Source organism: Marmota flaviventris, chromosome X (genome assembly GCF_047511675.1).
Source record: "Marmota flaviventris isolate mMarFla1 chromosome X, mMarFla1.hap1, whole genome shotgun sequence".
NCBI lineage: Eukaryota > Metazoa > Chordata > Mammalia > Rodentia > Sciuridae > Marmota > Marmota flaviventris.
The window spans coordinates 61,155,968-61,300,146 of NC_092518.1; the positions used below are offsets into that span (position 1 = coordinate 61,155,968).

General features: G+C 38.1%; 1 protein-coding gene and 1 non-coding gene across 2 annotated transcripts; one reads left to right on the forward strand and one right to left on the reverse strand.

Annotated features, from left to right (window-relative positions):
* Positions 1–45,793: 45,793 nt before the first annotated feature.
* Positions 45,794–117,259, reverse strand: Heph (hephaestin). Its single transcript, XM_027935795.3, has 20 exons — positions 117,069–117,259; positions 113,614–113,858; positions 110,749–110,961; positions 109,059–109,241; positions 107,654–107,908; positions 104,514–104,682; positions 102,580–102,716; positions 100,990–101,121; positions 96,832–97,043; positions 95,667–95,814; positions 92,572–92,784; positions 83,618–83,831; positions 81,576–81,715; positions 80,666–80,797; positions 59,276–59,382; positions 58,097–58,322; positions 55,235–55,374; positions 54,057–54,219; positions 49,906–49,950; positions 45,794–46,981 (listed from the first exon to the last, which is right to left on the reverse strand). Exons 1-20 carry the CDS (start codon positions 117,242–117,244, stop codon positions 46,749–46,751), a joined length of 3,483 nt encoding a protein of 1,160 aa, XP_027791596.2. The 5' UTR covers positions 117,245–117,259; the 3' UTR covers positions 45,794–46,748.
* A 5,394-nt stretch (positions 117,260–122,653) lies between these two features.
* On the forward strand, positions 122,654–122,726 carry Trnal-caa (transfer RNA leucine (anticodon CAA)). Its single transcript has one exon. It is a non-coding gene; the product is annotated as a tRNA-Leu (tRNA).
* The last annotated feature ends 21,453 nt before the right edge of the window (positions 122,727–144,179 follow it).

A 144,179-nucleotide genomic window follows, 5' to 3' on the forward strand; every position in this document is an offset into this window, starting at 1 on the left:
TACCAATCCAATGATCATTTGTTCTCCCAAACACCTTTTACTTCTCAATAGCATATGACATACATAACTACAACTTTCTTTTCAAAATATTCATTTCCTTCCTAGTTTTTAGTCACCTTCCCTCCTGACTTCTAAATGCTGCAGTTCCCCACAACTCATTCCTGGTCCAGCAAAACTTAAGTCTCTTCCCAGGTTATTTAATTCAATCTTATGTCTTTAATTATCATCTACATTAACGTTTCTCAAAGGTATATATTTCCAGCCCAAATCCCCCTCCACACCTGTGCTTGTAATGTGTGTGCACATCTATCTGTGTCACACCTTTCCACAAATGTCTCATGAACGTCTAAAAATTAACATGTTCAAAAGAGAATTCTTGCTTTTATCCTTAAACCTGTTCTTCACCCAGCCTTCTTCATCTCATTTAACAGCACCAATACTGACCCACTCACTAAAGCTGATCACGCTAAATAAAAATAGTATGTCCTAAAGATCCATTACATTTTCAGTAGAATCCAAAATCCTAATGGTATCAAAACTCTTAATTATGACCTTAAAAGCTCTCTACATGTGGGGCATGATGACATATGCCTGTAATCCCAGCAGCTTGGGAGGCTGAGGCAGGAGGATCGCAAGTTCAAAGCCAGCCTCATCAAAAGTGAGGTGCTAAGCAACTTAGTGAGACCCTGTCTCCCAATAAAATATAATATAGAGCTTGGGAAGCGGCTCAGTGGTTGAGTGCCCCTGAGTTCAACCCCGGTCCAAAAAAAAAAAAAAGGCCTATTTCTACACCTTCAGTACCTAGAGCAGTACCTCAATGTAGTATGCTCTCAAATAGGGCATTAAATGAATGCTGTTATAGCAGGATGAAGATGTGAAAACAAATTTAATATGGATGTCATAGTGGCAACCTTGCTTGTTTTTGCCAAATCACAATGGGATATTCAGGTCTATAATATACTGTCTCATATAATCTTCACAGTTGTATAACCTACGTTTCCCTTATTATTACTATTTAAGGGAAATATGAAGTATGATGAAAACCATGGACAATGATCCAAACCTGTTTTGTAGTAGAACCAGAATTTAAATCAAGGAAGGCTTTTTCCAAAAACCATACATTTAAAAAGTGCATTACCCTGGCTTTCAATCCCTCTACATAGCTGATAGTACCCAATCCTTGAAAATCAATGAAGGGAGCCTGTCACAGTGGTGCATGAATGTAATCTCAGTGGCTTGGGAGGCTGAGACAAGAGGATCACAAATTCAAGGCCAGTCTCAGAAACTTAGCAAGGCCCTAAGACACTCAGTTAGACCCTGTCTCAAAATAAAAACCAAAAGGGATTGGGGATTAAGTCAGTGATAAAAGTTCCACTGTGTTAAATCTCCAGCACCAAAAAGAAAAAAAAAATCAATGAAGGCTAATTCTTTGTCAGGTTTTGGTCTGGGAAATGGAAAACCACTAGCTATGTCTCTTTTTATTCAACATCTAACACCCTGAACATCTAAGGGTTTCAGGATTTCAAGAACCTTTACTAGTTCAACTTTCCTCCTCACTCTGACATTCAATGTACGAATGGGAAAACAGTTTGAGGAAGGAGACAGGACTTGATCAATGTCTCAAGTGAATTACTGAGAGCCAACCTCCAGTGATATTCACAACTACAGGTCCTTTCCCTCCACTCCAAGAATAAAGAACCCTAGCTTTTTGATCTCAGTGTTTCTTTCCAGTTCCTGCCCTCAATCTCCCACAAGTCATGGCATCATCCTGGTGCCTTTTCATAAAGATTATTTGGCTGGTGTCAGAGGTGTCCACTCTTAGTATTTTTGGATTTACTTATTTCTTTTGTGAGTTCAAATCTATATTGCTTATGTTAAAAAGTATTTTCTAGAATGAATCAGAGGTCAGAGAAGCTAAAGCCAATACTCAATATAAATTTTCTATTTTGTCTATAAAAACAATTATCAATTATAACCTGGTGTTCTTGTATTCTCTAATGATTCCCTGAATGATAAATGCCACTTTTCTTTCTAAGCTTTTATCTCAAGAGCTGGCTGTACTCCACTAGCAGCTTCCAATGCACTGAGTCTTTTAATGTATGAGGTTGGCTCTTAACAAATCTGCATAATTTTACAAGATTTTCCTGCAAGCTCCCTCCACACCTTCAAACCCATTACTCCTTCACACTGTTACCCAGATGTAAAAACTCACTGTCCACATCTATAGACATTCCCATCAGACTTTGCTTGAGACTTGCCCCCACCTTCATAAAAACAAACCTGTTTTCTGCCTGCCAGTTTCTCCCTCTTTCCAGCCAGGTATCACTATTCACATCTAATATACACTCCCAATATTCAAAAGAAATAAAGTAATAATCATTATTACTAAAGCTTATTGGTCCCTGTGCTACTTGCTTTATACGCATTAATTGATTTGCTTTTTAAAGTAACATTTCTATAGGAGTAAAAACAATTAGCATTTCTACAAATAAGAAAACTTATTTTCTTATTTGTACATTTGTACATTTGTACAAATGTACAAACATTTTAGGAAATTATTCCAACGCAATAGTAACTTGCTCACCTAGTAGTAAGTGGTAGAGCACACCAAGGAAATCTGACTTGAGAGCCTGAACCCTTATACTATTATACTGTATTGCCTGCTAAAGAGACAGACATTTCACCAAAGAATTATACAGCTCGCAAGAAAGCAAGTGGAAAGATGTTCAACATCATTAGCCATTACAAAAATGCAAATTAAAATCACAATGAGATATCGGTACACATCTATCAGAAGAGCTAAAATAAAAAGAAATAGTGACAACATTGAATGCCTGGAAAATAGTTTGGCAGTCTCTTAAAAATTAAACATCCATCTTCTACTGTATGATGTAGCAATCCCAATTCTGATGTCTATCACAGAAATAACAACTACATTCAAACAATAACCATAAACAAGTGTTCATAGAGCTTTTCTTGTTATAATCAAAAACTGAAAAAACTCAGGTATCTTTATACAAGTGAATGGTTACACAAATGGCTGTCAATTATGCCACAGGATACTACTCAGCAATGAAAAAGAAGGAACTGCTGATTCATGTAATAATTTGTATTTAGCTTAGTGAAAAAAACCTATCCTAAAGATAACATATTGCAATATTTCATTTTTTATTGTTTTTGAATGACAAAATTATAGACAGAGAACATATTAGCAGTTTCTAGGCGTTAGGAGTAGGAGGGGCAGGGACATTTATGTGTCAGTGGCTATAAAAGGATATTAGAAGGGGTCCTTATATGGAAACTATGATATATCTATAGTGGTCACACAAATATATACATGTGATTAAAACTGCATATACCTATATAACATGCACACACACACATATGAGTTGAAGTTAAATTGTGTAAACTTGAATAAGAATGATGGCTTGTATCAACATCTATATTTTGCCTATGATACTGTGTACTAGAAACTGGGTAAAAGATGGATAAAATCTCCTTATATCATTTCTTATGAATGCAAGTGAATCTATGATTACTTCAAATTTAATTTTAAATAAAACAAAAATACAATCTCAGGTTAAAGTGGGACTTTGGTGCTGTGAGCCCTGTAATCTAGGCCTCCTCCTCAGATGATGCAAATATATCCTAACTAGATTCCTAGGGACTCTCAGAACTTTTTTTGACAATCTAGTCTAACCTTTTCCACACCTCTCTCAGTGAAATATCATTAATAAAATTTCCAATCAAAAATATGACTTCTCCAAGATTTATGCTATGGACTGAATCTCTGTGTCCCCTCCTGAAATTTATATGTTGAAACCCTAATTCCAAGTATGATGGTATTTGAAAGTAGAGACTTTGGGAAGTATTTGAGATTATATTAAGTCATGAGGATGGAGTCCTCATAATGAAAGTAATGTCCTCATGAAAAGAGAAGACATGAGAGCATGCTCTTACTTTCTCTATATTATGTGAACACACAGCAAGAAGGTGGCCTTCTGAAAACCAGGGAGATCCCTCACCAGACACCAAATCTACCATTACATTTATCTTGTACTTCCCAGCCTCATGAACTATGAAAAATAAAGTCACCCAGTCTATGGCACTTTGTTATAGCAGGCTGATGATAAAGATAGTTGCCGCAGTCTGGCTGGGCACACAATCACGAGCCACCACACAGCTTGTAGATTCAAACAGCAACTCTTTATTCCCGAACTCACACCAGCCGTCTACAATCACGTTCTGGGGAAATCCACGTTCTCTGCCCAAAATCCACCCCCACTGGGCTTCTGTCTCCCAAAAAAATACTGTCTGAATCCCGTGAGAACTCAAGGGGAACTCAGGCAGCAGGATACGCCCTATTCCCAGCAGGAATAACCTTAAACCTGGAACCACCCTAAACCCGGATTATCCTAAACCGGGAACACCCTAAACCCGGATCCGCCCTGGTCCTTGAGCAAGGTCACCTTAGATGCAATGTCACTGCAAAATGTCCTATTTCCACGAGTCCTTCCACTAAGCAACATGGGGTACACTGGCAAGGAAATTGTCATACCTACTTGGCTAATGGCTCCCAGCAGATAGTTTAGAACCCAGATGTCTGAACGCCTAACCCAGTAATCTCTATAACTTGTCAACTTTTGGTGTCATATTGAATACTATAATGGGTGAGTTGTCAAAAGACATTAAAGGTGAATCCAAAACTTGTCAACCTAGATCCCTGCTTAGTCAGAAAGAAAAAAAAAGGTCTGATTTGGAAGAAGATAATGGGTGATTTTAAATTGGTGAAGATGGCAAGAAAATATTTAGGGAGAATCACTATATATCTCAGTTATTGCAATGACTTCTTCATTGGAATCTCTACCTTTTGAAACCAACTTCCATACTTATGCCAAAGAGATCTCTGTTTCACCCATAAATTTGGTCACTTTTCATCTCTACTTTAAGACCATTGGTCATAAACACACACACACACACACACACACACACACACATACACACACACACACAGTTGGCACCGGGATCCATAGATGAAAACAACAGACACTGTGTGTTTTACATCCTAAAAAGTCCACAGAACACCCAGATGTAGTAGCGCATAACTGTAATCTGAGGAACTAGGGGAACTGAGACAGGGGGATCACAAGTTCAAGGCCAGCCTGGGCAACTTAGTGAGACCCTTAGCAACTTAGTAACATCATTTCTCAAAATTTAAAAAAAAATAAATAAATAAAATGGGTTAGGGATGCAGTTCAGTGGTAAAGCACCCCTGGGTTAAATCTCCTGTACCAAAACAAACAAACACTATGATACTATAATATCCACCTAAGATATCAGGGGACATAAAAGGAAAATTTAAAAGAACATGGTTTAAAGTAGACACAAAAAAATATTCAAACTAGTTTTATGCTAATACTTCCATTGTTCAGACTACTCTATAAGCCAGTTTCATCCACAAAATTATAAAGATCAAACACCTATAGTCCCCCCAACTTATGTTTCCAGACCCATCTCTTAACCACGCTAAGACAACTCTCTATATATGTCATACCATTCTGGTTCATTTTCTCCAAGCACATAAAATTTACTTGCTGTTCTTACTGACTGGGATCATCTTTCTGAACCTGTGCCCACTGGTAGTATTCAACCCTCTCTTCTTTCAATATTCCACTCAGATGACAACATTTCTGTGATGCCTACCTGATTAACATCTGTCCTTTCCCATCCCCTTTCCCCTGAAGTTCCCTAATACTTCAAGCATCATCTCCTACAGTGCTAATCACACCTTAGCCAAAAACTTACCTGTCTCTTCCACCAGACTGTGTGCTCCTAAATTAGACACTTTGTTGTTGTTGTTGTTGTTGTTGCTCTCTAAAAATATAAGAACAATTGAAGTTTCATATTAAAATAAGTGCCTAATATTTTCAAATAGGTACAGGACTGAGCTGGAAACTGCCTGTCATGTTAGAACAGATACTTAAGTCCTTTTTCTCCCCTTTCTAAGCTAGTCCTTCCCAGAGCAGAAACTTTCTTTATTCATTCAACAAATATCTTTTTGTTTCTCTCATATGTTAGAACTTTTCTTAGCAAATAATTTCTCATATTCTACATTTTTAAACATTTTTATACCTATTTTATCCTAAAAATTCAGTACTTACTTGAAAAATTGAATGATGAGAATAGTGGTATTAGTAGTAGTAGCAACAGCAACAGCTGCTCCTAAAATTAACAAGAACCATCTCTGCCCTGGGCACTTTATAAATATCTCATTTAATCTTCATAACAACGTTTAAGAAGAATGCACTGTTAGCCTTATTTCAGAGATGAGCAAACTAAAGTCCTAAAAGGTTAGGTAACTGTGTTTCCATAACCAATAAATACTAGAGCTAGGATTGAATTCCAGACCATTCTGGTTGTGGTAACCATATTCTGAACCATCAAATTGTATGGATGACATAGTGAGTACTTTCATAAGGGGATCAGGTATCATTTCTGAACAACAGAGTAAGAAATAGAAACTGCTTTCTGTTTTGCCCTTTTCAAACCAAGATTCTGATATCAGCTGCTTTTGAATAAAAGATATTACTTTCATATCTTAAAAAAGATAAGAGGTAAGTAATTTACAACACAATCAGTGTAATGGGGGGGGGCATTAGGTTCAATGGCACATACTTGTAATCCCAACAGCTCAGGAGGCTGAGGCAGGAGGATCACAAGCTGGAGGCCAGCCTCAGTAACTTAATGAGAACCTAAACAACTTAATGAGATCATGCCTTAAAATAAAAAATAAAAAGGGCTGGATTATGTAGCTCAGGGGTTAAGCACCCCTGGGTTCAATTCCCAGTACCTAAATAAATAAATAGGTCTGGGGATATAGCTGAGGGGTAAAGTGTTCTGGTTTCTATCCCCAGTATGGAGGATGAGGGGAATCAGTGGGGAAGCTTCTAGAAATCCTCTGACTAAAGCCTCATTTTTACAAATGAAGAAACTCAGTTCCAAAGAGAATGAAAATCAAGAAACTCAGGGGCAAACTGGAATTCTGTATGACCTTTAGACAAATAGATTCACTTGTTGAGCCTCAATTCTACCATTAATAAAATAAATACACTGTCATTAAATGGTTTAAGATTTTTGGAAAAAAGTAAAAAAAAAAAAGTTCAGGTAAATGTCTTTTATCATGATTGCCTAAAAGTAACTGTTCAATAAAGGTTTAAGGAAATGGTAGTGATCAATTTCTACTCCCTTAGCTAGTTTAGAAGCCCCTGTAGATCAGAATGACATTTTCAATTTCTTTTCTCCTCCAGCCCCCAAACCTCCTAACAAACGTATATGGTATCTATTGTAAGGCTTATCACCAGTCTAGATGACATGTGACTTGACAGCAGCCTCAGTGAAAAATTAGTTAAGAGATTTGAGTTGCCTGCAAGCTCCAGGTGAGTCATCAGTGAGAAGGGACTACCAAAAAAGCTAATTTGATTTTATATTGTGTTAATAGAAGTTTAATGTTTGCAGGAGAGAAGAGATATCAGAGAAAGGCTTGTAAGCTGCTTCAGGCAGAGATACACAGGGCAGCAAGGGTTAGGCTTGGCTTCACATGGCCCAAAACTCAATTTTAACAGTTCACTCAAAGTTGAACAAGCTCAGAGGCACTGAGTCATGTTCACCAAACTCAGTGGAACTCAGTTCAGAGAACATAGCCAATTTATTAATGGACCCTGGGAGACATGGGTGGCTGGGCTGCTGACATGAGCCATTTATCCAGGTTGCTTTCTCCTGAGGATGTGTCTGCTCAGGAGAGCAAACTCCACATAGAACAGTAAAGCATTGAGGAAGAGGGGGTTTGGAAACCCTAATGGAGAACTGTTTCAAAGCCAGAATAAATTGTGTTTCCCTATTTTAGGAAGTTTTCTGTCTCTGTGGTCCACATCAAGAGGTAGATTCAGAGGACCCTCAACTTGGATAAAGCCAGATTTTATGACACATTCTTTTGTTTTGGCTTTTCCTTCTCCATCTCCTACAAAGGAACCCCCAGGCTATCTTTCTGTTAAAACAGCACAACTGCAACCACAGCAATTTTGCAACACAACTGAGTAAGCTGTTTTGTTTTTGTTTGTTTTGGGGGTTTGTTTTTTGTTTGTTTGTTTGTTTGTTTGTTTTTGGTGCCACGTATTGAACCCAGGGGCACTTAAGCACTGAGCCCCATCCCCAGCCCTATACTGTATTTTATTTAGAGACAGGGTCTCACTGAGTTGCTTAGCACCTCACTAAATTGCTGAGGCTGGCTTTGAACTCAGGATCCTCCTGCTTCAGATTCCAGAGATGCTAGGATTACAGGCATGCGCTCCAGTGAGCCCAGCAGTAAGCCAGTGTTTTTTAACAACATTTTGGCTGAGGAATTAATTTGGACAACAAGGGTAAAAGTTGTCCTCTTACTCCAAGTTGTACCACTTGATGCGACCTTGAGCAAGTAACTAATCTCACACCTTTGAACCACAGTTTTCTCATCCATCAACTGGGATTAACAATCATTGGTCTGACTTTCTCTTACTGTTAAAGGATTAAATCAGCTAAAAAGATCTCATAAATTCTGACAACCTGTGCGCATGAAAGGCACTGTTACTTTTGCCATTTACATTATAGATCTGGCAGTTACATTCCTTGAGTATACTCCCTTGACCCTTTTATCTATTCATTCAAAAAATAATCACAACAGTTGCTTGGAATACAGCGTTGCATAAATAAAACAAAAATGTCTACCTTTGTGAAGTTTTGCTAAAGAGTAGACAATAAATGAGGAAACAAATCCATATGAACAAGACATTTTCATGTTTTAATGAGTGTTATGAAGGAAATTAATAATGAATTATTATGGTTAAGGTATGAGATGAGAAAAATAACTTTATACTGAGTGGTGAGAGAAGAACTTCTAGGCAAAAAATTACATTTAATATAAGACCTGACTGAGAAAGAATGAGTCATTTGTTGATCAAGAGGAGAAGAGTGTTCCAAAAAGAGTAAATAGTATGTGCAAAGGCCCTGAGGAAGGTATGAGCTTAGCATGTCTGATGAGCAAAAAGAAGATTAATGGATTTGGTACTAAAAACAATAACCACTGATATATGTGACCATGAGGATGAATTTCAGAAACATCTTTCTGAGTCAAAGCTTACACAAAAGAATAGATACTGCATGTTTCCATTCACATGAAATTTAAAAGCATGCAAATAGGTAAAAGAACAGGTTAATACAATGGTTTCCAATAGAGTTGCAGTGTGGGTATTGACTGAAAAGGGGCATGAATGAACTTCCTGAGGCAATGGTAATATTCTATACCTTGTTTTGAGTACTTTGTACACAAAAGTACGTATTTTAAAATTCATCAAACTAGCATTTATGCTTATTTTAACCTGGGTGTTATGGTGCACACCTGTAATCCCAGATTGCAAGCTCAAGGACAGCCAAGACAACTTAGATGCCATTTCAAAATAACATAAAAGGGCTAGGCATGTAACTCAGTGGTGAAGCACTGCTAGGTTCAAACCCACTACCATAAAAAAGGATGTTCATTTTTTCTGTGTGTAATTTATATCTCAATTGGAAAGGAAAGATAGAATAATGGAAGGAGGGAATGAAGATGAAGGCAGAGAAGAAGAGCGGGAAGGAAAGGGAACAGTAAAGTGAAACATAAATAGCAAGGAAGAAGGGGTATGAGATGAAGTCATGAGAGACAGGAAGGAGCTAAATCTAGTAGACCACGATAAAAGCTTTTAATTCTACTCAAAACATGAAGAGAACCCAGTGAATGGTTTTGAGCAATAAAGAAACATTATTTGAGTTAAGTTTACAAATGATATTTCTAGATACCTTGTTGTGAACAGATTGTAGAGCAGAGGATGGAAGGTTGCTGGTGAGTTGAAGCAAGGCAACCAGATAGGAGTCTATTGCAGTAATCCAGGAGAGAGATGGTAGCTCAAGCCATCTCTCTCATAGGGTAGTCGCAACAGAGGTAGAGAAGTAAATGGATTAGTCATACATTTTGCAAGTAGAGACCTTTGAACTGGTGAGAAAAAAGGAAGAAATCAAGGCAGTTTTGGGGGCATTAGAACTGAGCACATCATTGTAACATATTCATAGTTCAGAAAGATGGAACTAGAGTGTATGCATTTGGAGTTGTTAGATTTAGGAATTTTTCAGGTATCCATCAGTTTGTAAGTAATATGTGACCAAATGTGAGTCAAAGATCATTTATACAGCTGTATTGGTTTGATGTCAGAGGAGTATCTTTCTGTGACTTTGTCTCCAACTTCTGGAAGTGCTCCTAATTTAGAACCTGCATCTCCCCATGTACTTAATTAAAGTGTACAGAAATGGGAAATAACTTTCAACTTGCCTCTGAATTGATAATGACTCATTATAATGTTTTTGGCTCTGGAATCCTCATGTTCAAAGACAGCCACACATAGATTCATGCTGTAATGAAGAGAACAAGATTATGATAGTTACAATGCAGGTCCTAGGAGAGACGTTGAAGGAGTTGTTTCTATTTTCCTTTGAAAAGCTTAAGGAACACATGACTAATGTCTTCATACACCTAAGGAGTTGTTACAATGCAAAAGATATAGAGGACAGAAATGTCAAAACTAGGACACATAGGTAGATGCCACAACAATGACAAACGTCAATTTAAAAAAAAAAAATTTAACAGCCAGATGTGCACGATCAGAAAGCTGGTTTGAGAGGTAATGAGTTACCTGACATGGAATATGTATAAGGAAGGATTGATTCAGGTATTCAAGGTAGCAACATCCTCTGGATGACACTTCAGCTTCATAGGGAAGGCTGATGGCATTTTATGGCAAGGGTACATTTGACACATATGGCAGCCAATGGATCTGTTTGTTGCTCTCTTCGTGATTAGCATACCAGTCACCATTGCCCATCTGCTTTTTAGTTAGATCATGAATTTTGCTTTTTCCCTCTTCCTCTTTGAGCCAAGACTTTTTTCATTGCCACAATGTCATTCAGCCAGAGTCCTCAGCTAGCTAAAATTCTAAAAGAACATATGGATTTCTTTCAAGTTCTTACTGCCCCATACACCTATGAAATTTCCTTCCAACCCAGCAAGAAGCAGAACTACAGCCTGGTGTTCTTTATGTTTTATTGCCCTCAAACCCCTCTCAGTCAGTCACCCCCTCCTCTCTTACTTATTCTCTCACTTTCTTCTTCCATCATTCTATCTCTTTTCCTCTTTCCCTTTCACCCAAGAACTTTTGTCCAAATTTTCTACTGTTCTAAAAACTCGAATAGGTGTACATCTAAATGTGGTTTGCAAGATCCTCAAAGCTAGGCACAAAGAGACTATAATCCTCCAGTGACCCCTTTCTTTAATCTGGTGGCTCCTGTCCTTCTCATCACATAATCAGTTAAAGGCTGGTTGGGGGACAGGGCTCTTTTGTTTAATCTGGCCCCAAGTTCAATAGGCTTATGTAACAGTGACATCTAGTAGAACTACTTTCTCCCACCAGGTACATCATCTATTCATTTACTGAATCATTCTACAAGATCTGCTGAATGTCAGATACTACTTTGGCCACTAGGAGTAGAGTGGGTGAAAAGGGAAAACAAAGTCCCATCTTCTTACAGCTTACATTCCTGTAAGGGGAAGCAGACAATAAAAAGAAAATATAGAAGCTGGGTGCAGTGGCACATGCCTGCAATCCCAACTATTCAGGAGGCAGAGGCAGAAGGATTATAAGATTGAGGTCAGCATGGGCAACTTAGCAAGACCCCAACTAAAAATAAAATAAAAAGGACAGCAGATGTAGCTCAGTGGTAGAGAACTTGCCTAACATGCATAAGGTCTAGGTTCAATCCCTAGGATAGGGAAAAAAGTAGAAATACAGGAGCTGGGGAAATAACTCAGAAATAAAGCAAGCTCTTCTTAGCATGAGCAAGGTCCTAGGTTCAATTCCCAATGCCTAAATAAATAAATATAAAAATACAGTAGGATACAAAATTTTAGTTAGACTGGAAGAATGAATTTCAGCAATCAATTGCTCTACATGGTGTCCACATTTAATAATTATGTATTTGTATGCTTCAAAATTGCTAACAGATTTTTAAAATTCTCACACAAAAAATAATAACTTGGTGAAGTGCTTGACATGTTATTTAGCCTTATTCAACCTTTATACTATGTATACAGAGATCAAAACATCACACTGTATCCCATAAACATACAGAAATATATCCATCAAAAAATTAAAACTCACCTGGCACAGTGGTGCCTGCACAAAATCCCAGTAGCTCAGGAGGCTGAGGCAGGAGGATCATGAGTTCAAAGCCAACCTCAGCAAAAGCAAGGCACTAAGCAACTCAGTGAGACCCTGTCTCTAAATAAAATACAAAATAGGACTGGGGATGTGGCTCAGGGGTCAAGTACCCCTGAGTTCAGTCCCTGGATCCAAAAAAAAAAAAATTCCATAAAATCAGTAAAAATCAAAATGAATAAGAGGGTAAGGAGACAGAGAATCATCCAAGAATGGCTATTCTTTCTTTAATTGGTACATTATAGTTATACATAAGAATGAGATTCATTATGGCATGTCCATACATGCACTACATAACATAATTTGATCAATATCATTCCCCAATATTTTTCCTTTCCCTCTCCCCCTCCTTATCTGCTTACCCTATTCTATTGATCTCCCTTTCATTATTATTATTATTTTAATTAGTAAATTATGTATATAAGCAGGATACATTGTGGTATATTCATATATGGATAAAGCATAATTTGGTAGATATTGTTTCCTAGGGCTTCGCCCATGCCCTCCGTTCTTCCCTCCTCCTTGGTTCCCTTTCTCTATTGGTCTCTCTTCTATGAGATCCTTTTTTATTATTCCTTGTTATTTGTTTTTTCTTTTATTTATTTAATCATTTTTTCTTTCTTTTTCTCTCTCTAGCTTCCCCATATGAGAGTAAACATTTGAACTTGGACTTTCTGAGTCTGGTTTATTTCACTTACTACAATGTTCTCCTACAATGTTCTCCAGTTTCTTGTTCTTTATGGATGGATGACTCTCTAGTGTGTGTGTGTGTGTGTGTGTATCACATATTCTCTCCATTGTTTATATATATCACATTTTCATTATCCATTCACCTGTTGATGGACAACTGGGCTGGTTCCATAACTTGTCTATCGTGAATCGTATTGCTATAAACATAGGTATTCATGAATCACTATAATAGATGCTGATTTTAGTTCTTTTGGATAAACACTGAGGAGTGGGATAACTGTGTCATACATTAGTTCTATTTCTACTTTTTTTGTATAAGGGACTGAACACAGGGGTGCTTAACCACTGTGCCACATCCTCATCCCTTTTTTATTATTTTGACACAGGGTCTCATTAAGTTGCTTTAGATATTGCTAAATTGCTGAGGCAGCTTTGAACTTGCTCCAGTCTCCAGATTGCTGGGATTACAGGAATGCGCCACCATGCCCAGTCCCATTCCTACACTTTTTTGAGAATGTCCATACTGTTTTCCAAAGTTATTGTGCAAAATTGTGTAATTGTATACCCTCCCTGGATATCCTCACTAGCAATTACTGTTATTGGTATTCTTGATGATTGCCACAAGAATAGCTTTTATTTATTTATTCATTTTGTGGTACTGAAATCAAACCCAGGGGCACTGTACCACTCAACTATATCTTCAGCCCCCTTTAAAATTTATTTTGAGATAGAGTCTCCCAAAATTGCCCAAACTGGTTACAAAATTATTATTCTCCTGTGTCAGCCTGCTAAGTAGCTGGGGGTAAAGATGTTCACTATCACAACCTGCTGAGAATAGCTGTTTTTAATAGAGTAGCCATGGTAGACCTCTCTGAGGCAATAACATCTGAAAGAAAAATGAATAAAGTGAAAGAGTGAAACAGGGAAGTATTGGGGAAAGAGTATTCTGAGCATAGAAAGCAGGAAATATAAAGACCCTACAGGGAGAGCTTCCTACAAATACCAGGAAATAAGTATAGTTGGAATAAAGAGTAATAGAAGATAAGGAGATGGAGTACCAGATCATATATGGCCTTTGAACCCAGTATAGGGACTTAGATTTTATTCTGAGACAGGGTTTTGAACTGGAAAGTGATATAATATGATGGATTTATTTGGTTTTTTTAAATAAATGGACAACTATTTTATTTAATTCAAGGAGATTTCAATGATGGATTTATTCAAAAATACTAACCTGGCTGTTATGTGGAGAATACTTGTCAAAAGTAGAACCAAGAAAGCTAGTTGAAGTACTACTGATATAATCCAAGGAAGTGAAAATCATGGTATAGAGTAGGGTACTAGAGGTGAATGGATTCTAGATGTGTTTTGAACTGAGAATGTTCTAGGAGGGCTAAAAACAGTGAGTAAGCTAAGAATAAGAATAAGCTATTCCCAGGAATCAAGAGTCAGTACACTTAACAGATCCATTCTGGATATAGGGTTTTCATTTTACTACCACAAAAGTTACTTTACTAATTAGAATCTAAGGGTCTGGAGTGAGCTTGTGGCAGGAATACTTGGAGTTAGGTGAGATTTCTCCATTTAAAAGTCCAATCTACCCAGATGAAAGATGACACAACAATAGTGCTTTATCCATTGCTGCACATCTCTGTTCCCACTTCCACCATCCCTGCCTACCTTTCTGCACCAATCCAATATTGAGCATATTATCTGCCTATGGGGTAGGTGCTAGTAAATGTCTAACAAATAGCATTCCCTGCTTGTGGAAGGAAAAGTGTGTAACAGATTCCCAACAGGGAAGGTAGGAAGGTACCCATGACTAAGGCCGTGATCTACTTGGGAAGATGAACCCTGTCTGTAACCATAAGAAGCCAAGGCTCAGGATCTTCTTGCCTCTTATGCCTGTTTCTACTTTATGCAATCTAGCATTTGCTTAGGCACCCAGTAGGTATACTAGAGAACTGTGTCTCAGAAGTTTCTAAGGAGTGCCTACTGTGTATAGAGTACTTAGACTACTCATACTGTGAACTTTGTACTGAGGCAGAGAAACAAAACAACATTTTTAAAAACTGAAAATTAATGTGGAGGTGGACAAATGTGGACTGAGCCCTGATGACAAGAGACCAGGACAGGGCCTAGGGAGCGGAGCTTAATAATGAATGTTCAGACTGAGGGTTGCTATGTCTAACAAAGCCGGGTGACCACATCTCGGAAAATGAGATACAATGGCATACACAAAACACTTGAACAATATGGAAGCTAATTGAATTTTGCTTTGGTGAGTCAGAAGGCATTTTGAGGTCGTGTAAAGTCTCCTGGTTTATTGTGATGAACATTAGCTATGGGGACACAAGATTGCAAGAAAAGTTTCATTCACTTTTAATTCAGCAAATACTTTTTGGGAAGTAGGCACTGAGCTAGCTAACACCACAGTACAAAGAAACGGAAGTAGACAATAACCTCTCATTTCAAAGAGCTCACAGTTTAACCAAGCAGATAGGCATTTATGCAGATAATGCCTTGCTCAAAAGAGACTGTGCTGAATGCTGTAAGAAAAGCATAGAATAGATCCCTGAGAGAACAGAAGTAAGACTAGTGGAGTTTTATTTATGCTTAGAGGAATGTCAGGGGAATTTTTTATGGTTTAAGCTGGCTCTTACAGTCAAGATCAGTTTTCTTTAGGTGGAGAAGAGAGGGAGGGTATTCCAGATGAGGAGTACAGCACATGCAAAGGCACAAAAGTATGAGACGACAGTATATTTGGGGGGATATGAACTCATCAGCTAGAGTTTTGTTTTCAAGGTAGGATATGGTAGACAAAACAAAATGAGAGACTAACATAGTTTGTGGTCAAGTACGAGATTGGCAGAATATACACTTAATGAGCATCTGCTGAGTGTCCCACTACACACTGTACTCAGTACTTCATAAAGCCAGGCTATGGATTTGTACAGGACAGAAGTGAGCTATAAAAATTCTGAGCAGGTAAGTGACTTGATGAGAATTGTGCTTTAGAAAAATATCTCTGAAAGCTGCTTGTGCATAAAAAAGAGATTAAAAACAGAAAAAATCTTATAACCATTGCAGTCATCTAAGGAAGAAATGGCTAGAAAATCAGTGTTGTAGCTAATTATTTATAACCACTTTATGCTTGTTTTCTTCTGTATATTCCTTTAGATCAATTTCCAACCCTTTTCTTCCTGCACTGTGTCCCTGAAGGCTGACATCTATGGACTGCATCACTCAAGCTTTCTTGCTTTCTATTTCCTGGTTGTTTTCAGTCTATGAGAGACACTGGCTAAGGGCTGGAAAATAATAGAAGAGAGAAGTTAATGTATAAATCCACCCTTTTCACTGTCTCCCTGTCACTGCATTTTTCTACTAACAACTACGGCTGCTCTTAGGCAACCCCTCTCCCACAATTAAAAACTTCCTCTGCATTCTAGTATCCACATTTCCTCCCTTTATTCTTTCAGGCTTATGGGTGATAACCTGGATTCTTCACCATCACTTTTCAGTTCCTTGATTCCTTTAATTCTTCTCTGACCTTTATGGATATCCCTTCATTAAACTGGTTGCAAATTTTTGATTGTGCTTTTGGGCTTCCTAACAGTACTCTGACTGATATATATATTGATCATCTTTTGGACTTATAACCTTGTTATTAATAATCTCTCAGATATGTACAGAATGTTAGTTTTTATAAAACACTTTCATATTTTTATCTCATTTGATTTGTACACAGAAACCAGGATGATTCATCAAAATATGAATAAGAATTATATCACTTTAATCTTTACAACCCTTCAATACCCCCATCACATTTAGAATAAATCTGAAATCATTATTAAAGCCTACAAGAGCCCACATGATCTGGATTCCAATACTTCTCTGACTATAATCTACTAATACTCATTGCAGTCTAGCCAATTAAAGTTCTCCAGTCAAGGTAGGACTGCAAATTGAAAAGCAGTATGGAGATTCCTCAGAAAACTTGGAATGGAACCACCATTTGACCCAGTTATACTACTCCTCAGTTTACACCCAAAGGACATAAAATCAGCATACAATGACACAGCAATTATCAAGAGTACAAGCAACAATAAATGTTGGCGAGGATGTGGAGAAAAATGTACACTCATACATTGCTGAAGGGACTGCAAATTGGTGCAGTCAATATGGAAAGCAGTATGGAGATTCCTTGGAAAACTGGGAATGGAACCACCATTTGACCCACTATCCCTCTCCTAGGTCTATACCCAAAGGACTTAAAAACAGCACACTACAGAGACACAGACACATCAATGTTTACAGCAGCACAATTCACAATAGCTAAACTGTGGAACCAATCTAGATGTCCTTCAGTGGATGAATGGATTTAAAAATGTGGCATATATACACAATGGAATTTTACTCAGCAATAGAAGAGAATAAAATCATGGCATTTGTAGGTAAATGGATGGAGTTAGAGAAGATAATGCTAAGTGAAGTTAGTCAATCCCAAAAATCCAAATGCCAAATGTTTTGTTTGATATAAGGAAGCTGATTCATAGTGGAATAGGGAGAGAGAGAATGGGAGGAATAGGCAAACTATAGATAGGGCAGAGGGGTGGGAGGGAAAGGGAGGGGGCAAGGGGTTAGCAAGGATGGTGGAATGTGATGGACATCATTATCCAAAGTACATGTATGAAGACACGAATTGGTGTCAACATACTTTATATACAACCAGAGATATGAAAAATTGTGCTCTATATGTATAATATGAATTGTGGTGCATTCTGCTGTCATATATAAATAAAAAATAATAATATAAATAAATAAAGAGTTTGAGCTTGAGGAGCAAGTAATCATGGTTTGATTTGGTATAGTTTATCTATTTTGTGATTCACAGTGTGGTTTTGCAAGATGTGGTTTCTGTATCAATTCTCAGGCTTTACTAGAGCCTCCTTTGCTGGTTTTTCCATACTCTAAGTATATGACTGTCTCAGGACCTTCGAATCTTCTTTTCCATTTGCCTGGAGTGTTCTTGACCTACATTTGCCCATGTTTGTCTCCTTCTGACCCATCAGTTCTCTGCTCAAATGATAGTTCTTTGAAAATGCCTTCCCTAACCATACTATCCAAAAGAGCAACTACAATATGACATCCATTGTTCCTGTATTCTTTTTTTATTTTATTCACAGCACTTATCACTATGTGATATTATATATGTACATATATAAAATATCATATATAATAACATATACATTATCTGCTATACACATACAATATACATCCCATTGTACAGAAGAGAAAATCAAGGCTAATTTTGGGAAAATCATTTACTGTTTGTCCCATACTTATAAACAATAAAACCAACAATGAAATTCACAAGCCCAATCTCCAGACACAGTGTGCTTACCATAAAACTATGTTGTACATTTGACCAAACCTGAAAGCTTATTGGATGAAGGCAATAATGACAGAAAGGAATGCATTAAGATTCTGGTAGCTTGTGAGTAGAAGACTCGTAAGGCCATTTAATGATTAATGTAACATTTTGTTATAGGAGGCTTACTCTGACCAGACATTGCTCTATGTCTTTTACAAATATGAGTTCATTTAATTTATCTAATTCTCACCAAAGTCCTAGAAAAAAGATCCTTTTTGTCCTCATTTTACATATGAGAAAAATTGAAGCACAAAGAGGTTAATTAACTTTCCTAAGGTCACACAGCTAGCTGTTAAATCGCTGAGATACCATCTCAGGAAATCTTACTCAAAAGTCTATATTCTCGACTCCTTCACTATTGATGGAAAGAGATGAGCTTCAGAGAAAATGTGCACATAGACTCTCCAAAGCCTGTAGCATAAAGTTAAGAACAACAGATCAATATCAAGAACCTTGATTCTCTGCCACTAACTTGTGGATATGAGACCTCAGATAACTTCCTTCCCCTCTCTAAGCCTTGCTTTATTCATTGAGAAAAATAAACCAAAAACTTAAAATCTACGTCATACCTCCCTTCATTATCTAGAATGTAGGATAATGAAATGAAGTAGCAGACCAGAAGGCTCTTTGTGAGGCCTTGAATACTATACAAACATGAAGGTTGATAAACCTTTTCCCAGAGACTATACTGCCCAACTCGGATGAGTAAATAAAGGAATTTCTCCTGTTCGTCCAGGACCAGAAATCTTGCCTTGCAAGCTTAAATATTGGGAGTTGAGGGACTGCATGGGAGGAGAGGATGAATAGAGCCTTGGTGCTGCCCACTTTCAAGGCCAAGAATACTTTTACCTAAGCTAATGTTCTGTGAACATTTAGCTGCTCTCTTTCCACCCTGCTATCACAGCTATTTTTAGACACCTTACCTGGAGGAGAGAAAGAAAATGGATGCATTTATACCAATGGGCATTTTTCTGAGTGTTCTGGTGGAGAAGAGAGAGGAGCAATTGGAGCAGCAGAACATAATGAGAGGGAAATACTGACACCAGAGACAAAAAGAAAGGCAATGTTATTCAAATAAATATTTAATTTAAAAGAAAAGAGAGAGGGGCAAGTAGAAGTAAGGGGGAAAATAGAGGTGAAGGGAGGGAATGGGATAGTAGAAAGAAAAATAGAAGATAGACTATACAATTAAGGTCCTAAGGTTTTGAAAGTGCAGAAAGATCCTGATCTTATTTGTTTGTTTGTTTGTTTTTTAATTACCAGAAGACCTAGAAGAGGGAGGAGGTTTTTAAATTTTTTTTTAGTTTTAGGTAGACACAATCTCTTTATTTTACATTTATGTGGTGCTGAGGATCCAACCCAGTGCCTTATGCATGCTAGGCAAGCACTCTACCACTAAGTCACAATCCCAGCCCCATGATCTTGGCTTTATACCTCCTCAACAGTCTATTCCTCATTTCAGGCTACCTTGACTGGTGAGTTGTTTGACACCCTTGTAATAGTTTCACTGTGGGCCTTATTCAAGTCTATCTATCCCAGAGCAAATGATTGTAAAGAGGACCTTTCTTTCCCTCCTATCATATTCTTGTTAAACTTTACTATTTGGGTTGAAATAATTAAGCACAGAGACTGAAGTATTTATTGAGTGAATGAACAGACATAAAATCTGAAGAACCCCTAAAGAATGAGAACACTGAAACCAAGAGAGGGCAAATAACTTTGTAACTTCATACAGCAGGTTCCTAACAGAGCAAGGATTAATATCCAGGGCTCTTGACTTTTGTCCAGTGTTTTTCTCACTATACTATATTATGGGGAAAAAGTGAGGGATCAATACTTGTCACAAGTTTCTGCCTGCACCACAACATTACCTCCAATGTTCTGGGACCTTAAATTTAGGAGACTTTGCTCAAAGTGGTAGTGGTGAACTACTGTTTCAGACAAAGTTGTTCCCTAGAAAAGTGGTGATATTAGGAACATACATCTTCCATGTTCTCCACCTCACCTTGCTGTGTAACTGGGCCTCTAACTTACTTATTCTATACCCTCTCTGGAACTCAGGTTTCCCTCCTTTCAATAAGAAGCTTGAACTACATAATCTCTAAGGCTCCTTCAAACTCAAACAGTCTAGAATTTTATGAATCACATCACCAACCGCTTTCAATGAGCTTGAACAAGTAATCATGGCACAACAATTGATCATCTTTGAGAAACTGTAGAGAAAGGGAGAGATGCCAAAAGATTGGAACTGAGCAAATGTTGCTTCTTTTTTCCAAAGTGGAAAAATGATAATTCCAGAAGCTAAAGCCCAGTGAGCTTGATGTCAATTGCCTGCAAAACTCCAGAACAGATTATTAAACAGATGGTTTGTGAGTACTTGGAAAAGCAATGATCGCCAGAGATTCAAATGGTTTCACTAGGAACAAGCCATGCCAAAACAATCAAATTTTCTTTGTTGATGGGGTTCCTACACTGGTAAATGAGAGGAATGATTAAAACTTTAGGGCTTCAGGGTTTCAGAAAAGTATTTGACAAAGTTTGTTGTGGCAGACTAGTGGATAAACTTGAATTTCAAGTGGATTAGATAATGGCCCAGCTTAGTGAATCTATAAGCCTGCTGAGAACACCAATAGGTATAGCTTATGACTTGCCAAGACATAGTTTAGATTCTGGCTTAATCCAACCTCAATTTGTATCATCAGTTTGGATAAAGATGCTGAAGACTTGTTGAAAAAATTTGCATCTGACAGAGAGATGGGAAAAGAACTAATCAAAGGTAAGACAAATTGGTGTCCAAAGAGATCTTGACTGAAATGATGGACCAATTTTTGCAAGATAAAATTTAATAGGTTGCATTTTATTTCTTGTCATGCTGGAGGTCAAACTCACTGCCTCGTGCATGCTAGGTAAGTGCTTTACCACTGAACTACATTCCATGCCCCATAATTTAATAGGAATAAATATAAAATCATGTACTTTAATTTTAAAAATCAACTACACAAGTACAGGGAGGGTTAGATGTGGTTTATGGCTTAAAATGCTCATATGGGGCTGGGGATGTAGCTCAAGTGGTAACGCGCTCACCTGGCATGCGTGGGGCACTGGGTTCTATCCTCAACACCACATAAAAATAAAATAAAGATGTTGTGTTCACCAAAAACTGAAAAAATGAATATTAAAAAATTCTCTCTCTCTCTCTCTCTCTCTCTCTCTCTCTCTCTCTCTCTCTCTCTCTCTCTCTCTTCTCTCTCTCTCTCTCTCTCTTTAAAAAAATATTCATGTGAACATGGGAGTTTAGTTGGCTACAAAGCTGGCTATAAGCCAGGAGTTCTAAAAAGGCTAATATCATCTTAGGCTATGTTCTAACAGGCTGGGGTTGTGGCTCAGAGGTAGAGTGCTTGCCTAGCATGTGTGAGCCACTGGGTTTGATCCTTATAACCACATAAAAATAAATATATTGTATCCACCTATAACTAAAAAATAAATAATTAACAAAAAATAAAGAGTTCTACCATCATTGATGGCAATTGCTCCTCTCTACTCTTGTACCCGTTAAACTACACCTGGAGTTTGGGTTCTGTTCTGGAACACACAAATAAACAGGAGTTTGTTAAGAGGAGTGTGAATTAGAGAAGTCAGGACATGCCGAACTTTATTCTGCAGCACTTTAGCTTGGACTTGGTAGAGTGGGGAGACAAGAGACATAGATACTGTCTTAAAATGTCAGATGCCATTTATGAAAAAAGCACTTCAAATAATTCCTACATCCATGCAGAACTAGGATTACAAGTAAAAGATCTGTTAAGTGCCACATACTAGGACAGAGCACTGTGTGAGGCATAAAAAAAGGCTTGCAAGAGGTTAGTTGATTGAATGAGCAGACGAAATATTAATGCTCAATGCAAGGGAAACCTTTCCAACCACTGAGAAGGAACCATCAGTCATGTGGTAGAATATGAAATTATAAAATCACCATTACTATAGGTTATGTGTGCCTAGGCGGCATGTGTAATTGTCACAATATTGTAGCAGTGATACAAACATTACATGGGCATTGGCCTAGATGGCCTTTAAGGACCTTTTCAATTGTGAGATTCTACAAATGTGTGAATGTCTCAGTGATGGTGAATTGTTAGAGTTTTGAGATTATTTGGTTCAGAAGGGCCTTACTCATACCCCCTAAAATTCCTAGATGAGTGTCCAAACATTCAGCCAGTAGGAATGATTTACTCTATAATGATGCCAAACCATCAGGGTAATAGATTTTTGCCTTTCCACCAAATGGATACTTTTGCTCTTCGAAAGTGCTCTACATTTTCTCCTGTAAAATTCTGTTTACCTATTGCTCTCTTTGTCTTGGATGGCTGCTGCAGCACTTCCTCCTCCTACACTTCTACAATATCTCAGCAACTAAAGATCCTTAGAGGAAATTTAATCTAACATTTTTATTGCTCAGATATACACTCATGTTCAGAAAGGTCTCCTGATTCCCAAACCATTACTGTTTCAGTTCTACCATTTCATAATCTGAGTTAAAAATTGTATCCAATGGACCACAGAAAAGAAACAGAAATGACTCCAGAACACAGAGACATGTTCAATCTGACTAATTATAACTTGCATTCAAACTTATATTTTTCTGCATCTTATTGTAAACCACAAAATGAATGAAAATTTTCTGCATGTACTGAATTAGAGCAATCTCCAAAGCTATAGTAAATAGGGGGAAAAGCAACGATATAGCATAGTTTGTATGGTAGGTGTTCTTTCATTATAGAGAAAAAGGAAGTTAACATAGATATATAAACATGTATGCATGTTTATTTGTATATTTATATCATCGGAAAGTTACTTAGAAAACTAGACACACTGACTGCCACTATGGAAGGGAACTACATGTTTGAGGGATAGAGGTAAAAGGGAGAATTTTCATTGCTTACCCTATTGTAGTTTTAGAATTGTGAACCACGTAATTATATCACCTGTAATTGGAAACTGACTGTAAAAATATTAATGAAATTCAATACCTATGAAATGTCACCTCCTTCCTGAAATTTGTCATAATTCCCATGTGGTTGTCATCTTTCCCTGTACGCTTGTGGAACTCCCAAGCCTTTTCTGGCTCTCTTCAAAGAATAAGCATTCTTGAACATCTCAGTCTTCATCCCATTCTTGTCCTCCTTCCATCACCTGAAGCTACTGAAGCTGCATTTGCTTATAATAGAAGCACTGAAAATTATGTCTGAATTGGCTTGGATTCCTCAGGTCTATGGGCATTGCAAGCTGATGAACCTGGCCTCTACTCCACAAAAAAAAAAAAAAAAAAAAAGAGTGAAGTAGTGGCTGACTGACAGGACTGAGAAAAATGTAAACGCAGTTCTTGTAGCAGCATACTATTTAATCATGGGAATTGTTTTAGGCATTGGACAGAACACTATTGCACAATTACTATGCAATAGGAAAATTAATGAGAATGCAACTATGTGGACACACATAAGTGTAAACACATGTGTGCAAGTATGTCCACGCATACATTGAATTTAGCATCTAAACACTGCGGAGCTTTTGACAAAAATAATTAGCTTAATGTTCCATTCAATAAATTAGTGTCACCAGGAAAGTGGATATATTTAAAAGCATGTCACATAAATAATCTTAAGGTAGCCTTGAAAAGTAGTATAAACCTCAGGGCCCAAGGCCTCAGGGAAGGCCAGTAAGAGCATCAAGGAGAAAGATGCCTCCCTTCTTTTTCCTTCAGGGTAGTGGTGGAGGGATACTGGGTGTTTGCTAAGGAAACACCTCAGGTTATAAAAATGAGAAAAAAAGATTGATGCAGAGAGAAAGGGGAGGTAGGTACATTCGTGACAAATTGGAGGGGGCCTAAGAGGGTGGGAGCAACTGAAGATGACATTTGTGAGTCATCGTGTTCCAGCCACCTACTAATCTTGAACTGAGCTGCAGAGCTGAGATAACCATACATTCCAAAATGTTCCTTCATATGTGAAGCTTCAAAGACACAAATCTTGTCCTAAAGCTGAGGGAAAAATAGTGACCCCATACATCAACATGAAACAAACATTCCTTTTCCCTGATCAGTGATTAGCTCCCCACCATAGGAGACACTCAGTGGAATAGCCATGAGCCAGCTCTGTGGTTGCAGAAGCCAACTGAACTTTGAATCACAGGGCTGGCTGCTAACATGTCCCCAGCAAATGCAAATGTACTGCAAAACACCAGGCCTTTTTGTAATGCCATTTCCCCTTCTCCAGCAATGGAGATTTCTCCCTACTCCTCCTAGCCTACCTACATTTTCATCAATTTTTAAGGTTGAAATGAAATCTCCCTCATTCCAGGAAACTTTCTGTCCACACCATGATCCCTCCCACCTCTAAACACCTCCAGTCTTATTGTCTACATTAAGCACTTAATTCTTTTTCCAGGAGGATTATTAGCACGTTGGATTTTCAGACACACTGTGTTCCCACGGGGGGAGAAAAGATGAAGCCATTTGTTGGTAGCAATTGTAGGCTGATTTTTTGAGAGAAGTAAGAGAAGTAGGGACAGCATCTGCCTAACCTTGGCATGGAGGAAGCAGAATAAAGTTAATTCCCAAATAACTATATAAAAGCTCCCTGGAGCTTCTGAGGAAACTGTTGTATCAGGAAGTCCAAACACAACAAAGTACCAACTTTAACATTACTCACTTTCCTTTACTGGAGTCATGATGATCACAGTGATTATCAGGTAACAGATGGAGGTGATGCTCGGAACTAATTAATTGATTAATTCAACAACTATTTATTAAACACTTACCAATTTGTCAGGCACCATTCTAAGCACTGAGGATATTTCCAGGGACCAAGGAAAAGAGACGTGGTCCCTATCTTAACAGAACTTATATTCCAGCAGAGGGAAACAGACAATAAATAAGTAAACAGATATAGGATCAAGATCATGTCAGAAGTGATACAAAATTAAAAAAAAATACGAAATTTGGTAATGTGACTAAGAACGGGTTGATTACTGGTCCAGGAACTACTTCAGGCAGTGTTATGGATGCAATATTTGTGTCCCCTCAAAAATTCATATGTTGAAGCCCTAAACCCCAATGTGATGGTATTTGGAAATGAGGTTTGGGGGAAGTTATTTGGGTAAGATTAAGTCATGAGGGAGAAACCCTTATTCAATGAAATTGGTGTCATAAGTTCTTATGACATCAGAGAGCTTGCTCTTGTTCTCTCCAGTCATGCACAGAGGAAAGGTCATATGAGAACACAGCAGTAAGGTGATCATCTACAAGTCAAGCAGAGAGCCTTCACCAGAATCCTACCACACAAACACATTGACCTTTGACTTCACAACCTCCAGGACTATAAGAAATAGACTTCTGTTGTTTAAGTCACCCAATTTGTGATATGCTCTTATTGAAGATCAAACAGTCTATCAAGATAGACAAAGAAAGCTTGTGCAGGTGATATTTGAGCTGAGACCTGAAGGGTACAAAGGAATAGCCATATGGATATTAGAATACAGAACATCCCAAGCAGAAGAAATAGATAATGTAAAATTCAAATGCAATAATTATCTTGGAATGCTAGAGGAAAAGAAAGGCTAGTGAGAACGGAGAGTGAATGAGGAAAAGACAGGTAGAAGATAAAGTTAGAGAGATTGGCATAGATCAGATCACCCAGGGTCTTTAATCCATGAAAATAAATATAGCAGAAACTCATTGGAGTATTTTAAGCAAGAAGTTAATATGATCTGATCTAAAATTTAAGAAGATGACTTTTGCTTCTATTAAATGATGGCAAAAAAGCAGAAAGAAAAGACAGGTAGGAAACTGTTGTACTAATTCAGTGATAAATAATTGCAGCAGTGATGGAAATTTTAGAAAGTGACTGAATATATATTTGGTTTAGAAATGGTTGATGAAGGCCAGTAGATTAAATGCCCAGATGACTTCTTGGTTTCTGGCCTAAGAAACCGAGTGCTTGATGGAGACTTCATGGAAATGGGTAAAACTCAGGTCCTATTGAGTTTGATGTGTCTCATAGATCTTTAACTAGAAGTAATAAGTAGACAGTTACATATGCAAAAATTGGTTCAGTGGAAATATTCACTTCTCCATATATAATCTCTTTTCTGCTGCTCACTTTATGTCTCATACCTCCTTAGTTTCTCCATAGGAAAGCAAAAATTAAAAATGTACTGTTTAATCATCAGTTGTTCTCAAAGTTGGATATTGATATCAGTCTCAAGACTGAAACCAAAAGGCAACAGTCTTCCTGGAAAATAAATAGTGAGGAATGACCTAAATGGAAAAGAGGGTGGCTGCCTCATTTGCTAGAAATAAAGTTAAGTTCTTGAAGGTATTTAGAACAACTATAGACATAAGGCACTTAGCAACAGAAAAGCTTTTGTCCTGACATTCACTGGGGGGCAGATAGTAAAAACTGGGTACACTCTGGGAACTCCAGTTTATTAAAGGTAATAATAAATAAGCAGTTCTTTTTTTATTGGTTGTTCAAAACATTACAAAGCTCTTGACATATCATATTTCATACATTAGATTCAAGTGGGTTATGAAAATAAGCAGTTCTTTAGCTCAGTTATCAGGATGAAGCTGAGAGATGGATATTGGGTGACGTATTTACTCCAGGGTCAGTTTCTGCTTATAAAAGATAATGTCAATTCATACCTTGGTATCTCTGAAAGATGGAGAACTGGAGAAACATAGGCAGAGAGTTTGGTGGGAAAAAGTCAACAATGGAACATAAAGAATACACACTAATTCTCCACAACTTTTTCCTTCCACAAGAACTAGAAAGCTGAGTATTTGCTTTCTACACTTCCTGCAGCTAAAGCTACTGTTTAAAACAGTTCTTGACAATGAGACCAAAGGGAAAGGGTGCTGGAGAGTCTAGGAAATCTAATAATCTATTTGCTTATTAAAGCAGACAGATGAGTGAACACTACCTCTTCCTCCCTCTTTCTACTTTAAATACAGTTATGATGGCTACAGCAGAAGTAATCATTTTGAGTTTGTGAGGAAAATGCCAGTGACTTCAATCCTGAAATCATTGAGTCACTGAATCACTAGTAACACTTCATATTTCTTGATATATGAGAAAACTATTTGTTTAAACTACTATAGTTGAGTTTATTTTACTTACAGTCAAATGCAACCCTAATTGAAACTGCTAATGTTGGGTTTGAATTAATTACAGGTCTGCCTGAATAAAAATTTCATCTTTACCATTCTCCTAATGCCAAACTGGACAGAATTCATAAGCAGCACACAACACTGTAGACAAAGTGATCAGTGATATGGCACAGATTTTTTTTTAGGTATATAAGTGTGGGAAGCTCAGATAATAGGGAAAAAATGCTTTGGGGCTGGGATTGTGGCTCAGCGGTAGAGCGCTCGCCTAGCAAGGGCAGGATCCGGGTTCAATTCTCAGCACCACGTAAAAATAAAGGCATTGTGTTATGTCCATCTACAAAAAAGATTCTCTCTCTCTCTCTCTCTCTCTCTCTCTCTCTCTCTCTCTCTTTAAAAAAAACAATGCTAAAGACTGGTGTGATCAGGAAGGGCTGCTTCGAAGGCTGGGGTTATTCTGGATAGACAGAAGGATGCCAACGGCAAGAGGACATTCCACATGGAAGAAGGTGCAGGAAAAAAATGAGCATTACTCTTCCTCCAGCAATGTATGATTCCTATCCTCAAGTCAAGGCTCCCTTTCTAGGTCCCACTTACTTTCCAAAAGAGTCCTGTCCCCTGACTCCATGAAATCAGGCAGCTGTCTTATACCTCACAACTAAATAAACAATCTAGTCAACACTTACACTATATAATTAATAGACCTGGTATCTTCTCTATAGCAGAGGGTTCTGAGGATGTGGTATCTGTTGAGAACCTTCTGGTAGTGAACAACAAAATGTTGCACATAGGCAGCCCCCAAAAGAGATCTTGGAACTATGTTGATTGCTGCTGCAGATTCTCTCTAAAAATCTTCAGAGCGTTACTGGGGCCAGAATTCCTCAAAGTCCCTTCTCTGAACCTCAATCAAATCATTGGACCTGGCATTACTTCTTTATAATTCTCAGGCTCAGCTCCACACAATCATTCTCAAAATTTCATTCCACTTTGGCTCAATTTCAACTCTTAGACCTACACTCCAGATACTTGGATCCTACTCTAGGCCTTGGCAGGAAAGAGAATCAAAGGGGAGTGAGACAATAGGAAATAATCAAATTTTTATGTCACTTGTCTTTCATTTTTAGGGTTCCATTCCCTTTGGTTATAGTGTGATCACAACAAGCTTTATTTTTCAAAATGGAAAATATTTCTGAGTCAGATCATGCCTTCAGCTGCTAACAGTCATTAATTCTAAACTGTGAATTAGTAATCAGAAAGCAGAGATCAGTGCCCTGTTGGAATAAGAATGCTGATGAGGAGAGGGAAGGATTCATTTGAAACATGGGTCATCACTCTAGGAGAGTACCATCTAGGGGCACCATTAAAAAAGAAGCATGCGAATCTTGAGAGAGAGTAGGGAAAGCATCAGGAAGTGTGTAATGGGTATTTGTCTTTATTTTACCTTTGTAGAGGGGATGCTCAGTCTTGAAACTTCCTTCTTATGTTTAGGGAGTCCATCATTGTGTGAGTCTCAGAAGGTAGAAAGCCTTGGCTAATTAGATGTTCTTATCCAGAATGTTAAAAATGGAATGATAGCCAAAGACGCAGAGAACAATTTAGAATTCATTCAACCAGTGATGGCAAAAATCACATTCAGTTATTTGGCATATCCTACAGTGACCCTTTTCATCAGTCTTTTTAACCATCCAAATCATGTCAACAAGTTATCTTTCTTATAATTTAAATAGAGAAAGTTTCCATTATTTGCAATTAAGAACACTGATCAGAACAAAGGAATATAAAAACTGATGAATAGTGCTTTTTGCAACATCACTGGGCAGAAAAGCATTAATGCTAAAACAGGAAATAAATTATCCCGCTTGGATGGAACAGGCACATGGTAGGGAAACTTGGTTAATGAATGGGAGGCAACCCACACTTTTTCAGAATCAAGAAAATATTCTCAGTATGACAGTAGTTTTGTGGTATATTTTAGAACTATCCAGAAAAAGAATGTCTGTTGCACAGTACTTGGGACACTTTCCGTTACATGGTTCAGAATATACAATTAAAATTGGCCTTAAACCGTTGTAATTTATTTTTTCTCTCATAGCAAAAAGCCCATGAGTATGTGATTGCAGGAGTTGGTTCAGAGGCTTAACAATGTCAGGCCTCTGAGTCAGCATCTTTAAAACTGGTCTTCCTCTTAATAGCAGTGGCAGCTCCAAGCAACAATTTCCTTGGAACAATATCCAAAGCAAAGAGGAAGAAGGCTAGAATGGGATGTCTCCTTGCTCACTTCTCTTATAACCAATAGTGAACATCTTCCTCTGAAGTCTCTCGGAAACATCCTTTCTTTCAGTGGAATTTATTTTTAAAGCAGTTTTAGGTTCAGAGCAAAATTCAGCACAAAGTACAGAGAGTTCCCATATACCTCCCATCTTCTCACATGCACAGCCTCTTACCCTATCAATATCCCACACTGACATGGTGCATTTTTCACAGTTGATGAGCTTATATTGATACATCGTTATCATCCAAATTCCATATTTTTCACTAGGGTTCATTCTCTATGTTTTATAGTCTGTGGGTTTTGGCAAATGTATAATGCATACATACAGAGTTACAGTATCTTACAGAATAGTTTAGTGAATTAAAAATCCTCTGTGCTCTAAAAATCAACTCAAAGGAGATCATAGACCTAAGTATTAGACCAGAAACACTGCAACTTTTGGAAGAACAGGATAAACACTCCAACATATTGGCATTGGCACCAACTTCCTTAATAAGACTTCTAAAGCTCAAGAAATAAAACCAAGAATGAATAAGTGGGATGGCATCAAATTAAAAGGGTTCTGCACAGCAAAGGAAAGAAGAACATGAAGAAAGATCCTATAGAATAGGAAAAAATTATTTGCCAGATACTCTTCCAACAAGTGGTTAATATCCAGAATATATAAAGAATTCAAAAAACTTAATAGCATAAAAATTTCAATCAATAAATGGGTAAATGAATGAAACAGACATTTCTCAAAAAAAGAAACACAGATGACCAACAAATACATAAACAAGTGTTCAAAATCTTCAGCAATCAGGGATATGCAAAACAAAATTACACTGAGATTTCATCCCACTCAGAATGGCAATCATCAAGAATTCAAATAACAATTGCTGGTAAGGATGTGATGGAAAAGGGTACGCCCACACATTATTGGTGAGACTGCAAATTAGTGCAACCACTTTGCCAAGCAGTATAAAGATTCCTCAAAAAACTAGTAATGGAACCATCATTTGACCCAGCTATCCCACTCCTTGGTATTTATCCAAAAAAAAAAAAGAGTATACTTAGAGAGATACATGCGTATCAATCTTTTCAGTAGCACAATTCACAATACCAAGTTATGGAACCAACCTAGGAACCCATCAACAAACAAATGGATAAAGAAATATGGAATATAGCTGCAATGGAGTCTTAACTCAGCCATAAAGAATTAAATTATATATTTGCTGGTAAATGGATGGAACTAGAGAATGTCATGCTAAGTAGAATAAGCCAGTTTCAAAAATCCAAGGGTTGAATGTTTTCTCTAATATGGGGAAGCTGGAAAAAGAGAGGAAAAAAGGAATAGTTTTTTTTTTTTTTTTAAAGAATCTCATGGCCAGATGTGGTGGATCATGCCTGTAATCCCAGTGGTTTGGGAGGCTGAGGCAGGAGGATTGTGAGTTCAAAGCAAGACTCAGCAACTTAGTAAGGCCCTAAGAAACTCAGTGAGACCCTGTCTCCAAATAAAATTTTTAAAAGGCCTGGGGGTGTGGCTCAGTGATTAAGCACCCCTGGGTTCAATCCCCAGTACCAAAAAAGAAAAAAAAAAGAATCTCAGAAAATAAAATGGAGACAAATAGAGTAGAGAAAGGAGATCAAGAGGGAGGGAAGAAGAGAGAACATACTGGGGAATGAAATCTACAAATTATGCCATTTTCATGTACACTGCATATATGTATGCATGTGTATACATATATGCATATATATTATACTAATTATAGTATTAAAATAATAATAGAAGGGAAATCAGCAAAGTAGTGCAAGAGGATCATGGGTAGAGAGAAGGGGAGGAAAAGGGAAGATACTGGAGAATGAGACTGATCAAATAATGCTATGCACATGTATAAGTATAGCATAATACTTTTTGAGTGGCCAAAATCCAAAACACCAACACCACCAAGTGCTAGTGAGGATGGTCAGCAATGAGAACTTGCTAGTGGAAAATAAAAATGGCACAATCACATGGGAAAACTGTTTGACAGATTCTTACGAAATGAAGCATACTCTGACTAATATGTATAATTATAATGCACCAACAAATTTTTTTAAAAAATAAAGTCCTCTGTGCTCTGCCTAATTTTCTCTCCTTCCCCACTAACTCTTGGCAAACACTGATATTTTCAAAGACTCTGTAGTTTTGCCTCTTTCAGAATATCTGAAATCATACAGTATGTAGCATTTTCACATTGGTTACTTTTAGTTAATAATATGAACTTATGGTTCCTCCATGTCTTTTTATGATTTGATAGCTATTTCTTTTTAGTGCTGAATAATAATTCATTTTCTGAATTTACCACGGGTCATTTACCCATTAAACCACTAATAACATTTTAGTTGCTTCCAAACTTTGGCAATTATGAATAAAGCTGGCATAAACATCCATGTGCAGGCTTTTGTGTGGACATAAATCATCAACTCATTTTAGTAAATACCAAGGAGCATGATCACTGGATCATATGGTCAGAGTATGCTTCATTTTGTAAGAATCTGTCAAACAGTCTTCCCATGTGGCTGTGCCATTTTGATTTTCCACTAGCAAGTTCTCATTGCTGACCATCCTCACTAGCACTTGGTGGTGCTGGTGTTTTGGATTTTGGCCACTCAAAAAGTATGTACTGGTATCTCATTGTTATTTTAATTTTCAATTCCCTAATGACATGGGAAGTTGAATATGTTTTCTTTTGCTTATTTGCAATCTGCACATCTTCTCTGATAATATGTCTGTTCAATTCTTGTTCTCATTTTAAATTTTTTCTTTTATTGAGTTTTAAGAGTTCTTTGCATAATTTGTATAATTTCTCCCAGTCTGCAGTTGACTTCTCATTTCTTGATAATGTATAGTTTGTAAACCATTTAAGGAGGGGCAATATATATTTGTTTAAATAGAAAGGCTACACTTGAAAATTATGTTAAGGTCCTGTTTCTCTATAGCCTAAGGATAGCAGATTTGTTCTTTTTTTATGTGAATTTAAATGAAATACAGACTCCCTCAATGTGTATTCATTTTTTAAAAATCTAATAGGATTTTTAGATATTTTTAAACCATTAAATAATTTCATAAGAATATTTCAGTATCCTTAACCTAGGCAAGTTTCTGAGACAGTCCTTCATAATTCCAAGAATTAACTCATTTTGTCCCATCATCCCAAGTATGGAACAACTAATAAAAACTTAAATTGATGAGCCCCAATATTATATATAATGATAATTCACTAACAAAAACATTTTAAAAACTTAAACTAAACAACAAATATACCACTTATGGTCACTTGAAAATAATTATTATATTCAGAGTTCTATTCTTGTAGGCAAGTAAAAATTAGAGCAATATATATACACATATATACATATATACATGTATGAATATATATTTCATGTACATATATAAATTTATAAAGGCTATAGAAGCTCTAGATCATGATTCCCAATCTATTTTAATACACTGTGTCAATTTCATTGAAACATTCACAGAAATGAAAACTTGGGACTGAAGGGATTGAGGTTGGTGGAGTTTTCATAGAACATAACAGCAACCTCTGTCGTTTGAATGTCTTGAATTCTAACATTTCAAGAACCATTTTCTGTCCCAGGATGCCTTTTTACAATTTTAGAGGAAGAGAAACTGTTTCTACTTATCTTGCTGAAGTTTTGTCTTGACCACCAATTAGGAACCTGTATATTTCAAGGTCAACCTATGGAATTCCATCAGCACCTAGTAGGGAAAAACTGTGAACATCAAACATAACAATGGGGAAAGGAAAGACTAAGGAAAATTACTGGCCAGTAAATTAAGGTGAGGCAGAAATTTACTTCCCCAATATTCCTCTTAAGGGGCTAACCCTTTACCTTATATTTGAATCTTCCTGAAAGCTTTCTTTTTGATCTCACCATTTCTTTCCCTTATGCTTTCTGTCCAGAGGAAGAGTTTGTCCCGACCATTTATGACTAAAATTGGGCCTCATTCCTTTTGCTTTCCTGCTACTTTTGAAATAGGATTTAGAGCACCCCTGAAATTCCTTGCACAAATATTTTAAACTAGAAATGACCTAGAATGTGCCCAGCTTCTTTCAGGCACATCATGACAATTCCTTCCTGGCTAAAGCCTAATGAATCCAGGGTCAGATTTAGTTTGTCAGGATAAAGTTACTATAATTTGCCAGCACAGGGCCTCTCATGTTCTTCCTTACTGGCCAAGGTGAAGTTCAGGGTCATGTGTTTCTAAAGTCCAAAGTCTAGGGCAATCACTAGCTTATAGACACAACTGGATTGGTACTGGCTTGTTCTAAAGGGTAATTAGGACATTAGGTGTTAGAGGATGCAGGCCCCACACCGCAAGCAGCTGTGATCTCTATCCAGGTTTGTGCTTTGGTTATGACTTGGGGTGGTTTGAACCTTTCCTGTGGGGAGTATTGAAAGATGTGACAAGGGAGTTGCAGTGGGATGCCACCAAGACTGTCAGTACATGGATATGAATACAACCTTATCAATTAAATACTGAAGTGTATCCAATCTTGGTGGTAAACAATCACTGCCTTCAGCTCATCCAAGGATCCTCCCAAGGTTCAACAGGATTGGCAGCTAACAGCTTAATACCTAGCCTGGCCAGTATCCTCCATCATCCGGAACAGCTTCTAGCTTGCACCTAGAAGTATTTTTGTTAGAATTTTTTTTTTTTGCTTTGCTTTTTAAAAAAAATATTTTCAGTTATAGATGGACAAATAACTGTATTGTTTATTTAACTTTTTTATGTGGTGCCAGGGATCAAACCCAGTGTCCTGCACGTGCTAGGCAAGCACTTTACCACTGAGCCACAACCCCAGCCTTTGCTTTTCTTTTTTATTGGTTCTTTTTAGTTATACATGACAATAGAGTTCATTTCGACATGATTATAAAAGCATGGAGTATTTTTTTCCATTTCAGTCTGCAATACTTCCCCTTCCCCTCCTTTTTTCCTTATGCTTATTCCCTTCCCACTAATCTACTGACCTTTCTGCTATATATTTAGTTTTTCTTTACATAGTGTCTTGTGGATGGACATGACGGTGAGATTCATTATGGTATATTCATATATGTACATAGTAGATCCACTGCCTAATCCTATCCCATTCCTCCCCTCTTCCCTTCATTCCACTTAGTCCACTTCACTAATTTTTCTTTTATTCTTTTTTTTTCAGATGTTTAAAATATTTAATGCCCACCATTTTAGTGTGGTATCACTAACCATGACATACATACTTATTGTTAAAATATACACCTTACATTTTTCTATTTTTTTGCCACTTTTTTGATGTAACATTTGATCACATAGATATATGTATTTTGCACATCTTTTTTGTGGAATTTTCTTAAATACTTACATATGGTAAAATACACACTTTGTATTAGTAAAAATCAGGAAAAACATGAAAGTATTTTATAAGATATTTAATATTTTCAATTCTACAATATTAAGAATATAAAAATTCATTAAATGATCAAACTCTCCTATAAACTAAAGTAAGCTAATACAGAAGATTTTCAAATTCCACTTTCAAGAGACTAATAATATACTATAATATTATGATTAAACCAACAGTAATATCAATAATAATGATAGGTAATTAAGATCAAAACCAAACAAACTCAGCATGCTTAATTTCATTAGCTCAAGTTAAAACAAAGGTTAATCTTCCTCTTTCTTTTTTTTTTTTAACTGTTTTAGAAGTCCCTTGTAAACTGATATCTGGGACCCACTTTATTTTTATTTTTTATTTTTATTTTTTTTCAAGTGGGTTATGAACTCCCATTTTTACCCTGTATACAAATTGCAGAATCACATCAGTTACACATCCATTGATTTACATATTGCCATACTAGTATCTGTTGTATTCTGCTGCCTTTCCTATCCTCTACTATCCCCCCTCCCCTCCCCTCCCCTCTTCCCTCTCTACCCCATCTACTGTAATTCATTTCTCCCCCTTGTATTATTTTTCCCTTTCCCCTCACTTCCTCTTGTATGAAATTTTGTATAACCCTGAGGGTCTCCTTCCATTTCCATGCAATTTCCCTTCTCTCTCCCTTTCCCTCCCACCTCTCCTCCCAGTTTAATGTCTTTTATTCTTTTTTTAACCCACTCCCATTTTGGATTAGCTTCCCCATCTTAGAGAAAATATTCAAACTTTGACTTTTCGTGATTAGCTTATTTCACTTAGCATGATAGTCTCCAGTTCCATCCATTTACCAGCAAATGTCATAAACTCATTTCTCATAACTGCTGAGTAATACGTCATTGTGTATATATGCCACATTTTTTATCCATTCATCTGTTGAAGGACAACTAGATTCACTCCATAGATTTGATATTGTGAATTGATCTGCTACAAACACTGATGTGGCTGTGTGACTATAGTGTGCTGATTTGAAATCCTTTGAATATATATGGAGAAGTGGGGTAACTAGGTCAAATGGCGGTTCCATTCCTAGTTTTGGTTTTTTTGTTTGTTTGTTTGTTTGGTACAGGAAATTGAACTCAGGGGCACTAAACCATTAAGCCACATCCCCAGTCCTATTCTTTTTTTGATTTACAGACAGAATCTAACTGAGTTCCTTAGCACCTTGCTTTTGCTGAGGCTGGCTTTGAACATATAATCCTCCTGCCTCAGCCTCCTGAGCTGCTGGGATTATGAAAGTGTGCCTCCATGTCCAGCCCATTCCTAGTTTTTTTGAGGAATCCACCTGATGCTTTCCAGAGTTGTTGCATCAATTTTCAGTCCCACCAACAATGTTTGAGTGTACCCTTTTCCCCACTTCCTTGCCAACATTTATTGTTACTTGTATTTTTGATAATTACCATTCTGATTGGAGTGACATGAAATCTAAATATAGTTTTAATTTGCATTTCTCTAATTGCTAGAGATGTTGGACATTTTTGCATGTTTGTTGACCATATTTCTTCTTTTGAGAAGTGTCTGTTTAATTCCTTTGCCCATTTATTGATTGGGTTATTTGTTGTTGTTGTTGTTTTATGTCAAGTTTTTTGAGTTCTTTGTATATCCTGGATATCAATGTCATATCTGAGGAGCAAGTGGCAAAGATTTTCTCCTATTCTGTAGGCTCTTTCTTCATGCTTTTGATTGTTTCCTTTGCTGGGAAGCTTTTAATAATTTGATGTCATTCCATTTATTGATTTTTTAAAATTTTACTTCTTGTTAAGGAAGTCAGTTCCTGAGCCAACATGTTTGAATGTTACATTTTCTTCTAGCCAGTGCAGGGTTCTGTTCTATTTTCCAGGTGTTTAATCCATTTATAGTTGACTTATTTGCACGGTGAGAGATAAGGGTTAAATCTGATTCTGCTATATATGGGTTTCCAGTTTTCCCAGCACAATTTGCTGGTTTTTGTTTTTTTTATTATTATCATTATTTTTTAGTTTTCGGCACACACAACATCTTTGGTTTTTTTTTTGTTTTGTTTTGTTTGTTTGTTTTGTTTGTTTTTTTGTTTGTTTTTTGTATGTGGTGCTGAGGATCGAACCTGGGCTGCACGCATGCCAGGCAAGCGCGCTACCACTTGAGCCACATCCCCAGCACCCCCCCCCTTTTTTTTTAAAGACAATCTTTTCTCCATTGTGTCACCTTTTTCTAGTATGAGATAAGTGTATTTATGTGAGTTTGTCATCGTGTCTTCTATTCTATTACATTGGTCTTCATGCCTGCTTTGGTTCCAGTACCATGCTGTTTTCGTTACTATAGCTCAATAGTATAATTTGAGGTCTGCTATTGAGAGGCTCTTGCTTCACTTTTCTCACTAAGGATTGCTTTGGCTATTTTTGGTCTCCTATTTTTCCAAATTAATTTCATGAATGCCTTTTGTATTTCTGTGAAAATGTCATTGAAATTTTGATGAGAATTTCATTGAATATGCATAGCACTTTGGGTAGTATGGTCATTTTGAAAATATTAATTCTGCCTATCCAAGAACATGGGAGATCTTTCCATCTTCTACGGTCTTCTTCAATTTCTTTCTTTAGAGTTCTATAGTTTTCATTGTAGACTTCCTTTAACCTCTTTGGTTAGATTGATTCCCAAGGTTTGCTGTTGTTGTTGTTGCTTTAGATTATTGTGAATGGGATAGTTTTCCTAATTTCTCTTTCAGTAGATTCATCATTGGAATATAGGAACACAATTATTTTATGGGCATTGATTTTGTATCCTGTTAGTTATTTTCAATACCATCCTCTAGATACAACTCATAAAGGCCAGATGAATTGCATAGTGACTCTGAGTAATCCCTTTCCTTTACAAAGGTTCCAGGTGTCACCCAGACCCAAAGTAGGGCTCTCTTCTGCCAAGGAGGCCTTTTAAGTACAATTTATAATCTGATCCTGAAAACCCTGGCCTTTGTTAATGTGTCACAGATGTTCACGGACAGGATTTTCTGAATGTCAGTCAAATATGGTTGGGCTTTCCCCTAGCAAGAAAAAAGAAACATGTCTGATCCCAGGGCTGGTCCAGGTCCAGGAAGAAGACACTTGGGTATCAGGCATTTCTCCTATAGGGCCAGGATGCTCCTGAGAGTAGATGCAGCAGGAAGAAAACAAAAAGACTTAATAATCCTTGTGTATACCAATGAGGCAAAGAAAAGGAGATATTATTGCATCTTTGGGCTCCCATTTGCTAAGAGCAGCAACAATCATGCAGAAGAAATCTGCATTGCAGTAAGAATTCATCTCCCTGATTCCTTGATAGGAAATGTTATTTTTCATTTTTTTTCAGTATTTGTTTCAGCACCATTTATGTATTTTCTTTGCTCCTTTTTCAGAGATAATCTGATATATTCATGTGAGTCTATTCATGATCTTTCTATTCTGTTGCATTTATCTATTTGTCTATTCTTTCTGATAACACACTGCCTTGATTAACATAACTTTATAGTAAGTCTTTAAGTCAGCTACTATCAATCTCCTATTTTGTTCTATCCCATCAATGCCATACTATCTATTGCATCCTTTTCCTTTCCATTTAAAATTTAGAATCAGTCTGTTGATATCAACAAAATAATTGGATATTTTTTTAACTTTTAGATGGACAAAATAACTTTATTTATTTTTATGCAGTGCTGAGGATCAAACCCAGTGCCTCACACATGCTAGGCAAGCACTCTACCACTGAGTGCTCTATGATCCCAGCCCCTAGTTGTTGGGATTTGGACTGGATTGTACTTACTCTATATATCAAATTTTAAGAACTGACACCTTGACAGTATCAATATTCTTATCTATCTCTCAATTTATTTAGTTCTTCTTTAATTGCTTTCATCAGAGTTTTATAGTTTTTACAATATAGATTTTGTACATGTTTTGTTAGATGTATAGCTAAGCATTTCATATGAAGGTGTGCTAATGTACATGGGCATGTGTGTTTTAATTTCAAAATTCACTTCTTTATTGCTGGTAATAGGAAAGTAATTGACTGTTATTCTTGTCTCCTGAAACCTTGCTATAATCACTTATTAGTTCTAGGATTGATTTGGGTTTTTTGTTTGATTTTTGGTATATACTTTCAGATCCTAGAGACAATTATGCCATGTGTGAACAGACAGTTTTGTTTCTTCCTTCCAAGTCTATATCACAATTTTTTTCTTGTCTTATTGCATCTTATTGCATGAAAGGAGTGGTGAGAGGAGACATTCTTGCCTTATTTGTGATCTTAGTGGAAACAGTTCTAGTATCTCATCAAGTGTGATGTTAGCTTCGTGTTTTTGTAGATGTTAATGAAGTTAAAGATGATCCCTCTATTCCTAGTTTGATTAAATATTTATCATGAATTTTAATTATTGTTCAAATGTTTTTTCTTCATCTATTAACACAATTGTGTGAATTTTCTTCTTAGCAGAGTAATGTGATGGATTACATGGACAGACTTTCAAATTTTGAACCAAACTTATGTATCTAGAACAAATCCCATTTAGTCATAGTGTTTCCTTGTTATGCATTATTAGATTTGATTTGCTAATATTTTGTTGAGGATTTTTAAATCTATATTCATGAGAGAGCATGGTCAGCAGTTTTCTTTCCTTGCAATATCTTTATCTGGTTTTGGTACTAGGGTAATGCTAGCAATATAGAATGAGTAAATCAAAGAGAGTGTGGTAAATAGGTATAATTTCTTTCTTAAATGTTTGATAGAATTCACTAGTGAAGCTACCTGGGCCTATTTTGAAAGGTTACTAATTATTGATTAGTTTAATAAGTATAGGACTATTTTGATTTTTATTTCTTCCTTTATTTCTACTTATTTATTTGGTACCAGGGATTGAACTCAGGGTGCTTACCACTGAGCTACATCCCCAGCCCATTTTATCTTTTATTTTTAGACAGGGTCTTGCTAAGTTGTTTGGATCTCACTAAATTCCTGAGGCTGGCTTTGAACTTGAGATCTTCTGTTTATGGAATTACAGGCATGCATAAGCCATGCCTGGCTTGTGTATTTCTTCCTTTGTAAATTTTGCCAGATTTTGTATTTGAGGAATTACTCCATTTCATTTATGTTATCAACTTTATAGACAATGATTCACAGTATTCACTTATTACCCTTCTTATCTGCAGTGATATCTCCTCATTCCTTTCTGATATTGGTGCTTTGTATATTCTTTCTATTCTTAGCCTGGCTATTTAATTGTGGTTTTGTTGATTTTCTCTTTTCAATTTCATTGATCTCTGCTCTAATTTTTGTTGATTTTCTCTATTGATTTTCTGTTTTCAATTTCATTGATCTCTGCTCTCCATTTTCTATGGCTTACCTTTGATTTATTTTTTTTTAATTTTTCTAGTTCCCTAGAGTGGAGAGTTTGATAAGTAATTATTTTTTTTATTTTCTAATATATCTGTTTAGTGCTATAAATAAGTACTGCTTTTCCTGTGTCACACCAAGCAATAGATTTATATTTGGCTTTATCAAAAGCAATGTAGTATGTAGAAAGAACACTCAACAATGCCAAAAGACCTCAATTTAAAACCCATTCTGGCTTTGTGGCCTGAGGCAGATTTTTAATCTCTTTTGAGTCTCTTTCCCCATCAGGCAAAATGAAATTTGTTAGTATTTATATAATCCCAATAAGTGAATCATGAATGATTAATACCTACTACCTACTTTTAGATAGTTTCCACCACTGTAGAATGGAATGGTCATGATGGCTTTATGGAGTGTATGGAGGGGACAGCCCTGTCTTGGTCTTTCCATTCATTCATTCATTCATTCATTTATTTTGCTAAATAGGGTTTTACTAAGTTGCCCAGGCTGGCCTGGAACTTCTGATCATCCTGTGACAGTCTCCCAATTAACTGGGATTATGGGTATCCACTAATGCTCCCTGCTTGGTCTTTTTAAATGTAAACATTTTTTGTTTTATAAATTTTTCTCATTAGGACCAGGCAGGCGCTCCACCACACACCTGTAATCCCAGCGACTTGGGAGGCTGGGGCAGGAAGATCAAGATTTCAAAGCCAGCTGCAGCAAAAGCAAGGAGCTAAGCAATTCAGAGAGACCCTGTCTCTAAGTAAAATACAAAATAGGGCTAGGGCTGGGGCTCAGTGGGCGAGCACCCTCCTGACTTCAATCCCTACTACAAAAAAAATTCCTCATTAGGGTTGAGGTTGTAGCTCAGTGGTAGAGTGCTTGATTAACACATGTGAGGCACTGGGTTCTATCCTTAGCACCATACAAAAATAAATAAAATAAAGGTATTGTGTCCATCTATAACTACAAAATAAATTTCCTCATATGACTGAATCCCACAAATTTTGGTATGTCATATTTTCATTTTCAATAAGTTCCATGTATTTTTTTTAAATTTCCTTTGAGACTTCCCCTTGTAAAATGAATTATCTTAATATGTTTTTAAGTCAGGCACAGTGGAACATGCCTGTAATCTCAGCAGCTCAGAAGGCTGAAGCAGGAGAATTTCAAGTTCAAGGCCAGCCTCAACAACTTACCAAGGCCCTGTCTCAAAATGAAAATTTTTTTTTAAAAAGCTGAGGATGTGGCTCAGTGGTTAAGCACCCCTTGCTTCAATCACTGGTACCAATTTTTTAAATAAAATCTTTTAAATGCATGGAATTAAACAAAAATTATACTTCAAAAATAAAATAAAAAATAAAGTGTTTTTTTAATTTCTGCTGTCTTTCTGTTGCTGATTTTTACTTTTGTACTGTGACAGCTAGAGAACATATACTGTATAATTTCAATTCTTTTAAATTTGCTGATGTTTGTTTTATGGATCATAATATTATCTATATTGATGCTCCAGGGTTGTTTGAAAATATAGGATCTGCTGTTCTTATGTCATTTGTATCCTGTTGATTGGTTGTACTGTTTGAATATTTCCATATCCTAATTTACCCTTTTTAAATATTTTTTAGTTGTAGATAGACACAATACCTTTATCTTATTTATTTATATGTGGTGCTGAGGATCCAACCAAAGGCCTCACACATGCTATGTGAGTACTCTAACACTGAGCCACAATCTTAGCCCCTACCCTTTGTTTTTGCTTTACCTGATTTACCTCATTCTTTCAGACATTTCAATATTCCTTATTTTATTGTCTGCTTTCTTTTTGAATAACTTACTTTTATAAGCCATTCTTTAGGGCTAGGTCTGATAACAACAAAAAAAATTCTCTGAGAATTCCTTAGTCTAAGAATATTTTTATTTCTCTTTCATTCTTGATGGATACTTTCACTGGATATAGAATTTGTGATTCTTAGTCCATTTCTTTCATCACTTGAAAAATATCATGCCACTCTCTTCTGGCTTTTAAAGGTTTCAGATGGACACCCACTGTCATTCAAATTGATGTTCCTCTATTGTTCCAAACATCACTTTTCTATGTAAAAAACAGTTGTAAGGAGCTAGAGAGAATATGAGGAAAATAAGTAGGAGACTACTAAATGGTTGCATTGTAAACAGGGGTTGTAGCAATGGAGATGGAAACAAATAGATTAAAGATATTTAGGGGATAAAATAAACAAGACTCACTGATGCATTTATCCTGGGAATTTTCAAATTGAGTAACTGAATAAACATGTCACTTAACTGTAACCCTTTACATCTAGAGTTTGACCAACCCCCCCCATACACACACACACACACACACACACACACACACACAAATGCATTCCTTTATGAAATACATAGGCTCTGAATTTCCATTCCTTGATGTGAATCATAATTACACAATCAGAAATAAAATGCATCCCATCCCATCTACCACTCCTATTCTCTCCGATTCATAACTGGGACCAAGCTAAGGATCTTCCAGTTGCAAGTAAATGATAACCATGAAGTGACTGGAGTCTCCAGAGAACATCAGATTATCATTAACTTCCACAATTAACAACAGGCCAAAAGGGTTCTGCTGTTGCTAAATATATTGATTCTACAAAGGCTTAAATAGTCTACTAACACTTGAGTAATTAGCACTTTAAATGTCCTGCCACCCCAATTATGTTTCTAAAATTTCTAGTAAAGATTTCCAGAGGGCTGGGGATGTGGCTCAAGCGGTAGTGTGCGCGCCACATACAAATAAAATAAAGATGTTGTGTCCACCGAAAACTGAAAAATAAATATTAAAAAATTTTCTCTCTCTCTCTCTCTCTCTCTCTCTTAAAAAAAAAAAAGATTTCCAGAAAGCCATCAACTATGATGATTCAAGATGAATGATAGGTTCTGGCCTGTGTTTCCCCCCTCCAACCTTCAACATCACATGGCAACTAAACACCAATCCTGTATGTTTCTACAATTGATCTGCAATGGGGTTGCTAAGTAGGCATACAATTTGCTGGCCAGACAGGAAAGTTGAAATCAATATTGGTAAGAAGGATGAAAATTCATGATTATTTCTGTGATAAAGAAGAATGGAACAGGTGTTTGGAATTAAATAGATGATTACCTGAATCTCAGTTCAGCTTCTAACTGAGTGATCATCTCCATGAGCTTTGTTTACTCAAATATAAAACTGGAAAGCACCCAAATAGAGTTAAGTCAATTTCCATCAGGTATTAGAATGCTTTGTAATGTGTAAAACATTATTTTCTTTGATGCCTCTTCTGTTTTGCATTTGCTATGTGGCTGAGTGTTGTGATGGATACAACATTGGGGTGGGCCATTTTACACTTTCCCCAGTCTCTCTTGTATGTGCTCTCTGACCAAAGTTTCACAGATGCTAAAACCTGCAGGTAAAAAGGGAATGTTGCGCTATAAATGATTTTGTCCTATAAAGAGACCCCCATTTCACAGTAAAGAAAACAAGAGTGTGAAGACAGAGCCTACAGATTGGGAGAAAATCTTTGCCACCCACACCTCAGATAAGGCATTAATTTCCAGGATATACAAAGAACTCAAAAAGCTTAACATGAAAAATAAAAATAACCCAATCAATAAATGGGCAAAGGAACTAAACAGATACTTCTCAAAAGAATAATTTATGAATGGTCAACAAACATGAAAAAATGTTCAACATCTCTAGCAATTAGAGAAATGCAAATTAAAACTAAAATGAAAAATAAAATAGCACCAAAAAATACTAAAATGAGATTTCATGTCATTCCAGTCAGAATATCAATTATCTGGAATACAAGTAATAAATACAAGTAATAAAGTGTGGTGGTACACACCTGTAATCCCAGCAGCTCAGGAGGCTGAGGCAGGAGGATTGAGAGTTCAAAGCCAGCCTCAGAAATGGTGAAGCTCTAAGCAAATCAGTGAGACCCTGTCTCTAAATAAAATACACAATAGAGCTGGGGATGTGGCTCAGTGGTAAACTGCCTCTGAGTTCAATCCTTGGTACCAAAAAAAAATAATAATACAAGTAACAATAAATGTTGGCAAGGATGTGGGGAAAAGGATCCACTCATACATAGCTAGTGGGACTGCAAATTAGTACGACCACTCTTTCACCCAGTTATCCCACTCCTCAGTATATATTCAAAGAATTTAAAATCAGCATATTACAGTGACAAAGTCACATCAATGTTTCAATTTTTTGATTTATGTTCTTTGTACCAGGGATTGAACCCATAGGTGCTTAACCAGTGAGGCACATACTTATCTATATTTTATTTAGAGACACAGTCTCACTGAGTTTCTTAGGACCTCACTAAGTTGCTGAGGCTGGCTTTGAACTTACAATCCTCCTGCCTCAGCCTCCCAAGCCTCTGTAATTATACATGTGCATCACAACACACAGCCATATCAATGTTTATAGCAGCACAATTCACAATAGCTAACCTATGGAACCAACATAGGTGCACATTAACAGATGAATAAAGAACATACTATTTGCATACACAATAGAATATTATGCAGCCATAAAGAAGAATGACTTTATGACATTTGCCAGTAAATGGCTGGAACTAAAGACTATTATACTAAATGAAATAAGCCAATCCCCCCCCCAAAAAAAAACCAAAGGTCGAATGTTCTCTCTGATATGTGAGTGCTAGCACACAACAAAGGAGTGAAGGGGAAGTTCAGTGGATTAGACAAAGGTGAATAAATGGAAAGGAGGAAGATAGGAATAGGAAACACAATGAAATGAATCTGACAAAATTTCCTATGTACATATATAAATACACCACAGTGAATCTCAATATTTTATTGAGACTCTATGATAAAAATCCCAATTCTAATTAACATTCTACAAGACTGGGATCCTAAGATATACCATGTTTATTTAAATATGCCAAAATAGACTCCACTGTCATGTATAACTGAAAAGAACAAATAAAAATTTAAAAAATAGAGATCCCCCAAAATGCAAGTTGACTTCTCATGGTACCTTATCCACAAAGGCCCTGCCCACCTCTCCTTGCCTAGTGTCCAAGTTGGAGTCTGGTTTCAGTCTTGAATCTACCACTAACATTTAAAGTTTTTAATTGGCCTTTTAAATATTGTCATCAATGGGATTTTTCCATTTCTAGAATGTTGCCCAACATTCTGACTTGAGGCTTCTTCTGGAGCAGCTTCCAAAATACAAACTTATAGGATCCACATAAGATGGACAGACCCATTCTATACCTCCCCAGTCACCTCCCAGAATCCACAGGGAACATCAGAACAATCAAATTCAATCTGTTAGTGTTCTAACAAGTACTTTAATGGACATAATGTGTGGCCTAAAACACAAAGAAGCCCCTGAATATTCCTTTCAGTTCCACTGTGTAGAAACTTGAAGGACTGGCTTTCTAAGGTGCTTCTGACTCCAGCAGTTCTTGGTAATCATGGCAACAACCAACCATCCACTCATTTCTCCAAAATAGTCCACTGCCAAGGAGAATAAAAATATAATTTGGATCCCCAATCCCTACCACCCTACCTCCAATTCCCCATCATGCCTATGTTTCTTAGTTCTTAGTTTAATTGTGGGTTTTCTTCATAGCTCACTTAGCTCAGTTCAAAGTGAACTTGCCTGCATCGTAGAAAGCAACAGAAACCCAACTGATGAGTTTTTCTTTTGCTATCTACTTTCTGAAGAGGATTACTTTTTAGGAATTTCCAGGCCTTCCAAAGGTTGGAGGTTGATTAGTTGTTGCAATTTATGCTGTAAGATTCGAGGGGACTTACCTAGTCCTGGGTGCCAAAGTATAGAAAAGAAACTCAAAAAAGTTGAGTGCATATCATTTCCATGTGAATAAATAAATGAAGAAATATGCAGGTAATTTTGATCTCCTCCTTTCCTCCTTCACCACCCATGCCCATTTGACAGTACAGTTAGCTGTTAGTCCATGGCCTCCTGAGGTTCTGGGAGTACAAACCAGATGTTCTTCCTGAGGATATCCCCAGGCTCCAATTATTACTGTTTGAGAGACAGAAGCTTGAAGCTATCATCCAGGATGGACCTCCTGTTGCGGCGTAGCTTTCTTTGTCGATGCTGGTACCAGACCACACCACCAAGAGCCAGAGAAGCAAGCAGGAGGATGATGCCCATGATAATCAAAACAGAAGCCAGTATCTCGACATCCTTTATGGGTATCTGCATGCCCAGCATCCTCACATTGCCTTCTCCAATATCTTTTAGGCTCACTGCTGAAATGGAGGAAGAGAAAATGGGTACCCAAGGATGGGGAGTACTCTAAAGGGTCACCTTTGGTTGTCATCTCTTGGAGAAACAAGTCCAAATAGGTCAGCACACCTGTCCCTATCCTTCGGAATACTAGCTGATAAAGACAGATTCGAAGGTTACAAAGAATCACAGATACAAGATGTCACAGCTGGAAGGGTCCTTTAGAATCACTGAGACCATAGTCCATTCAGGCAAAGAGGTAAGACTGAGATTGGGAAGTCCTTAATACATTTCCTTTTAGATAAAAAAAGATTAGACTTGATCTGCATGATTCCTGAGTGTAAAATTAGGGGCAATAGAGGAAACTCCAGAAAGAAGACCAACTCAATAATCTAGTTTATCAATGTTCATTTTGACCATTAGAATATGACAACAGAATGCCACTATGCTATCCAATCTTTCACCTATGTGGGTAGTACTAAGAGTAATGTCACTTAGGTCTTTACAAGCAAAATACTTGATTGTATTATTCCTAACAAACAAACTTGTGATGCTCCTCAATTGACCAACAAAGTAAAGCTCAAAATCTTAAGCCAGACATTCTTACCCTCACAATCAGGCTCTCACCTACTTTTCTATTCTTGCATGCTTCTATCAGCCACAGCAACTCAATCTTCATTCCCAATAACAAGTGATCTTTCTTGCTCATGACACTCCCTTTACCTGAACACCCTTTCCTCTTTCCTTTCATTCTTCTAGACTTAGAATCAATGTTACATGTCTCTGAAAGTTTTAAATTCAGCTAAATAAGTAACAATTTCCTGTGCTATATTCTCATAGTACCTGTAGTCTATACTACCACAATATACTTACTGTGTGACCCTGGGAAAAGAAACCTAATCCCCCCTTCCCATAAGGATCTCAGTTTCCTCTTTTATAAAATGGGGATAATGGCCACATCTAACAGAGATTGTTCTTAGGTTTAACTGAGTTAATACTTAAAACATATTTAGCTTGGCACCTTGGAGATAGCAAGTGTACAATAAATGTTAGGTGTTATTTTCACTTGCCCTTTTTGTGCTTAGCATCCAGCATTGCAATTATTGTTTCTATGTTTCATTCCATTTTTAGACACTGGAAAGTAGCAACTATGTGTTATTTATTTTAGTATCCCTGATACTTGACACCTGTTTGATGAATGTATAATTAGATGAATGAATGTTCTAACAGAACGGAAAGAAGATGAAATGTAAAGAGTTCAAACAGATGCTGAAGAACATCCTGGTTCTGAGTTATCATTCTACCATTTCTCTCTCTCTCTCTCTCTCTCTCTCTCTCTCTCTCTCTCTCTCTCTCTCTCTTCCCTCCCTCCCTCCCTCCCTCACCCTCCCTCTCCCTCTCTCTCTCTCTCTCTCTCTCTCTCTCTCTCTCTCTCTCTCTCTCTCTCGGATTGTATATGAGGCAAGCACTCTACCAACTGAGCTGTATCCCCAGTCCTCTACCACTTATTTTGTAACCTTGGATAAATCACTTTCCATTTCTCAGCTTCTCATGTAGAAAATTATTGAGTTTTATTAGACCAACATTTTTGAGGATTTTCCCCCATTGTAGAATATTTTTAACAAGTGAGACCTTAGGAGGAATATGTGTATACATATAAAATATGTATGTATGTATGTATATACAAATATAAACTTCAAATATCTATGTAGTTGGCTGTGGTGGGGCACACTTATAATCCTCATGACTTTGGGAAGCTGAGGCAGGAAGATTGCAAATTCAAAGCCAGACTGTGCATGGTGCACACCTGTACTCCCTTTGATTCAGGAGGCTGAGGCAGGAGTATCACAAGTTAGAGGGCAGTTTTGGAACTTAGGGAGAAGTTATCTCAAAAAAAAAGAAAGAAAGAAAAAAGTCTGGGTATGTGGCTTAGTGGTAGAATATCCCTGGGTTCAATCCCTAATACTGTAAAAAGTCATTCTAGACAACTTAGTGAGATTCTAATTTAAATATATATATATATGAAAAAGGGCTAGGGATATAGCTCAGTGGTTGAGTGTCCCTGGGTTCAATTCTGAGTATCACAAATAAATAAATAAATAAAAACAAATATGCATGTACACAAGCATGTTTATATATAGATATAAATGTAGGTATATAAAATATATGAGTGCTCAGTTGGAAGATGTGGTCTCTAAGCCCCCTCCACTCAACCTTACCTTACCTCTCTCCAACCCCTCCAGGACATACCCTAGTTCCTTGGTTAATAGTTCATGAGATATTTAGTCAGATCATTAGGAATTCTCCAAGCACAGCTAAAAACCTCCTGAGTAAACTGATGTTCTACAATGTCCCTTTTAACTCACATAACTCCTCTGAATATTTCCTAGCCCAGCGACCAATGGGATAGAGAATGAGAGCAATATTTGGATATACACTGTACAGTCAACAATCTCTACTTTCTCAAAGAACAGAAATGACTGGTTCCAAAAGTTCAACTGCTTGGTATTTCACAGATGAAGGGTAAAGAGGCAAGAATTAAAATAGTTATTGAAGACCGTCTGGTGTTTGTTCTAGTCTTACATTGTCCCTGTGGGAATCCATGTCTGTGCTACAACTCTTTCATGCCTAACCCAGCAGGACTTACAATTTTCTTCTCCTTCACACATTAAGTAGGAAGCTAAGACAGCAGCCTCCAACTGGGAATGAGGTTATTTTCCCTGACTCCATAAGTTGGGGATGGGAGCCAGAGAAAATCAACATGTTGAGGGAAGACAAACCTTGGTTCCCTGGCTTCTGAAATCTTAGGAAGAGCTCAGGACACTCGTTGGTACCCAACTTTCTGTCATGTAATTCCCAATGTCAGAGGTACCTCTCCACACACACCCTCTTTCCCTCTCCCCACTTCCCACATGTATCTACCCAGTCTATGAACTCTTCTACGTACCTTTTCCAATCTCTCTGGTGATAGCAGTGATAGTGCTTAAATGATCTAAAGGAAAAAAGATAAAAGGTTAGTCCTGTTATTCTTTCTATCAATGTATAGATTTCCTGTGGGAGTCTGGCATTGGTTGAGGGAATTTCTATGTGATATATACTAAGTAAGAGAAAGGTAAAATCAACTACTTCATAGTCAAAACTCAATATTGGTATGCCAATTTGATTATGAGTGGTGAAAAAATATGGGTGAGTACACAGACTTAGGAGACTAAGTCTAAAATCTAAATTCTAAAATCTAAGTGACTCCTCTGGCATTATTCACATTTCTTGGTAACTCCTCTGTTCCCATTATTTCTTTCTTTTCCACAATTTCCCACCCTCCCTTTAGGAAGCTTCTGCCCCTTGCCAAATGTACTTCCCTACACATTCAATCTTTTCTCAGAAAACTTGTTTTTCCTTTTGATCTTGTGAAGCTGAGCTCTTCTCTAAGGTTTGTGCTTCATTTACATTCTCACAATACTGCTTGGCAACCATTATTCCTCTTCTTTTAGTAAAGATTTATCTTTTCTGAGGCTCATATTATTTGACTAGAAAAAAAAAAAAAAACACACAAGCACTTCTTGTTACTATTACCCAGAAGTTCTCTTCATTCATGGAAGTCTTTAGGAACTTGTCGGTCTTCCTCAGTTTCCATCCAACACTGAACCCTCATAGTTTCTGGACCTTTTTGTTTTTGGGTTTTGTTTTTGTTTTTGTTTTTTTTTTTTTTTTTTTTGGAGTGGGGGGGTACCAGGGATTGAACTCAGGGGCACTCCACCACTGATCCACATCCCCAGCCCTATTTTGTATTTTACTTAGAGACAGGGTCTCACTGAATTGCTTGGCACCTCACTATTGCTGGCGCTGGTTTTGAATTCACGATCCTCCTGCCTCAGCCTGCTGGGCCGATCACAGGCATGTGCCACTGCACCTGGCTGGAACTTTGAACTCTAATGACTTTCATTTCCATTCCAATTTTACCAACCACTCACATGGTCACCTGATCTTGTTATCCAGACTTGTTCCACCTCAGAAATTCAAAATCTAACAATAATTTGCTATTTTTCAGTGCTCTATTACCTTTTATTTAAAAACTCTCTTATTCTCCTCTCATTAGACCTCTACTTCCTGAATCCTTCCATTTCTTCCCAACCTACCAGCTTCATCCTCTCTTCTTGTCCATTCCTGGTCAGTTTAGACTCCATAGTCTATCATTCCAAATGCTAACTTTAAAAAAAGAGTGTTATAATAATTGAGTGAAACCACAATAACTACACCCTCCTTGTATTTTGTCTGATATGCTGAATGCTGCCAGAAAAAAGTTACACAATTATAAAGAGTAGTATTATTTATATCCAACTGCCTCCAAAGCTGCCTGGCAATAATTATTTTATTTCCAATCCCCCAGAGTGGCTATTCCAAACCTTTGCCCACTTCTGTCATGTCCTTTATTTGAACATCTTCCCTTCATTCTCAGCAGATGATTCTATGTACTCCATTACAGTGGAAACAAAGATCTTACAGTAAAAATCCTCTACATGTCTGTCAAGACCCTCCTCCCAACCTATTCATTGATCCTTAATTTAAAGCCTTCTGTCTTTTTACAGTACAAAAATGATTATCCTCCAGCCTTGCACTAATCTTTCATTTTATCTCTGGCTCTCATCCCCTGCTGCCTCATCAGGAACTTTATTTCAACAATTAGTCCTTTCCTCCCTATCTAACTTCAACTCTTCCTTCTGATTGTCCTGTTAGCATATATGAGATTAGAGCAATATAGAATTAGACCATAATGAGGCTGGCTGATTGTCATAGGGAGATATGAACTATCTTCCTAAAAGTACCCCAGTGAGGGGGCTGGAGTTGTGGCTCAGTGGTAGATTGCTTGCCTAGCATGCATAAGGCACTGGGTTTAATCCTCAGCACCATAAAAAATAGATAAATAAATAAATATATTGTTTTATATCCACATTAATTTTTTTTTAAAAATAAAAGCACCCCAATTACAATATATTAAGATGCTCTCTTACATTTAGAATTGGTCCCATTTGGGATGACATATTATAATATATGAAGACTTCAGACATCACTCTTTATAATTCCAGCATCTCAGGAGCCTGAGATAGGAGGATCACAAGTTTGAGGCCAGCCTCAACAAGTTAGCAAGGCCCTTATCAACTTAGCAAGACACTGTCTCAAAATAAAAATTAAAAAGGACTGGAGATGTTGCTCAGTGATATTGTGCCTGTGGGGGTTACATCCTAATATATATTTATATGTTAATATTTATGTATAACAAATATATTTTACATAAACACACACACACACACACACACACCCTGTTGTCCTCAAACCATAGCACCTTGATGACAAATCAACTGACCACTGTACTATTATTGTTCTAGGAACTAAAGGAACACAACAACAACATCTGGGTCCTAGGGAATAGTATTAGAGTTAATAATTGGAAGTCACATTCCAGCATTATGGCTTGCAGAAAACAAAGTATTTTAATGATTCCAGAAATCACAATGTACTGTAATTTGTCTCTCTCCCTGGGGTAAAGAGCAGAGTTAAATTCTCTACTCTGGTTTGCTAAGTCTGTTTGAATTTCCAAAGGCATTTTCCCACTCTCTAATCCTTCTGATAAAGTGTCAGTGGCTGACAACCTTAGAATATTCACTTCGATATCATCATTTTTCAAAGCAGTATGACATTGTTTTTAAAACAACTTTGTTCTCTTATCCCCAGAAGGCTCTATATGACTTCTTGCAAGAATGCTGGTGGTTGGACTCAAGTCAAATAGTCAGGAAGTGAGACATTACCAAGTACAGTGACACACACCTATAATCCCAGCGATTCTGGAGGCTGAGGGAGGAGTATCACAAGTTCAAGCCCAGCCTCAGCAACTTAGCAAGACCCTGTCTCAATACAAAAGAAAAAAGGAGTAGAGATGTGGCTCAATGGTAAGGCGCCTAGAGTTCAATTTCCAGTAACCTCTCTCCTCAAAAACAGAAGTGAAATCCTGAACTTTCAAATGCTCTAACAACAAAAAAGCCAACAAAGCCTATCCTTCCTTCTATATCCTTAGTGAAGAACAAGAGTGATTGGAAAAGAAATTGCCAAGCTAGTCCCTCTCAATATAACAAAAAGAGAGAGAGAGAGAGAGAAATGTGCTTCAGGGGCTGGAGCTGTACCTCAGTGGCAGAGCACTTGCCTAACATGTGTGAGGCCCTGGGTTTGATCCTTAACACCACATAAAAATAAATAAAATAAAGGCATCTATAACTACATCTACAACTACAAAAAAAAAATTTTAAAGAAAAACATGCTTTGTTTTAGTTTTTTTTTTTTTGGGGGGGGGTTGTTTTGTTTTTGATTTGTTTTGTTTTGTTAGCAGTGCTGAGGATCAAAACCAGGCACACATGCCAAACAAGTACACGACCACTAAGCTGCATTCCCAGCCTGAGGAAAAAAGTTTCCTTCCATCCTTAGTAGCAACTCTGTCTGGAATAAGCAGAATTGAAGGTCAATATCTATTTCTACCTTTGACAGGATAGAAAGAACTGCCTTTCACAATCCTCACAAAACAAATAAATTAAGAAGTGAGATTAGAATTCTTTTTCTTTTCATTAAAAACAGATTCACAGGACTGGAGGTGTGGCTCAGTGGTAAAGTGCATGCTTAGCATGTGCAAAGCCCTGCATTCAATCCCCAGCATGACAAAAAAAAAGTAACCATTAGTAATATTCCTTGTTAACTGCCAGTGCTTCTAGTGCACTCTAATTAATAAAGTTACATATAAATTAATTTCAAAGGATGCAAACTTGCACTAAGCCTAGAGCTCAACAAGATTCAAGCTGGGCCAACCCATGTGAGTTCAAAAGGTGTCAAAGTAATTAGAAGAGATGTAGGTTTCAAGGTTTCAGTGGAGGGTGAGTATACTGATTTAGGAATAGCCTAGAGGGGGAGAATGTTCTGTTGAGATGTGGTTCTTAAAAAAAAATGTGTTTCTTCTGGGATCAAAAGTGGAGATACAAAGAGTTTTTGTAGGGGATGAACTGATTCCTATAGGCTAAAGGGTTAGAAAATGATACATCTTATGGAGGTAGGCTTTACCTTTTGGGGACAAGACAGTAAAGAGGGTCTCCATGCCAGCATGGACATGGTCAGCCACATGGCAGTGCATCAGCCATGTCCCAGGGTTGCTGGCCACCATCTCCACAACCTCAAAGGTCCCTGGGAACAGATCCACCACATCTGCCCTGTAGCTCTGTCCATTCTGAAAGAGAGATTGGGGGTAAAGGAGAGAAAATGAAGGGTAAAGGAACCATCTCAGAGCTTACAGGAATTAAGTCTATGATGTTGCATATATGATACAACATTACATCATGTACAACCAGAGAAATGAAAAGTTGTACACCATTTGTGTACAATGAGTTGAAATGCATTCTGCTGTCATGTATAACTAAATGAACAAATTAAAAAATACAAAATAAAGTGTATGATGTTCACATCAGTGACATGAGACTCCAAAATTCCTAGACCAGAAAGCTGCTTTAAAAGTCCACTTTACTCATCTTTCTTGAATCCACCCACACAAACTAAATCAACAAAGGACTCTCTCCTCCTACTCTTTTTTAAATTGTACCAATGTAAAAGATCTTCTAGATTCCTTTAAAAGACTCAAAACTAGTATCCTCATGTCTTTTAGCACGCTGAAATCTGGAAAACTTATATTAAGCCTTGACACCTAGAAAGGAGCCATATGTTTTCCTTAGAAATGAATTCAACTTAATTTCTCCTCCTTATCACCTGTATCTGTACATCTAGATTTCTAAGTCTGATCAAATCTTCAAATCTCTGCTCTTTTCCTAGGCTAAATATTCAAAAATCTACATATCGTTCCATGTAGTTACTAAATTGAAACTTTCCTTTTAATGGATTGCTGACTTTCATAGACTCTGAGATGCTACTCTGAAATTACTTGCTCTGAGAATCCTTGCTTACTTTCAAGTCATTGACTGAGACTCAGTGACATGGCTTCCTTCAATCCCCTTACCCAATAAGTGAGCCATTCTCTTCCATTTCCAAAGGGAAGTTAAGGTCTAAATGGAAGTATCAGATCCTCAGACTAACAGCTGAATGATAATTCCTAGCTCAATATTCTCCACATATTAGACCTCTGATCTTTCAACTGATTAATACCTTATTCCTTGCTATTCCCTTCTTCCTCAATGGCTGTCAAGAAACTCCTTTGATCACTCCTGAGGGTCTCAGCCCTCTTTCCAGCTCACCTGATAAAGGAAGCTCTCAGCATGGAAGTGGACTGTGTGTAGGTCAATATCTTGGCCCATGGCCAGCATGTACCAGGCCACCCGTTCTCCTTGGTACATGGTAAGACCCCTGAGGTTGGCATATAGTTTCCCATTGATGGCTGTAAAATAAGAAAATGTCTCTTTTATTCCTCACCTTGATTCTCCTTTGTCACTGTCCTAGGTCTGGTCCTTATCATCTCGGATAATAGCAATAGGCTCCTTGCTTTCCTCATCTCTATCCCATATACCTCCCCTTAATTTATTTTACACATTGTTGTTATCTTTCTAAATAGTTAATTTGTTCATGTCATTCTGCTACGTAAAATATTTTAATAGTTCCCCCTTTCCCAAAAAAGCAAGCCTATTGCTCCATAGTCCAGCTAAAAAGGTCTTTCAAAGTTCAACTTCAGAGTACCTTGCCAGACTTATCTACCACTACTCAACACATTTATTCCAATTAGGGTCATTTCTTCTCCATCCCCCATATGATCGATGTATGTGCTTTGTGATTTTATATTTCTGAACTTCCCTCCCATAAGCTCAACCTCCATGTTTTCCCTCAAGAAAACTTCCCTGACCTCCTAACTTCTCTCCATACTGTTCATTCTTTCCACCTCCAAACTCCACCAGTACTATTTTTAATCTCATTGGAACTTGATAAAAGCTGTCTTCTAGGTTTGCCAATCTTTTAAATTATAGAATCTTACATTTTCAACTAGACTTAGGTTACCAGTAAGCAGGAAATAATTGCATATACTAGTATTATAGGTTCCTTATATATTTTTTTTCAGAACAACCAGCAAGCTACCTTGGCCTACAACAAACGATTTTTTAATTTGTCATTTTCATGTAATTAGTAATAATATTAATACATGGGCCTTATCATCTCTTTCTTCCCAGGCCATGTCCTACGCTGCATTCACAAACTACTCATTGCCATATAATTCACACTGGCAGGACTTTGCCCAGAACAATTTCCTCCCACTTCTTATGTTCTCACTGAGGGAAGGTAATTTCTATTTTACTCCTCAAGAGGGGAAATAATGGAAGGATTATTTATAGTCTATCTCTTTGTATACCCCCACCAAACTGAATTTGGCAGAAGGGACTAAGCAAGCTCAAGTAAGGCCCTTCTAGATCTTTTCTTTCTCTGATCAGTCTGATCACAGAAAAGGGTGCAAATTGATTCACTGTCTCATTGTTGGTAAGATTCTGCCTCTGTCAAGAGGGAGAGCTATTGTTGTCCATCTATGCCAATGACAAGGTAGAAAAATCTGTCTATTGCAAGAGGAGTATCAGCAGGCACACTTAAGTGTAGAACTAAATTCATTTTTCTAATTAACCTTCTCAGTAATAAAGCTTACATGCAATTTTCAATATCTCTCTTTCTCAGTTCAAAAATCCAGAATGGAAGGGAAGAATATTATTTATTTGTGTCCTTGGACCCCAACATCATTTATCTTTATATTTCTAATGCCAGCACTCAGAAATTGCTCAAAAATACCTGCTAGGTAGATTGATCTGAAGAGTTTAGATGAGTTGACATATAAACAAACAGATGAAAGTGGGCATTAGACAAACTCCTGCTATTAGCAGGACCTAAATTTGCCCTCATTCACTTTTTGCCCTGGACCATTTATTTCTCTGATTTGAGAGAACTAAAAAAGTTCACTTTGTGAAGTTTGTGAATCATCTGTTCTAATGTGAATCACTCATCTCTCCATCAAGAGGAAATAGCTAAAATCTGTGGGACAATGAGATACTCCTTTTGAGTTCCATTAGAGTCGTTATTAAAGCTGCACCTCATTCTCAGATCAAAGAAATCTTGGGCTAGATGGGGTGGTGAGAGATCACTTCATACATTCCACTGCACTTAAGCTTTCCTTCTTATTTGAGACTTTCTCCTGTTTTTGAAAAGCTACCCCAATCTCTAGAGCAAGGGAAGGCTTTGATGCACAATTTTCCCACCAAATCCATTCAAGAATCAAAAAGTTCTTCCTATATCTATTATAAACCCAGTACACTACTCCCTGAGGCTCTCCTCAATTATTTCTCTCCAATTATTTCATCTGTATGTTTATTTGTGGTGCTGGAAATTGAACTCAGGGCCTGGTGCATGCTAAGCAAGCAGTGAGCTACACCCCCAGTCCCAATTGTTTCATCTGTAGATTGAAACTTTGTTTTAAAAACAGACCAGCCAGGCATGGTGGTGCACCCCTATAATTCCAGCGACTTGGGAGGCTGAAGCAGGAAGATCACAAAATTTATAAAGACCCTGTCTCAAAATTTAAAATAAATAAATAAATAAAAAGGGATGGGGATATAGCTCAGAGGTAGAGGCCTGCTGGGTTTAATTCCCAGTACCAAAAATACAAATTAAAAAATAAACATACTAAAAGACAAACTATCCTTCATCTATCTATATTGAGAAAGCAGATTCCAAATTCAGAAACCTAATGAAATAACATGATATCGAGAGATTTAAGTCAGAATTTTGAAACAAAGAGGCCCCAGGCAGTTAGCTCACAAGGTACACAGAGGGTCACAAATGTCCATCTTGCCTTCTTTAATATGTTAAAATTTGCTTGTGTCACCATGGCAACCTTATAGCATTAGCTTGCTGTTTTCTGGGCACCTGAGCTCATCTAGATCACATATCTTCTCTGTGCATATAAATGTACAATAATAGGAAATATTTCTTCTAATTCATCCCCATTCTGCCTTCTAACCTTCCCATTTCTTCTGGAATTATGGTCTCTTATTTAGTGATGGGACTATCAGATACCCTCAAGCAATTAATGGAAACTTCTTTGGAATAGAAGTAGCCTCTTTTCTACAGACCATGCATTTTATTGCTCTCCAAGAAAGTCTCATCCAGTAGGTTAATGTGGCCTGGCTCTTGGGGCCCATAGGTTGCCACATTCTCCTTCAAATACCAAGACTGATTTTCATCAAAGATCAAAAATAACAAGGCAAATTCATGGTCCATGTCATTTCGTCCTCCATTGGGCTCCAGGGTACCCTTCCGGCAGATGGCTAAAGGCCCCACCAAGCCACTGTACATGTCCTGATAAGGGAATAAGAGGGAAAGAGAGAAAAATCAGGTTATTGGTTATTCCTGTGTGGCCATACTCTACAGGGAGATGGCTTACATGTGAGCCCATTGTACTCAAAACTTCATCATAATGTCTTATATTTATAAGCACCCTATTTTATTTCTCTAACCTATGCTTTACCTATTTGTAGGTCTTCAAATCCACCAAGCAACTTTCACAACCCAATGCCTTTACATGCTGTTTCCTCTGCCTGCAATGCCTTCCCCTCCAACACATTCCTTGTCTGATGACATGATTTTATTCAGCTTTCAAGGGCCAGAGCACAAGTACCTCCATTGTAATGCCTTCTTCACTTCCCTCTTGCTCAGCTAGGCCATGTTCTTCGAAGGTGGGAAATTATATCTTACATTTTTTTATCATCCAAAGCACCAAGTAAAACGTCCAAAATGTAGCAGACAATAAATGATTGCTGATGGCTTGCTATGAGTGAGTGGGTAGTCAGAAAAACCCATTTTCCAGATGAGGAAATAGAGACAGAATGACTTTTCTAAAAGTAACTTCAAAGCAAGCTAGCGCTAAATATTTGACTAGAATCTCCTGGCAAGCATCGTCAGGTTTTGTGAATGAGAGCATATTGCCTTACAGGATCCAAAAGAAAAGGCAAGAAGAAATTCCTCAGGACAAATAGCTGGAGCTGCCTTTTCCCTTCACCTGATTTTTAAAGTAAACCCAACATTTGAGGAAAATCCAAAATCCTAGGCTCTAGAATTTTAGGCCTGGGCTTATTACTACACCTATTTAACAGCTTCTTTTGTAGTTGCTTTTGCAGTAACTGGGGACTGAATTCATGTCTTGCTAGGTGAATGCTCTGCCACTGAGCTACAACCCCAGCCCAGTGACTTCATTTTCAAAGGCAATTCCCCATTTCTAAGACCCACCTCTAGTCAGCCAATCTTGTTTTTACCTTTATGGGATCTACTGCAGAATAATATATCCAGGAAACACAAGCAGAATCATTGGGTCCAGGGCCAGATCTCTCTGGAACATTCCACTGGTAAGTAAGCACCTCACCTAGGAAGAATAAATAGGGGACCAGATCAGAAATTTCTCTCAATTTTAATGTCTCCCCAAAAGGCTGTTGTGGATGAGTCACAGGACCTTTTAAAATATTTCTCCATCATTTCCATAACAGTATCCATTTTTTTCATGACTTTATTTTTCTTCCTTGTTGGAAACCCTCAACAGTTCTCTTCTACTCTCCACTTCTTTAAAGGCCCTAGTCTAATTCTCTTATAAAATATCCTTACTTTATCTCTATGCTTGTAGTATACCTGCTTTTGGGGTTCTGTTTAGGTCTATTCTTCCTGCTGCTACCTCCTAAATGCACCTGTTTCCATGAAACTCCAACTCTATCCCTCTTCTCCCTTTTTCCCCCATACTCTCTATGGATGCTTTCAGATAAATTTCTGACATAAACTGTGATCTATGTTTTCATAAAATTTAAATACTACAACTAGCCAGACCTTTCTTATTACCAAGCTCCAACCCCAATTTCTCAAAGAAATACTGGTAATGATTTGATGATTGTATTGATATCATGTCAAAAATTGAAAATGAACCAGGTGCAGTGTTGCACATCTGTAGTCTCAAATATTCAGGAATCTGAGGCAGGAGAACCACAAGTTTAAAGTCTGTCTGGGCAATTAAGAGAGACCTTGTTTCAAAATTAAAAACAAAACTAAACTAAACTAAAAAGGACTGGGAATGTACATCAATGGTAAAGTTTCCCTGAGTTTGATCCCCAGTACAAAAAAAAAAAGTGCTGATAGTGTAGCTCAGTAGTAAAAGCATTTGCTTACCATAATCCCCAGCACCAAAAAAATGTTATGAACTCATATGAACTTACAACCTTTTTTCTGCAAATTGCACCTCCAATGTCTAGAAATAACATCATAACTTTCTTAGTTAACCAGAAAAAAATAAACTTTAGTCTTCCTTGCCTACTTAAACCTTCATCCATTCAACATCCAACAAAATACCAACCAAATAGCATGTCTTATTGAGTCTGCCTCTACAATGTGTTATAGCCACCTCTCTTCTTTCCATTTCCTGCCCTATTTTCTCAATTTGACTATTACAAAATCTAACAAGTCTCTTTGCTTCTAGTCTTGCTTTCACCAACCCAACTTCCAATTGCTCCTATATTAATGTTTTTAACAGCTTTATTGAATTTGCATGCCATATAATTCACCCATTGCTAATTACTCTAATTTGATCATTATAGATTAATACATATAGTGAATTATCATAGTGTGATACATAAATATGTATAATTAAAATAACAAGCTGGCCCTGATACTGCACACCTATAATCCCAGCTTCTCAAGAGGCTGAGACAGGAGGAATATATGTTTGAGGCCAGCCTCAGCAATTCAGTGAGACCCTGTCTCAAAATAAAAAGTAAAAATGACTGCAGTTGTAACTCAATAGTAGAATACATGCCTAGCATGCAGGAAGCCCTGGATTCAACCCTCAGCACCCCCATAAATAATACTGCTATCACCATTTGTGTACATTTTTTGAGTGAACCTGTAATTTCATTTCTCTTGGATGAAAACCTTGTGGCAAAATTACTGACTTATATAGTAACAATATGCTTAACCATTTGAGGAATTGCCAAACTGCTTTCCAAAGCAGCTGCATCATTTTATATTCCAACAAACAGCACTATTATGGTGCCAATTTCTCTACAACCTCATTAAAAAATAATTATTGTCTTTTTTTCATAATTTTACTTTAGCCATCCTGGTAAATGAGAAATGTTATCTTATTGCAATTTTGATTTTCTTTTTTCTGACAGCTAATGATGTTGAGCATTGTCTCTTGTGCTTATTGGCCATTTTTATTATCTTCTTTGGAGAAATGTCTATTCAAATCCTTTCCTCACTCTTAATTGGGTTATTTGTTTTTAGACAATAAAATGATAAGTAACTTAAAACTTAACAGAATGAAAACAAACCACCCAATTTAAAATGAGCAAAAATTTGAACAGACACTTCATTATAGATGATATAAGGCCTAGGAACGTAGCTCAGTGATAGAGTGCTTACCTTGCACATGCAAGGCCCTGGGTTTTTGCAACAACCAGTACCACAAAAAAAAGGATACTGTAAGAATCTATATTCATATCCAACATATCTATATTCATATCCATCAAGCTCTCCAGGCTCAACAAGAGAAATGCCCTCCTCTAACTCCATATGCCAGGTGCAGTACTTCATGACTATAATCCCAGTGGTTCTGGAGGCTGAGGCAGGAGGATTGCAAGTTCAAAATCAGCTTCTGCAACTTAGCAAGACCCAGACTCTAAATAAAGTTTGAAAAAAGGACTAGGAATGTGCTGGCGAGGATGTGGGGAAAAGGGTACACTTGTATATTGCTGGTGGGACTGCAAATTGGTGCAGCCAATTTGGAAGGCAGTATGGAGATTTCTTGGAAAGCTCGGAATGGAGCCACCATTTGACCCAGCTATTCCCCTTCTCGGTCTATTCCCTAAAGACCTAAAAAGAGCATGCTACAGGGACACTGCTACATCGATGTTCATAGCAGCACAATTCACAATAGCAAGACTGTGGAACCAACCTAGATGCCCTTCAATAGATGAATGGATAAAAAAATGTGGCATTTATACACAATGGAGTATTACTCTGCATTAAAAAATGACAAAATCATAGAATTTACAGGGAAATGGATGGCATTAGAGCAGATTATGCTAAGTGAAGCTAGCCAATCCCTAAAAAACAAATGCCAAATGTCTTCTTTGATATAAGGAGAGTAAGAACAGAGTAGGGTCGAAGAGCATGAGAAGAAGATTAACATTAAACAGGGATGAGAGGTGGGAGGGAAAGGGAGAGAGAAGGGAAATTGCATGGAAATGGAAGGAGACCCTCAGAGTTATACAAAAGTACATACAAGAGGAAGTGAGGGGAAAGGGAAAAATAATACAAGGGGGACAAATGAATGTCAGTAGAGGGGGCAGAGAGAGAAGAGGGGAGGGGAGGGGAGGGGGGATAGTAGAGGATAGGAAAGGCAGCAGAACACAACAGACACTAGTATGGCAATATGTAAATCAATGGATGTGTAACTGATGTGATTCTGCAATCTGTATTTGGGGTAAAAATGGGAGCTCATAACCCACTTGAATCAAAGTGTGAAATATGATATATCAAGAACTATGTAATGTTTTGAACAACCAACAATAAAAAATTAAAAAAAAAAAGACTAGGAATGTGGCTCAGTGGTTAAATGCCCCTGGATTCAATTCCCATACCAAAAGAAAAAAAAGGCAAATATGCATATGAAAGGCATATGAATGGTATTCATCACCATCAACCAGTTAAGAAAATACAAATCAAAATTACCCTTCTGGCACAGGAAAGGGAAGGGTAAGTAAGTTGAAACACTCAAAAATACTACTGGACACAGTGAACCATTGGTAGATAGGATTTGGTCCTCAGTAAAGAACTATTAATAATGGATATTTAGTTAGCTAATTATTTTGGTACCAGGGATTGAACCTTTTTATTTTTCTTTGAACTAGGGTCTCTCTAAGTTGTTTTGGGCCTTGGTAAATTGCCAAGGCTGGCCTTTAAACTGTGAACCTCCTGTTTCAGCCTCCCAAGTGTCTGGGATTACAGGCATGTGCCACATGACTGATTGAATAATGGACTTGTTTTAAAGAAAACAACTGACAAAGTTGAAACATAACAACTCAATCTTCACAAATTCCCTGAGATGATGATGATGATGATGATGATGATGATGATGATGATGATTTTGGTATTGGGGTTTGAACCTAGGGACGCTTACCCACTGAGTCAGATCCCAGTCTTTTTTTTTTTTTAATGGAAAAAAGGTCTTTTATGAGCATGCCAGGCAAGCAGCTGGGAGCATTATTATTAGTGCCTCAAAGAACTCCCCAGCACCTGAATTTTGAAAGTACAGAGTTTATAAAGGCAAAAATCACAAGAACAAGTGAGGCACATGTAGGTTAGAAAGACCCACTGCCAGTCTTTTTTATGTTTTGAGACAGTCTCACTAAGTTGCTTAGGACCTTGCTAAATTGCTGAGACTGGCTTTGAACTTTGGATCCTCCTGCCTCAACCTCTCAAGCCGCTGAGATTACAGTCATGTACCACCAAGCCCAGCCTAAATATGATTATTAATTCCATTGTTTTGGTGAAATAATTGAAGCTTGTGGCTATTAATCAATTTCCAAAGATCAGATATCATAGCTGAAATTTGAAATTATTCAGTGTGGTTCCTGAAACCTGCTCTTAACCACCACTCTATGAAGGCTCTATTGCCTCATACTCCCATTTCCCATCCCCAACATATCTATATTCATATCCATCAAGCTCTCCAGGCTCAAGGAGAGAAATGCCCTCCTCCAACTCCATGAGAGTTCTTAATCTCACTTTTCACACTCAGATTCCCTCTCCCACCTGGATCTTCAACCTCTACTTTGCTGGTTCCTCTCCCCACTTAAACCATGCTCAAGTCTCATCTTTCTTCTGTGACCCCCTTTTCTTCTATGACCCCTTTCTCCACCTTATCTTCCTTCACAGCTAAGCTTTTTTAAAGTTTTGTCAATATTTATTATTCTCATTTCCTGTTCATTCCTTAATCCTCTACAATCTAGCTTCTTTTTGTACCACTCCATCAGAATTGTTCTTGTCATAACTGGTGTGGGTTGAATTGAGTCCCCATCAAAAAAAAAATATGTTGAAGTCTTAACTCCTAGTAGCTCATAATTTGACCTCATTTGGAAAAGAGTCTTTAAAGGAGTAATTTATTTTAAATGAGGTCATTAGGGTAGGTCCTAGTCCTATATGACTAATGTCTTTACAAAAAAAAGAGGAACTTTGCATACAGAGGCCAATAGAAGGAAATGATGTGAAGGGACACAGGAAAAATGATCTTCTGCAAAAATCCAGAGAGGACTGAAATACAGCCTTCCCTCACAGCCCCCAAAGGGAACAAAACCACCAATACCTTGATTTTGATTTTCTAGCTTCCAAAACATTCAGACAGTAAATTCATTTTGTTTATTTTTTCACCCAGTTTGTAATATTTCCTTATAGCAGCAGTAGCAAACACAATCTCCAACAACTTCCATACTAGAAGAGTCAATAAATAATTTAGAGGCCTATGTGTCTGTCCTAACCTCATGCCTCAAAGCTTAAGCCAAACCAATATGCTAACAAAAACCCTCAAAAATGCAAAGGTTTCACACCCTGATGGTATCCCCAGAAGCATCTCAGAAGTTAACTTCCTTACTTATTTCCTGATACCCTCTTATCCTAAACCAGGCCTCTTTTTCTTCTTCACTTCTGCCTATTAAATTTGTCTCCCATTGCTGTTAGGGACCTGCCCTTGGAATACAGCTTTGACAGCTGAATGAATGAAACTGGCAATGTCTGACATCTCTCATCTTCACTGAAGTTCCCAAACCTGACTTCATCCCTTTTTCTGCCCTGAGTTACTTTTTCATTTAATGTGTAAAATGTTGAGAAAAATAACCATATGACACTTATGATCCACTTGCAGTAATGTCAAGCATCCATCTCAAGAAAATATGTCTAAAACGTATGAGCCAATGAGATACTGTGGGTCTGACTATATTAGAGTAACTGCTACAGCTATGGTGTTCTTGTAGATCAAATTACTGTTTTGTTAGTACTTGAAAGAATTAGAGATAGTGAATTCCAACACAGTTCCTTCTGGCATTTACCACACTGGACTGCCTTCCAGTCTACAATAGGACCTTCTAGATTCATTATCTTAAAATAATTTTCAAAGCCAACCTGTCAAATTGACCCCCTAGATGAATACTGACTGGCTTCCCAAGGGTGAGGGGTTGGGGTGAAGATAAGGGTGTCATTCATACATTATCTTTATCCTTTGAAGTAGCTGACATCTTAGATCACTCCCTTCTATTTTGACCATCTATATACCACTTATTAATTGGACATGCCCCTGTGGTCCCTTTCACTAGTGTATCTTTCTCTACCCATCTCTTTTTGTCTAAAATAATAGTAACAAATAACTATTGTTGTTAAGTAATACATGTAAATATAAGTGTGTATAAATACAGAGAAAAATATTTACAAGGAAACAAACACAACTAGTATTATGGGCTACCTCTAGGAAGAGAGCTGAGGTTGACAGTACAGCCATGGGGAATTTTGTTTATCTGTGCTATCTGAATATTTTATAATGAGAATGCATTCATGTATTACTTCTATGATTAAAAATAAATTTTTAAAAATATATACAAATAAAACATGTTCAATGCTGAATATTGCAGAATCTATGAAATGTATAACAAGAACATTAAAATCACTATAATCCAATTATTTAGAAATCAGTACTCTCTTAGATTAAACTGCATTTTGCTACATATGAATAAATATATGGGGCTGGGGATATAGCTCAATTGGTAGAGTGCTTGCCTCACATGCACAAGGCCCTGGGTTCAATCCTCAGCATCACAAAAAAGTGAAAAATAAATAAATAAATGTATGTGGGGATATACACAGGTATGGATACATATTTATATTCTCTCATTTTAGAAAATTAGAATCATTTTAATACACAGCTTGACTTTTATTTAACTTTATATCATTAGCACTTTCAATATTATTAAGCTATATCAAAAACATGATTTTAATGACTATATAACCCTGCCCATTAAAGATATTTGTATCTTCCTGGGCATTTGGTGTACATCCACTTTTTTGCTATTATGGATAATGCTATAGGATACAGCCTTGCACATGAGACTTTAAAAACATCTATGACTATTTCCTTAGAATTAATTTCTAAATGTGGAATTCATGAGTCAAAAAGAGTAAAAACGTGTAGCAACCTTGATATACATTGCCAAATTTCCCTTCTGAAAGGTTACACAATTTAAATCCTCACAGTAATGTACATTATACTGAATCCCCAGTAACACTTAGTAGTACACTTTTTAAAAATCTTTGCCATTTCAAAAATTAAAACATAAAAAACAAAGATACAAAAAATAAACAAGAAGATTGGTTTGACTTGGAATTAATTATATGAAACCTCAAATGGGTCCTCTACACTGTTTGGCAGTCTTATTCTGTTTCTCAAAAAAGCTTGTTTTAATTATGGTCACCCTTGAGCATGCCAGGCAAGGGTTCTGCTGCTGAGCTACACCCCAAGCCCTAAAAGCTTGTTTTAATTATGGTCACTCTACTGTGTAATAGAACATCAGAATTTATTCCTCCTATCTAATTGTAACTTCGCATAATAATGTAACAAACAGTTCAAAATAGCCAGAAGTTGGATTTTGAATGCTCTCATCACAAAGAAATTATGAATATTTGAAGTGATGTATATGCTAATTACACTGATTCAACCATCACATAATATCTATATGTATCAAAGTAACACATTGTACCCCATAAATATGTACAATTATTGTGTCAATAAATAATAAAAAAATAAAAGCCTGCTTTTTTACACTCTGAATCAGTAATTTTATATATTTTTTTTCTTTTGCTTCATTCCTCCCACCCCAATATAGCCATAGCCACAGCACTGATGGCCTTGCCTCAGACATGAATCAGAAAACTGAAGCCACCAAAAGAGAACTTTTATCAACTGTAAAAATATGCAAACCTCTCTCACTGTACCAGGCATGTTTGTATGCTAATGGCAATGATCCAGCCAAGAGAGAAAGACTGACTATTAGGGGAGTTAGAGACAGACACACACACACATACACAATAGCAAAAAGATTAAAGTAATTAAAAAATGGAGAGGGTATGGCATCCAGAGCATGAATGAGAGGAATTAATATTTGATGAGAGCAGAGATGTCTTATCATTTGCAACCAGAGAAAATAAATAGAAGTTTGGTGCCAATCAGAGAGGCTTGCAGTGCTATAAAATATAATAGCCATGTGTGGTTAGTGCAATTAAGGACCTGATTTTTTAATTTAGTTTAATTTTAATTAATTTAGATTTGAATAGTCCTATGTGACTAATGGCTATGGTATTGAATAATTCAGCACTAGAATATCCTATTTAAAAATCTTCCCTGGATCCCACATTCCTCTCCAACTACAAAATCCCATTTTCTTCCGAGCATTCAAAGATAAGGCTCCCATAAAAGCTGTTGATACTCCCAATTTTCATGTCCACACCTCCTTTTTACTCTTTCATCCATTTAATCTGACTTCTGTTCCCACCAGTCCACTGAAATAAATGCTTCAGCTGTTTAAATAAATACAAAGAGCCAGGTATACTGGTGAATGCCTGTAATCCCATTGGATTGGAAGGCTGAGGCAGGAGATTGTAAATCATAAGCCAGCCTCAGCAATTTAGTAAGGCCCTAAGCAACTTAAAGAGACCCTGTCTCAAAATAAAATATAAAAAGGGCTGGGGCTGGGGATATAGCTTATTTGGTAGAGTGCTTGCTTAGTATTAACAAGGCCCTGAGTTCAATCCCCAGAACCACCACCAAAAAAAGAAAGAAAGAGGTCTGGGGATGTGGCTCAGAAGTACCCTGGGTTCAGTTCTTGGTACCAAAAAAAATTATACACACACATTAATATATATACTATATAAGTTACACACACACACACACACACACACACACACACACATACACACAGAGGTAAAGCAAAATATGGATAAAAGTAAAGGCACCAGGTACCAGGGATTGAACCCAGGAATGCTTAACCATTGAATCACATCCCCAGACCATTTTTATTTTAAGACAGGGCCTTCCTAAATTGCTGAGGCTAGCCTCAAACTTGCAATCCTCTTACCTCAACCTCCTGAGCCACTGGGATTACAGGTTGGCAAAAAACAATTTTAAAACTTTTTAAAAGCTATGAATGTGCAAAATTATAACACCAATAAGGAAATATAGAAATAAAAATGAATTTCCAGAATTGAAAATTATAAATGAGCCAGGGGTCATGACACTCCTGTAATTCCAGCTGCTCTGAAGGCTAAGGCAGGAGGATCAAAATTTCAAAGCTAGCCTCAGCAATTTAATGAGATTCTGTATCAAAATAAAAACAATTAAAAAGGGCTGGGGACGTGCCTCACTGGTTAAGTGCCTCTGGGTTTAATCCCTAGTACCATAAAAAGAAGAAAGTAAAAAAAGAAGGAAGGAAGGAAGGAAGGAAAGAAGGGAGGGAGGGAGGGAACAGAACAAATAAAATTAAAATTTCACTGCAGGGGTTCAATGGCAGATTTGAATAGGCAAAAAACAGAATCAGTGAATTTGATGAGAATAAAATGGAAAAAAAGTATTCTGTGTAAGGAGCAAGAAGGAAAAATTAATAAAAAGAAGTGAATAGAAAATAAGGAATCTGTGGGACATTAGCCAGATTAATGTATACATTATACGAGTCAAATAAAAAAATAAAAGGGGAAAATATCTGAAGATATAATGGCTAGAATTTTCCCAAATTTGATAAAAAAAAAATCTAAATCAACTAAGTCCAAGTAGGATAAACTAAAAGACATCTACACCAAGGCTAATTACAATCAAACTGTAGAAAAATAAAAAGGGAGAATCTTGAAAGTGACAAGAGATCTATCCCATGAAGGAGATCCTCAAATAAAATTAACAGTTGCTTTGTGTCTGCTTGTTTTACTGTACTAGGGATCTAATGCAGTGTCTTATACATGTTAGACAAGTATTCTATTACTGAGCTACATCTCCAGCCCAAGATTAACCATTAATTTTTCATCCAAGACCATGAAGATCAGTAAGAAGGAAAATCAATAGCTTACACATTTAAAAGCTGAGGAAGTTCCTTACCATTAGATCTGTCCTACAAGAAATGTTACAGGGAGATCCTGAGGTTGAAAGAACATTACTAACTTGAAGTCATACGAAGAAATAGAGACTTCTATTAATGGTAAGTACAAGCATGCCTATAATCCCAGAGACGGGAGGCTGAGACATGTGGATCACAAGTTAGAAGATAGCCTCAGCAAAGCCCTAAGCAACTTAGTGAGACTCTATTTCTAAATAAAAAATAAAAAGGGCTAGAGATGTGACTCAGTGGTTAAGCACCCTGGGTTCAAACCCCAGTACCAAAAATTTTTGTGATTTTGTTTTGTTTTCTTTTTGAAAACCAATTGCTTTATTATCTGATAACTCTATACACAGGAATTTCCTTAATCTGAAATCTACTTTCCTAATAGTAGTATAGCTGTGTTAATGTTTACATATTTCATAGTTTTAAATTCTTTTACTTCTATATTTATGTTTTTATATTTAAAGCAATTTCCTTTTAAATAATATATAGTTGGGTCTTTTAATTCAATATGGCAATGTCTTTTCATTGGTATGTTTAGACTGTCTAAAGTTTATATGATTATTTTTGTGGTTCGAACAAAATCAATCATAGCAATTCATTTTTTTCTATTTTTCCATTTGTTCTTTCTTACCCTCTTTTTCAGCCTATTTTTGCATTAAATGATCATTTTAGATGATTCATTTTATTTCTACCACTGATTTATTCTTCATAGATCTTTCAAAAAAAATTTACAAGTTGCTCTACAGTTTACAATATATTACAACATCTATTAGTAAGAATCCAGTTTCTTTTATTTTTTTAATATTTATTTTTTAGTTTTCAGCGGACACAACATCTTTGTTTGTATGTGGTGCTGAGGATTGAACCCAGGCCGCACGCATGCCAGGTGAGCGGGCTACCGCTTGAGCCACATCCCCAGCCCAAGAATCCAGTTTCAATTCATATTAAACTGTATACAATCATATCCCCTTTCATCTATTCTATTTTTGGTCATATGCTTTACTTTTGAATATACATTGCTGATATTTACTCTATTATTTTCTTTTAGAACAATCAATACAATTAATTTGAGTTTTACCTTTGTTTATTCTATTTCCAACTCTCATCATTTCATTGTATGCATCCTGCTTTGTCGTGTTTCTTCCTAAAACACTTTTTTTAATATTTATTTTAGGTGTAGATGGACACAACACAATACATTTATTTTTATGTGGTGCTGAGGATCAAACTTGGGTCCCGCCCGTGCTAGGTGAGCGCTCTATCACTGAGCCACAATCCCAGCCCCCCCCCCCCAAAAAACACTTTTGACATTGCTTTTAATATCGGTCTGGGGGAAATGTATTCTCATAGTGGGAAGGGGTATATATTCCCCAAAGATAAACTTAAAATAACCCTTTTTACTCTAAACTTTTTAAATTTGGATTCATCAGGACTTAGTGCTGCGGAAAGGCATATGTGTCCAAAAAATGTACATAAGCCCAAGGTACTTTGGAAGGATATTCTAACAGGACAATGGAAAGGTCCTGACCCAGTAATTGTCTGGAGTCGGGGGTCTGTTTGTGTGTTTCCACAGGGAGAACAGCAGCCGATTTGGATTCCAGAGAGATTAACCAAGGTCCTGACCCAGTGATTGTCTGGAGTCGGGGGTCTGTTTATGTGTTTCCACAGGGAGAACAGCAGCCGATTTGGATTCCAGAAAGATTAACTAAAGCGATTTCTACAGACCAAAAAGAAGATGATTTGGCTCAAATCTATAACAACTGATATCCAAAACTCCAGTTTGGCTATTCTTACATCTGCAACAGAACCAGGATGCTTTTTTCAATATCTATTTTATTATTGCCCTTTGCCATATCATGAAGTTCTATTTTGTTTTTTGAGCTCATACAGACCTAGGTTAATGTTTTGCTGATCAGTTCTATTTTTTGACTATAGAGTTTTTAAACATTGCAAAGGAGATTTCACCTGTAAAAAGTTATAAGGCCTTTACTATAATGTTATGTGTTGTATGTATTATATTATGTGTGCACACTTGTGTTTTGTGTTATATGTTTGAATGTACGTATGTCCATATATCATATATGATGAGCGCTCATGATAAAATGGATCCAAATATTTTTTTGGGGGGGGAGATGTTGAGAGCCACAGCCGAAGGGGCCCCAGCAAACTTCCAGCTGCCGGCTGATGATTGGATCACAGCGGCCCCAGCAACATCTAGCTGATTGGCTCCTCGGCCCCAGCAACATCTAGCTGATTGGCTCCTCTGCGGTGATGCTCATTGGGCTGTTTCCCTGCCCTTTCAGACCACGGAGCTGCTCATTGGGGGACTTTTTTGGCTCCGCCCACGTGACCCAGCCAATCGGCCTCAAGAGCAGGAGGATTGTGGGAGGTGGAGAGAAGCTTGTGTGGGAGAGAGAGGCTTGGGGAAAGCCAGTGGTGGCAGTTGAGGCTCTGAGGGTTTTTCCTGAGAGGCTGTTTTGTTTAGCGTGTGTGGTTCTAAAAATAAAGTTAGTTTCTTTTGATAAGTGGCTCCTGATTGTGCCCAGCCAGACTGCGGCATCATAGATTTTTTTTCTGAGAATGTGTTTATTCTTATTTTTCCTATGTATAGTACTCTGTGCACAGAATTCAGTGTTTTTTAAAAACTACTTATGTTTTTAATTTTAACTGAAGACAATATCCTTATTTTACTTTACGTGGTGCTGAGGATCGAACCCAGTGCCTCAAGCATGCTAGGCAAGTGCTCTACCACTGAGCCACAACCCCAGCCCCTAGAATTCAGTGTTTTTATTTCAGAACTTTAAAAATATACAATTGTCTTCTGGCTTCTGTTTTCTGATAAGAAATCTGTTCTAATTTTTATCTATTCCTTTATATGCGATTTTTTTCTGGCTATTTTCAGCATTTGCGGGGGGGGGGGGGTCAGTAATCTTACATTGTATATTTAAGGATGTATAGATTTGATTGTTTGCTTTGATACTGGGAATTAAACCTGGGGCACTCCACCACCACGTTACACCCACAACCCTTTCGTTATTTTTTGAGGCAAGGTCTCACTAAATTGCCAAGGCTGGCCTAGAACTTGCAATCCTTCTGTCTCAGCGTCCAAAATCACTGGGATTACAGGCAAGATCCACCCCCACCCCAGCATATGCTGTCTCTTGATATTGATAATTACGCTAGTAAGTGTTAGAACTTCTTTTTTTTTTTCTTTTTCAAGACTCTTTTTTTCTCCCTCACCATTTGTGTTTTCCATTATCTCTAATACTAGTTATGGTGGTGGTCATTCTTGACTTAATCCTAATTCTAAGGGAATGCATCTAAATTTTTTTTCTGTTTGCTATGGGTACTTTTTGGAAGAGGGAGATAAATCTGTTTAAATATTTAGTCATCATAACTAACAGAAATAGTCCTCCAGTGGAAGGAAAATTCTAAAACCACTTTGAAGATTAACTCTATAAAGTGGTTTTTCCAAGATGATGATACCAGACATATCCTAATCAACAAGCATCTTAAATGACATAGGTTCTAATAAGTTTGGAATTTGTACCTTCTTATACTCCCGAGATAATTTATTCTTAAAAAAAAAAAAAAAACAGGGATTGATCCCAGAGGCACTTAACCACTGAGCCACATTGCCAGCCCTTTTTATTTATTTGTTTAATTTTGAGACAGGGTCTTGTTAAGTTACATAGGGCCTCACTAATTTGTTGATGCTGGCTTTCAACTTTTGATCCTCTTGCCTCAGCCTCCCAAGCTGCTGGGATTATAGGCATGTGCTACCATGCCAGGCCAAAGATAATTTATTCTAAGAGTATTATAGTGCATACTCCAGGAGGTTTAGAATTTCTCCTATATTCAATACAGCTTCCTTGAACTAGAAAAAAAAGACCTAGTTATGAGGTTAACCATACTACTTTTGAAAAGTTGGAATAATTACTTCAGAATTCTGACATGAGCAGTTTGTGTATTAGAGCCCTTATTAAATCTTACTTTGTTGTCTGTATTGTGAGTTACAGGATTGGTTAACATGTGGTAGAATGAGGAATGCCCAATTTTTAATGTGTCATATTTTATTATTGTGAGACATTCAAAACAATGTCCATCAAAATTATAGTTAGAGCCAGGCACAGGGGTGCACGCCAGTAATCCTAGCAGCTCAGGAGGTTGAGGCAGGAGAATCATGAGTTCAAAGCCAGCCTCAACAATGGCTAGATGCTAAGCAACTCAGTGAGACCTTATCTCTAAATAAAATAGAAAATAGGGCTGGGGATGTGGTTCAGTGGTCAAGTATCCCTACGTTCAACTACGTTCAATCCCTGGTATCAAAAAAAAAAACAAAATTATAGTTGGACTCAACTGAGCAAACTGATAAACTTACTCTAAAATTTATATGGAACAAGAGTAAAAACCTAAATTCAATATAGGAGACCTATCCTTAAACACTAAGGCAAATTTCAAAACTACAATAAAATTAGTATATTATTGCAAGAATAGAATAATAGACAAATGCTACAGAATAAACAGCTTAAAGTCTGATCCATATATTTAGAGAAACTAAGCAAACAATAAATGTGGCAAAACAATTCTAAGGGGAAAGAGCTGAATTGTTTAAAAGATGGTATTGAGAAAATTTGCTTAAAAAAATGTAAAACAGATCCTCAGCTAACTGAACATAGAAAAATAAACTCTGGCCTGATTAAAGATCTGAATTTGAAAAAAGAAAATTACAAAGTTAATAAAAAACAATGCAACAGAATATTTTTGTGGCCAAGTGTGGGGAAGGACCTCATAAACAAACCTCTGAAAGCACAAACCATAAGGCCTAAAAATTCATGGATTTGATCACATCAAATCAAGGACTTCTATTCAAGAAATGATACTGCAATTAAAGTTAACAGGTGGTTGATAAACTCAGAAAAGATATCTGCAATGTGTAAAACATACAAGTATTAATTACTAAAATATAGAAACTACTAAAAAGGAAAAAATAAACAAAAAGCTACCTAGAAATCTCAATTCAATGTCTAACTACCTGGGTTCTATCCCCAGGACTGCAACAAAAACAAACAAACTAAAGAAGCCAATTGCCTCTTCTTGTAAAATACATCCAGCATTAGAATATTTCTTACTCTTTTCACTCTATGAGGCTGATCTGAGCTGCTGTCATCTCTTACCTAGATTAATACAATCCTCTTCATTGCTCTTTACTGTAGAACTCACTCCTTGATTGATTTCATATGTAACGTGACTTTAAAGATCAATTACATGGTGATGACTCTCAAATATTTATACTCAGTCCACATGTCTCCTTTAATTTCTACACTTGAATACCCAACTACCTTCTGGATATGTGCATCTGAATATCTGATACCTGAAACTTCACATGCCCCAAAGTGAAACTCTATCTTCCATGCATGATCTGCTGCTTTAAATCTTTCCATTTCATTAAATGCCAATTATTTTTCTATGGGTTTAGACCAAAACCTTGAAACTATATTTCACTGTTCTTTGTTTTTCTAACTACATCTTGACCAGTCCTACTGGATCTTTAAAATATATCCAGAATCTAACCACTGTTCACCACTTCTAATCATCCCATCCTGGTCCAAGCTACCAACATTTCTCACAGGATTACTGCATTATTTGTAGATACCTCCCTGCTTTTTTAGACTCTTCTCAACACAGCAACTAGGCTGATAATGTTAGGGGCTAGAGCTGGGGCTCAGTGATAAAGTATTTGCCATGGCTGAGTCCCTAGGTTCAAGCATCAGCACCATCAAAAACAAACAGATTGATCACACTAAAATGTAAGTCAGATCATCATGTCACAATCCTTGAATATCTTGCCAATCCACTTGAAACCCCTACAATTGTCTATAAAGCTCAACATAATCTACTCCCCTCTGTCATTCCACTTTTAATTTCTGACCTTTTTTTTCTGTCAAGCCATACTAATTGCCTCACTGGTTTTTGTTTGTTTGTTTTAGGTTGATTTTGTTTGTTTTAGAGTTTTGTTTTGTTTGTTTGGTTGGTCGGTCGGTTGGTTGGTTGGTTTTTGGTACCAGGGATTGAACCCAAGTGTACTTAACCCCTGAGCCACATCCCCACCCTATTTTATTTTGAGACAGGGTCTTGCTAAGTTGCTTACAGCCTCACTAAATTACTGAGACTGGCTTTGAACTCATGATCCTCCTGCCTCAGCCTCCAAAGCCTCTGGGATTACAGGCTTATACTGCCTTACCTGGCTGCCTCTCTCTTTTGATATGGCTAAATACATTCTTGCTTCAGGGTGTTTAGCCTTGCTATTCCTTTTCCTTGAAATGTTCACTCCTTCCTCTGATACTTTTCTCACTGATGCTGCACTAGCTCACTCTCAGGCCTCAGGTCACACATTAAATGGCACTACCTCAAAAAAATATATATATATAGACCCATTATTCCTTTCTGCCACACTTATAGCACTTATTCCCAAAGTATACATGTCTGTACTTGTTTTCTTGATTATTACGTGCCTTTACAACATAGACTGTATAATTTATGAGGACAGGGACTACATTGGTTTTATTCACCGATTTTCAATATATTATTTTTTTAAAGAGAGAGAGAGAGAATTTTTTAATATTTATTTTTTAGTTCTCTATTTATTTTATTTTACATCTTTGTTTATTTTTATTTACATCTTTATTTTATTTTTATGTGGTGCTGAGGATCAAACCCAGCGCCCCGCGCATGCCAGGTGAGCGCACTACCACTTGAGCCACATCCCCAGCCCAATATATTATTAGTGACCCCAAAATTCCTTCATGTTCTATTCGATATTTATATTCATTCTTTTATACACTTTTACAATAGTCATTTATTTTGTAAGAACATTTCATATAGTAACAATATGTTATGTATTTCACCGGGCATGATGGTGCACACCTATTATCCCAACAGCTCAGGAGGCTGAGGCTGGAGGAACAGAAGTTCAAAGCCAGCCTTAGCAACAGTGAGGCAGTAAGCAACTCAGTGAGACCCTATCTCTCAATAAAATACAAAATAGGTCTGGGGATGTGGCTCAGTGGTTGAATGCCCCTGAGTTAAATCCCTGGTAACAAAAAGAAAAAAAAAATGTATATCTCCTCTTTTGCCTTTAAAGTCAAAACGGTTATCTCACCCTGAGTCCAGATAAATGTTCACTTATGTTTTCTTTTAGTTCTCTTACCTTTAATCCACCTGTAATTTACTTTAGCATGTGGTAATAGACAGCAATCTAATTTTATTTTTCCCCAAACGATAATGACTCATCTTAAAACCATTTATTCATCAACTTTTCCTTTCTTTCACTGAAATACTAGCTTTTTCTAATATGTTTCTTTTGTTTCTTTTATATATACTCAGTGTTAAAGGCAAGAGTCAAGATTTCAGTGCTATCATGTGGGTATTAATCCAGGACTATAGGAAACCTGGTTTTCCTTACTCATTCCTTCCATTGGGGTGTTAACTGGGAAAACTATAAAGAATAGTAGTGAACAACAAAAAAGAATAGTAGTGAAATGAAAATTGAAGTATCACTTATATAACAGCTTACTCAGTGTCCACTAACCCCTATTGTAGAACTCTGAGAAGCCATGAATTGAAGAATAAGGCTTTGACTTAAAGGTCTGAGCAAGGCTTCCTCTTTCTAGCTGCATTGCTAAGATCTGCAATGCAAGTGCTGCCCTAATTCACATATACAGCTCACCCAGTTGCAGACTCAGATAAACCTACCATATGGAAGTAGGCAGAATAGGGAATAGTAAGATAAAAGAAACAGAGGCACTGTCCAGCAAATATCCTGGGTTCTGATTAATAACCTCTCCCAGTGAGGAGCTAGTGCAGAAAGAGGCAGAAGCAAAAGTAAGGGCTAGTCATGGAACAGAAGTACTCCCAATGCTATTGACAAAGGCAGAAGCTTGGTTCTGTTTCAGGGATTTTTATTTTGTTCTATTGATTTATTTTACAGAACCATGCTGCTTTAATTATTGTACTTTTATAATAATGCTAAACGATCAGGATGTGCTAGTCTTCTCTCATAAATAAGTTTTTTAAAAAGTTTTGGTTCTTCTTGCCAAGATATTCTTTATTTTTTCAAATGAATTTTACATACAGTCATTGCATTTCAGTGCAAAAATATCCAATTATGACTGTGATTATAACTGCTTTAAATCTATAAATTATTTAGCATAGATTACCTCCTCCTAGATAATGGTATTTCTCAAAGTTTCACTCTCAGCTTAATGTTATTTTCCTCTACACACTCCTCACTGGTTGATCATATACATTTTCATCATTTCAACTGTCATCCATTATAGTTACTAATGTCTAGTAATCTCCACATCTACTCAAGGTGTCTCTGAAGTTATGTGCTCATTTCTGCAACTGAGTATAAACTCCTGTTCTTCTGGCTCTCTCAATCCCACCAGAGTATTTTAACATATCCCTCATATTAAGCCATTCAAATATAACTTCAAATAACCCCCTCAAAATACCAAACAGACAGAAAACTGCTCCCTGCTTCCTTATTTTTTATCTTTGCAGGAGTTTCCCCTATCCAAGGGCTTAATCCAAAACCTGTTCATTATCCTTGGCTCCACTGTCACCTTTATTCCCTTAACACTGTTCAATCATCATATCCTATTGATTTTATCATAACATCTTCTCAAATCCATCTAATTCTCTCCATCTTCTTTTTCTACCACTTCTATTAAAGCCATGTTCATCATTTCTTTTATTAATATCTTTATTTTTTAGGTATAGATGGACAATACCTTTTTATTTATATTTATGTGGTACTGAGAATTGAACCCAAGTGCCTCTGACATGCTAGGCAAGTGCTCTACCACTGAGCCACCACCCCAGCCCCATTTTCATCATTTCTATGGATTACTACAACAACATTCCAACTGGTTTCCTGGCTTCTAATGTATCCTTTCTCTTGTTTTAGTCATTTGTTGTTGATTTTTGTACCTGAATCTCTATCTTCCTTTGCACCTAAATTCCTACCATCCTTCTGAGTGGCTTCAAGGTTCCTGTAGATGCCTTCAATCAACAATCCAATCTATCAGTCACTTGATCTCAAGTCCAGTGTGCTTCACCTCCACTTTAGCCCTTGATTACACTCCTGATCTTCTCATCACCTTAACTTGTAAATCTTAAACAGCCTAAGTCTTAACATTAAACCACACTCACTGTTTCCAATCCCACATCTCCCTATCACCTTTTCCTCTAATCTAATAAAGCTTCTTTCTCTACCACTTATCAAAATTACCAATTTCTCCCTGGTTGCCAAATCAAATGGGATATTTTCTGGTTTTACAATACAACTTCCCTGAAGCAGCTGAAATCTTTGGACCACTTCCTCCTTAAAATGACAGTCATTTTAATGTCTATGGTTACTATTTTCTCCTGGTTTTTCTCTTAGCATCTTGCTTACTTTTCAATCAGTACTTTGCTTTAAAATTGGTTTTCCTCGGGATCTCATCTTAGAATTCTTATTGTCTCATGTCTTTCCAGTGACTATATTCATTCTATGACTCCAACTACCTAAATATTAATGCCTCCCACATCTATTCCTGAAGAGCATACCATTATCCTGAGCTCCAGATCTTTATGTCTGGTATCTGTATTTGGTCATAGTACAGACATCTCAGATTCAACAAACTCAAAAGTAAACTCAAGTCAGCTTGGTCCCAGATTCCCTGCCTTGATGAATGATATCACTGCATACCTGCTGTCCACACAAAAAAAAAATTGGGACGTTACTCAAAAGGTTTCCTCCAAAATGTGGGTGTTGTTTAAGGAGTCTTTGTTTTACTTATTGATGGACCTTTATTTTATTTATTTATTTACTTACTTATGTATGTTCGGGGTGGAAAATTGAACCCAGTGCCTCACACGTGCAAGGCAAATGCTCTACCACTGAGTCACAACCCCAGCCCTTAAGGAGTCTTATCTTTCTTACTTTCAATATCTAAATAATCACAAATCCTGTTTAATTTACCTCATTGATCTTTTTAATCTATCTTTTCACCAGAATTTCTCTCTTTTCCCCTACTCCAACTTTCATCTCTCTTACCTTTGGAATTTTACACATTACATAGCCTACAACTACAATTTCCTTTACCTTGATTTTCTTCCACAGTACCCTTCACCCATATGCCTCTTATTCTTTATGTCAGCAGTTTTCAAAGTCCAGTTAGTGAACTAGCAGCATGAGCATCACCTGAAAACTTGTTTAAACTAGCAAATTCTTGAGTCTCATCACAGACCTACCTAATCAAATAATTTGGGGATTGATTCCAGCAATATGTGTTTTAACAAGTGCATGACTCTGATACACAGTAAGTTTAAAAACTATCAATTTAGAAATTTAGATTTCAGCTGTGATACCATCTATTCTGGGAAACATTTTTTTGTATAGGGATTGAATCCAGGGCCTAATGCATTTAAAACAACTGCTGATATCACTGAGCTATATCCCCACCATTTTTTTATTTATCTTGAGACAAGTTCTCCCTAAGTTACATAAGCTGGCCTCAAACTTGCAATCCTCCTGCCACAGCCTCCTGAGTCACCAGGATTACATAGTTATACACCACCATGATTGACTGGGAAACCATGCTTGATCATACAAATATTCTATTAAGTACCCTTTTCTCCACCTAACTATCACAATGTAAAACCTCCTATCTTTCACTTATTACATTGTATTATAATTGCCTGCTTAGTTGTTTCTCTCATAATAGCCTAAGTTCTTTAAGGTAGGAAAAATAATACTTGCCACTATATTCATAGCTTCTAAAGGTGCTCACATCATCTAGTAGGACTCCAGTAAGTATTTATTCAATGAATGAATTCATGAAGAGAATGTGGCCATGATTATGGTCACTCTACAAGATTAGGAGTTTAGTATGTGACAGGGGTTAGAATTAAATCTTTAAGGGGGCATGAACTTTATCTGTTGTTGGGTTTAAGTATAAATCTGTGGTTGGGGCCAGGTCACTCTCTAGATAAGATCAGGACCTCACACTGGAGCCAAAGCTATGCTGTTAGAGACCTGAAATAAGAATATTAACCAAAACCATACCACACCCTGTTCTGGAATTGTACTGAGTATTTCATAGAGAAAAATTCAGCCTATGGCCTAGTCTCAGTTAATATTCCTGGATCAGGTCTCTAAGAGTATTTTCTTTTTCAGTGCTAGGGTTCAAACCCAATGCCTTATGCATGGGAAGTATGTATTCTACCACTGACCTATATCCCCAGTCTTGGTGTGTGTGATTATGTGGTGCTAGGGATTAGACCCAGAGCCTTATGCATACTTAGCAAGTATTGTACCACTCACATATACCCCCAGCCTGCAAGAGTGTCATTTTTTTAAAGGAGCAAGCCCAAACACTTAAGCATATGTGTTATATATCCTTTGTCCCTTCACTAAGTGTTCTCACTCACCAGGCTCAGCAGCCCGTGGCCAGCCAGTACCAGATTCTAGCACTCCATGAGCATGCATAGAGTAAGGGCGGCTGGCATTATTCTTGAACACCACAGTCAGGATATCACCAACCTCTCCTCTGATAAGTGGACCTAGTACATGCAAAAGAAATAAATTTTCATTAGTGGGAAGTGGAATAGGAAATGTTAAGAAAAGGAAGATATCTGGGAGTCCCTGAGCAAGGATCTTCTGAGACTTTAAGTCATGGTTGGCTCCATTCTTCAATTAAGAGCCCTTTAACTGATACTGCTACCCACAGTATAAGAATACTTCAATGCCAAGATTATGCTTCTATTTACCCCCATTTTTCCCACCCCATGTCTCTACCTAATAATAGCTCAAGGCTCTAGATAATCAGAACTCTATGGAATAGTTGAATGATAAGGATTTAGAGTTAGGCACAGAATGCTGAATAGCTGGGATCTCTTCAGAGGCCAGTGGGTCCCCTTCTGTTCCAAGATAAGAATGAGGATATCCATTAGACCCTAAAAAAGTGGAATAAGAAAAACTACTGTGATAATTAAAATGGCATGAGTGGGAATAACTGTTCCCTATACCATTTTTCCATTTTTAATATACCTAAATTCCCCTCACCATTGCATCTTTAAAAATCTACCACCCTCAGAGACACACTATACCTCAAAGTTGTAGAAAACCTGGAAAAACTTGGTTCTAGTTGCTGCATAGTTCATACTTCCCCTTTACCTTTAGTGCTTGTTTTCATGGCTACATCATAAAATATTATCATACTTTTTTATATTACCAAGAAAAATTGAGAATGAAGAATAGGAATATCTTTCTGATATGACATAGCTCCCCTAGAAGGAGCTCAGGCTTCTAGACACTAGGAGGGAAATGCAATTTCCTTACCCAAAATTCCTAAGTGCTCCTCTGACCCAGACCTTGGCCGAGGGATCCTGAATGTGCCATCAGTATATTCCCTGAATACAGCTTTCTTGTATCTGGAACCCAGAAGTCCATCCTTGTTGCTCAGGAAAATGTGACCATAACTAGAGGAATCCAAAGACAGCTATCAGCACCTGACCTTCAACCCTTCATTGCCAGATATAGGGAAGTTATGTCAGAACCATTCTCATATCACAAATGAAAGATGTGGATCTATTCTTTCTAATATCAGATTGTTCCCCACATTGGCTGCATAACCAAAATTACAGATGGCAGGCTTCAGAATCATTTATGTTCCTTGTTTTCCATCATTCAGATAAAAATCTGTAGTACAATTAATATGCAAAAAACACTGGACTAAGAATCAGAAGCCCTGGGCTCTAGCTCCAGCCTTAATGATGTCTTAGATAGAATTAATTTGACAAAGGACAAGGTACAAGGTGGCAGGAGAGAATTAACTACTGCTACTGCTGCTGGTAATGATAAAGAATGAGAAGAGATAGGAAGGAAATGAAATATTAACATATTTCTCCTTATGGGATGCTTTCCAGTTTATAAATAGCTTTATTATTCATGTCATCATTTGACATTCCAAATAGGCCTATGAAATAGGTGGTCTCAAAGGTGCACTCAGTAGTATGGAAGTGACAGGATATATCTAGAGACAATGTCAGCCAGAAAGAAAGCTAGGACTTAGAATCAAGCCTGCTGCCCCTTCTCTCACCACTTCTCATCATGTTCTTTTAACTATAAATTATAGATGAGAAAACCAAGGTTCAGAGAAGGAAATTTACTTTTCCTAACTCCCACAGCAGGTTAGCAAGAAGACTTAAATTTTAAACAACCAACATAATGAACAAGAATTGTCAAAGGGCAATAAGAGAGACAAAAAAACAATGGGTAGAGATTGCTAATATGTACCTCAGTTTCTAGTCTCTCCTCCTTCCATTTTAGTAATAGAACCATCTAGGTTCTAGCTGAGCACATGGCTTTCTTACAATTATGGCCATAGGAATAAGTTCAAGATAATGGGGCATGAAATAAAATTATGTATGCAACTTCTAGGTCATCTACTTACAGACAATGCTACTTGCCCTGACTTGATAGTTAGGAATGTCTATAAGCAGAAGAGACACCTTGGTCCTAGAGTTGAACACAAGGACTGAGGGTGACACAGTTTGCCTACCAGCCCTGGACTTCTCATATCAATACTATTATATAAACAAGAAATAAAATACTGTTTTTTTTTGGGGGGGAGGGTGGTACCAGGGATTAAATTCAGGGACACTCAACCACTGAGCCACATACACAGTCCCTTTTTGTATTTTATTTGGAGACATGGTATCACTGAGTTGCTTACTGCCTCACTTTTGCTGAGGCTGGTTTGAACTCACAATCCTCCTATCTAAGCCTCCCAAGCCACTGAGATTACAGGCTGTGCCACCGTGCTCTGTTTTAGACATTTTTGCTACACAGCTTAGATTTTACCTTAATGAAGGAGCTTGAGGTATTTTACTTCTCAAAGAAATTCTCCATAAAATTTAATTCAAGTCCCAGAGTAAGTATTTACAGCTAACTAGAAGAATGGAGGCAAAGACTTAGAGGGGGAGAGTGTGGGCAAGGTCTTTTACTCTTCAGCTCCATAATAAGCCAAGATTTTTTTTAAAAAAGCACTGAGCTGGAATTCAAAAAACCTGCATTTTACACCCTAGTCACAATTCTATTGCTATTGTTTTAGTAACCTTGGATAAGTGCCTCTTCCTCTCAGCTTTAGTACCCTCACCTGAAAAAAAAAATGTTTCTCAATAAATTATGGGGGCTGGGGTTGTAGCTCAGTGATAGAATGCTTGTTTATCATGTGTGTGGCACAGGGTTTGATTCTGAGCACCACATAACAATAAATCAATAAAATAAAGGTATTGTGTGCATCTACAACCAAAACAACAACAAACAAACAAAAAAAAAAAAACTAAGCAAGTATTATCTCTCCTTTTCTGACACCTTACCTTTCCTTCTCAGATTTGTTATACCATTCCAGTTCCCAACTCCTGTCAGGGCAATAGTCCCACTCCACCTCTTCTGCCATGATGTAGTAGCTTCTTGCAGCTTGGTAGCGTTGACGAGGGCTGACATGGCGGCCAGGACACTGGGAGACATTGTAAATCGCCCTCATCCCTGCTTCTCGGTGGCTGCCTGCCTGGCAGTAAATTTCAAATGTCCCTAAAGGAAGATCAGAGAGAAAAATCTGACACCTGAGAAGTACCTTGGGTGGGGGGGGGGTCCTGCCTCTCCCTGGGTGTTCTGCAGAGAATGGAAAGTGCAGGATAAAGATCTTCTATGCATTAGATAAAAGTGTATTACAAGTTTGTTGAGAAAAATGAGCACATATATTAAGAACTCCAGCTCCAAATCTTCACTGTCTGGGTTAGAATCTAAAGTCTGCCATTAGATAGACCAATTCCTCACTGTTTGCTGAGGGCTTTCCCTAGTTTTAGCACTTAAATATCCATATCCCTCTAAACCCCTCAGTTCTGGGCAAAGTGGGGTGATTAATAACCCTATCTGTCACTTATTATCTATATAACCTTGCAGCAATTTCTAAATGTGTGTTTCAACACCTTCACTAGGATAAATTTGCTTATTTCATGTGATTGTTTAGAAATAAAATTAATACAGGGCTGGGGATGTGGCTCAAGCGGTAGCGCGCTCGCCTGGCATGCGTGCGGCCCGGGTTCGATCCTCAGCACCACATACAAACAAAGATGTTGTGTCCACCGAAAACTAAAAAATAGATATTAAAATTCATTCTCTTTCTCTCTCTCTCTCTTAAAAAATAAAATAAAATTAATACATTAATGTATGTACAGTTTTTAGCACAGTGTATAGTAAATGTTTAATAAGCAAAGTTACAAATAAGTAAACAAAGTTTTATACTTATGATTCCAAGGATGGCATTGACCACAGGTTGTCTCCTTTTTCTACCAAGTACCAAAGAAATAAAGGTGGGTCTGAATAGCTATTTAATAAAGGAACTTTTTAACCACAAGGATGATTACATAAGAGAGCTTTGGAAGGCCCTTCCCTAGGTTTTTATAATAGAATGTTGAGATATTGGTCTTAATGTCTGTGTTGTGGAGTTGTCTGGACCTGATCTCAAGATTTTTATGTCAAGGACACACTTGGGCTCAGACAATGTTGATCAAAAGAAGCTAACTTTCTTAGAACATTATTCACATTGTTCCTTTATATTGCTGCCCATTGCCTATCCCATCATGACAAACTCTTCTTCCTGGCTTTCAAAGCTTTCTAATTAGCTGCCCCCAAACTATTGACCCAGTACAACTTTTCAAACATTGCTCCAAAGTCAACTATTGCTCCAGTTAAATCAATCTCTGACTGTTCCTCTGCCATATCTCATTCCTATCTGGGAATTTTCACTCAAGCTGTTACCCTCTTTCTGGAAGGCATCTGTTCACCCTACCCTCAAAAGCTATGAGGACTCATTTATTCTCTAAGACCCAATTCATGTTTCATCTCTTCCAGAAAGCCTTCCCTGACTATTCCATCCCAAACTGAGTCTACATTATTGGCCTCTCCATTCCTAATATACTTTATATCTAAAAAACATAGTTAAGGACTCAGTCATCCTGTCTTTTAAAATGTTCCCTTATACCAGGAATAGTGATACAATTCTATAATCCCACCTACTCAGGAGGATGAGGGATGAGGATCACAAGTTAGAGGCCAGTCTGGGAAACTTACCAAAACCCTGCTTCAAAATAACATATATTTTTAAAAAGGCCTATGTCCAGGAGCAGTGGCACATGCCTGTAATCCTAGAAGCTTGGAAGGGCTGAGAGTAGAGGGTCATGAGTCTAAACCAGCCTCAGCAATTTAGTGAAGCCCTAAAGCAACATAGAGAGAGATCCTGTCTCTAAATAAAACATTAAAAAGGGGCTGGGGACGTGGCTCAGTGGTTAAGTATCTCTGAATTCAACCCTTGGTACCAAAAAAATTTAAAAAATAAAAATAAAATAAAAGGGCTATGGATGTTTCTCAGTGGTATATGTGTGAGGCCCTGGCTTTCATCCCCAGTACTAGAAAAAAAATAGTCAATTACACTATTTTACATATACCTTGAAAGAAAAAGAGTGCCCACTTTTGTTTCCATACTTACTTTCAAACTCTATTTTTATTTTGACCTTTCCCATCTGTTCCATCACTAAATCCTATAAGTTATTCCATCAAAAATTTTCCTTTCAAGCTTGGCATGGTGGCACACACCTGTAATCCCAGCAGCTCAGGAGGCTGAGGCAGGAGGATAGCGAGTTCAAAGCCAGCCTCACCAACGGTGAAGCACTAAGCAACTCAGTGAGACCCTGACTCTAAATAAAATACAAAAAAAATAGGGCTGGGGATGTGGCTCAGTGGTTGAGTACCACTGAGTTCAATCTTCAGTACATAATAATAATGATAATAATAATAATAATCCTTTCAGTCAGATGCAGTGGGGCATGCCTGTAATCCCAATGACTTGGCTAGCTGATTCAGGGGGATCACAAGTTCAAAGCCAGCAAGCCAGCTGTAGCTAGTAAGGCTCTAAGTAACTTAGTGAGACCCAGTCTCAAAATTTGAAAAAATACAAATAAAAAAGGTTGGGGATGTGGCTCATTGGTTAACCACCCCTGGATACAATCCCCAGTACCAAAAAAAATAAACAAATAAATAAATAAATATGTGTATGTGTGTGTATATATTGTATATATTGATTGAACCCACCCCTGGATTCAATCCCCAGTACCAAAAAAATAAACAAATAAATAAATATGTGTATGTGTGTGTATATATAGGAGATAGATATAGTCCAAGCTACCATTATGTCTTACCTGAAAATTTGCAATAACCTCTCAATATCATCTCTGCTTCTTCTGCCATCTACAACCATTATCCACACAGGTGCTCTTTAACAATATCATCCAGAGTACATTGCATCTTTGCTTTAATTCAGACTACACTGCATCTTTGCTTTAAATGCCCTACTCATACTCAGGATAAAATCCAAGCTTCTGACTGTGTTTAGAAGGCCTTACATAGTATGACTTTCATCAACCTTTATAACCTTCCATCACATCAGTCTTCCCCTGGCTCACTACTCTCCAACCATACTGGCCTTCTTTCTGATCCCTGAACAAGCCATGATTGTCCCCCCTGTAGGATATTTGCAATTGCTGGTCCTTTTGCTTAAAATGCTTTTCTCAGATTTTTTTTTCTTTTTGGTACTGAGGATTAAACCCAGAGTTGATTTACCACTGAGCCATATCTCCAGCCCTTTTTAATTTTATTTTGAGATAGGAAATCTCTAAGTTGCTTAAGGCCTCGATAAATTTCTGAGGCTGGACCTGAACTTGCAACCCTCCTGCCTCAGCCTCCCAAGTCACTGGGATTATGGGCATGTGCCACCATGCCTGGCTTGAACACCATTCTCTAAAGTAAGGCTTCCATTATTTTATCACCTCACTGTATTTTATTGCCTTCATGACATATATCATTATCTGAAACTATCTTATTTTACTTCTGTGTTTACTGAGGCCTTCCCCTAAGAGCAAAGATCATGTATCTTGTTTACTCATAAATATATACTGAGTGAATCAATGTGTGTGCCAAAAGGTGATTATATACATGGTCCAAACGTTATGGGTCAGGGTCTAGTGTGAAAAGAAGTCTGATAATCACCTAAGGGGATAAAAACAAGTAGAGGACATTCTGACGAAGTCATATGACTTGGGTTAGACACATTATCTGAATTTTCTCATGTGAGTATTTCTGTCCAAACCACATTTTTTGTGTGGTACTGGGGATCAACTCACAGGCACTCAACCACAGTCTCACTAAACTGCTAAAGCTGGCCTTGAACCTGTGATCCTCCTGTCACAGTTACCCAAGTCACTGGGATTACAGTCATGTGCCACCACACTGACTCCTTGAAGCCATTTTTTTTCCCCAACACTCTTGAGCTCTTAGTTCTGAATGTTCTCCTACTGTTAATCAATTCTTTGCTTTTCCTTTATTCTGGCTTCTGTTTTCCTACATTCCTCTCAAATGTAGATTTCTGCCTTAAGTTTCCTTTCCTATCATTCTCCATGCTAGGACTTGAACAATTAGAACACCCAAATCTCTCCCTCCAGGCTTCACTTCTACCTTTAGATTCCAATCCACAAATACCTAATATAGATTTTTACCAAGAACTTAAAATTTAACATTCCCCCAGATGAATATTTTTTACCCAAATCTTACCACCTTATTATCCCTCCTCTGCTCCTGCATTTGTTCATCTAGCTACCATCACCATCCACTTGATGCAGAAGCTGAAAACCTCAGCCATTCTTTTGTCTTGCTCATCCCCTCAGTCCTGTTATTTTGCTCCCAAATATCCCTTAACTCTGCCCTTCGCTGCATTTCCATTGGCCCTGACTGTTGGCAGACTGTCATCATCTCTTTCAAGAGCCTTCTGCTGTGCTGCACTGGTTCTGATTCCTTCTGACTCAGAGCCATTACACATAGTATTCTATAGTAAACTTACAAAAATGAAAATCACATCCTGTCAGTCATTATCTTGATAAAATAAATAAAATCTTTGATGGGTTCACATAGCATAGAAGATTAAGTCCTAGCTCCTTTAGCAAGGCCCTTCCTCTTTCTAACTGCATCCTTAGTCACTTCCTATCTCTCTTATACCCTACATGTTCAACAGGGGTGCTATTAGCATTTTGGGTGGGATTTATTCTTCATTATTTAGGACTGTCTTACACATTTCAGGCTTTTTTTCCAACATTTTTTATTTTAATTTTGATTAACGTGTATTAATTGTATATATTAATGGGGATTGGTGCAGTATTTCTATACATGCATACAGCATGCACTGATTAAATCCAGCCTCTTTCTGGGTGTGGTGCAACATACCTGTAATCCCAGCAGCTTGGGAGGCTGAGGCAGGAGGATTGTGAGTTCAAAGCCAGCCTCAGCAATTTAGCAAGGCCTTAAGCAATTCCATGAGACCCTGTGTCTAACTAAAATAGGTCTGGGGATGTGGCTCAGTGATAAAGCACCCCTGGGTTCAATCCCTGGTACCAAAAATAAATAAATAAATCCAGCCTCTCTTTATCCACCCTTCCCCACTTTCCCAAACCTACACTAATCACTATTCTACATGTAGGACAACTTTTGGACTCCTACCTTCTATATACCAATATCACCCCTACACATTTCCAGTCATTGTGATAATTAAAAGTACCTCCACATTTACAAATATTATTTAGCATACTATCTCAAGTTGAAGCTCACCGAATCAAATCACTTGATTCAATCTTCTCCAGACAGGTAATGCTTACAAACTATTACCCATAAGTTTCCTACTGCCTGTAAGGTCCTCCTCATCAACCACCCCCTTTCTTTGTCTGATAACTGTTTATTCAACCTCAAGAGCTTAATCTGGGACTGGGGGAGTAGCTCAGTGGTAGAGTGCCTACCCAGCAGGCAGCAAGGCCCTGGGTTGGATGCCCAGCACCACAAAAACAGAAAGAAAACAAAAAGCTCAGTCTGAATGTCTGCCTTCCAAGCAGAGCTTCACTCTGCAAGAAAAATTTGTCACAGCTCCCTGTTTGTTACCATAACTCTTAGCAGATAGCATCATCGTAGCCTTCTGAATAATAATGTTTACATTCCTATCTCCCTTTCACATTAACTGTGAGCTTCCTAATTCATCCTCACATCCTTAGTACATAAGCCATTGAGTGAATAGTTGTTTACAGTGCTTTGGGAAAATGTAACAGAAAAAGAAAGAGAAAATAAAAAGAAGTGAGAAAGAAAAACAGAGAAATTCAAGTGGAGAGGAAAGAAAAGACACAGAATGAAGGTAAAGGAAAAGAGAGAAAAGAAAATAAAGAGGTAGGCAAATGTGAAAGAAATAAAGATACAAAGAAAATGGAGAAAAGAAGGCAAAGGAACAAAAAGAGACAAGGGAGAAGAACGGAGAAGGGATATAAAGAGGCAGGAGAGAGAAATCAAAGGAAGAAAATAAAAGAGAGGTGAGATATGGGAAGAAGGAATTGGGACAAATAAGAAAGGAAAGAGAAAAGAGATGAAAAGAAGTAAAGGACAAAATAAAAAAGAAGGAAAAACAAAAGACAACATGGGAGACAAATGAGTGCAGAAAAAGAAATAAAGAGGAGGAGAGAAGAAGGTCTTAAAAGGAAAAGAAAAATAAAAAGGAAAAAAGATGGATAAAAGAAAGGGAAAACAAGAGAAGAGAGTAAAAAGGAATAGGGAAAAAAAAGAGGGTGGTAAAGCAGAGAAAAAAATGAATAAGGAAGGAGTTCCAGAGGTTGGAGATATAGCTCAGTGGCAGAGCCCTTGCTTGGCAAGTGAGCAGGCCCTGGTTCAATCCTCAGCACTGTGAAAGAAAGAAGAAAGTAAGCAATAGAGCTCCAGTAGCAAAAGAGGGAAAAAGAAACTCTAATGAGGGTCCTGTGCAGTAATAAATAGTCTCTTTCTGCTGAGAAATCTAACAAGAATTTAGTGGAAAATAATATATTACAAGCTTTGACCTTTTTATCTGCCACTTTCCCATACTATTAAAGCTCTAGTTATCAGTATAGGAAGAGCTGAGGCATTGTATGCAGGGTGATATTTTTAAAAAACAATATGTCATTTTTATTAAAGGTAGTATAAGCTTATTAAAATTTAAGCAAAAAAAATATGATTAAAAAATCACCAACAAACCCACATAACTCAAACTCTTAATATTTTGCTGAATTTTTAAAGACATTTATTTTTCTAGTTTTTTAAACATATTCATTAGCATTCAACCCATAGCAGGTTGAATCTCCAAAGTGACTATTTTTTTTAGGCTGGGTCTCACTATTTTGCACGGGCTGGTTTAGAACTCCTAGGTTCAAGCCATCCTCTGACCTCAGCCTTCCCAGTAGTGACTACAAGCACGCACCACCACATCTGGTCACAGTGATGTTTTTAAATCACCTCGGCACATATGTACATTTGCCATTGCCTATTACTACCTGTCTCTCCAAAATCCCAATGTCAGATTCTGGTCCTGGCTCATCCATTAAACTGGATTCTTTTGCCATGTTTTTGGAGAACTAGTCACTATGGTCTCCATCTTAATCACAGAGCAAGTTCCCATGAGATGAATGGAGAGTTCTGATGCAAGAAATCATCTAGGAGTAAGAATCAACAAGATTTGAAGGAAGAGGAGTGAGAGGAGAAGCAGGAAAAATATAGCCAACATTTCTTATCTAAGCAAGTAATTTTTCCCCTCCAGGTCTCTGTCCTTTGCACCTATTAGTAAAATAAATGAATTAAGATGATCTAGAAGATACTCTACTAGTTCCAATAATCTATGACCTGGAATCTCTGTGAAAAAAAAAGGAAACTGTTTTAAAGGTCTGGAAATATAAAGAAAGGTATAAAAGGGTTTGTGCTTTTGCTAATAACAAAATCCAGGGATCTTAACCAAAAGTAACATTTCAAGCCTTTACTCTTGTAAACTCATCTTCTTCCTTTCCCTCTAGACTATCCAGTATAATGGGGTTTGTTGTTATTGTTGTTTAACTGAGAAGGAGTCTTGCTATGTTGCCCAGGTTGGCCCCAAATTGGAGGGTTCAAGTGATTCTCCCACATCAGCCTCCAAGTAGCTGTAGCTATAGGTACTCTGCCATCCTCCTTGGGCTACAGTAGGGCACCAAAATAATTTCATTTATTTAAAGTAAGAGTGAGCCCTGAAAAAGCATGTAGACCTGACTAGGGAGCTTGACTGGTTTTGCAGGAAGGCAATTAAATCTGGGATTTGGCTTTCTTATTCAGAAGTTCCCCACCCCTACCTCACTAAAATGATGTGTTCCTCTTGTTCTGCTCCATTAATGCTATTTCTAATTTTCTAACAACTCTCCCTAACTAAGAAAATATCCCAGTAGATGACAACCAATGAGGACTCAAGAAAAAGCTTTATGTTTTTGTCAAACTTAGAGCCAGGCTGTAATTATTAGATTGTTGAAGGGAATTATTTTCTTTAAGAATTGTTATTCCAAACATGAATAGAATTCATATGACTAAAATAAGTTCAGTAGGAACTGCGTAGAACCGACAGCTTTTTATTACAAACACTATCGCCACCTACTGGCTGTAAAAAGAATACACCCTAGGGACTGAAAAAATACTGCGGCATTATGAAATGCCAGAAATAAATGGAAGCTGGTGGAACATTCTAGTCACATTTCTTCATTAAAGAAGAAATGGATCAAAGGAGGAAAGGATAGATAAAGGGAGTGTGGGAAGGAATTAAGAAAAAATAAGTAAGAAAGGAATCTAAGAGTCTCTGTGTTCTGATTTCTGAGCTGAAACTGTTTACAACACCTCTCTCTCTCTCTCTCTCTCTCTCTCTCTCTCATCTCTCATCTCTCTCTCCCTTCTCTCCCTCTCTCTCTCTCTCTCTCTCTCTCTCTCTCTCTCTCATACACACCAAAAATAGGAAAATTTGCAGAAATCCTCACAGAATATCGGAAGGGATAAAAGCACTTATAGGTATATGTCATTGGCCTTTCTCCCACTGCAAGGACTTTATCTGTAAAATTTCTATGTGGTAATTTCACCTTCTTCCATGTAAGAAACTGCCCTGAAGCTGGGCATAACCCTTACTTCTCTCCCACTATTCCAGGAAAGACCTTCCTCAACCTTCTCACAGTATTCTGCTTGCAGCTGAGAAGAGAAGCCAAATAACTAAAACACGGAGGATCCACTGAAGAAGGAAAAGAGAAAAGTATTCTGAAAATACTACCTTCAATATGCTACTTCTTTTTTCATCAAAAACCATCCCACCTTGCATCCCCAGGTAGGTCCTCAACTTAATAAAGCCTATAAGCCTAGGGCCACCTCTTAAGGTACTTACCAGGGTTATCAGGCTGCATGATGGCCATAACAAAAGAGTGAGGAAATAGCATGGCTGCACCTTTCCTCATGCCCTGAAGCTGCACGGTGTTGCCCTGGAACATGACCCCATGCACATCAGTCTCTGTGCCCAGGCCAAGCAGGTGCCAGGCCACTGTGTCACCCTTGCACATGTCCAGCCTGGGCAGGTTAGAGAACAGAAACCCATTAATGGCTGGAAAACAAAAACACAAGACAAGATGGGGAGATGAGATCAGACTAGTTGAACACTGGCCAGTAGTATGATATCAGTTCTGTACTATGGTTTCCTACAGCTTGAAACTTTCAGATCACCCTCAATTCCTTTGCCTTCTTCTCTAAACCACTTTAGTTCTACTCATGAATATCTGTCATTGGGATGGGAGCTCAGTTGGACTTTTTGGCCTCACCTCCCAACCCTCCTCCTTCACCACCACACACTGGCAACACTGAGCTACTCTGAACAACAACCACACACATGTACACATGTACACCCTAACCTCTCTTACTCCCACTCTCTGGAACCCTCCTCCCTTGATTTCTGTGGCACTATGTTTTCTGGTTCTCTGACACCTCTCTGACTGTTTCTTCTCCATCTTCTTCTGATTCCCCACTCCTCCAGAGTGTTTATGTCCTCCAAGGTTCCATCTGCAGCTCCAAATGTCCTCTTCTCTGTATCTTCATTTCTATTGCCAAAGTTCTGGCCCTTATCCTCTCTGACCCAAACTCTTGTGAGAGCCTCCTCCTACACCTTTACCTGAGTTCTGTCCTCCTACCCTCTCACACACACACCATTGTCTTGTGAGCTCTGTTAGTCTCTACATCCCCAAGACATTAGACATAGTAGGTGCTTAGAAAACAATGGTTGACTTTTCACATACTGTGACCTCTGCCTGGAACAGACTGCACCTTCCAGTGTAGTTCTATGGCAATCTACTACTCATCTATCATAGTCTACCTCAAATATCATCTCCTCTGTGAAGAAGAGTTTATTCTCCCTCCCCCTAATTTCCATAAATTTTAACATAAAATTTGCATAATAACAATTACTACAGAGTCCAATGATTTACTTGAAAATCTATCTCCTGTACTAGATTGACCTAGCACATTTTCTGAATCTATATAACTGCATAAGCATCTGGCATGTTGTTTATACCAATTAGGTGCTCAGGAAATTCAAACTGGAATGCTCTTGGCTTATAAAATTGACTTGCTTTTGCCAGATGATGGAAATAACCAGAAATGGGAACCAAGAGACAGAGCCAAAAGATAATACAATCATGCTCATTCTCTTCCCACCATGTACACTCTCCCCACCCCCAAGACACACACAAAATACAGTAAGACCTGCCTAAAGCTGACCCCTTTTCTATATCACCACCTCCACTGGAATCAGCCTTAATGAGTCATCTTATTTGATAATCCCCTGGGATGCTGATGGGAACATTGCTAACCCCCTGATTCCTTGTCTGTAATGTTCTGATTGCAAACCTATTCAGTCTTCAAGACCCAGCTCAAGTGCTCCCTTCTTCCAGGAATCCTTTAACTTGATTGTTCCTCATTAATGTTCTCCTCCTCTGAACTTAAAAGCTGTTCTACACAATTTAGCACTTAATTATAGTCTGTCTTGGATTGTTCTATAATTGTTTCATGGGTGTTATTATTCTCATCTCATTACAAATTGCTGGGAGCTCCGTGGAAAATGGTACCATGTTTTCCCATTCATTCCCTCACCGGCCCACCCAGCCACCCACCCTTTCATTTGGTAGTTCACTAATTTCAGTTAACATTTGCTATGTGTTAGATAATATAGAGTATGCAGAGATAAGCAACATACAATACTCACCTTTAAAGACTATACTCTAGCAGAAGTCAAAGTCATGTAACAAATAACTATAATAATGAGAAGTGTGTGGAACTTTATATTAAAATTATCTAATCAAAATACAATACTAGTTCAGAAGAGGGTGTCATCACTTGACTTGAGTGCTAAGAAGCAGTTACACGAGCTGGATGTAGTGCCATAGGCCTGTAATCCCAACAACTCGGGGGGGTTGAGGCAAAAGGGTCAAAAGTTCAAAGTCAGCCTTATCAACTTAATGAAACCCTCAGCAACTTAGAGAGATTCTTTCTGAAAATAAAAATAAAAAGGGATGGGGGTGTAGCTCATTGTTAAAGTGTCCCTGGGTACAATGTCCAGAATTGCAGCTCCCTCCCCACCCCCCCAAAAAAAGTGGTTACATGGAAGACATATTTTTTTAGCACAAAAAGAATGGCTTCAAAGAATGGACAGAATTTCTATAGGCTGCAGGCAAATATGTGAGGAATGAAAAAATTTTTAAAATGCAGAGCACAGCATTGCAAAGGCATGAAATCGGCAAGACACAAAGGATGCTTAAGGGGAGAAAAACACCCAACTGGGCTGGAGCATGTGAAATGGGAGCAAGGGTATGAGAGAAAAGGGAGAGGGATAAGACGGGAAAGGGAACTGGGGAATAACTCCATGGTAGAGCATTCCTCTAACACACAAAGCCCTGAGTTTGAGCCCAAGCATCACAAAAAGTAAAAATAAAAACAAGCCAGGCATGGTGGTGCATGCCTGTAGTCCCAGCAATGCAGGAGGCTGAGTCAGGAGGATTGCAAGTTCAAAGCCAGTCTCAGCAACTTAGTGAGGCCCTGTCTCAAAATTTTAAAAAAAAGGGGGGGGGGTGGATTGGGTTTATAGCTCCATGGTAAAATGTCTCTGATTCCATCCCCAGTACCAAAGACTTTTTAAAAAAATAAATAAATAAATAAAAACTGTAAGGGTATCATCCCAGCATATAGTTCACACTCTCTAGAGTATTCCTTATACATAATCCTCACCTCACCTGACTTTAAATATCCCCATACTGTGTAACACAGGGCACAGTAAAAGAAGGCACTAAGAATAAGATCTCCTATTGTAGACTGAATCCCTCAATACAACTTGTGTCTTTGATAGATCTAACCAATGGAGTGAGTATTTTGGGAACTGGTCTGATTCGATTTTACTTGGGACTTCTCAGTTGTAGCCTAAGTCAAAAGTACTCCCCATACCATGCATCCGATTGGAGTCCTGGAAGCCGACATCCTCTGAGAGCAGTCGAGTATCCAACAGAGCAGCTGCTTGATTGGTTTCATTGTACCAGCTCTTGTTCTCATCCAACACAGTGAAGAGAAGAAAGAATTCTTTATCCACCCCTTTCTGCAGGCCCAGTGGAAGAAGGCAGAGGGAAGAATAGCAATGGTTTCAGCAGGTATGTACTTTGCAGCTGGAGATCCAAGAATCCCTCATTTTTCCCATTTCCTTTTCCAGATGAGTCAAGCCCACAACTCCTGCCCAGAGCTGCAATTATTGCTAGGCAGTTATTCCTCAGGTTAACTTCAAATTGTAGATGGGAGAATAAGGTCAGAATAAAAAGCCTTGAGGGGAGAAATGCGTGAAAGGAGCTGGGAAGAGGCATAGGGAGCAGCATTACAGAGTGTGATAGCCGAGAACCTGGAGACACCTGGGGAGAGGAATGACAGTGGCTAGGACAGCAGACGAAGGCTCTGGAGGGAAATTTGAAAATAAAAATAGTAATAATAATTGTTCTAGTTCAGATTTGCTAAGTGTTTACTATGTGCCAGACACTATGCTAAGGACTTTATATGGATTATTTGCATTAATCCTTACAGAATCTTGAGATTCCTCCACTGTTAAGCCTATGTTTTTGGAGAACAGGAAAGTAAATCAGAGAGGTTAAGTAATTTGTCTAAGGTTGCATAGCTAGAAATGATTGGCTAGATAACAAAGAAGACTATCAAATACTACAGCACATTTAGGGGTTAGGGACAAATTTTAGGGGCCACTGAAGTGAGAAAGGGATAGGGAAAGGGACAGGGTGGAGGAGAAAGGATAGGGAAAGAAGAGGTGAGGGGAAGAGGACAGAATAAAGAGAGGGAGCAAGAGGTGAAGGGGGAGGAGGAGCAGAAAAAAGGAAATGATGATTAGAGGATATGAAATAGGAAAAAACAGGTTAAGATGTATGTTTGTGATAAAAAAAAATAACATGCAAGGATAGCATGAAGTCTCCAATTATTAACTTCTGATGCAACAGCTTGGTAATTTTTTTTTTCTATTCCATTACCTCTAAAACCTACTTTCATGTAGGACTCCTATTAACAATTCAGCTTCATCCTCCTCCCACCAGGCTTCCCAGCCAGACATCTCTGGCAATACCTGCTTGCCATCTGCACCCAAGGCACCAGCCTTGCACACCAGCAGGGGGCCCACCAGGCCAGAGTTTGTATCTCTTATGGGATCTGCAGCAGAAAAGTACATCCAGGTGAGACAGGCAGGATCCTGAGCAGTGGGACCAGCATGGGGAGGCACTGTCCAGCGGTATATTACTTTCTCAAAAGGTTTAGCCACCAAGCCAGGATGAGATGAGCCTGCAGGGAAATCGTGAACTCATTAATCACATTGATTAGTGTGAGGATCATCAGTTCCAAACAGAGGGATAAAGATCATAAACAAAGGCATTTTGGAGTAGCAGCAGCAATAGCAGCAAAATAGAATATTGTAAAAGAGACTTTAAGACTTCTCTGAATACCCCATACTAGAAAATATACATTTATCTACTCTTATATTCCTACTTCTGCTTCAAACTCTCCAGTTATAGGAGACTCACTACCTATCATCATAGCTCATTTCATCTTTAAACAACTCTAATTGTTGAATATCTTTTTCCTTTCAATATGCAGGTATGCATGTGTGGGCATGTATAAGTTATATATGTATATGTGTATATATACAAAAAACACTAAGGCTATAATTCCTTCAGTGGACACAGGACATGATCAAGCAACACACAGAATTTTTTTTCTTTAGTGGTGCTAGAGACTAAGCCCAAGGCCACCCACATGCTAAGCATAGTTCTACCATAGAACTATACCCTCAGGTTGAAATTTTAAAAAAATCAAATTTAATCAAAGAATCACCACAGGTGGAACATGCCTTTAATCCCAGCAGCTCAGGAGGATGAAGCAGAAAGATTGCAAGTTCAAAACCAGCCTCAGGAACTTACTGAGATGCCCATCTCAAAACAAAACAAAATTAAAAAGGCTAGTGATGTGGCTCAGTGGTAAAGTGCCTCTGGATTCAATCCCTGGCACCAAAATAAATAAATAATAAAAGAAGTACAAATGAAAAGTACCTAGATAACTTTTTTGCTTGTCAGATTAGTAAATATTTTATAAATTATAATCAATGTTGGCAGCTATCTTTCTCACCCACCTATAAAATGGATAAGTGTAAATTCAGGGCTGGGGTTATGGCTCAGTGGTAGAGCACTTGCCTGGCATATGTGAGGCACTGGGTTCAATTCTCAGCACCACATATAAATAAAATAAAGGCACATTGAGAACTAAAAAAAATTTTTTAAGGTGTAAATGCAAATAACCCTTTTGGAAAATATGCTAACAAAATGCATCAAGAGCCTTAAAAGCCAGGCATGGTAGTACATACCAGTAATCCCAGCAATTTTGGAGGCTGAAGCAGGAGGATCACAAATTCCAAACAAGTCTGGACAATTAAGCAAGACCCTTTCTCAAAATAAAAAATAAAAAGGGCTGGGGATATAGCTCAGTGGTACACCACCCCCAGGTTCAATCCCCAGTATTGAGGGAAAAAGAGAGAGAGAGAGAGAGAGAGAGAGAGAGAGAGAGAGAGAGAGAGGGAGGAGGGAGAGAGGGGGGGAGGGAGAGAGAGAGAAGAAAAGAAAGAGCCTTAAAAAGTTTCATGCTCAGAAATAAATAAGATATGTATAAGGGCTGGGGATGTGGCTCAGTGGTTAAGCGCCCCTGGGTTCAATCCATAGTAGTAATTAAAAAAAGAACAAGAGATATGTATTAAATACTGACAAGAATGTCAACATAATCAAAAAATGTAAATCAAAAAATCAAAACAATAGTGACTTCAATTTAGCAAGACCCTGAACAACATAGTGAGTGAGATCCTGTCTCAAAATTTAAAAAATAAAAATAAAACCTGGGGATGTAGCTCAGGGGTAAAGTACCACTGGGTTTAATCTGCCTGCCAAAAAAAAGATTTTGTTGAATTATCTGCCTACAATGCTCTCATTTTGCCAAAGATTACAGGTACATGCCTGTAAACCTAGTGACTTAGGAGACTGAGAGAAGATTATAAGTTCCAGTCCAGCCTCAGCAACTTAGCAAGAAGCTCAGTAAATTAGACCCTGTCTCAAAAAATAAAAAGAGCCGTGGATGTAGCTCAGTTGTAAAGCACCCCTGGGCTCAATCCCCCCAAAACAAACAAACAACAATAAAAACTGCCCCAGTGTTAATAAGGTTGTAAAGAATGGGTCCCTCTCAAGTACCGTTGATAGAACTCCAAATTGATGAGACTACAAATCTCTTCAGAGAGCAATTTGGATATAGGTGCAAAATTTTAATATGCATCCTCTAATTCATCAAGTCTAAATCTTAGAAATATATTTGGGCCAGGCATAGAGCTGAATGTCTTAGTATCGGTTTCTCAGGAGGCTGAAACTAGAGGATCTCTTGAGGTCCCAAGCTGGAAAAAAGGCTAGGGAACAGAGTGAGGCCCCATGCTAAAAATAATATATATATAATATATACACACACACACATATGCTGAAAAATAATCATAAAAGTGGGCATAAAAGCATATACAACAGTATTTGTAGTATAGCTTATAACAAGGGAGTATAATTTGGTACATTTTCAACTTTTCATATTCATCCATTGTTCCTCATTCTTTAAATTTTCTAAGCTTAGGACACTTTAAAGAATGGTACAATGGGTCTGGGGTTGTGGCTCAGCAGTAGAGCACTCGCCTAGCATATGCGAGGCCCTGTGTTCGATCCTCAGCACCACATAAAAATAAATAAACAAAATAAAGGTATTGTGTCCAACTACAACTAAAAATATATATAAAGAATGGTACAATGATCAGCTTACCACCGAAAGTCTATTATTAGTGTTTTGCCATCCTAATTTATCTATGTACAAAAATCCACACACAAACATGGTTTTTGTTTGTTTGCTTTTGTTGGGTTTTTTTTGTTTTGTTTTGTTGTTTTTGGATACAGGGATTGAACCCAAAGGGCACTTAACCAAAGAGCCACATCCCCAGCCTTTTTAATTTTTATTTTGAGATATGGTTTCACTCAGTTTCTTAGAGCCTTCCTAATTTGCTGAGACTGGCCTCAAACTTGTGATCCTCCTGCCTCAGCTTCCCAAACTGCTGGAATTACAGGCATGTGCCACTGTGCCCAGCTTGTTGCATCATTTTGAAGCAAATGCAAATGTCACAACATTTTATTCTCAAAGCAAGTATCTCCTATGTTCCTATAATATCTTAACCAAACCTAAGAAAATTTCCTAATAATATCTAATATCTAGTCTATATAAAAAATTTTTCAATTATCACCAAAATGTCTCTTAAATCTATTTTTATAACCAGGACCAGACAAGGTTTGTAGGTCACATTCGGTTGTCATATACCTAATTGTGGCCTCACTCAGTATTTCCTTCTTTAAGATTAGAAAATTTGCCTTGCAGGATGTTCTTTTATTTTAGACTTGTCTGAAAATTTGCCCTTTATGCTTTCAGTGTCTCTTTTTGCATTTTGGGTTAGAATCAGCAATGTGCTAATATTCTCAGAGAAAAAAAGAAATTAAGCCAGACATGGTGGCATATACTTATAATACCAATGACTCAGGAGACTGAGGAAGGAGAATGTCAAGTTTAAGGCCAGCCTTAGCAACATGTCAGAACCCTGTCTTGAAATTTGAAAAAGGGGTTGGGGGTATATCTAAGTTGTAGAGAGCCTTTGGGTTTAATCCCTGGTATCAAATAAAATCTACAAAAAGAGGCTGTGGCTCAGCAGTGGAGTACTTGTCTCGCATGTGTGAGGCCCTGGGTTCAATCCTCAGCACCACAAAAGTAAAATAAAACGGTATTGTGTCCACCTACAACTAAAAATAATATTTAAAAAAAATCTATTACAAAAAAGAAAAATGAAAACAAAAAAAAATAGTTACCCAATAATTCCACTTCTAGGATTCTTTCCTAAGAATCTAAAATATTAGATTCTCAGAAATCTAAGCTAGGGTGTATATATTCACACGTTGTAATCTGACTTACAATGTTCAAAAGTACAAAAAAACCTGTATGTTGAAACAATGGAAGATTAGTTAAATAAATTATAACATATCTATGTGATAAAGTATTATAAACTCATTAAAATGTTTATAACAAAATAATGGTATGGGAAAAGAGACATTGATTCACTCTCTACAACCATTAGCTACCACCAGCCAGCCCACATTTATTGAAAACCTTGCTAGCTCACCATCATTATACACAGTGCCTTCATATTTTTTCTCATAAAAGACCCCATGGGGCTGCATGCTGAATGGCTGGGAGGCACGGTTGTAGAAGACCACCTGGATGATGTCACCCACCTCAGCCCGGATCACTGGCCCTGGAAAATAGGAAGGGGGAGACAATGAGAAAGAAGACAAACATGAAGGAAAGAAACTGAAAGAGATGAAGGAAAAGAAAAGGTAAGTGAAAGCAGAAAGAACTCTAGTCTTGACAAGAAAGAATAGGAATAATCCATTCCAAATATATTGCAATTTACAATTATAAAAAGCACTGTAAAATCCACTATCTCATTTTTATCCTCAAATATCATTCTAAGGCATACAGGGCAGAGGTTATTATCTCCAATTTACAGATGAGGAAACTTCAGCTCAGAGAGGTGGAATTGACATACACAAATTCAAATGGCACGTTAGTTGCAGAGCCAGGATCTAATGCCAGGTCTTTCTCCCAATCACTGTCAGATCCAAACCTGTTTCCCCTAATTTTATTATCCGAGTGGGTTATCTCAGTCTTAAACCAATTCTAAGTTAAGGTAATTATTATATTCTGTCTCCAGGTCCTGGACTAGCTAGTCTAGTCACAGCTTCTGAACTTTTCTATGCTTCACTACTCACCCCACCTCTAACATATTTGGGTCACTTTTAAAGCCAACGAAAAGTACCAAGAAATCATGTAAGCATTTATGCTGGCTCTAACCTAAGGTCAGAGTCTCTGGCTTGGTTTTCTACTCAATTTCCATACCTGAAGCTCTACCTCTGCTCAAAAACTGAGGACCCATCCTGAGCCCAAGTCAAGACAACACCTTCATACTCTACTTAACTTCTCTTCCTTAGAGTGAATTTCTCTTACTTATATTATTCTATCTTTCCGGTATATGGACTATTATCCACCCTAAGGATCTAGAATAAACTTGACACACGCTTGTCTCCAGAGTTTGGCTCATTACGGTACTTTCATTTCCAAAGTTTTGTCCCATCTGACCTATTCTATTTCCTGGTTCCACCAAGTGACTAAACCACATATAATCTTGCTATAAACTCTTTCAATACTGTGCTATCAACCTTCTGAATATTTTCTTCAAGGTCAGACTCTAAGCTTATTTCTGCAACCTTCACCACAGCAAGCACATCTATATGTCATACCAATCTGCTCCTGGTCCAAGATTGCCAAATATCTGAACAAGCTTACTGCCTTATACCTTTCAGGAATGACCCTAGAGAAGCAATTCTAAAAGTATGGTCTGTACAAAAGTGGCACTAGAATATATTACTAAGAAACGATCAGTAGTAAAGTAAGTATGAGAAATTCTATAAACTCTATGTCTATCTTGGAGATTCATGATGAACAAAAATAAATTCAAGGCTCTTGGAAATCCTACAGCAAAGATCACTATTTGACTATGCTTAACCTAGTGTTTTTCAAACAAATTCAGATCCATAATCCTTTTTCACCACTCTCAGGTTCTAGTTCCCATATCCTTCTTACTTCTCTGACCTAGGCAATAAATTTTATTAATTAAAATCTTGCTCACAAAAATAAATAAAATATTGCTCACCAAGGATTCCAAGATGCTTATCTTCTTCCAGTTGCAACTTCTCTTGGAATGTCTCATCTTGGAAGGCTTCATATCGAACTTTCCAGTAAGTACCTCCAATTCGAGTGGAGTTCTTCTGGAAGAACTTATCTGAACCACTGGCATATAAGGAGATAAATGTCTCACAACTTCACTGACCATCAAATAGATCCCACCTCACCCTTAATCTTATCAAGTTATGGACCTTTATGATTAGAAGGACCTCAGAGATCTTCCAGATTAATTCCCACCATTGAAGGTATCTCCACCAATAAGTGATATATGGCTTCTGTTTTAACCTTTCCAAAGACAAAGAATTCATTTTCAGAAAATATAATACCCTTTACTATTAGATAATTTTAATTATGGAAGTTATTCTTTATCAGGAGCTGGGATATTATTCCTTGTAAGTACTGGAATCAGTTCTGCCCTCCCAAATTACATAGCCTATATCAGTGTCCTTAATTATCCTCAGGTACTCCGAATACTTTCTCTCCTTAATCAAGAATAGCACTGTCCAGGGTCTGGGGATGTGATTCAGTGGTAAAAGGGCTTACTTAGCATGCTTGAGATCCTGGGTTCCATTCCCTAGCACCACAAAAATTAGGCAGGAATGGTGGCATGTGCCTATCATACCAGCACCTAAGAAGATGTGAGGCAGGATCAATTCTACCCATGAGCTCAAGATGAGCCTGCACAATATAGTGAGATCCCATCTCAAAATTTTTAATAGGCTTTCACACCAAAATGAAAGCCCACTAAGTGGGCAAGCCCAGGTGGTGACTAGATAACATTCTGAAACTCAAGTGCCAACTTGCCTTACTTTTCTTCAGACTCACTTCATTATTTCCTCCTGAAAGGATAAACACTAGGGCTGGGACTGTGGCTCAGTGGTGGAGCACTTGCCTAGCATGTGTGAGGCACTGAGTTCGATTCTCAGCACCACATATAAATAAATAAAATAAACGTCCATTGACAACTAAAAAAAATATTTAAAATGAAAAAAAAAGAATAAACACAATGGATGCCCGAGGAGTTTCCCCTATGTCCTCTCCTAGTAATCTACTATGTGCCTGTTCTGTGAAAGAACTGGTGTCACCAAATGTGGTGGCATACACTTATAATCCCAGATACTCATGTAACTGAGGTAAGAGGATCACAAGTTCAAAGCCAGCTTCAGTAACTTAGCAAGACACCAAGCAAATTAGTAAGACCCTGGCTCAAAATAAAATATAAAAAGGGCTGGGGATGTAGTTACTGATAATGTGCTTGTCTAGCATGAGTGAGGCCCTGGGCTCAATCCCCAGTACCACAAAAGAAAAAAAACAACCTGGCATCGCCAATTACCTAGTAAATTGGTATAACTGACATCCTGGCTACAAAATAGGACACTAACTTCCTGCTCAATTTGTCCACATCTGTGTCATGGATGAGGCAAGAAAACCTGGAGAAATCCCTCCAAAAGGATGGGTATGGAATAGCTATACCCAAAATCATAGAGTGATTTTTATAACCCTCCTCAAATGCTTCCTTTGGATTATGCAAAAAAAAAAAAAAGGAAGGAACAAGGAAGTAAGTAATGGATAAAGTAAAGAAGAGCTAGAGAAAAGTCATTTCAACTCATGCAGGAACTGGTCCCACCTGGGCTTTCATTTCTGAATATTTCCAGGGATTACCGCAGGAATGGTCTCAAAATATGTTTGGACCCTTTGCTGCAGATATGACATAACCTTACCAAAAGCTTTGCTACCTGTAGCTTCCCCAAAAGCAAGCTCTCCCAGGGGCCAAAAAGAAATTGGCTAACAGTAACCCTAGCCAGACAATCACTGTGATCCCCAAGTGAAATGAGATATTTCTGGAAGGGAGATAATAGATGTTCAGGCAGGGATAGGAAGAGAAAGCCCTCGGCCTCTTACCTTCCTGGCTCTCTCAAACTTTTCCCAGTACTGCCATCACGCCCCATTGGGCCATAGTCCCATCGAATCTCATGGGCCTCAATGAAGTACCGCCGGACTTTGCCTGTAAGATGGTCCACAGGAGGAGCCGTGGAGCAAGAGTTGACCTTGTAGAGTGCCTGCATGCCATCTGCAGGAAGAACATCATGGCTGATCCCATTCTACCAGGATTTCTACCCAGAGCACTCAGCTTGCTCCTCTAATTGTTTTTTCCTCCCACCCTGCACTAATCTTTTTACCCAACATCAAAATGGGCCACTTTCTCTCCTGGGCACATCAAATTTAAAAGAGAGATAAGCTGAGCATGGTGGTTGATGCCTGTAATCCCAGCTACTCTGGAGGCCGAGTCACAAGGATCACAAGTCCAAGGAGAGCCTCCGCAACTTAGTGAGACCCTGTCTCAAAATAAAAAAAAATTTAAAAGTCTGGGGAATATGTAAACTCAATTTTATAATTCAAAAAACTTAAAAACATGAAAGTATGATATGAATAAAGTGAAAGAAGAAAAACAGAAGCATTTTTTAACTACATTGAAACATATCTGGTATAAAATTCAATGAGTGGATAAATAAAAAAAGGGGGACTGGGAACCAGGTGTGCGTGCTCATGCATGTACTCCCAGGGACTGAGGAGGCTGAGGCAGGAGGATTATAAATTCAAGGCCAGCCTCAGCAACTAAGTGAAGCCCTAAGAAACTTAGTAAGACCATGCTTCAAAATTAAAAATAAATAAATAAATAAAAAGGGCTGGGATGTGGTTCAGTGGTTAAGTGCCCTTGGGTTTAATTCCTAGTATCAAAAAAAAATGGGGGCTGGGGTTGTAGTTCAGGGGTACAGTGCTTGCCTAGAATGTGTGAGGCACTGGGTTTGATCCTCAGAGCCACATGAAAATAAATCAATAAAATAAAGGTATTGTGTCCATCCTCAAGTAAAAATATTTTTAAAATGTACATTAGAATTCTGAGATGTAGCCAGGTACAATGGAACACACTGTAGTCCCAGCTACTAGGAAGGCTGAAGCAACAGGGTCACAAGTTCATGGCTAGCCTGGGCAACTTAATTAGGCCCTATCTCAAAGTAAAAAATAAAATAGAATGGGGATATAGCTCAATGGTAGAATACCCACTAGGTTCAAACCCACATACTACCAAAAAGAAAGCAAAGAAAAAAAAAGAAAGAAATATAACATATGGCTCCGCTCAGTGGCTGCTCCAGAGGCTGAGTCCAAAGGATCACAAGTTCAAGGCCAAGCAAGACCCTGTCTTAAATTTTTTAAAAAATAGGGGGCTGGAGTTGTAGCTCAATGGTAGAGCACTTGCCTAGCATGTAAGAGGCACTGGGTTTGAACCTCAGCATCACATTAAAAAATAAAGAAATAAAATAAAGGTATTGTGTCCATGAACAACTAAAACTATTTTTTAAAATAAAATAAAATAATTAAAAAGGGCTTGGAATGTAGCCCAGTGGTAGTATATCCCTGGGTTCAATCCACAGTATCAGGAAGTAAGAAAGCAAGGAAAGAAAGAAATCTGAGATATGAAGAAAGAGAAGGAAAGGATATTCGTTTTTGTTGACTACATATAACAGGTCCTCTGTCAAGTGCTTTACATGTTATTGCTATTAATCTTCTTAACCACTTTTTGTATACTTTTAATGGTCTCCTTTTACACATGAATAAAGCTAAGCATTAGAGAGGCTAATTAACTTTCCCGAACTGTATAGCTAGTCAGTGGAAGTGTTTAGACTTAAGCTCCCATCTTTTAAATACAGATCCTGGGTGCTCCTTTTCTTCTCTTATATCCACTATCTTCATCACATAATTTCCCTAGTCTGTCAGATTTAAAATCATATTAATATCTGTAACCTAATTACAGCTCTATGAGGATGGAATGAATCATTATTACCATCTTCCAAACTTATCAAGGTGGGTAAGCAAGTGGTGTCACTAGGATTTGAATCCAGATCTCTCATTCCTAGGTCCATGCTGTTCCATTATTATGTTGCATCCCTAACCCAAATCCATATTTGCCCTCTTACCCAGGTACGTTTTGGACCAAGGACAGATCCTAGATATATGGAGTACATGTAACTGCCCTCTATTTTCTCAAAGCTACACCCAGGATTTCATTATCCTACCACTCTGTAACTCCTCACCTTCTCAAATATTTCACATATTCACATAGAACTTTCCCAGTAACCTCCTAATTCATCATACATCAAATAATTCTAGAGAGTAATAGCTAAATATTTTAGAGGCTATTTAGACCAACTCCCCCATTTTACAAAGGGGCGAATGAGTACTAGAAATGGGAAGGAACTTGACCAAAATCATTACAGTAAATTTTTCATAAGAATGAGTTTACAGGGCTGGGGATGTGGCTGGCATGCGTGCGGCCCAGGTTCGATCCTCAGCACCACATACAAACAAAGATGTTGTGTCCGCCGAAAACTAAAAAAAATAAATATTAAAATTCTCTCTCTCTCTTAAAAAAAAAAGAATGAGTTTACAACTCAAAATTTCTAATCACTTATCTAGTGCTCTTTACATTGCCTCGTGTGTTTTTTCTCCCCTCTGATGATCCTTGATGCACAATAACATTACTTCAACTATTTTCCTCTGACACAAAACCTTATAGCCCTCTTGCTGTTAGGTCCAAACTAGAGTGTCATTCATTACTTTCTCTCTGAAACTTCATTTCAATACTCCATGATGACCTGCAGAAACCTTACTCTCCTTTAATCTGCCATTCTGAGCACATTTAATCAACTGAAAAAAATTCCAGACCTTAGTTCCTTTACAATGCTTAGAAAAAAAAAGAAAAGCAGCCTGAAAGCCTACCTATCCAACCATGGGCCATCTTCTATTCAAGAAGGGGAAGCTTAAACCCAAAGAGATACATGTCCAGGTTACTTGGCAAGCTAATGGCAGAGCCAAGAAAGAACCTAGGGACCCTGACTTCTAGTTTAATGTTTCACCATTTATACCAAAATGCCTCTCCTGGAAGACCTATCTCATGGCCCCAACCCAGAAGCCCAACCTTCTATCAACAAGTATTGACTCCTCATTCCTGTATGCCAAGAATCGGAAATGGTGGATCTCACTTTGCAAGTGACTGTTCACTTGACAGCTAATTAACCAAGTGCCAAGCTTCTGAGGAACCATCTCAGCAGTCACAAAAGTAGCTGGAAAGATGTGAGCCACATCAGTGCGGTGTCCACGGGTGGTCAGCATCTGTCCATGGAAGAAAGCTGTGTGGACATCCACTTCATTGCCCATGCCAAATAAATGCCAGGCCACATGCTTCTGTGCACACATGCTCAGCTCTGGTAAGTTCCCAAAGACAAAGCCATTGATTGCTGCAAAAGAAAACCCAAAGGAAATACCAGTATTAGAAAAGGACAAACCAATGGAGAAGCCTTTCCATCTGACAACAACAATTGATAACATTTAAATGAGGTTTTGAAGAACACACTGTACTGACCATACATGCATTATATCATTTAAATATTACAAAGAGCTCCGGGAAGTACACAAATATCATTAGTGTCATTCAAAATAGTGAGAAAACCAAAACTCAAAAAGGTTGAAGTTACTTTTCTCTAAAGACCACAGAGCTATTAAGTGGGAAAGCCAATATTCCAAACCAGCAATCTGAGGAAGCTCTCTGGGGAATGGGGTCATTTTCCTGGCTGTTCCTTCCTTTCAGGTTTTCCTTTCAACCCTTTTGAAATTTCCACAGGACAAGTGTCACATTAGCAGACTAATTATAATGGCTATTATAATCAATTGTTATAAAGCCCAAGAGAAATCTGAACTGCCTAAGCCATCCTTTACATCTTTCCTCTGAGCATTCAGCTCCTCTTGAGGCTGTCTGGCTTTGAGCCCACCCCTGTCACCAAAGGTAAAACACACACACACACACACACACACACACACACACTTCTTTAATTAACAAAAGCAAAGCCAACTTGTTTCTATTCTTAAAATCAGTTCTCTTCTCATGCCTCTGGGCTTTCGTGTCCTTACTTTGTTTTTAATTTAATTAATACAGCCACTTCCCTTATAAACATAAGCCCAGAATAGGATGGGGAATATAAGCAAGTATCTTGAAAGCAACCATTTTTCTCCAAGTGGAAAATTCTTCCAGCTTATATTTTCTAAAAAAACAGAGTGATATTAATTAATTGTATTAGTGAGCAACACTCACTAAAGTAAATAAGGGCACAGAATATGACTTTGGAATCAATAGCTTTGGCTATTCCACATTATGAGGCAGGGTAGCCTAATAGCAGGAACATAGTCCACACAGAGATCAGGGATGGAATTTTAGCTGTGGCCTTGATCTGATTCATAATGCTGGAAACCTCCCTGTCTTCCACGCAAAACAGAGAAGCCATCTACACCTGGTCCTTGTGAGCATTAAGAAGAACCAAGTATGTGTAACCCCCAATGGAGACTCTCCATCAGTGTCTACTGTCACAAGGTAGCCACTTCACTGGAGCTCACCATGCATCCTGTTGCTGTCTTGAAAGGCCTCATCTTCTTTGTCCACTGAGGCAGGGTCTGAGCAGTAAGTGGCAATGTTCTCATCAAGGTGCCAGCTAAGGTTCTCATCCACCACACTGAAGAGCAGGAAGAAACTATGGTCCACATCCTGCCGCCGAGGAGGGGCATTCCCAACCAGGGTTCCTAGGGCAAGTATGAAAGTTGCTCTTAAAAACCTCCTTAGGCTGGGGATATAGCTCAGTTCGTAGAGTGCTTGCCTTGCATGCACAAGGCCCTGGGTTCAATCCTCAGTACTACAAACAAAAAAGAACCTCCTTTCCAGGGCCAGGGGATATAGCACAGTTGGTAGAGTACTTGCCTTGCATGCACAAGGCCCTGAGTTCAATTCCCAGCACTACAAAAAAAGAAAAAAGAACCTCCTTTCCTTAGCAAAAGTAAGCTCCAAAAAGTATTCAGAAGAAAAGAATAAGAAGAAATGGGGCTTTCAAATTCTGTTAGCAACAGAAAAGCAAAAATAAAGCCTTCCGATGCTAATTTCCATTTCCAAACTCCCTCCCACCATCCTTGCCTATGTTTTCAACACAAGGCTTGAACCTGACCATACCCTGCCATACCCTAATCTCCAGGCCTGACTATTCCTTCAGCATATCCTATACCCAATCAAGTTTTTAATCCTTAGCAGACCCTGATGGGCACACTTTCAATCCTGTCCTCACCTATACTCTTACCATATTTCTTACTTCAAAGTGACTAGACTCCCATTATCACTAATTTGAGTTTTAAAAGTGAAATAAGAGAGGCTGGGATTGTGGCTCAGTGGTAGAGTGCTTGCCTAGCACATGTGAGGCGCTGGGTTCAATCCTCAGCACCACATAAAAATAAATAAAGAAAATTAAGGTATCATGTCCAACTACTTCTAAAAAATAAATATCAAAAGAATGATATAAGAAACAAATTTGTGCTCCTGTTTTTGTTTGGGGGGGGTTGGTTTTAGTTTTGGTTTTGTTTTAGAGAGGGAGGAAGAGAGTTCATGAGGGAGTAATGGAGAACCAAATATTCCAAATTACACTGTGTTCATGTACAAATATACCACAATGACTTCCACTTATGTACATAATTATAATTCATTAATTAAAAATAATAGGAGTATAGCTATTGATCAGGGGAGGGAGGCAGGAAGGGAAAAGTAAGGTACTGGGGAACAAAATTGATCAAATTATATTACATGCAAATATGGCATAATGAATCCCAGTATTGTGCATAATTATAATTCACCAATTTAAAAAATCAATTTAAATCCAGTTGTAGTGGTACACACCTATAATCCCAGCTACTAGAAGGCTGAGGCAGGAGGATTACAAGTTCAAAGTCAGTCTCAGCAACTCAGCAAGGCCCTAAGAAACTTAGCAAGATCCTGTTTCAAATTAAAACATAAAAAGGCCTGAGGATGTTGCTCAGAGTTTAAGCCCCCCTGGGCTCAATTGCTGGTACAAAAATAAGCCAATTTAAAAACATAATGGATAGAAAAAATAATGGAAAATGAGTTTGGCAGGGTTGTTTCTATAAATAAACAAGGGTGATGACATAATACTCCTCAAGCCACTGCCCAACATGAAGGTAGTTCAACCACATCATTGCTTCTCTCAGATGTCGCTAACTGTATCTCATAGTTTATCCTAGGGGCCTGTACCTTTTTTACAGGTGACAAGGGGTCCAATGAGGCCAGTGGCAATGTCTCGTGGAGCATCTACATGAGAATGGTAGATCCAAGTGAGGCATGCTGGGTCAGCACTGGTGGGTGCATGACCTTCTGGAATGGTCCAGTTGTAGGTATGGCTACCTCCTGGGGGAACAGAGTCATCAGCTTTCAGCAGCCCAGAAGAACCATCTGGATACAAGGAACCTAAAGAATGAAAGTGTACATGCCTAGTATCAAGGTGAATGAGAGGGAGCATGGCAAATACAGAAACCAAGAGAAGGCAGACATATAGGGCATATAGGTCCAGTCTTGAGGAACATTAGATTCTAAGGTCCAGTACAGCAATCTTCATATCCTGGATGCGTGATGAGATAGCCATTGGGGAAGAAGCTGTGGCAGGACAAAGTGTTACGTGGCCTACTCTAGTAGTGCTCTAGTACAAAGCAGAGGCCAGCATGGAAGCAAGAGAGAAATCAGAATTCCCTCCCTTCAAGCACTCACTTTGGAAAACAAAATGCAGATAAACAGAATTTCAGTCTAAAGATTTAATGGCCAAATTAGGATCTTCTGTCTTTGTTCCATATCAATTACTTTAAATTCTTATCATTTCTTTATAGAGAGAACATTCAAAATTCTCCTTTGCAACTCTTGAAATATACAGTTCATTATTGTTAGCATAGTCACCCTGCTGTACCATAGAAAACCAGAACTTTTTTCTCCTAACTGTAACATTGTATCCATTTAGCAACCTCTCCTGAACTCCCCTAGCCGGCTGCTCTTTCCATTCTATGGTGACTAAAGTCTACTCTCAACTTCTATGACATCAACTGTTTTAGATTCCACATGAGTAAAATCATGAGGTACTTGTCTTTCTGTGCCTGGTCTAATTCTGTGCATGACTGGTTCCTTCATGTTGTAACAAAAGACATGATCTCCTTTTTAGGGGCAAATAGTATTCCATTGTATATACATACTACAATTTGTGTGTGTGTGTGCGTGTGTGTGTGTGTGTGTGTGTGTGTGTGTGTTGCTGACAATGAAACTTACGGCCTTATACCTGCTGGGTAACCGTTCTATCACTTAGACACATCCACAGCCCTATACCACATTTTCTTTAAAAATTCATCTGTTGATAGCCATTTACGATGATTTCATACCCTGGCTATTGTGATAAGTACTGCTATAAAAATAGAAGTGCAGGTGTCTCTACATCCTGCTGATTTAATTTCCTTTAAGCACATACCCAATAATGGGATTGCTAGATAGTAGGATAGTTCTATTTTTAGGGTTTATTTTTTGTGGGTTTTTTTTTTTTCGGTTGGTTGGTTTTTTGTTACTGGAATTGAATCTAGGAGTGCTTTATCACTGAGCCACATCCCCAACCCCTTTTTTTTTATTTTTGAGACAGAGTCTTGCTAAGTTGCTGAGAGTCATTAAGTTGCTGAGGCTGACCTCGAAATTGCATTCCTCCTGCCTCAGCCTCCCAAGTTGCTGGGATTTTACACATGAGCCCTACCACACCTGGTCTATTTTTAGTTTTTGAGGGCCTTTCATACTTTTACATAATACCTGTATTAATTTACACTCTCACTGACAGTGAACATGTGTTTCCCCTTCTCTGCATCCTCACCACAAAGTAAGTAGGGTCTTCTGACTTACCTCTTTATTCTCCTCACTCACTTCTGTATTATAGGCCTCTAGGCCTTAAATAGTGGGAGAAGCAGAAGAATAAACCATCAGGGTACAGTTGTGCATGCCTATAATCCCATTAATTTGGCCAACTGAGGTAGGAGAATTTCAAGTTCAAACAAGGCCAGCCTCAGAAACTTAACAAGCAGCCCATATCTCAAAATAAAAAGGGCTGGTGGGGCAGCTCAGTGGTGAAGTACCCCAGGGTTCAATCCCTAGTAACAAACAACAAAAAATAAATAAAAATAATTTTAAAAATTGAAAACTATACCAAAAAATAAGCCAAATTCCCTCTTTAAAGAATCTGGACCTTGGGGCTGCGGTTGTGGCTCAGCAGTAAATCGCTCGCCTAGCACGTGTGAGGCCCTGGGTTCAATCCTCAGCAGCACATAAAAATAAATAAATAGGGGCTGGGGTTGTAGCTCAGTGGTAGAGCACTTGCCTAGAATGTGTGAGGCTCTGGGTTCGAGTCTCAGTACCGCATATAAATAAAATATAGGTCCATTTACAACTAAAATAAATATATAATTTTTAAAATAATAAATAAATAAATAAACAAATGTATTGTGTCAGCTACAACTAAAAAATACTTATGAAAAAAAGAATCTGGACCTTTTAGAAAACTATGTAATTAAAATAACACTCCCTATATTCACAGCACACTTCACTTTTCAAAGTATACTCAAATATTCTACTGAAATGCTATTCAAGCACCTATTTGTGATTAAAAACAAAACAAAACAAACTGTAGCTGGGCACTTGGCACACACCTGTACTCCCAGAAGCTCAGCAGGCTGAGGCAGGTAGATCATACCTTTTAAGACTAGTGGGCAATTTAGTGAGACTGTCTCAACAGAAAAATGAAAAGGATTTGGGGATATAGCTTCCTGGTAAAGCACCTCTGGGTTCAGTCTTCAGATTGTATCTTCACATTGCTGATAAGGAATCTGAAGCCTAGAGAGGAGCAGTGACTTGCTGAAGTCACACAATGTATGAAAAACAGAACTGATGCCAGTTTCCAGCAATGTTTACTATGAGCAAAGTCTTTGCCACTTCAGATAAATAAATAAGAAAAGTTCATTCTTGTTCCTAGCTCTTCCTTCTCACATGGCAATAAAGGAAAAATATTTGTTGCTAGTGGGAGAAACAAAGGATGAACTGGTTTACCTTCTGAATCTTTCTCATAGAAAACACCATGGGGATGGATAGTATAAGGACGAGCTGCAAAATTCTTCAGGTGGATAAGGATGACATCCCCCACCTCACCATGTAACACTGGCCCCAAGAAGCCCAACCAGTCAGGCTGGGCTACTTCTTCCATGTATGAGTCATCCTTGTATTCTCTATAGATGGTCTTCTTGTAAGTGCTCCCAATCCGGTTCTTATCTGACTTGAGAAAACTGGAAGCCACTCTGGGAAAGAAGAAAAGAGAGTTACAATATTTTTCACCATCTTCAAACTGCTGGAGGTTCCATTTCCAGAGAAGGCTGACAAAAATGTTTCCAACTTTGTTTAGGACAAACAAGAGGAAACCTTTAGGTTTAACTGTGAGAAAAAATGTGAAGTTATAAGTTGAAGCATATGAAATTAATGATATTTGACCATTTTCTAACCACCTCAAATGGTAATTTCATATGGTTCAACCTGATATATAGTCATGGAGACTATTGCACTGACTCTTTTGAGTGATCAATTTCCCATTGATGTGGTTTTAGCATCATCTTGCTATATTTGGAGAGCCTTAGAGCATAGTGGTTATGACCACAAATTCTAGAGCCAGGCCACTTGGATTAAATCCCAGTTCTACCACTTCCAAATTTGTGGGATGTGGAACAAGTTATTTGTGTTCAATTTCCCCATCTGTAAAATGAAGATTATCACTGTATCTAAGTCAGACAATTGTTATTGGTGACAAAAGGATTAAAATATAGGGCCAAGGGTGTAGCTCAGTGGCTGAATGCATGTTTTGCATCCTGGATTTTATTCCTAGCCCAACAAGAAAAAAAGAATTAAAATATATAAAGAATTTATGGAGCAGGGCATGATGATGCTTTTGTAATCCTAGTGACTCCTGAGGCTGAGGCAGGAGGATTACAAGTTCAAGGCCAGCCTCAGCAATTTAGTGAGACTCCATCTAAAAATTTTTTTAAAAATTTAAAAGGGCTGGAGATGTGACTGAATGATTACATTCCCTGGTATTAAAATATATTTTAAAAACTAAGAATTTAGGAGCAGGACATGGTGGCAAATCTGTAATCTCAGCCACTCAGGAGCCTGAGGCAGGAGGATCACAAGTTCAAGGCCATCTTTGGTAAATTTAGACAGACCCTTCACAAAATAAAGGGCTGGGATGTAGCTCAGTGATTGATACAGTATTTGCCTGGCATTGGCAAGGCTTTGGGTTCAATTCCCAGTATCACAAAATAATAATAATAACAATAATAATAATAACAAATACTAAAGAGAGTCAGACAGTCCTTGGAAAACTGCAAAAGCTCATTAAATTTTATTGCCTCAGGGATGAGGACAGCAAAGTTATTCCCTCAAGGAAAATTTTAATACAATGACTGTGACTCCAAAATTAAATGGGTGGATTGTGTCAAAAAAGACAATGCTTGGGTCAGGTGTTACCACAGAGTGCTTGCCTACCATGCATGAGATCCTGGGTTCAGTCACCAGCATCATAAAAAGAAGTAAAGTAAGAAAAGAATAAAATGCAGAGCTGCTATTCCCACGATAATTCTTCAAGAGAGCTCAGAAAAGTTATAGTGAAGTTTAAAAAACTCTGAGGCTTTGGAGAAATAAAGTGAGTCATGATAACAAAACATTCTTTAAAACATTCATTAATACTGTCCAACAGATATTTGTGGAAAACCAGCAAGTTTCTAAGATCAAGAAAAGTTAGCCAAAGAGCTGGAGATATGGCTTAGTGGTAGAGTGTTTGCCTAGTATATACAAGGCCCTGGGTTTGATCCCCTGAACAGAAAAAAAAAAAATAGCCAGGGCTGGGTTTGGTGGCACATGCCTTTAATTCCAATGACTCAGGAGACTGAGGCAGAAGTAACGCAAGTTCAAGTCCAGCCATGATTAGTGAGGACCTAAGCAACTCAAAAAGACCCTGTCTCAATTTTTTTTAAAAAAAGTGTTGGGATGGAGATGTAGCTCATTGGTAAAACATCCCTGGGCTCAATCTCCAGTACCATAAAATAAAAGTAAAAGAAAGGTTGATCTGTCATTAATCCTGTGAGAGGCAGAACAGTGAGAAGAATACCAGCCTTGAAACTACATTACCTAGTTTCAAATTCTAAGTCTTTATTATTGTAAGACTTGGACAAATCACTTGACCCCAATGAGCCTCAGTTTTCTTATCTATAAAATGAGGACATTGGGGTTGAGGATATGGCTCAGTGATATAGTACATGCTTAGCATATGAAAAGCCCCAGATTCAATCCCTAACACTGCAATAAATGTATATACATGCATATACCTATACACATATCATACTTACATATGTATGTATGTGTGTGTGTGTGTGTGTGTGTGTGTGTGTGTGTGTATATATATATATATATATATATATATATATATATATATATATACTTTTTTCATACTTACTTTCTAGAGTTGTTGTAGAAATTAAAAGAGTCAGAGTTTGTAAATGTCTAGTATGGTACCTGCCACAGAGTGTTACATTAGTGATAACTATTACTATCATTTCCTTCCTTATAAGACTTACCTTATAATCCCCAGTACCACAAAAAAAGACTTACCTTATTTTTTCACATTTTCACATATCTAAAATCAGAATAATTTCACCAAACTATGGGAGGATTACTCCACCACACACATGTCTCAAAAACTATATGTATTCCATGTTTTTTAATAAGTCTATTAGAATCAAGGAAATATGGAATTATCTTTAGGAGTCTAAAAATGCTGAGGCACCTTGGTATGGAAAAGTAGACTTCAAATGATCCTGAGTTAAGTAGCTCTCTTCCCAGGAAGCCAGCTTCTTTGTGTATGGCCTAGAGAAATTGGGAGCTGGCTGCTACCACATCCTGGGAAAGGATCCTCAAAAGGGCATCTCTGCTGGGTGTAGTGGCACACACCTATAATCCCAGCAACTCAGGAAGCTGAGGCAGAAGGCTCAAAAGTTCAAAACCAGCCTCAGAAAGTTAGTGAGGTCCTAAGCAACTTAGTGAGAACTTGTTTCAAAATAAAAAATAAAAAGGGCTGGGGATATGGCTCAGTAGTTAATCCCTTCTTGGGTTTAATCCACAGTACCACAAAAAAAAAAAAGACAAAGGGTACCTCTTAGCCAGGTATGGTATTACACATCTGTAATCCCAGCTACTCAGGAAGCTGAGGCAGCAGGATCACAAAGTCAAGACCAGCTGGACAACTTAGGGAGACCCTGTGATAAAATAACAAATAAAAAGGGCTGGGGATGTAGCTCACTGGTAGAGTACCTGCCTAGCAAGTGTTAGGCTCTGGATTTGATTCCCAGCACCACGCACGCGCACACACACAGCAAAAACAAACAATAGGCCATTTCCTAATATCAGTGGTGTCCCCCTCCATCTACAACTCCAACTCTAATACCATAAGAGATTAAACTTACGAGTCACTGTCCAGAGTCTGGTTTGTAATAACATTTCTTCCCTTGGGAGCATAGTTCCACTGTACATCCTGGATGCCCAGGTAGTAGACTCGAGTGGCCCCATCCGTCAGTAGAGGCCACAAGGATTGCATAAACAACAGAGCCCAAAGGAGGTGACCTGGCTCCATGGGCCACATTATTCTGGCAAATGAAAGCTGCTGGTATGAAAGAAAGAGAAGAAAAGGGTTTTGCATGTGTCTGGAAAACTGAAGAGACAAAGGCCAGATGGAGTGACTAAAAGAGCAAATCCCAATTAGCCCAGTTTCTTGATCTTACCTGATTCCTTTCAATTCAACAAATATTCAGTGATCTCTAAAGATGGGATATTGGAGGACAAAGTTAAAAAGTCACCTGTACTGCAAGTCACGTATCACTTCCTTCAGAACAGAAATCTTAATTTTGTTCCTTCTAAGTATAGAAGGAAAAATATGCTCTGGCCCAGGGATCAGGAAAGAGGCACCAAATGTCTGATTAAGTCACATAGACTCACTTGGTACTTATATCAAGTCACTAATTCTTCTTTTGCCTGTTTCCCATAGGCAAAAAGGGAAGACTCATTGCTGCCACTTCTCATCATTTGTAAATTGTGTTGAGAAACAAATAAAAATTCATCAAAAGACATTTACAAGACCCAAAATAGAAACAGCCAAAATGTTCAAGAATACTAAAATGATGAGTAAATTGCATTTTATTCATACAATGGAATTCTATATGGCAATAATAATAAACAAAAGTACAACTGCTTGCAATATGGATAATTCTCACAAATGTAATGTTGCAGAAAGAAATGAGACACAAAAGCATAAATACTGTATTGCTTATTTGATATAAAATACAAAATCACAGAAAAGTAATTTATGCTATTAGAATTAAGGATGGGGGTAGAGGGGGAGGGTAGTTCAGTGACAGAGCATTTGCCTAGCATATGTGAGGCCTGGAGTTCCATTCCCAGCACCACAAAAGAAGAAGGAGGAGGAGGAGGAGGAGGAGGAGGAGGAGGAGGAGGAGGAGGAGGAGGAGGAAGCATTAGGGAAGAGGGTAAATGCTTCCAATATCTGGTTTCTTGAACTATATGCCAGTTAGATTGTATATTAATTTGGTAAAAATATATTGACCTATAAAGTTAGGATTTTTGCATATTTTGCATGCATTAACATGTAAAACTTCAAAAAAGTTTAAAATGAGGGCTGCAGTTGTGGCTCAGTGGTAGAGAACTTGCCTAGCACATGTGAGGCACTGGGTTTGATCCTCAGCACCCCATAAAAATAAATAAATATATTTTTTTCAAAGAACCAGCTTTTTGTTTTGTCAGTTTTTTGAATTGTTTCTTTTGTTTAAATTTCATTGATTTCCCTGACTTCCTTAACAAGTCTCCTAAAGCTCAAGAAATAAAATCAAGAACTAATAAATGGGATGGACTCAAACTAAAAACCTTTTTCTCAACAAAAGAAACAATCAATGAGTTAAAGAGAGAGCCTACATTTTGGGAGCAAATTTTTGCCACACACAAGTCAGATAGAGCACTAAACTCCAGGGTATATAAAGGTCTCAAAAAATGTAACAAAAAAAAAAACCAATCAATAAATGGGCTAAGGAGCTAAACACACACTTCTCAGAAGAAGATACACATTTGATCAACAAATATATGAAAAAAATTTCAACATCTCTAGTAATTACAGAAATGCAAATCAGAACTACTCTAAGATTTCATCTTACTCCAGTCAGAATGTCAGTTATCAATAATACAGACAACAATAAATGTTGGTGAGAATGTGGGGGAAAAGGCACAGTCATACACTGCTGGTGGGACTGCAAATTGCTGCAGCCAATATGGAAAGCAGTATGGAGATTCCTTAGAAAACCTCAAATGGGGGGGCTGAAGTGGTGGCTCAGTGGTAGAGTGCTTGCCTCACATGTGTGAAGCACTGAGTTCAATCCTCAGCACCATATATAAACAAATGAATAAAATAAAGGTCCATCAACAACTAAAAAAAATATTTAAAAAAAGAAAACCTGAAATGGAACCACCATTTGACCCAGCTATCCCTCTCCTTGGTCCATATCCAAAAGACTTAGAACACTATAGTAACGCAGCCACATTAATGCTTATAGCAGCTCATTTCACAATAACTAAACTGTGGAAGCAACCGAGATGCCCTTCAATAGATGATGGATAAAGAAATGGTGGTCTATATAACAATAGAATGTTACTCAGCATTAAAAGAGAATAAAATTATGGCATTTACAGGTAAATGGATGAAGTTGGAGAATATCATGCTAAGAAAAGTAAGCATATCCCAAAAAAAAAAAAAACAAAGGCCAAATATTCTTTCTGATAAATGGATGCTGATTCAATAATGGGAGGGACATGGGGAAATGGAGGAACTTTGATGGGGCAAACGGGGGAAAAAGAGGGGTGAGGGTATGGGGGCAGGAAAGATGGTGGAATGAGATGGACATCATTACCCTAGGTACATGTATGACTACACATATAGTGTGATGCTACATGGTATACAACCAGAGAAATGAAAAGTTGTTCTGCAATTGTACAATTAATCAAAATGCATTCTGCTGTCATATGTACCTAATTAAAATTAATTAATTATAAAAATAATAAAAGAAAATATTCTAAATATTAAAATAAATAAAGTTATTTTAAAAAGTTTAAAATGAAATAAAAAACAAATGAGAGAGCTGAGCATGGTGGCACCTGTAATCCCAGCAACTTTGGAGGCTGAAGCAAAAGGATCGAAAGTTAAGACTAGCCTCATCAATTTAGTGAGCCCTGAAGCAATTTAGTGAGATTCTGTCTTGAAATTAAAAAAATGAAAAGGGCTGGGGATATGGTTCAGCAGTTGAGCAATCCTGAGCTCAATCCCCAGTACAAAAAATTAAGAGTAAATGCAGGAAATATATTGAACTTTTCAGAAGAAATGTTCTTTGCAGATCCCAAAGGCTATGTATAAACCCATTTCACAGGTCCAATTCAGACTCAGAATTAGACCCAAGCTTCCTAACCCCTTATTTCAGCATTATAAACCAGAAAATTATATTTTGGGGGCTGGGAATAAAGCTTTCATATCATTACACAGCTAGCCAAACTCAGAAACAAAAACAACATCACATAAACACACATATACACATATTTGCATACACAGGCATATGTGGTATTACTTAAAGGTAGAGATAAATACATTTGCAAACACATATAGAACCACAGTCACACAGAGACTTAGTCACCTTTAGAATAATAATAATAATAATAAATCAGTATTTTTTGTGTGTTCATGGTACAACAATTCTAGGTGTTTTGCATAGATTAAATCACTTAATCCTCACAACCACTCTATGAAATAGATGCCTATTATTATCCCCATATTACAGTGGAGGAACTGCAGAACAGAGGTGTAAAGTAATTTGCCCAAGGCCATCTAGTTAACAATCGGTAGAATTGGGATTTGATCCCAGGGAGTATGACTCCAGCACCTATGATCTTAACTGCCATGCCATACTACCTTCCATGAAAACATAGTTGGACACTCATGTATATGCACAGAAAACATGCATATGCCCAAATCCAAGCTATATCTAGGAAAAAATACACACCCTCTAAAATACACAATTACATGTGATTGAGATCACATTAGAAATAGACATACATACATAGAGATAATAATAATGATTATGATGATAGTTACCATTCATTGCAAGATTGCCACATACAAAATACCATGTTCAGTGGATTATAAAAATTATTTCACTAAATCTTCAACACAAGCACATGAAAAAGGGACTTTTTTCTTTCTGGCTCTGGGAACGGAACTTAGGACCTTATACATGAGAGTGAGCTACCTGCCCAGCCCAGAAATAGTGACTATTAAATAGAAATTAAATCCCCAACACAACACACACACCATAAGAAATTAAAAGCTATGCACTGATTTATATATGGATAGGAAAGTCCCAGAAATGTACCCCAGCTAGGCCCATTTATTTACCCTGATTAAAAAAAAAAAAAAAAAAAAACAGACTTCCTTACAAACTCTCAGGTCTCTCCATACACAGCAATCATACAAGTGTTACTCCATAGTCTCCAAATTACATTTTTCAGAAAGTCCTTGATGAACGAGACACCGTAGCACACACCTGTAATCCCAGCAACTCAGGAAGCTGAGATATGAGGATTGCAAGTTCAAGGCCAGCCTCAGCAACGTCCCAAGGCCATAAACAACTTAGCAAGACCTTTTCTCAAAATAAAAAGTAAAAAGTGCCAGGAATGTAGCTCAGTGGTAAAGTGCCCCTGAGTTCAATTCCCAGTACCAAAAAAAAAAAAAAAAAAAAAGAAGGAGGAGGAGGAGGAGGAGGAAGAGGAAAGCCCTTAATGTAAGGGAGGATCTGTTTGAGGGTTCCTCTTTCTAAAATCTGGCTCTTGCACTGATTGTTTTTCTAGCCTTGGGTATTATTTTACAACTTTGAAACTATTTTCTCATCTGTGAAGTTGGTATAATAATATCACCTTGGAGAAACAAATCAGAAAACTTACATGAAAGGCCTCTGGTGAAATCAGTTTGGAACGTGGAAGATAGTCACTACTAGTTTCTTTCTGTACCTTCTCAATCCTGGATACAGTCTGTTAATTTTTCCTTACGTCTCCCACAAACCATAATTTCTGTATTTCTACTTCAAGAGCTAACTTATTTTCCAACTATTCCAGAAGGTCATCTCCAGCTTCTCCATATCACTGCCCTTTGAAAAGCTACTTACTCTGTATAGCACTCAACTGAATTAAACCAGACTTTGTATCATTACATTTCTGAGCTGCCTGATAAATATCTTCATCTCCTAGATTGGCCTACAAACTCTTTGAGAGTGGATGTCATGTCATAGAGATCTCTGTGTATTTATTGCCAGATGTGGTGATGAAGGCCCAGTAAGTGGGCCATAACAACTATTGCTAATGTTGGCTCTAGTTGGCTCTAGTCCAAGTTCTGCCACTGGTTTAAAGAGTGAGTTTAGGCAAGTTTTTTCACCTTAATGAAGCTAAGTTTCCCATCTATAAAATAATACAATAGCCAGGTGCAGTGGTGCACACCTGTAATCCCAGCAGCTCAGCAGGTTGAGGCAGGAGGATCACGAGTTCAAAACCAGCTTCAGCAAAAGTGAGGACCTAAGCAACTCAGTGAGACACTGTCTAAATAAAACACAAAATAGAGTTGGGGATGTGACTCAGTTGTCAAGTGCCCGAGGTCAATCCCTGGTACCAAAACTAATAATAATAATAATAATAATAATAATAATAATAATACAATAGCCAAGTGTGATGGTGTATGCCCATAATCGCAGCAACTCAGGAGATTGAGACAGGAAGATCATAAATCTGAGTCCAGACTCAGCAACTTAGAAATATCCTGACTCAAAATTTAAATAAATAGAAATTTAAATAAATAAAAAAATAATAATGGAATATATATAGCTAAATGACATAGTTCTTATTTTTTGAGAGTCATCAAAATTTTACAATCTAAAAAAATGCACAAATGAGGTCTGGGGATATAGCTCAGTTGGTAGAGTGCTTGCCTCAAATGCACAAGGCCCTGGGTTCAATCCCGAGTACCCCCCCACACACACACACACACAAATGCACAAATATAGAAATATAAAAAATGTGGTCTAGTCAGGCACAGTGGCACATGCCTGTAATCCCAGTGGCTAGGAAAGCTGAGGCAGGAGTATTACAAGTCTGAGGCCAGCCTCATCAACTTTTGGGGCCCTATATCAAAATTAGAAAAAAAAATGTTTAAAGGGCTGGCAATGTGGCTCAGTGATTAAGCACCCCTGGTATAACCTCTAGTACAAAAATAATATAATATAGAATGAGTTCTCAGAGTTATTCCAGCTCTCACATGATGCCAATACTCATATTCACTAATAAAATACAGATATACTCACATGCATCTACATACAGGACCATATATGGTCACACAAATAGCCATTCCTTGGAACCTTCAACAGGAAGGAGTGTTCTTTGTTCATTACAAATCTGAATGCAACATGACCATATTCAAGCTTCCTTTTCAGAAAGGTATCAGCAAGACAGTTGTGCATTGAACTTACTTATCTAGAGAGAAAACTGGCCCAGGTAAGAGTTCCACAATTGGAGAAGCACATGGTAAGCTTGGAAATATTCCCAGGAGAAACTAGTATACAGACCTGCAGCATACAATGAACAAGCATTCACAGGTGGTGACTAAGGGTCCAAAGGGCTTAGGCAATAGAACCTGGGAAAAATGCTACCTAGCATTCACCTAGCAGTTTCCACTTAACAATGTTCCTCATATTTGCCATCTTATTTAATTCTCAAAATCTTGTGAGATAAGGAGTCCACATTTGTATCCTGGACACAGGCTTGAAAAATCACACTACCTAGCACTGTGACCTAGTTATGCTTTATTACTCTAGCTATAGAAGTCTTCATATTTAATACTATTAGCTGTTTCATAAGGTTGTGTGGATAAAATGAATTAATACCTCCAAGAGCACAAAACACAAATAAGTGCTTAAGTGCACAAGTAGCCAAAAATTTTTAGTAGCTGTTACTATTACAAATAAGAAAATAGCCAGGCACAGTGGTACATGCCTATAATTTCAGTTACTCAGGAGTCTGGGACAGGAGAATTCTATGTTTGAGGCCAGTTTGTGCTACTAGAGAGACCTAGTCTTAAAATAAAAGAATAAAATAAAATAAAAAGACAGGGATGTAGCCAGTGGTAAAGCATCCCTAGATTCACTCTCCAGTATGGGGTTGAGTGGGGGAAAGGGAGAGAGGGAAAACAGAGGAAGAGAGAGACAGAGCAGATATAGAAATGGAACCTGTCATAGCTAAAAAAAAAAGAAAAACTTTACCTTTTTGTTTGTTTTGTTTTGGTTTGGTTTGTGGTGCTAGGAATCAATCTCAAGGTCTGTGCATGCTAGGCAAGCATTCTAACAATGAACTATATACCCTAGCCCAGAGCTTTGCCATTTTATGAACAGTCACAAATATGTATATACTCTTAAATTTATGATATACAGTGAAACATTCTAACCATACAGACACATGAATATGGGTATAAAAATACACACAGTCAAGCCGAGCACTGTGGTTCATACCTGTAATTCCAGTGCCTCGTGAGGCTGAGGCAGGAGACCACAAGTTCCAGGCAAGCCTCAGCAACTTAGCAAGATCCTGTCTCAAAATTAAAAAAAAAAAAAAAATTAATCCAGGTGCAGTGATGCACTCCTGTAATCCCAGAGGCTCCAGAGGCTGAGAAAGGAGGATCGCAAGTTCAAAGCCAGCCTCAGCCATTTAGCAAGGCCCCAAGCAATTTACTGAGACCCTGTCTTCAAAATAAAAAAAGGCTGGAGATGTGGTTCAGTGATAAAGTGCCCCTGGGTTAAATTCCTGGTACCAAAAATAAAATAAAAGAGCTGGGGAAGTAGCTTGGTGGTAGAACACCCCTGGGTTCAATCCTCAGTATGGAAGAGGATTCAGACAAACTTAGGTTTGAGTACTGTTTTCAGCTGTGTTTATATGTAGTAACTTTATACAGTAACCAGGACTTAGTAGGCACCTGATAAATATTAGTTTTTCTTCCTTCTAATTACTGACTTCCTTTCTTTCTCCCCAAGGCTGAATTTGTCATAGTTGCTGCTGGTGGTGGTGGTGCTGCTGCTGCTGCTGTTGTTGTTGTTTAATTTGGTTCAATCATACACTTTAAGAGCAGAAAAAAGAAAGAATACATAAACTCCTTGAGAAATACTTGGTTATTTCATAGTAAAGTGGGAAGAGTTCAGGCACCAGAAAATATATTGGTGCCAGTTCTGGATTCACAGTTTATTCATTATATGACCTTGAGCAAGTCATCTAACTTTCTGAGCTTAAGTTTCCCCATCTCTTAAATGGGGATAATATCTACCTTAGGCCCCTCATTAGAAGGTTATGAAGTTCAAATGAGATGAAAGATGCAAAATTCCTCGGGCTGGGGTTGTGGCTCAGCAGTAGAGCACTCACCTTGCATGTGCAAGGCCCTGGGTTCGATCCTCAGCACCACATAAAAATAAATAAATAAGTAAATAAAGGTATTGTGCCCAACGACAAATAAAAAAAGAAATATTAAAAAAAAGAAATTTGTGTCCAAACTTTTCACTTGGGCAAGCATACTTTTCTTTTATAAACCCCCAGAAAAGGAAAAGGACAAGAGAAAAGGAAAAATGAAATAGGTAAGGTGAGCAAGAATCCTCGGAAAAAGTAAAAGGAAAAATTTTAAACTCAAAATGAAGGCAGAAAGAAGAGACATTCAAAGAAAGGAAAAACTAAAGAGAATTTCTGGGCTTCTGGGAATAGGACATAAGTTTAAATAATGTGTACTGAGACCTTATTTCAACCTGGAGAGAAGGTCAACCACAATTAAGTCAAGCCTTTCCCAGCTTTTCCTTCCTGTCATCCATCCCCAGTGTCACCTGGGCTTGGTCATCATCATTCATCATGATTTGCATCACTGTTTTCCCTAGAATTTGCAAGTTGTTCCTTTAATGTGACAATTCTCTTTTCCTTCTCTCTCCATTTCCCTTTCTAAGGTGGGTACACTGGACTGAACAGGCTCATCTCAGACAAAAGACCACTCAACTAAATAAGAAGGCTGAGGTACCCTTGGGACCCTGTCTCCAATTTCTCAGAAGTCTTCCTAATAACACTCTCCATCAAGATTTATTTTGGGGGGCTGGGGTTGTGGTTCAGTGGTAGAGCACTTGCCTAGCATGTGTAAGGCCCTAGGATCGATCCTCAGCACCACATAAAAATAAATAAATAAAGGTATTGTGCCCATCTACAACTAAAAAAGTTAAATAAAGTTTCACCTTTTGGTTCTCTGCTTTCTTAACTCTTTGTTGCGCTTTCTTCACCCTGTGATTAAAAAAATATATACTGAATTTAAAGACCTTAATTCAAATACCATCTCTTGTCTATAAGAGCTATATGATCTTTCAATAAATTATTTTCATCTATCTGAGGCTCAGTTTTCTCATCCCAAAAATGGTAGTTTTGAGGCTCAAACAAAATAATGGATATTTGAGCCCCCAACAAAGGACTTGTTTGACATATAATAGACACTCAGGGATGAGAAACTGAATGCATTATAGATCCACACATTCAAATAAATCTTTAGAAACCATCTTTTTTGGTGATATATATAGAAAACTGAGTGATAAAGGGGTTTGTTCAAAGTCACACAGCCAGTTACTAGCAAAGCCAGAATTTGAACCCATGTTTACTAAAAGATCCCTGCTATTTAGACAGTAAGAGTGAAAAATTAATTTAGACTTTTAATTTAGTTCAACTATCAGTTATTGGCTTACTCTGTGACTAACTGGTCTTAAAATATGAAACCAAGCATGAATGCTTTCAAGGGTTTGCACCTCCCATTTATGTAGTCTTTAGGTTCTTCCCCTAAAAAAAAGTCTCCCCAACCTAGGAGACAGAAGATGAGCAAGCTGTTTCAACAGGAAAATGATCTCTTTTGTATGACTCCAGACTTGTCCCAGAAACAGTCAAACCAGTGTGATCCTGGCCATTTTGGAGAGACAAAAGGAGCCTATTGTCTCCTGTAACTTCCCTCTGCACCCAGCCAAACTTCCTCTAACTTCTTTCCAACTGACTTTCTCTTCCACCAGCCCAGGACTTCCCTAACCCCAGCTGAATAAGGATTTTTGCATAGGAAGACGGATGAGGTTGTTTGGAAAGAGGAAAGAAAGCTTACCTTTGCTAGAGAAAACCCTTCCATATTCATGTCAGCGGCCCATTGATGCTGAACTGCAGACCCCAGCCTGAGCCTGCCAGCCCTGTTCACTCAGTATCCTGGGTTACAGGGCCTTTCTCATAAATTAAGTCCGGCACTCCAGTTTGGCGGGGATTACTGGGGTGTGTGGAATGGGGGAGGGGACAGAGCTGGGTGCCCTCTTTTCCAGAAACTAAACTACAGGAATGTCCTGTTCCGGGGCCTGGTTTGGTACAAAACCCGGGATGGTTCTTTGACCATATCCGGGTGTTTTCCAAATCCTGGTTAGGATCTGAACAAGAGGAATTACAAGGAGGTGGGCTGCATTCTGTTATCGCAGCTTACTAGTTGGTTTTTACTGAGCCAGGAAGGGAATGCACAGTCAGAGGGGACAGCCAAGCCCGCAGGCAGATTCCAACAGTCCCATTTAAGAAGTAGGCTGTGCTGGGGATATAGTTCAATGATAGAGTGCTTACCTAGCATTCTGGAGGCCCTCGGTTCAAGCCCCAGCTAACACAAGAAGAGACAGAAAAAGACAAATGGGTCCTTTATAAGAATTACTAGATATGGGAAGAATCTCCATCAGCTTCAACTTCCTTTTGCTCAGAAGTACAATTAACAGCACTGTCTATTATCCATAGTCATGTCTGGTTAGACATGTAATAGATACAAATAAAACTAGCAAGAAAAACAAAACAAACAGCTGGTCCAATTTATGTGCATTGTCTCATTTAAGTCTCACAATTATCTTGTGAACTAGGTATTGTAAGTCTCCATGTTTTACAACTGAGGTAAATGAAGCTTGTAGAGGAAAGGTAACTTGTTCAAGGTCACACATTTAAGAAGTAAAAGGGGGAACTTGTACTGAATCTGACTAGACTCTTAGGTTTGGCACTACCATACTGTGCTACTAGGGAGAGAAATAGCTCCATTGAGGTGGCTTACTTAATTATTGAGTGACCACCAGTCACCACTGGATTTGTTTAATAACATTTTCTGTCTGATGGAATCAGATGGAACTAGAAGATATCCCAGATTAATAGGTTTGCCAACAGCCTGAAAACTAAGACATCCCAATAAAATTAGAAATAATTTTAAAAAGAAAATAGGCCTTAAAACTTTAGGGTGAAACTGAAATCTGGATTTGTTTAAACTCCGAGGTCATCCCTCTTCCTGCTAGAAAGAAAAGTTAGTGAAAAATGACTGGCCTGAATAAAATGACCTAGGTCCCAGCTTGCTTTGGGATCTTGCTTTGGCAATACTGCTATGTGGTTTTGGCCCAGGACCTTCTCTTCTCTGAGCCTCTTTCTATTTATATAAAGAAGGCCTCGAATCAGATATGGAGACTCCCAGATCTGTAAAATTAAATATCCCAGATTCCATAAAGAAGGCACATTCTAAGTATTAAGAGTAGAAGAGAAAGCAGTGTACAAAGATGCAAGGTATAAGGAAAGAATGGGTGGGGAATAATTCATGGAGATAAGCCGGAATACCCCATTCTTCGGAAAGAACAGCATTTACTCACCAGACACAGGTCTAGGAAGATGACAGGTATAATGGTAGTCCTACCACCTGGTATCCTTACTTTGTGATGAAGAGATCTTGGCTAGGAACAGATGCTGTTCTTCAGATAAGCCTACACATTTTCGTCTCCCAGATTTAAAGAGTCTGGAGCAGGGTCCAGGGAAAAAGGACTTTCAGAAAGAAGACTGAGCTGGTGGGGCAAAGTCTGGGTAATAAAACTCTAGAAGTTCTTAAGAGTGCTCAGACACTTAGGAGCTGCCCCATGGATTGCAGCCCAGGCCAAACAAAGTGAACACTCCAGTAAAGAAAAGGGAGGAGCCACTAGCCTCAGCCCTCAGAAAAGCTCAGTGGTCAGTTAAAGGAAGCTGAATCAGGCCACGGCAGCACCTGGGATTATCTCTGCCTGGCACAGATGTGGACCTTGAAGCTGAAGAGGGAAGGAGGGAACCAAACCCATTAACCTGGGATCCAAGTCCAGTCTCTAAGGCATTTATGACAGGGAGGGGAAGGGATAAGGCCTCTCCTCTGACTCATGAAAGACAACAAGAAACAGGTCATTATAGACGCTCTTGAGTCAACACAGTGAAGACTGCGGAAGGCCAGCTAGGCCAGATTTCCGGACTTGTATTGTTTATTCACCAATTTCATTGAAAGGACACATGGTGCCCACCTCTTCTGAAAATCCCAGGCACATGTCTGTTGCCTGATCTCAGGAGTCACTTGAAAAGCATTTTTAAGTAGATGAGGGGTTGGCAAATTTTTCTTGTAGAAGGTAGTTTAGTAAATATTTTATTTGGAGAACATAAAGTTTCTATATGTCATAATTACTCAAATTTGCAGTGTAACCCATAAAGTATATATGTATAATAATAATAAATTCACTACAAAAAACAAGCATCAGGCAAGAATTGACAGCTCCTCATAGACTTCTTTTATAATATAGCCATTTGAAATATGACATCACTATCACTAAAATGGAATGAGGGGGCTGTGGTTGTGGCTCAGTGGCAGAGCGCTTGCCTAGCACATGTGAGGCCCTGAGTTCAATCCCCAGCACCACATAAAAATAAATAAACAAAATAAAAGGATTTTGTCAATCTACAACTAAAAATATTTTTTAAAATAAATAAATAAAATGGAATGAGACATCTTGGATTGCAATCCAATTCTGGCATTTCCTGAATCTACAACCTTGGAAAAGTAGTTTATCTCTCTAAATTCAGTTTTAACTTCTGTAAAATGGGGATAAAAATAACTATTTCATATGAATATTTTGAGGAAACAAATAAAATTATACATATACTATTACATATTAACACAGTGACTGGCACAATAAAGATAAAAATTGGAGTTGTTTTAATATTGTGGGGGTTTGCTAGGGATTGAGCCTAGGGGCACTTAAACACTGAGCCACATTCTCAGCCTTTTTATTTTTTATTTGGAGATGGGGTCTTACTAAGTTGCTGAGGGCCTCACTAAGTTGCAGAGGCTGGGTTTGAATTTGTGATCCTCCTCCTCAACCCCCAGAGCCACTGAGATTACAGGTGTGCACCACCGCACCCAGCTTAATTTTTTATGATAAATAAATAAATCTAAATTATCATTTCCTTATTAATGCCAGTTATTGTAATTTATGACTAAAAGGAAGAATGATTTAAGAATGTTGGCTTTGCATTCTACTTATGCTACTAAAGAGCCCACAGTAGCTGAACGTGATGGCACAGGCCTGCAATCCCCACAACTAGAGAGGCTGAGGCAAGAAGATGACAAATTCAAGGCCAGACTCAACAAACTAGCAAGCCTCTCAGTGACTTAGAAAGATCCTTTCTCAAAATATAAATTAAAAAGGACTAGAGATGTAGCTCAGTGGTAAATAGCCCCTGGGTTCAATCTCCACTACTAAAAAAATAAAAGTAAATAAACAAAATAGATGAAAGTAGGGTTATTCTAGTAACCTGGGAGGGAGAGAGGAAATGGGTATGACCAAAGGGACCCAGGTAAGCAGCATACTTGGTAGGCCTGCACTCCCAGGCAATGTGGTTAAACTTGATGCACCAAAAATAAACCTCCAGGACACTGAAAGCACATTATGAGAAGCACAAGATCAGAAGGTTCTTAACGGGGTTTCAAGTCTTAAGTCTGTCACTAATCAATGCCTTCATTTATTCATCTATTTAATCAACATTTTCAGGTTACTCCAGTATGGACCATCAGAAGGGCATGGCCCTAGGGTAATTCAAAGACAAGATGATCCCAGAAATTTCATAATTAGGGCAACACTGTCTGGTGAGAAAAGTATGGGGTTTGGAGTTAGAAAGACTAGGGTTGCCATATGTTCACACTCATTTATATAAACTAAGAAGTTGATCTCATAGAATAGAGAGCAATAATAGTCATTAGAGACTGCAAAAGGCAAGGGGGAGATGGAATAGAAAGAAGTTAGATAAACAGCATCAAACCACAGAAAAGAGGAATTAATTCTAATTTTCTATAACATAGTAAGGTAACTATTGGTTACAACAATCTATGATACATCTCAATGTCATTTAAATATATTTTCTTTTGAGACAGATGAACTTGTGAACCTCTTGCCTCAGTTTCACAAGTAGCTGGAATTACAGTCATGGAACACCAAGCCTGGCCTTTTGTAATTTATTTCAAGATAACCAGGGGAAACTGGACAAAGGGGCACACTCCTGTAATCCCAGCGATTTGGGAGTCTGAGGCAGGAGAATCGCAAGTTCAAAGCTAGCCTAGCAAATTAGCAAGACCCTGAGTGACTTAGAGGTATCCTGTCTCAAATTTTTAAAAATGAAATTAAAAAAAAAAAAAAAAAGGCATGGGGAAGGGATGTATCTCAGTATTTTAGCGCCCCCTGGGTTCAATTTCTGGGAAGAAGAAAAAGGAGAAGGATCAAAAAAGATAAGGGGGTGTGTTGTGGCTCAGTGGTAGAGTTCGCCAAGTATGAAGCACTGGATTCGATCCTCAGCACCACATAAAAAAATGAATATATTCTGTCCACCTAAAACTAAAAAGTAAATATAAGAAAATGATAACAGGGGAGTACAAAATTCCCAACATGTAAAAATGATTAATGTTGAAAGTGAGGAAATTGCTTATTACCATTATTTGGTAATTACTCATTGTATAAATGTATCAAATATCATATTATACCACATACCACATTTGATGTACAAACATTATTATGTGTAAATATATATATATATATACACACATATATATACACATACACACACAGAGACAGAGAGAGAAAAATCAGGGGTTATATCCTGACTATGTCCTGAACTGTGACTTTGGGAAAGTCACTTGATTTTTCTGTCCCTAGTTCCTCAGCTCTTTAACTGGAACATTAATACATGCATGCATGACTGGAATCTTCTGAAGATTCAAAATGCTGGCAATTGTGTGAGCTCTTGGCACAGGGTTCAGCATGTTGGGGACCCTCAAGAAATATTCTTTCCTTTCTCATCTTCCTTGCAGGGAAATTTTGTGACACTATCAGGCATATGGTGTGAAGCAAAAAAGTCAGAGGCAGTGCCCTGGCATAGCTGGTCCCCTGCTTTATCTCAGGACCCTTGGATGAGCTTGTGCTTAGCAGATCTTGAAAAGAAGGCCTCTGGGGAAAGGTGGAGGGGCATGGGGAAGGGGCTGTGCCCCAGATACCTCACCTCAGACTCCACATGTCTGAAGCCACAGCCCTCCCTTTTCACTCCCCATCACCACTCCTGGCCAGCAACTCCACCACACCCTGAAAAGGTTGCTCTCCATGGCTGTGATGTGTGACTCTCCTGGGCTCCTCTGGGGACCCTGGGAACACTGTGTGGTGCTTGAATTCCACTTGCAGCTTCCTCCAGACCTCTAAGGCAGTGGGTCTCAAACTTGAGGGTGCATCAGATTCCCTCCAGGCTTGTGAACACTCCATGCTCTGCTTCAGTGGATCCTGGGTGGGGCCAAGAAATTGCATTCCTCACAAATTCCCAGGGGCTGCCTCAGCTGCTGTCTGAGGACCTTGCTTGAAAGGCCACTGCTCTAAGGGACCCTGGCTCACAAGCTGCTCACTGCATCTGCAGACTGACCCTTGAGCTCCACTCTTCTGGCCTTCAGGAGTCCGTTCTTTGGGCTTGGGTCAAAAACACATTTTCTTCAGTCTCCTGCTTCTTCATTCATGAGGAGTCTCCCTGAGACTCCCCAGGAGTCCTCCCTACCCCCTTTGGCCCAGCCCTTCCAGCCTGCCTGGGTGAACCCCCCTTTGCCCTGCCTGTTCAGTGGCCATGTCTTCCTTCCCAGCTGCCTGCCTCTAGCAGCTCTCTGAATCCCTTCAGCTCCTCTTTCCAGCTCGCCTCCACTTTTTTATTTGGCTTCCCGATGGTGGGTTCTGGTCATGGCAAGCCTGCTTTGGAACTTGGCTCTGCCTCCCCCTAAAATGTGTGAAGTAGGGGAAGTCACAGGGTTCTCTGAGCTTTTGTTTTGTCATCTGTTGAATCCAGCTGTGAACATCAAATGGAAGAATGTCTGTAAATGGCCTGGTATGGCACATGTCACACAGTATGTGCTCAACAAGTGCTGGTGGTTTTTTTCTCTTCTTCCTCTAGTTCCCTTCCACCTGCCTACCCTCCCTCTGCCACACCACTAAAGAGTTCACAGCATGCAAACATGATAAATAATGCACAGTACAGGGTTTAATTAGTATATGTAGATATGGAGGAAGAAGTCATTTAAAATGTACGTTAGAATAAGTTTTTGGATGACTGAATAACATCAGTATCACTCTAACTCCCATTTCCGAAACCTGTTACCTGAGATTACTGCCTTCTCTCACTCTCTCTCCATTTCATTGGCAAATCCTATCATATTTTATTCTAAATATCTTTTGAATCTACCTACTTCTCTCTGTCTCTGCTGCCATACCTTTGTTCCATCCACCATCATCTGTTAATTGGAGCACCATAATAGCCTCTTCACAGTTCTTTGTGAATCTACCCTTATTTCCTCCCATAATGTCTTTTTTAAAAAAATAATGACCAAAGCTATTTTCCCCAAAACACAGATGTAGTTGCAAATCCTTCTGGCTGAAATTCTCCAGCAGTACTTACCTTATTGACTGAAACTACACTAACATTTTCTAGCAGGGTCCTTGGGTTAAAATAACATTCAAATTGGTGAGATATTCCTTTTGTGTGTACATGAGCACAAACATGGTGATATCAAGAAGTATTATTAAATGGGGGTGTTGCTCAGTGGTAGAGAACTTTTGCCTTACATGCTTAATTCTGTTACTGGCAGCCTAACCCAGGGACCCTGCCTGAATTCACCCTAGTTGTATTTTGTTTTCCACTGGCATAGCAAATAGATAATGTATGATAAAAAGAAAAATGAATATTTCTGCATATTTCATTGGTGCATTATAGTTGTACCCAATGGTGGGATTTATTGTTAAAATTTGTACATGTACACATATATCAATAGCATTTGGCTCATTTCATTCCTCAGTATTTCCCCTTTCCCTACCCTTCCTCCTCCCTCAGGTGTGTTTCTCCTACTTTACTGATCTGCCTTTGATGAGAAGCAATTAGGTTTTTTCTTTACAGGTTCCATAAAATTTATCAAAACAAAAGCCAGGTGATATACATATGCAGATTTAACTAAACTGGGCTAGCCACCCTGGCACAGAGCAACAGGTACAGTCCTTCCCTAGGGGATGGGGGAGGGGGTGCAGAGAGGGCTTTTGTTCTTTACTCTGAGAAAGTTGCTCTCAATTTCAGAGGGGTTCTTAATTCCTGCCTGTTTGAGTTCCATCCCTAACCCTGTAAATAAATAAATACATATATACATAAATAAATAAAGGCTTGTCATTTCGCTAAAATAAAGATCAAACTTCTTAACATGATGTACATAACCCATTGTGACCCTGTCCCTTCTGTTTTTCTAGATTTCTACTTGCCCTTTGCCCCACACTCTAATCTCTGCTCATACTAGAGGGTTGTCAATTTATTGGTTTCCAATGTGCTATGTGCTTTCTCTTACCACTACACCTTCTTACATGTTCTTCCTTCTGGCCCATTTATTCCCTAGTCCTCTTTCCACTCAGCTTATAGGTGTCAGTTTAGAAATCTCTTCTTCCATATTCCCTGATTTCCTGTGCTTCTGAGGTAGGTACTCTTTCTCTGTGCTCCTGAGGCACTCTATATCTAGAACCACAATTTTTAAAACTTGCTTTTTAGCTACCTCTAGCCATAAATTCTAATCAAAGCTCTGTGGGATCAGAGGTCATGACTTTCTTGCTTCCCACTGTAACCTCAGAACCTATCACAGCATTTGATACAGAGACAGTGCTCGTTAAGTATTTATCTGATGAATGAGTGCATGCATGATGCATGAAAAAAATGAATCAGAATTTGAGCTGGGCTTCATGATTTGAAAAATCATACTAGAAAAGAAGCTGCATTTTTAATTGTCACCTTTGTAAAGATGGATTAGGTGAGATTTGTTTTTTTTTGTTTTGTTTTGTTTTCATTTTCAAGATTCACTTCATTGTAACTGATAGTTTTACTATTTTACCGAGTCCATTTCTAAAAAGCCACTATGTATGTCACAAGGAGCCCCTGAATTGTTGAAATCAATCCATTATAACTGACCCAATCTCTTTCTCTAAGCATCTAATCCCTGAAATCTTGTAGGCCATGTTGTTTAAAAGAATAGAGAGCAAGACTAGCCGTGAGCATGGAGGCATTTCCTTTTAGATTAAGTTGCCTCACAGAGGCTGGATTTACCCATATTGCATTCTGGGTCAGGCAACCATGTAGTAAATTTTCATGTGAAGAAAGAGTTATTAGCAAAGAAAATCTAAAAACTACCAAATGTAGGGCGGGGGTGTAGCTCAGTGGTAGCATACTTTCTTAGCATACAGGAGGTCCCGATTTGATCCCCTGAAATAGAAATGACATTAATTTCCATGTACCTACATTGTTATAGTTACTGTTGTTGTTCCTGAGGCACTGGGGATTGAGCCCACTGAATTACATTCCAGGCCTTCTTAAAATTTTGAGATGGTCTTGCTAAATTGCCCAGGCTGGTCTTAAAATCATAATCCTCCTCACATTACAGCATTTTCAAATGACTCTACAAACTCTGCTTGTATATCTCTAGTAACTGAGACTTCATTATCTCCCAAAGCAACTCATTTCACTTTCAGATGATTTTTCCTTATAGTAAGTATCCTAACATATGCCTTCTCTTATATTTTGTTCATTATACCTCCCTTTTTTTCAAGTTAACTCAACACTCCTCTGCAAAAAATGCCAAGCAGTGTCACCTCACTCCTCCCTATTTTTTTTTTTCTTTTGGTATCAGGGATTGAACCCAGAGTACTTTTCCACTGAGCCACATTCCCAGCCCTTTTTATTTTGACACAGGATTGCTTAGGCCCTTGCTAAATTGCTGAGGCTGGTCTTGAACTTTTGATCCTCCTGTCTCAGCCTGAGTTGCTGGGATTACAGGTGTGCACCACCATGCTCAGCATGGTGAGATTTTTTTTAATTGTTCTTTTTTTATTTGTTTTAATTAGTTATACATGACAGTACAATGACCTTGACATATCATACATTTGAATCAGATGGGATATAATTTCTCATTTTTCTGAGTGTACAGGGTGCAGAATCATATTGGTCATGCAGTCACATATATACACACAGCAATAATAATGTCTGTTTCATTCTACTATCCTTCCTATCTCCCCAACCCCTCCCATCACTTCTCTCTACCTAATCTAAGGTAACACTATTCTTTCTGTTCTCCCCCCCCCCATGTTCATACATGTATTTTGTATAACAATGAGGGTCTCCTTCCACCATCCATGCAATTCCCCTTCTCCCTCCCTTTCCCTCTCACCTCTCTTCCCTATATAGAGGTAAGATTTTTAACAGCAAAAGGAACAACTCTCTTGAGAAGTGTGTGTCTTCTTTGGCACCTACATTTTAGTGTTGGTTCCCAAACTTTTATCGGTAACCAAGCCCAGGAACCCTGCTTGGATCCCAGCTGGCTGGATCCAGACATCTGCCTGCATAAAAAATAAGCAAAGATGGAAAAAGTAAAAAAAGGAATTTTACAGTTTAACCAAAATGGAGAGAAGCAGCTAGATTGCTTTCCACCCCCCCACCCCCCCAGCATTCGCAATTTACAGAAACAAAAGCCAGGTTATGTACATATGTAGATGGAGTTAGCCAGTGTCAGACAGGCCTGCCAAGGGCTGTTTCCCTTCTCATCTTCCCTGTTGTTCCCCAGGCCAGGGGGGTAGGTCTTTAGCCTTTGCTCTCAGCATGAGGTAGTTGTCTTCCATTTCAGAGGGGTGCTTAATTTCAGTCTGTTTCAAAGCCTCTCCATTGTTTTGTGTTCAAGCCCAATTCTTTTTTCATTCCCAGAGAGATGTAGTAGAAAACACCATTACAGTGGCTGGCCTAACCACAGCATGGAGGAAGTGGTCATAGAGGAAGTGGCTATGATTTAAGAGGCAAACCACAACATCAAAAACCCCACAAACACACGCCCACTTTCCTGCCAAACTGATACTTTGCTTTGATAAAATTGGATCCAGTAGTGAGAAATTCATTCCAGTCAAACTTCTGGCACAAATCCATGTGTGACCTGAGGTGGGTTGTATCTTTTTTTTTGGGGGGGGGGGGCGTGTGTCAGTCTTCCCACTGGTGAAATGAGATCCTTATATTAGCAGATCTTTGAGGCCCCTTCTAGCTCTACCACCCCATGATTCTATGACTCAGGCTTTTGGATTAGAGCCCACAAACATCCAGAAGGCATAGGCAGGTGTCTGAATAGAATTACAGGCTTCCTATATTGTATGAGTGAATTTATGGCATGTTTACCATTTGAGAAATGAATTGTGCTGGATTTCAAACTCTGACTTTCTTTTTCATGTGCAGAAAACTCAGATAGTCTTACAACTGCTCTTCCATGAAATGTGAATACAATGAAAGCTCAGGACATGCCCCAGGCAGTGGAAGGTGTGTATCTTCTTAGCTTTATTTTCCAAACCAATTGATCTTAACTCTACTACTACTCTGGTAATTAGTCTGTTAAATGGAAAAAGAGAATGGATTGGAGAGTTGAACTAGGCAGAATAATGCCTCCCCCAAAGATTTTATGTCCTAATATCTGAAAGCTGTGAATATATTACATTACATGGCAAGGGAGAATTAAGACGCAGATGGAATTAAGATTGTTAATTAGCTGGCAGTAAAACAGGGAGAATACCCTAGATTAAATGGGAGGGTCCAATGCCATCACAAGGGTCCTATAAAGCGGAAGAGGGACACATGGGAGAAAATCAGTGAGAAATTGACAAGGAATCAACCGATTATTGCTGCTTTTAAGATAAAGGAGGGGCTGTGGTCATGGTTCAGTGGTAGAGCACTTGCCTAGCATGTGTGAAGTGCTGGGTTAGATCTCAGCACCACATAAAAATACAAATAAAGTAAAAGTATTGTGTTCATCTATAACTAAAAATATTTTTTAAAGAAGGTAAAGGAGAAGGGCTATCAACCAGAGAATTTAGATCTCCAAATTGCAAACAAACAAATAAATAAATAATTTTCTAGAGCTTCCAGAAGAAATAGACCCCTAATGACACATTGACATTAGACTGGTGAGACTCATTTAGACTTCTAACCTATTAAAATTGTAAAATGAGTAGCGGGGGGGCTGTGGTGCACCCCTGTAATCCTAGCTGCTCAGTAGGCTAAAGTGGGAGGATCCTGAGTTCAAAGCCAGCTTCACCAAAATCAAGGCTGAGAACCTGTCTACATAAAATACAAAATACAGCTGGGGATGTGGCTCAGTGGTCTAGTACCCCTGAGTTCAATCCCAGTAACCACCCCCCAAAATAGTAAGATGACAAATATGTGGTTTTTAAATTACTAAATTTTTGCTAATTTGTGATAGTAGCAATAAGAAAATAATCAGGGTCAATAGCCCTGATTCTACCTGCTGTGTGTGTGTGTTTTTTTTTTCTACCCAATAGGTTTCTTTACCTTTCTTAGATTTAGAGTCCTAATCTGTAAAATGGGCATAAAACCACCTTGTTTGCCAATATTACAGGTAGTTGGGAGGATTAACTAAAATAAAAGTGCCATATAAATGCAATATGGAATAGTTCTCTATGATGAACATAACTAAAGTGGAAGAGTAACAATAGACCAGGAAAACTATCTCCCATATAAATTACAGACAAGGAACTGGCTCTGGTGGCACACACATGTAATCTCAGTGACTTGGAGACTTAAACAGGAGGATTGCAAGTTTGAGCTCAGCATTGTAGCAATATCTTGTCACAAAATAAAAAAAAAACAGAGCTAAAAAGATAGAGCTGAGAATGTAGCTTAGTGGTAAAACACCGTTGGAGGTCAAACCCCAGTACAAAAAAAAAAACAGGTAAAAAAATGCTAATAAAACAATATTATGGGCTGGGTGCCATAGCGCATGCCTGTAATCCCAGTGGCTCTGGAGGCAGAGGCAGGAGGATCATGAGTTCAAAGTCATCCTTAGCAATTTAGCTAGGCGCTAAGCAACTCAGTGAGACCCTGTCTCTAACAAAATAACAAAATAGGGCTATGGGGATGTGGCTCAGTGGTTGAGTGCTCCTGAATTCAATCCCTGGTACCCCAAACCAAAATTTTTTTAAAAACCAAAATTATGCATTTTCTTTAAGCAAAACATATATACATACTTGTTCAATTACAAAACAATAACTAAAACTGTATAATTACATATTCTGTCGCAAAAGACAAATTATTTATGTAATACACACAAGCACACAGAGACAATGTAATAAAATCATAACAAGACCCTAAAGGGTATGGGATAGTGTATATATACTAGGATTGAGGTGGTAGTCAAAGAGGACGTTGTCTCATCTGCAATGCTTTGATATTTTTTTTCAAAAATAATGTTGTCAGAGATTACTTTAAAATAAAAATTAAAGGCTGGAGATGTATTCAGTGGTAGAGTGCTCTCTTAGCATACAGGAAACCATGAGTTCTATCCCCTATACTACAAATAAATTAAATGAATTAAATAAAAATGTAAAATATATTAAAATTATATTTATAAACATCATTCTCCCCTTTAAGAACCCAAGCTATCTGTGGCTCGTGTAATCTATGAATACTTGTTGCTCCCTAACTCTGAGCCTTCCCTCAAGTATCCCTCTCCTTCTGAAGCCTAACACATGGTCTCTAGCCCTTAAAGATGAAAGCTTGGTGCCTTGGTTAAGAGACACCAACCCGGAACTGAATCTTTTAATTTCACTTTGATGTTCTGCCACTTCCTAGGTGTGGACTATATGCAGGTTTTTTACACCTCATTTTGTGCTTCAGTTTCTTCATCTATAAAATGGACATAATAGTATTACCTATCTCAGAGGATTGTTGTGAGGATTACATGAAGAAATACTTAGAAGGGACATGTAATGTGTGCTAGCACACAGAAATTTCTCAACAATGTTAGCTGACATTATCTGCGAAATCTGCCATAATTTTGACTACTAGTTCTGACTGCTGTGTTTTAGTCAAAAGAAGCCATTGTTATTCATATGATTCATTTTAGTTTTATGAGAAATTTTAGCCAGGTGAGGTACCACATGCCTGTAATCCTAGTGGCTTAGGAGGCTGAGGTAGGAGGACTGAAAGTTCAGGGCCAGCCTCGGCAACTTGAGGAGGCCCTAAAAGACTTAGTGAGATCCTGTCTCAAAAAAAAAAAAAAAATTAAAAAGGGCTGGGAATGTGGCATAGTGGTTAAGCGCCCCCTAGGTTTAATCCCAGGAACCAAATTAAGAAAGGAAGGAAGGAAGGAAGGAAGGAAGGAAGGAAGGAAGGAAGGAAGGAAGGAAAAAAGGAAGGAAATTTTAGAACACTTTCTTTCTTAGACATTGTTTATATATAAAAATACTGTAAGTAGTTCTGGGTGTAGCTCCGTGGTAGAGTGCTTCCCCTGCATATGTGAGGCCTTGGGTTTAATTCCTAGTATCAAACACATATTAAACAGTATAAGAAAATTTTATATATAAAATATAATTTTAATACCCAGATCTTAACTTAGTGGTGTAAATATCTTTGCCCTACTATATCCATCCCACCTGAAATGCTTTTCCCCTCAATTTCTACTAATCCAAATCCTTCTTTTTTTTAAGAATAAATTGAAGTCCCACTTTTGTTCAGAAAATCTGATTCCAGTCTTCATTACATGTTTCCTTTGCCAAATTCCTAGAACATTGTGTTTTGTTTTGATATGGGGTCTCACTATGTTGCCCATTCTGGTCTCGAACTTCTGGGGTCCTCTGACTTTGACTCCCATGTAACTGGTACTACAGGTCCAGGCCACTGGTCGCTTTCTAGAGTATATTTATTTATTTATTTATCTATCTATCTATCTTTGGGATGCTGGGGATGAAACCCCAGGTCTTGAATGCAAGGCAAGTGCTCTACCTCTGAGCCACATCCTTAAACCTTTTTATTTTTATTTTTAGACAGGGTCTTGCTAAGTTGCTGAGACTGGTTTTGACTTGGAATCCTCCTGCCTCAGCCTCCTGAGTAACTGTGATTACAGACATGTACTCCTGTGCCTGGAGCTTCAAGTCTTTAAAATAACAACTTTTTAGTAGGGCATGGTGGTGCACACCTATAATCCCAGCAGCTGGGGAGACTGAGGTGGGAGGAGTGAGAGTTCAAAGCCAGCTTCAGCAACATAGTGAGATCCTAAGCAATTCAGGAAGACCCTGTCTCTAAATAAAATACAAAAAAGGGCTGGGGATGTTGCTTAGTGGTTAGGTGTCCCTGGGTCCAACCCCCGGTACTAAAAAAGTAAACAAACCACTACCACCACCAAAACCAACAAAAATACTTTTTAGTAAATACATATTTATATAGAGAAGTTTTTGATCGATAGAGTGAAATTTCTACAAGTAAGGCTGAATCTCTGCTATGTTATAGTTTTGATCAACACAAGGAACTTTCTGGAATGAAAGGACTTTTATATGAAATAGGAAGGATTATCAGTGTAAAATAGAGAATCCAAATTCCTATCGTACACAGAAATGAAAATACTCAACGAAACACTTCATTTCATTAGAAGACTAGAGAGAAAAACACTGATGTAATGTTTAAATACATATAACAATGACTTGCATTTTTATACTAGTTTTCTTACAAATCCTCTGTGAATTCACTTTTTCTTTAAGAGCTTTCAACTGAAAATAACAAAAGGAAAAGGTTATAAACTCTCGGCACTTGAAGTAAGTAATTTCTATGAGATAATGTGTTTGCAGGACTTTGTAAATTTAAAAGTGATAACTTATAGTGATATATAGACTCAAGGGACTTTTGTTAGTATTTTTCCACTGTTCACTACCCCTAGTCACCTATATGCCCTTTTGTGGCTATGGTTATAAACAATAATTCAGTGCCTGATTACATAGCTCTATGTCTGAAATGCATTAAAAGATAAAAATAAAAAGGACCAAGATGACCTCCTTTTTAGTGTTTCATTAAATAAAAAAAAAAAAACTAGTAAGTAGTTCTCTTACTTAAAAACATATTTTCTTTTTTGGTACTGGAGATTGAACCCAGGGTCACTCACTTAACCACTGAGCCATACCCCTAACACTTTTTATTTTTTATTTTGAGACAGTGTCTCCCTAAGTTGCTTAGGGTCTCGCTAAGTTGCTGAGGTTGGCTTTGAACCTGTGATCCTCCTGCCTTAGTCTCCCAAATCACTGGGATTATAGGTGTGTGCCATCACACCTGCCCCCATCTGCCTCTCCCCCCCCCCCAACTTATTCCTCTCTCTTACTTTTATTCCCTACACCATTTTCTTTCTTTATTTGTTTTGGTACTGCAGATTACCAGTACAAAACCCTGGGGCATTTTACCACTGAGCTACATCCCCAATCCTTTTTGTTTATTTATTTTTTAAATTTTGAGGCAGTCTTTCTAAGTTACTAAGGCCGGCCTTGAATTTATAATCTTCCTATCTCATTGTCCTGAGTTGCTGAAATTGCAGGCATTTGCTACTGTGCCTATATCCCTGTACCACTTTCTATGTACTTTTTCTTTTTTCTCCATTTTCTCTTTCTTTTCTCCCTGGATTCTTTGTGTGTGTGTGTGTGTGTGTGTGTGTGGTGGGGATACCGGGGATTGAACTCAGGGGCATTCAACCACTGAGCCACATCCCCAGCCCTATTTTGTATTTTACTTAGAGACAAAGTCTCCCTCAGTTGCTCAGGGCCTCGCTAAATTGCTGAGACTGGCTTTGAATTAGAGATCCTCCTTTCTCAGCCTCCCAAGCTGCTGGGAATACAGGCATGTGCCACTGCAACTGGATCTCCCCAGACTCTTTTTAAAAAATATTTATTCTTAACTTTTAGATGGACACTGTTAGGTCAGTGGCAGCGAGAGCCAATGGCAAAAGATTGGGCCAGGACAGTCTGAGTTCAATAGCAAGTTTGGTGAGATGATCCTTAAGAATGCAGTTAGCCCTCTCAACCTTACCGGAGGATTGGGGTCGGCGGGGGATGTGGAGCCTCCAAGTGATATTGAGGCCTTTGGAAAGTAGTTGAAAAACCTGAGAAGTGAAGGCCGGACCGTTGTCTGACTGGATGGAAGTGGGAAGTCCAAACCTGGGAATGATCTGCTCAATGAGGATGGAGGGCGGCCCTTTTAAATCTGCCAACTTTGGTTGCTGCCTGCCCAGCCTGATCTGACAGACACAATATTTTTATTTTAAATTTATGTGGTGCTGAGGATCAAACCCAGTGTCTCGTGCATGCTAAGCGAGCACTCTACCACTGAGCCACAACCCCAGCCCCTCCCTGGACTCTTAATTCTCATTTTCTCTTTCTTCAACCTTGTTTGCTATCTCAGTTCACGCCATTCTGTAATCACACAACTCTCATCTTTTTCTGTCATCACACACCTCTCTTCTTTTTCTGTCTACAGCTTTTGTGTGTATCTCTGCCTCAGTTTCTTTGTATCTCTCTTTGGTCTCTCTGTTCCAGTCTTTCTTTATCTGTCAATTTCTCTTTAACCAAACCAGTATTAATATCTCAAATACTAGAATACTTACTATGAAGTATGTACTGTTCAAGACTTTTAAAATTGTAAATTTTTTTCTAATATTCCACAGCAATGTCCACACCTTAGTAGCCTACTTACTTTTACTTATGGTGATTTCAAAAGGATTTCTCTCTAAAAAAAACTAGCTTTATATTTTTGCAAAGTTTGTGACACTAAATGGACTTGCTCTGGGTGTTGACATGGGAGGATAACAAATAGCTGCCCAAGATGCAACAAATCATTCGGGAAGGCTGCTTCAGGTGACTAAGCAAACTTGTTTCAGTGGTGCAAGCCTGTAATTCCAGTGACTCTGGAGGCTGAGGCAGGAGGATTGCAAGTTCAAGGCCAGCCTCAGCAAGTTGATGAGACCCTGTATCAAAATTAAAAGAGCTGGGCATATAGCTCAGTGGTAAAGCACCCCTGTGCTCAATCCCCAGTACTCTATCCCCTGTCCCCCCCACCCCCGCCAAGAACAAACACAACAAAACAATGATTTAAGGCATTTCTGCTTCATTTTCCATCTTTTGTGACATCACACTGAAGTAGAATGTTGTGGGTCTGTATTCACTTCCTGACTTCGGCATTTTTTTTTCTCTTTC

Excerpts from the sequence above, each read along its gene's own strand:
- Heph (XM_027935795.3), bottom strand. The coding sequence starts at position 117,244 with ATGTGGCCCATGGAGCCAGGTCACCTCCTTTGGGCTCTGTTGTTTATG. Across the intron at positions 109,242-110,748 it reads CCTTGTCACCTGTAAAAAAG|GAACCCTGGTTGGGAATGCC; the intron begins GTACAGGCCCCT and ends TACTTGCCCTAG. Across the intron at positions 55,375-58,096 it reads GGAGAGCAATAAAATGCATG|CCATCAATGGGAAACTATAT; the intron begins GTCTGTAGAAAA and ends CTTATTTTACAG.